General features: G+C 46.6%; 2 protein-coding genes across 2 annotated transcripts; one reads left to right on the top strand and one right to left on the bottom strand.

Moving 5' to 3' along the window:
• Positions 1–48,817: 48,817 nt before the first annotated feature.
• RGMA (repulsive guidance molecule BMP co-receptor a) lies at positions 48,818–75,123 on the top strand. The gene is made up of 4 exons (XM_065642079.1): positions 48,818–49,138; positions 56,453–56,568; positions 68,933–69,444; positions 71,957–75,123. The coding sequence occupies exons 1-4, from the start codon at positions 49,125–49,127 to the stop codon at positions 72,656–72,658; spliced, it is 1,344 nt and encodes a 447-aa protein (XP_065498151.1). The 5' UTR covers positions 48,818–49,124; the 3' UTR covers positions 72,659–75,123.
• Positions 75,124–78,156: 3,033 nt separating this feature from the next.
• Positions 78,157–134,635, bottom strand: CHD2 (chromodomain helicase DNA binding protein 2). The gene is made up of 39 exons (XM_065641335.1): positions 133,355–134,635; positions 132,887–133,020; positions 118,872–119,079; positions 116,030–116,116; positions 109,796–109,857; positions 108,311–108,433; positions 107,832–107,981; positions 106,774–106,907; positions 105,904–106,129; positions 105,128–105,228; positions 104,575–104,619; positions 104,239–104,414; positions 103,411–103,535; positions 102,566–102,782; positions 101,830–101,919; positions 100,796–100,986; positions 99,624–99,812; positions 98,527–98,689; positions 97,992–98,144; positions 97,433–97,504; positions 96,122–96,271; positions 95,353–95,501; positions 94,766–94,862; positions 93,977–94,069; positions 93,339–93,512; positions 92,241–92,416; positions 90,735–90,776; positions 89,564–89,703; positions 89,035–89,173; positions 88,746–88,896; positions 87,329–87,451; positions 86,916–87,044; positions 86,027–86,167; positions 84,688–84,822; positions 83,732–83,910; positions 83,228–83,327; positions 82,468–82,684; positions 81,835–82,084; positions 78,157–81,721 (listed from the first exon to the last, which is right to left on the bottom strand). The coding sequence occupies exons 2-39, from the start codon at positions 132,946–132,948 to the stop codon at positions 81,388–81,390; spliced, it is 5,493 nt and encodes a 1,830-aa protein (XP_065497407.1). The 5' UTR covers positions 132,949–133,020; positions 133,355–134,635; the 3' UTR covers positions 78,157–81,387.
• Positions 134,636–143,837: the final 9,202 nt, after the last annotated feature.

Raw genomic sequence — 143,837 nt, 5'->3', positions numbered from 1 at the left:
AGAGCTGCCCACTTGCAAACCTGACAGGTAAAATTATTCCCTCCTTCTACAGCCCTCCTAATTGCCTCCCCTGGGCTCTTGAGAAGTGTAAACGTCACTGGTTAAATATTAAGTTCACGCAGAGTCACCGTTATGCCTTTCATTAAAGCAATATCTGTCTCACAGCTCAGCGTATATGTTGCTTCTAATTTCACTGTTCAGACCCACATGTCGTGTGCAACCCTCCAGTCCAACCTTAAATCATTATGCCAGTTTCCCTCAGTTACAGATAATTTTCTCAGGAACCACTTGAAAGAAGGTGTTGGTATACTTTTAAAAACAAAACTATATTTTTTTTAACACACATTTTGTTCTGGCATGCATAGATGTGCTTTCTCTTGACAATTTTCTCAGAAAGTGTTGGTAATTCAAGACCTCATTCATTCGATATCATTAAAATCGTCGTGACAATATTTAACATCCTAAATCTCCGCTACTAGAGGCTTGTGATCGCTCCATCGACTCTCCACGATTTTCCCTTTTTTTTTTTTTAAAACACAAGTGAATTTAGCAGTAAAGTTTCAAACATGAATTTTCCCATAACAGAAAGATCTCCTCCACATGCTGTTATTGTTTATGTCTCCTGAAATCGCAACAAAGAAATATGCTTCTTGCAAGGAATGGTGATGATTTTAATTGGATTGCAGTAACTATCAAGAGATAAATAAGCAACAAAAATAATTAGTGTCAGCAGTGCCTTGCTTGCAAATCGGGACCTGTAGCTCTTGCTCCTGAGTTCAGGATACCAGCTCTCCCCACAAGACCTTTTGGACCCCATTGCCAGACGTGAAGGGACTTTAAAATTTAGAGGCAAAAGACACTGTGTAAGAACTGAACTTAACCAGAGAAAACTTCAAAACAGAAAAAAATAAGTTAACTTTCTGCTAGCTGTGGGGTATTCAGAAAACAGCAGTGCCAAAGTAAATTTTATTGTGCTACTGTACAGAAAATTGATATAGCCTGATAATTTCTAACAAAGGGAATCAACGAGCAGAATTAACTGATTGATTTATAAACAAAATTAACTATCTCCAAATAGTTCGTATTAATGATAAGTAGTAACACAGTGGTAGTTTTCTACTTTTTAAAGACATAGATAGTAGAAACCAAGTATGTAAACCCAGATGCTTAAACCTGGGCTCTTGAGTATATATTTGGGCACCTAATTTTCCAAACATTCTTAACAGCTCAGCAGCTTTAAAAACCAGGCCACACTCTTCATATCAAATCAAGGATTTCTGGAGCTTGGGATTTGAAAAGGTACGACCAGAAATGCTGGCAATGAACCACTAAAATATGACAAAAAGCTCACTGACTTCCCAATTGATTCCTTTCAACGGTTGAATCTGTTGGTTGCATATTGAACAGGGAGTCAATAATTCCCATTTCTATTTCCAGCTCCATCAACAAGAATATTCGGGAGCATTTTTTTCCAGGAAAGATCATCTTCAAATCCTTCCATACAGGATATCAATTTGTCAATGTTGGTTTACGACACTGAGGTCTTTGTATTAATCAGATAAAGGGAGAAGCCCCAGCAGCTCAGGGCACAGGGTGGGTGGGTGTCAGGGTGGGTGGGTGTCAGGATAGTTATTTTCCAGCACACGCCACCCCTGAGCTTGGCCATGGGTGATGCCTACAGCCTCCCTGTGCTCCAGCTGTCACAGGCCAGGCTGCACCATCCTCTTCCAGACAGTAAAACAGCACTTTCCTGACTGTAACAGATCAGCTAAGATACAAGCAAGACTAATAAGACCAGGTGCTACATCTGTAATAGATAGCTATGAATTTTTATTCCTTCTTTGCATAAAATGCAGAACCCTTATCCAAGAATACAGGAACACTTTTGCTCCTCCACTGACAAATACCTAAACCTAGTCAAAGGTGCAGGTATGCATACATTTATTCCAGCTGTGGGCTGTATCTGCAGATTAAATGCCATTTTTTCTGGGTCTGACAGAAAAAGGAGCTGGAGAAAAACATGTCAAAGAAAAAAAAAAAAAGAAAAAAGTCAGGCAATGGCTAGTAACTAAAAGCTGATTCCTGCTGCAGGTGTCTTATTTTCCCCAAGGGCCATTTCGTGCTCTTTGCTCCCTCCTCCACTCCAGATGCCACGACTCAAGAGGCAGCTGACGGGTTAGTGCACTGACTGGAGCAAGTCATGCTGTCCTTCCTCCCCCCTCTTCTTCCTCTACTAACATGCCCACAGCCACCAAGGAGTTCACAAAACCACTTCCATCCAACACACCTTACTCCTTTCTCCGTCCCCAACTGTATAATGATGCTTAAAATACCCTCAGAAGATGATTTTCACTGGACAAAATTATGGGCACTTGCAGGTCGCTGCAATTAGTAGCTTAACCTCCACCGAGAATGATGAATTAAGACACCCAGCACAGGTGAACAGGGGGAGGCAGAAGTGAGAACAGGAATTTCAGCCTCAGGTGTTCAGGTACTTTGGGGTAAAAATGCCTTCCTCACTCTAAGCGTCTGGAGCACTGAAGAAGGTATGATTTGTACAAAGACAAAGGGAGAGACACAGCTAGATCCAACGTGTCTGTACTTGCTCCTTTCTTCTAAGATCCAGAGGAGCAGGAACCTTTTTGCAAGTTGGTCCCCATCCCCTAGGGTGGGATTTTCTTTCCCTTGCACTGCAGTCACACATTGTGCACGCTGCTGTGTGATGTCCAGCCCCACCAAACTGGGACAAGCTGGTAACGCAGCTCCATGGGAGAGGCTTTTTGTGAAAATGGCTCTGGAGCATGTCCTTCCCTCTTCTAAAGGAAGAGGCAGAGCCATGTGCTGATTTGGAAAAGCAGAGCCTCCCCCAAAAACAAAATAAAACACACAAAAAAAAACCCCAAACAAAACAAAAAAATACACAAAACGAAACACACACACAAAAACCACACCACCACCAAAAAAACCCCATCTAACTGCTTTTTGGTTAGTAATGTGGAAACAGGAGCCTGGCCAGCTCTTACAAAATACACTTTTGACACTGATCTCCCAAACAGGAACAGACTTGTTCTGGCTGCACGTACATGTACACACACCCACACGCACAGATGCGAGAGGAAAACCCAGATCTTCTGGACTCCAACCACCAGCACCAACCCAACATCCATCACCATAACCCATCCCTCCTGCTGGTGGCCATTCAGCTCTGGCCAGCGCTTGGAGACCAGGAGACCAAACTGCTGGTCCTGCCACTGACCTGGAAGGGAACCTACCCCCATGGGTTACAAATGCTGGTAGGACCTGGAAAAGGAGGAAGAGATGAGAGTCTACATCCATCAAACAAGGCAGCTAGAAATAAATTGCCCTTTCTAAGAGCTGTGAGCGTTCCAAGTGCAAATCTTGCAGAGTTTGCGACCATAAATTTCCCCCCATCCTATTAATAAAATATAATAGCGATTCTGAGAATAATGGTCTATTATCTAAGCTTAAGATGACAGAGCAATCAAAAGGAAGGTGAAATACAAGGCTGGGGAAATCAGTTCGGGGGGTGGGGCTGCAACCTCCCTGCATGGCTCACGAGCAGAGCACGACAGATTTAGTGGTTTCTTAGATGGAAAAACACCATTAAAGAAGAGTGGTGTATTTTTTAAAACCTATCGAATGCACATTTTAAAATTATTCTCAGTGCACGTATGTCAATTGTTTGCACAGCTCAGAAAAATTGCCATGATCTGCCATCTAAGCCTGCAGAAGAGAGAGGTTGGACATCCCAAACTCCTGCCCCTCCTACACTACACCTGTCACGAGGTTTGCAGGCTCTGCCACCTGAAAGCAACGGGACAGGTGGCAACAGGGACTGCAAGAATCACACAGCACATGCTGATCTCTTCCACTATTAGAGCAGGTGGGGAACACTTTTTAAAGTGTTTTGCCTCATAGAAGATGCACAGAAAAGTTGAATTTAACTAAAGGGTTTAAAGTGTATTGAGACCAAAAAAAAAAAAAGAATGTGCCCAATACAGTTTTTCTTGGGTTGGGAATTTTTGAGCCACACTACAGTCAAGTCTACATTTTAGTTTCAAAATTTTTTGCTACTTTTTTTAGGAATTTGAAGTTTAAGAAATCTTGTCAAAAAAGAATGCTTTTACTCTTTTCCCATTTCTTCTAATGATGCCATCATTCTTCCTATTTCCCTCAACTTTCTCTCCTTTTCTCTTATTATCCAGAGGTTGAATTCTCCAGAACACTGTGTAGTACAGTAATGCATCCACTAACAACAACAAGAAAAAACAGAAACAAAACAAAAACCAAAACAAACAGACCAATCCGAGACTGATTCCTCCTTGCATCTAGCCACTAATGCAAAAACTGCTCCTGACTTAATGATGCTCCTCCATGCTTCATTAGCTTTCATCAGTATGGAAATCAGGATTTGTTCCGAGTTCTGCAGACCTGTCACTGGAGACAGGCACGGGGGAGCAGGATAAGTTTCTGGCTTTCTCCATGTCGTTGGGCTTGTTGCCATCGATTTCAGGGGTGTCAGAAATGTCACCCATGGAGATTTTCAGCGATAGGCTGCTAATTCTGATCCAGCCCCAATTAGCAGCTGCCTGATAATTGTTGACATTGGAGAGCTATGAAGTTAATTGGAGGCCTTAATCCAATGAACCCTAAAAATAAATAATAACCATAAAGCTATGTCTGCACTATAAAATCTCACACAATGATTCCAGGTAATGATGCCGGCTATTTATATACGCTACCTGGCTGGGGAGGGTTCTGCATTTAGATACAGAGCAGAATCTGCCTTGGCCATCTTTATGAGAAGGTGAAGGGTTGAGCAGGCAGTGAACAAGCACCGTTATCCTGCCTTGATGCAATATAACCCAAATGAGGGACGAGATGTTACGGGTAGATCAATCATTGTATCTCTGCCCATTGGGTCTTTCAAAAAAAGCAGGTTTCAATCACTTTTAGAAAGTTTCAGGAGTCTGATTCAGTCCCTCTTCAAGACTTAAATGACCTATTAAATGCAGTTGCAAGTCCAGGGAATATCTTCAAATTTGCTTTGAGCACATCTCTGAAACAAAACATGACCACATTCAAACAGACTTTGCTTAGATTCACCTCTCCCATCACCTTATCTTCACTATTGGTTTAGCGTGCATAAATAAAAAATAAGATATCTATCAAAATAACTTTCAAATCAGAACCTCCTGAGTTATAATTACCTTTTCCCAGAAAGCAGGACATGACACCTCACTTGAGTCAACCTGGGCTTGTAAAAATGATCTTGATCTTTGCCAAATCCTGGCTGTATCTGGCTCTTAATGAACCACCAGGCAGGCAACAACTACATGGTAATTTTAAAAACTTCAGTACTGAAAACCATGGAAATCTGGTGTTTTCTTACCAGCTCTTCTGCCAGTCCTGTGCAACTCAGAGTTCGTAGAACCAAGGCACCAGAAGGGTTTTTTATGGTTTATTCAGGGTCCAATCCTACACACTCTCATATATTAAACTCCCATTGCCTTTGAACTGCAGAGGGAAAGCCTGAAACTTTTCTTAGTGCTAATCTAGCTTGTATAAAAGGGAAATTTTAATGTTTTCCTACCTCTACCAAGCTTAACACATCAGCGTTTGCAAAGAGCTGAGATGCCTCCATAGAAGATGACAGAGTATAAAGTTATCATTTGCGAACAGCCTACTGATGTTTTCTCCAGAGCAGCCAATTAATACAATACCAAGTCCTTGCCCATGTTCTACGTAATTAATTCACCACTCAGATGACATTTTATTTAATCAAGACATATCATATCTTCTCTTTCGGCTGAAAGAAACACTGAAGTTATAATGAAAACAGGTCGATATATCAACTACCAGCAATTTTTCTCTGTATTTCTGCTGGTACCTGAAAGCCAAAAGAGACTTTATGCTTTCCCTTCTTGATCTGCTCACTCCTTGTTTGATAATCCTAGTGATATGACAGTCAGACAAGCAGTGAACTTCTCAGAACAGGGACTACATTTTCATTACACTCATTCACAGCAGAATTGGTTACAATATATTTTTTCCCCCAACAAAAAGCATGTTTTCATATAAATAAGAAAACAGAATTGTCAAAGGAGACCTGACCATCTGGTCCTGCATCTTGACTCTGATTGGGATCAGCCCCAGATGTTTCAGGGGACATTTCTTCCCAGTTCCCTTCTATAACAAGCCAGTTTGCATCCTGGAACAGGAGAGCTTTCCTCCCCTCCAAGCTTTTAAGAGAAAATTTGCAGCTTTCCAATTTTTTTTTTTTTAATTTTAAAAAAAATCCAAATTTTTTACATTATGCTTTCAAAAAGGTACTGCAGTTAATAAGGAGCCAGTTTTCTGAGCAGCACCCCTAAAGTATTTACAGCCTTCTGTGACACGTTTAACAGAAAAAAACATCATGCTATAGCAGATACGTCTATATTTGCCGTATCTTAGCCAAGATTTCACGAGATAAGTTCAGCTGCCTTCATGTTGTACGTAAAATATCGCAGCCCCTTTCCCAGGGGGTTTGCTGGAATTGCCATTCTGGTTTCTAATGAGGGAAGGAACTGGAATGCTGTAAACTTGCAACTTTGTTCGCTTTATGTAAATCAAAGCACAGCTGCAAGATTTGGGAACAGAAAAAAGTGCAGCGGAGGAAAAAAAAAATCTCCCACCACACACATCCAAATTATAAATATTCCTGGTTAGTAAATGTCACTTGACACACTCACATCAAACCTGTCATCAGCTCAAGTATTTAAAGGAAAAACACTGTCGGGGTTGGGTTCACAAATCTGTCCCTAGAACCAATTTACAAGTAACCCTTCTATATTAATTATTCCTAAGTATGCCACAATGCCACATTAAATTTGCATGCAAAAGCCTAGTTAAAGTCTGAACAAGCCAAGACCTTTGAGGAAGCACTGCACACAAGAGAAACGTATTGTTTTAAATAACTACCTACTGCTGAGCTGGGGCACAGAACATATTTGAAAGTAGTAAAACTGCTGGAGAGAAGCAAGAATATTTTGAAAACAATACATTTGGGTCCTGCTAATGCAGGAACAAAGGAAGAAATATATTAGGGTTGGTATAGGGTTTTTTAAAAATCAAATAAATGCAAGCATGTATTTGCCAAGTCTTCTGATCTCTGGAGGTGAGAGTTATCTCTGCCTTAGTCACAGCTGCAGCAAACACACGGAAAATGCAGGTAGCAGGAACCCTTCCAGCTCCCCAGAGGCTGAGTAGTTCCAGGGACTATCCATAGTTCATGAAGCTCTAAATCAAGTTAGCAAGTGCTGGCCCTGTTGTGATTTGCACAAACCTTCCCACAGTGCACCAGGATGTTTTTACCTCATAACCGATACCATCAATGCTGAGCAAATTGCTTGCATAATTATGCATATTTGCACAATGCAGTCAGTTGCAGCTGATGTCACTTGCTGATTATCTTTCTCCTAATTTTTTTCATCAATGGAATGGTGTTGGTTTTTTTTTTTATTATTTCTGACTCATTCTGTAGCATTTATTAATCTGCTGTGCCATGCCAGGTGTACTTTTAACACTTGCTTTATTGCCACAGACTTGTTGTTTCAGATGGGGATGGGATGGGAAAGGTGTCTGGCTGAATTCACCCTTCCCACCCCATGGAATGTTATTATTAATTATAATTTATGTTTCATATTAATCACATGATATTGTTATTTGTAAAGCAATCAGTCATCCACACACCAGTTATAAAAGGATCAAATCTTATCATGCCCTGATGAATCAGAGTTCAGTATATTTTAGGTTTCCCATAATCAGCTGGCAAAGGCTTGCTTTCAGGCAAGATGCTGTTTATTTTTAAATTAGTAATGAACAAGTGTTAGGAGTCCACAGGAGAAATAAAGGGAGAACCACTTCTCTGGGAAACTGAGTGATCCCAGAGTGAAATATTTGTCCTTAGTGCTGTCACCAAAAGCAGCAGTGCAGAGTCACCACCCAATTGCTCATTACATCGCATCGTCCATCCAAAAAAGTGGAATAACATACAAGTTTGGCTTCAACATACCATTCACCTTTGGGGATGTCATCACAAAGATGCTTCCCCAGGGTATGAAATCACAGGTTCATATATAGGAGCTATATAAGAAAAAGGCTGGCAGGGGATGAGGATGACCTGCAGTATATGTTTCATGAGATGATCTCCAAGACAGGCTGCAGGAGCTGGTGGGCTGATCAGATCTACCATTAGACAGAGCTTTACCCAAGTTACAAGAACTTGGAAAGAAGGTAAGGGATGAAGGACTTGGCTCCAGCCCATCACAAGCCCAGTGTCTTGCTGGTTCCCATCCCATTTTGTTAGCCTTACAAAATAAAAATAGAGTGTGGAAAGTCGAAGTGTGACAATAAGGTGACACACAGAAGCTGCATACTTGCCTTCAAAAGCAAGCAGTCACTGAAAACTGGGCTGTACCTGCAGTTTGAGGACAACAACAGACTCAATTCTCCAGCAACTGAAGAGGGCACAAAGCCTTTGACCTGCAGGTCACTGGTTCAAAACCCAGACGGACTTTGTGAATGATCAAAAGTAGTTCCTGCCCAATTGTTGTTTGTGCCTTTAAGTAAAAATCAATAAGAAAATCTCACTCCAACTCTCAGCTGCTCACAGCCTGACAGCCACCTTTCAGTGCTCACCAGCAAGGTTTTCAGTGGCAGCCCCACATCTTTGATAAGAACAAAACCTGCAGCCCAAGCAAGAGCCATGCTGGGGTCACCACACCCCAGCTCATCTCATCCATTAAACATTTCCCTGGAACCAGCTGAACCACTAGAAGTCTGAAGTCCATCATTACAATCCCAAGGGAAATAAATCCGGGGAAAGACCCCATCTAGTCAAGGTGAAGCAGGACTGGGAAGACGGGAGGATGTTCACACAGTCCCAGCCGACGGCACATAAACCTTCATCCTGCAACACCATCAGGCTGGATCCTCCAGCATTTGCTTAAATAGGGGGTGCAAGGTGCTGGCTGTGTCCTAGGAAGCTGGTTCCTCCATGAATATCACAAATTTAGGGCTTTTTGCAATAACCATATACATCTACCCCTCATAGTTATTTGGAAAAGCAAATTAAAACCCTTGCTGCTCTCCCAGCACAACCACGGCTCATCCTTCCGAAAAAGGCGCAGACAATTAAGAGCATCTGCCAGTAAAGCCTCATAGCTCTGAACACACATACTTGGGTCCACAGCTTTGGCAACTCTGGAGTGTTTGGGAAATATATTACTCTGCAGCAACCTCGCCCCAGCTTGTTTACCTACTAAGTACACTTCATAAAGAGCCTGTTAAAAGGGCTGTGGTTATAGAGCACTCCTGGTCTGTCGAGCAGCCAGCCTGGATTATGGTATTGATCATTAATTATTGGGGAAGGGGGAAGAAAGGCAGGCTTAAATTAAAAGCAAACCCAGAGGCGATTAGGCATAAGTGTGGCATAAATACAAAGGCACTCAGCTCCTCCCTATAACTGTACCTGGGACCAAGGGATTAGGGCTCTCACGTGGGTTCACCATGCTGCTCTTGCTCAACGGGTAACTTAACATTTCTGCTTCTCTGTGAATACCCAGAGCTCTGTTTCTTTGTCAGAAGAGCGGTTTTGTTATCAGAAATAACACCTTCAGTCTGCAGCTTAAGATGATGCTCACACATGATGCTGCATCAGGCACTAACAGCAGGGTTTGGGGCTGCAGGGTGTCCTGTGTGTGGGGATGCTGTGAACCCCAGGCCAGACACCATCATTTCCCACTGACTCTTAAACCCATATAAAACAAGTCATTGCACCCCAAAACTGCAGCCACTCCGGGGAGCACGTTGTGCTGCTGCAAGGACACAGGGAGGTGAGACTGAGGAGAGATGGGGACTGAAGCTGAGTCTGGGGAAGGGAGAAAAGGTGTTTCCCCAAGTGTTTGTCTTCTCCTACAACTCAGCAGCAACTTGGAGTGATCCTTCATAATGTTTATTATGGTGACTTTTTAGGTAAAACATAGACTGCCCCAAACTGTTCATTTTGATGCCTCAGAGTAGAAACACCCCACACATGACCCCCTCCAAGAGTGGCACGACAGTGGCACTGAATTTGCAGACCACTGCACGAACATTGCAGCATCCCAACACAGGGGATGCGCTGCCTGACCAACAGTCAAAAACATGGGAGTAATCGTAAATTTGAACTTAAATCTATAGCAACATACTTTGTCCAAGCAAAGCTCTATGAGCTCCCTGTGAACAATATTTCAAATTCAATTGCTTGAGAAACTTATCCACCTCTTTTTTTTACGTTGTCTTCAAGTTCTTGATTCTGCAGATCTAGCATGGGATCAGCTGAGCTCTGAGGTGATTCCTGCAAGCACGGACACATGGGCTCTACAGGCTTAGCCAACAGGTCCTTATCCCCTTTCCACCACTCATTCCAGTGCCCTGCCACCCAAACTTGACACTACTCGTTTCCAGCCCACGTAGGTGCAGCACAGGAAAATCCTTGGTAACAAAAAATAAATGAAAACTATTTCCCCAAAACCTTCCAGAAGGAAGCGCTGCAGAGCACGGCAGACTCCTGGCACCCCCAGGTCTTTCACGAATGGCCAGTCCAGCAAGGACATTTGGCTGATGAGCAAGCTCAGGCTCACCTCTGGCCAACCCTTACACAGATGGAAACCACTGACTCAAACCCAGGTTCTCTGACTCCTCTCCCCACCCATCCAGGGAACCCAGCCACTTTGTCACCCCCTGAAGCCCTCTGGTACTCATGTCAAACTTCTCATCCTGTTTTCCAAACCAAGCTGGGCTCCTTCTGGCTACTTCCAACAACAAGATTTCCTCAGCAGAAGTCCCAATATTTTAGCATCTGACATCAAATCTCACTTAGTAAGCGTGGATGCCTCAGAAGAGGCTCCTCAGACTTAGTAGATCTCATGGGAGATCTTTGCTGCCAAACCCCAAGAGAAGCAACAGTGCTTCTCAGGTCAATGCAGAGTGCCATTCTCTCATACCACCGTTTTCCAGGACTGAGGGGAAGAAGGGGAAACAAAACAAAACACAAAAACAAAAAACAACAACAACAAAAACCTGCAAACAAACAAAAAAACACACCACAAAAATAAAATTAAAAAAACCCACAACACAACAACAAAAACAACACACCAAAAAAAACCCCCAAAAAAACCCAACCAAACAAAAAAAATCAACAAGAGCAAAAGCACAGCCAGGTCTTCTGTCTCTGAGCTGCCTGTCATTGTGCAGCCAAATGTGAGCAGAGTTTAAAGGAAAGGATTCATACCATCGTCTTGCCAAACCAGGCTCAGATGCTTTTTCCAAGCTTAGGTGAGATACCTTAAAAAAAAATAATAATCTGTTTCCCTGTCTGCTTTAACTCAGGGAAGGAAAAAAATGTTGACTTTAATCAATTTTACCTAATAATGTTCTGCACTCTCTGGGTGAGGACTCATAGAAACTTAACCTAGGGTTGCCCAGAACAAAGGGAGACCTGACAGTCAGATAAAACAGAGCTGACACCACAGTTTCTTAGGGAGTCTTACTTGCAAAATAACCACAATTCACTGCACCACCAGCTTGAAGGGGCCACGTTCCTCCTAGATATAGCCATGCAACTGCCTCATGCCCTGCAAATATGCAAGTGTCAGTAAAGACAAATCTGAACTGAAACTTAATGAATCCAACTAATTCATTGTTTGAAAGACTTGTGCTTTCCAGTTTTGTTTCACCTTGATTTTTTTTTTTTTCTTCCAAGGCAAGCATGCCAGATGGCCAACACCACTCTCATTGCTAGGTAGTAATCAGCCACTTCCATATGATATTTGCCATGAAGAATTAATACAATTAGGTCAGGATGTAGAGACATCATATTATTCATGGCAATAAGCCCAGATTTACTTTTTATTCCTCCTGCAACGGCCTGCAGCCCAGGTGAGGTCAGAATCCAGGTCCCTTTTTGCTGCAGTGAGCCGAGCTGCTCCACATCTCACTGCATAGCACTTTTGCAGCTCCAACTTTTGCCTCCCTTCCATAAGAAACATATCAAAATTCAGCTTCAAGAGGAAGCCTTTCTAAGAGATCTCCAAGTACATCCTTAACAGAAGGATGATGCCCTTATAATATCTCTCATCTTTATTTTTAAAGTTTTATTTTCTCTTCTTTTTCAACCACTACAAAGGATGCAAGCAATATGAAGGGAGAGCTGGTGAAAAGGGCTGGAGCTGGCCCAGTCCTCAGAGCTGGGAGCTCACAAGAGCACTGGAGGTGAATAACCAAAGTGAATACATGTCAGATATTTGTCATCGCCCCACTATTATTGGAGGTTTTTGTTGGTTGTTGTGTTTGTTTGGGTACTGTTGGTTTCTTGTTTGGTTGGGTTTTTCAGGGGAGGGTTGTTTGGGGTTTTTTGTCACTGGGTTTTTCCTTCCTTTTATTTTTCATATTTAAGTAACTGAAATATAAACAATTTTTTCCTGTAGCAGATGTTAGCCTGGCAGCAAGACCCAGGTTTGTCTGGGAAGGATAGTTCCTCTCTGCTTCCCTCTCAGGGCACATTCCAAATTCTCACCCACACTAACTCTGATTTATTTTAAGGTTCCTCTTTCTCAAAGTTTAAGGCTGTAAGTAAAGGTCAGATTGCCCAGTGATAAATAGATATCAAGCCTTGATTCTTTACTGATAAAAACATGTATGAGGCATGAATTTGGCCACACTGCTGGTGTTTTTTCCATGCCATAGATTCCCTGTCCCTAACAAAATTTCAAGCCAAAACTCAAAACCATTCTCTGTGCAGTGAACAGGGAGGCGAAGCCGGAGGCAGCAAGCTCTCAGACTGCAGGACAGGATTAAATCCAACCTGAGACCTGCTCCCAGGCAGCCGAGGGGCCAGGACGACTGGCTGGTCCCACGCAGGGCTGCCGTGACATCCCCAGAGTGAATTTCCAAGCCGGGCTTTGCTGCCTGACACCGCGGCCAATGTCCCAGCAGGCCTGGCCAGAGGCAAACCCTCTCCTGCAAACCACGCGATGGCTCTGCTCCACTTCCTCCAGCTACTCACAATTCAAGACATCTGTGTTTACTCTGTGACCCATAACAGAGGGTTGTTTTCCCTGGATGGGCTCCATCACTGCCTCTCTCCTGGTGCCTACCATGTGTCCATTTTCTTTTTTTTCCCCTCCAAGGAAGGTCTGCATGCTGCTATTTTCAGCACCATCTCCATGTGCTACAGGCAATTCATGCCTAGGGACACATGGCAAGGACTGCAGAAATATTTCCTGTTGTTCCAAGGGGAAGCTTCTCTAGCAGCAAAACACATAGTAGTGCTTCAAAAGACCCTATTCCCCATGTACAGCTCAGATATGGTACTTGAAAAATTTGCTTTTGACAACGCACAAAGTGAAAAACCTACTGACAATCACAAAGCTTAATAAGTCAATCATCAATCTACTATAACACAATATACTCCTCGTTACTGCACTTCGTGATATTACACAAGGGGAATATAACCTCCTTGCCCGATCCCAGGATGGAACAGTCTAGCCAAAATTCACTGGGCACGGACCTAACCCCCAAACCTGTTTATGAACACACAGCTCAGCCACAGCCTTCAGAGCTCGTCCCATCTCCTGTCGTTACACCCCATGAAGCAGGCACAGTGCCTCTCAGGACTGCCAGCCCTCTCTCCTGCTGCCGAATACCCTTCGGTTTTTTTTTCCCCTGCATGACAGCGGGATGACCGAGTTGTCACCTCACCACCTCCCTGTGGCAAGACACTGAGGGACACTAATTCACTGACCAGGACCAACCTCCTGAACTAATGTCCTTCACATTCACGTAAATCCTTTCTCATGCTCTCCCATTTCACTTTGTGACCCCCAGGGGAAAAAAGGATTAAAGTGTTCGTTATTATTAATACCATTATAATATAGCGGGGAAGATTAGAAGGCACAGGTAGCAATGGGGGCTGAGTGGAGCAACCAGGTTGGGTGGATGGGAGGAGAAGGGCTTTGCAAGGAGCCTGCAGAGCAGCTCGAGGAGGGCAGTGCTGGCTCCTAATAACCCTTTCCAGCATGGAAATGGAAGTTTATTCCCTTCCTACACGACCAATTCCCTTCTTGCCCTGCACTGAGCTTTCCCCACCGCCCTGACAGCTGGGAGGTGCTTGGCTGGGACTGGAGCCCATTCAGGCTACACAGGGCCAAATCCTAAACCTGCACATGTGTGTGCACCCTCCCTCCTCCCCAGGAGACAGGGAGGGGGTCAGCCCAGGAGAACGGGGGGCAGAGGGGGCTTTGAAGGCTGACAGCAGCCTCAGGTGTGACTGCAGACATTCCTGCAAAGCAGGAGCAAGAGATTTGTTACCTGGAGAAGGCTGATGCTTGACGAGTGATGTCTTCATCCAGCTGTCCAAGAGGGGTTTATTCTGCCTGCAGGCAGCTTCTGCTTCATCAGGGCCAAGAGCCCACATGCAAGACTTTTTAAAGTCCTTAAGACATCTGTGAAAGAGGGAGAGGACCAAGGGGAGGGGGGAAAAATAGCTAGGGAAAGGGTGCCTCTCCTGTTTCTGTGTCAGCTGGTGGGGAGACGTGGAAGGTCTTGCAGAGCTCCCGCCTGCCTGCACGCTCCTCAGCACGGGACCTGCAGAAACGTGTTCCCACTCCTAACAGACCCATGTCGCTAATCTGGCAGCCAGCCCCCGAAGGGGGGATTGCTGAGCAGCCACAGCTCTCGCAAACAGATAGAGTGGGACATATGGAGTTTTCAGCATTTTTCTAATTTCCAGAACTTTTTTTTTTTTTTTTTTTGCCAGTAGAGAGGCATTCCTCTGGATAGACAATGCCTGGCTAATGACAACAAGCCTGGTTTTCTAGGAAAACTATCAAAGTAACAACAAGTATCCCATGCACTGCTAGGTAAAAATCAGAGGGAGATTTTTGGAAGAGAATATTTGGGTATGTTACAGAGCAGAGCAAGAGCCTGAAGGAAAGGCCTTTGTGCAGGAGAGACAGGCTTCTAGATGGCATCCCACCCGTATTGCCGGATGGTCCTGCAACCTCAGAGAAACAAGCACAGTACTCTGTGCTCCACTCTCCTTATCTGTAAATTCAGGCTGGTTCATTACCACTGCATTTTTAGAGTCAACACATGAGGTTTAATTTATTAGTGCCCATAAAATCCTTTGCATTCCAGGGTGGGAGTTTTCTGCAGCACAAACCTCACTGCCGCCTTCTGCTGCCAAAGCACGCCTGTCACTTCTTGGTATTCACCAGACCACAGCAAGACACTTCCTGGGTAGCACCAAAATGGGATATTTTCCTAGGATATAGTTCACTTTTTCTTCCTCTCACATGGATTTTGGGTTTCATAAAATACATCTCGGAGAACCCCCCCTCCCCACCATGCAACCACAGCTACAAGACTTGGCACTTGGCAGATCCAGGTCTCACTGGTGAGGGTGCAGCCCAAAACATGGCATCGTTGCTGCAAGTGGAAGCACAACCACTCACATCAGTGTTGAAGGGTTACTTCTCATCCCAGAGGAGGCTTGGACATGGCTGGGAACAAGAGGACAGCTATCGATACTCCATGAGGGCAGTTGCATGGCCATCAGATGGGAACAGCCTTGATTCACTCCTTACCCAGCCTGGGTTTCAGTTTGGGCATCACACTCCAGCCTTTCCCCTACAAAGTCAGGGTCAGACAAGGAACCCTGGGACATCAAGAGAAGGCAAGTAGACAAGCCAAAGATGAGCAAACAGGCACTCCCAGCCTGCTCTGTTCAGCTGGAGCTGTTCGGGAACACATTCAGGTTTGGCTAATCCTCTTTTAGAAACACATTTCAAGCCTTATTTCTGAAGGTCCCCAAGGCAAAATAGATTCAGCTGTAAACTTCTTGGCTAAGGCAAGAGTGAAACCCAACCACACTTAATTTGCCTCCCCACCTGAGGGCATGTCAGTATTACACCAGCTTCCAAAGTTCCAGGTTTATGGCTCAGCAACACGGAGGACAGGAAAATGGGTGATCTTGACTCTTGTCTGGAAGATGCAAGGCCAGAGGGATTTTCCTGGTCTGCATCAGGAAGAGGACTGAAGACAGTGTCACGGGTAATTCCTTGTGCTTACAGTCAGACTTGCAATACCACAGATGCTGGGAATTTGCTTTCTAATTCATCCCACCAGTCATTGCCAGCACATGGGGAGATGCAGGGGACTAGAGCAGGGTAAAGACTGTACTAACATCAGATGAAGAATGAAAGGAACCAGGGAGAGCCTCGTGCTCTACCACTAGATGTGAGTTACAGGCCTTCTAGTCCTGAACACTCCCCTTAAAGTCATGTCTGGAGGCTCAAGCAACCCAGATGACCACAGGACAACTCACCCCAGCCCATTGCAGAGGGGTTAAAAGGCTTCACATATGGCTCTCGTTGCTCTTCCTTTTATTCTGGTCATGCCCAGCAGGCAAAGGAGAGCTGGAGGAGGTGTGGAAAAGGAAGGGGGGTGGGAGAGGGTTAAACTTGAAGGAGGTAGGAAAATAGCCTGGCCATGGTTTTTTAGCACAGCCAACAAGGCTGCCTGCCCGCCTCAGGGGACTATTAAGGGACTATGGTGACTTTTATCTCCAGGTCACCAGTTCAAATCTGGTCCAAGTCAGGGACAACAAAGGTATTATGTGAAATTAATTGCTGGTCTCAAGTCCAATTCCTAGTACATGTGTGTCCATTTCAGTAAAACTTGCACCAGCTAAAGGCTGCTCAAGCACAGGGGTAGAGAAGTGAAGGGTGATGTCCTGCTCTCTCCATTTCCAGAGGTATTGTTCTCACACCACATATGCCTTCGTAGAGAAATAATTTCAAAATGTCTCAGATCCACAGACTCTGAGTCAATAACTCAGAGTAATGGGTAATCCCTAACACAATGCTGGAATCTTCCTTTCCCAAAGAAAAATGTCTGAGGTAACAGGATGGAGTTAGGGAGATTTATAAGGCAGGGACAGTCTTTTTGTTCCTATTTTGCACAGCCCATCAGTACAGCAGCTCCGCACCCACAAGTGCAGGAATAAGTGCAGACTGCAGAACTTCTCACTCATTTGAACTGTAACCAGGCAGCACCATTTTTGGCTCCCAGTGAGAACCAGTGCTCTCATTTGTCTTTTAAAGAAAGTGAATGAAAACATTTGAGGGAAGTCCACTCAACCAAGGAGTTGAAAAAAATTAACTGAATATCAAAATACTTTCAAACTCGCATTCATGGAAAACTGGCTCAGCTGCTTTAACAGAGCAGGAAACTACGGGACACAAACAAGAGGGTCCACAGCAAGATGTCCACGTTAGCAAACCAACAGATCACACTGGTTATGCTCCAGATGGTGCCTCCATACCACTGCAACTAGGGGAGCCCACACCACGAACCTGCCTTAGTTGTTCCCGCGGTGTCCTTAGAGCTGCCAGAAAACAGCCGTACTGGATACAAAAAAGGCATTCTGTAGTCTTCCTGGAGAGTGTGCCCCTGGACAAGGGCTGAGCAATGACTCCAAGAGCTCCCAGCATTTATTTTCCATTTTTAAACTGGGCAACGCACAGCCCTGCCCAGCTCCCACACTGGAGTCGAGGAAGGACAGATCTCCGGTCCCTGGGACAGACTCACCCATGACACACGCCAGCTCCCTCCTGCTAACCAGAAGCATCACCTTGTTTCATTTCTCTGTTGAATATGGCAGCAGATGGTCTCAGCTGGGGAATGCCGCTTGCCCCTGGAGTTACAGCTGCATCTCTCCTGACTGCTCCCCTCTCCCAATTAGAAGCAAATCTGCCTCCTGTCAGGCAGCCATTCATTCCTTCCCTGCAGCCCACCCCATACTGGCTTCCATTTAAAAATAAAAGATCGCCTCTTCTGAGCTGCTTATTGCTGCTTGCACTGACAATAATTCCGTGGAAATTGGTCGTTGCCACCGCTGATGACCATTAGCATGCTGACCTGCTTTGACTTTGCCATCAGCTTTGAATATCAAATCAGTGATTAACGACCTCCAGTAATGACCCCGCCAGGAGCATCCCTGTGTTTCTCCAAGAAGGTACCCTCTGAACTGGATCATTACAGGAGCTTGTCATTTGTCAGCAATTTAAAAGCTGATAAGTCAGCAGTGCGCACTCTGGGATTAGACTGTGCCGGTTTCCTTTATGTCTGTTGTGCTTTTTCACCAGCAGAGGCAGATAAAATTCATATAGCTATGGTCAATCTGGTTTGACTAACATCATCTGAGAGAATAGTATGAGGAGAGTCACTCCTTACTTGCCCACTTCTGACTCTCTCTCTCTCAAAGCATCTAATAATGACCATCTAAGGCTGTGATTCAAAAAAAATAAAATACACCAAGTCCAACATTCGTTGCCTACTTACAGTTCAAAGACACAAAAAAAGCTGGTGTAGAGGACCATTCCAATAAAAACTGATTTTTCCAGCTCCCAAAACACTGGCAGATTGAATCTGAGAGATTAGGTGTCTGTTGTACTCTGTGTTGCATTAAATAGCATCTGACTTCCTACATGCCTGCTTCCTCAGCACACCAGAGTAAAAACAGTGCAAGTTCTGTACATGCCAACTGGTGATCCAGATCAGATACTTCACTGATTGTTTCAATGCACAAATCCAGTATTAGTGAGTACAAAATACAGCCTAAAAGGCAGAGTGCTGGGCAAACTAGACCTTTGCTCTGTCCAGGCACCTTAGGTGCTCAGAAAAATAAAGCTTTAATAACACGACTAAGCCTGGGCCAGAAAACCAAATGAGAGGCAATACATCCACCCTAACAAAAACATCCAGTCATCCCTTTGATACTTTTACAAGCATTTTTCAAAGAGCTCCCTGGAGCTGCATCAAGACCAAGCACTGCAAAGAGCAGGTGAGCCATGGCTTGGAATCTGCCTTCACATCTGCAAGTGTTTTATGGTCCAAGAGAAAAAGAAGGGAAGAGGGGATCCTCTAACAAGGTTATTTCCAGTGCCTGGCACTACAGAGAGGTGTATGAGGGCTGCTGCCTCCTTCCACCTGCAGGAGACAAAAACCCTTTGTGCAAAGGATTTAAATGGCTCAGACTGAGACACTGAAGGTACCATCTCTCTATAGAGACTCAAGGCCATGGCTCAATTCGGCAATCAAAGGAAAAAAGTTCATATTTTCAGCTAAATAAAAGCAAAATAAACAACATAAACTCTCCGCCACCAGATGAGCTTGTGTGGTTATAGTCTTGAGTCATCTAGCAGAATGAAGCTAGGTTAGACTTGCTGGATTGCATTTGATGCACAACCTCTCCGTGCCTCAGTTTCCTTCTTGTTTGCAAATAGTTTAGTGTGAGAGACTCAAAGACAAAACAGAAGTTCCTGTTTCCTTTGGACCCATCTACTCCAGCTGTCCCAGGAGAAAGGAAACCATCTTATTATAAGGCAAAACCTGTCATTCCCATCAGTATTGCCAGCATGCTCAGAAACATGCAGAAAAAAAAAAAAAGCTGCTATCCCCTGACCCTGCTTCTCCACTCAGCACTGCAACAGAGCCCAATACTTCGTACAGCAACAAGTACAGAGATATCCCAAGCTCAAATATGCATCTTCACATATAGATGCACCATATCTCACTACAGACCTCTGGGTCCCCCACCTTCCAGCGCATCCCAGTGCTGTGCAGCAAGCTGTGCAGGTAGCTCTGCATCTTGCAGCTCCGACCAAGCAAGGAGGGATCCAGAGCCACAAAACCACCTTCCCCAAAGCCCATAGCTTTCAGACACTCCCCTTCCAGCCCCACTTGCTTACTGGGGAAGCACCACAGCAGAAGCAGAGGGATACAGCTCTAGTTCTCCCTCACAAGTAGTCAAACAAGCAGCCACCCAGCAAGAAGCCCTGCCAAGGCTCCTTCCTCCTACCTGCCCTGGGAAATTTTCTTCTAAGCATTTTTCTTTGCTCCACTGCAGCCTCATTCCCCACCACACACAGGCACCTTGTTTTTGTTTTGTTTTTCAATCCTTCCTCTTTTGCTTCATAGCAAATTTCCAAATCCTAATTAGGAAAAAAAAAAAAAAACACAAACCACTAAACAACAACAGGGAAAAAAAAAAAAAACAACCACAAACCAAAAAACCCCACCTTCCCCCTTTTTAAGCAACAGCTCTTCCCTTTTCCAACCTTCCTTTAGTAAGTTCAGTGAGGAACCAGCTTCCTCCAAGGACCAAATCAGAGCTTCTTATCAATTAGGGTAATTGACACCCAGCTGAGCCTGTCTCCCAGTCGGGACCCATTAACACTCAATTAAGACAACCCCAGGCCCTGCCCTCCTCCCTATTACAGCTCTCTTCCCTATCAGTGCACAGGTCTGTGCACAAAACCCTCTCGAGGCCATGTGTTTGTCCATCCATCACATGTCTGGGAAGTCATGGATAACGATAATGAGTGTAATGAGCAGGCCATGTTCTCAGGGAGCTTTACACATAGCTGTTCTAGCATTCAAGCTCTGCAATTAGCTTTGCCCTTATGTCACAGACAGGACACCAGCTTTTGGGGGAAAAGGAGAGATTTGGCAAGTGTGGGGAAAGCAGAGCTTGCTCTTGGTGGCATCAGGTGGGGGATCAGACCCTGGTGCTGTCAGCTCTGTGCTAGGTCAAATATCTCATTGTTTGTGAGAACAGCACCCTCACTTTCCATTGTCCTAGGCAGATCTAAGTCACCTTTTCAAGGGTGTCTTTTGTTTTACCTAATCATAAGGGTCAGAAAACAAATAATAGGAACCCAACACATGGGAAACGAAAGAATTTGATAACCTTGTACTTTCTTTAAAGTCTTGATTCACTTTGGCTGTTTGGAGCTGACATGCTGGAACATTTTCACATGGCTGGGTGAGGTGGGGAGCTGACCCAGTTGTCCCGTGTCCTCTCCTGCCCCACTTCCATAGCAGCCTCCTCTGCAAGGCCCCCCAAGGCTGCAGCCCCTGTTCAACCACGTAGCCCTGGGGAATGGAGAAACCAGCCATCTTCTCCCCGCTCCTTGCCACAAACCCTCTGACTGCTTGAGCCTGTCAACATTGCTCTGAACCCCCTCCAGCTACACCCTAAACACACCTTAAATCCCCTGCCCAACCCATAGGAAAATGGTGGATGATCTTTTTGTCTATAGGGTTTGATCTGCATCCACCTGCCTGTTCAGGAGCTGTGTCTTACTTGGTTGTGCAGCCTGCAGCAAACCAAAGCTGCACATGTTCCTTCTTTGCTCTCCTCAGTGATTTATTTCTACGCTACACATCTCCAAACAGCACACCAGCACTTGGTCTAGTTTTAATATATACATTAAAATATCCATGTCTGCATTTCCATGTGTATATAAAAGCAGGGGGACAGGGAATGGGAAATTTGTCAGATGACCTAGCAAGTCAGAGCCAGCCAGAAAAGCATTACTTCTCCCATGTTTCTGAAAATAACTGGTGCACATTTGACTTCAAAGTAATAAACAGTACAGACATTTTCCAGCCATATTTATATCACTGTAGGAGGACGCAGCAGGAGACTGGGTTAGTGAACTAGTTTTTCTCTTGGCTGCTCGTGTTCTGGATGAAACTGAAGCAATACTTCCAGAAAAATCATCCATTCCCAGGCACAGATCGCTTTCTTTTCCCTTTCTCTCATTTGCTGTTCCAGGAGGTTCAGGGAATTCACATGAGCATCAAACCACAGTCCCACCATCTCACTGCTGCAGTCCAGCTCACGGGAGAGGGAGGAACTGCCGTTGCCCTGAGAGATGGGCTGGTGCATGGATACCATCTGTCTTAAGTGTCTGAAGTAATTTACTTCCAATTTTCGAGGTGTTTGAACTGATGATACTAATTTATGTCCAGCTATTAGACTCCTAGGGATTCTTGTCGAGACTGACCTTCTGATCACTCTCCTATTTAAGCCTGAATGTATTCTGCTCATGTTTCGAGATGAAACGTTATGCCTGAAGCTTGTAATGACTGTTATTGCTGCTTTTATGACCAGCCTCCTAATTGACCATTTGTCCTGAAGTCCCAGATGCCAGATATCTCACCAACATGGGCATCACCCTGCAACCGGTCGGTCACGCACAACCCACTCATGTCTGTGATGCCTTGACGTTCCTGGAGATGCGAAGGCGACATGGATGTGCTCAGGGTGTTCTAGATCTCCTAAGCACAAACAACCGTGAATCAATAAGTCAGAGAGCTCATTCACGGGGGTGGACTCTCTGTGATCAGAGGCCTCTCAGGAATTCTGCACCAAACTGTGGATCAGAGAGCGCTAACTTGGGCAAAGAGAAATGCGGCACCTCACACAACAGACCTGTGATCTCAGTTGGTCTTCGTGCGCTCCACTTTTTCCATCCTGTACAAATAATAACAAGAAAAAATTGATTTGGCCACACTGGCCTGGAAATAACAATCTCCTGAGATCTATAACTGCCCTCTACACTTTTTCAGCGATCTCAGGTGATTTAACCATCCCATCTCTGGTTCCCTCCTGTAGCACAGCCCAACTATCACACAAATCATAGGATTTCAGGTCATCTTGCAGGTGACTGTGGGCAATGCATCCCACTTTGCTCTCTCCTGAGTCTGTGTCCATCAACTGCAGAGCGATCAGCATGGGAGCCTGAATCCTTCTGTGTGGCACATCTGAGACCTAACCTCTACTTATGGCAAAGCAGCAGCATCTTCTAAAAGTCATGTCCTAAAAGTGAGCCAAACTGTCACCCAGCCTGGCCATGAAAGAACAGATTCTACATAAAGTTTCCTTCCATACATGTATAGGCCAGGAAGGAATAAGTCCACCCTTGGATGGAAAGTAGAAGAAGATTTATATTCTTCTCATTAAAGACTTCCGTGTATTTTTTTCAAAAATGAAGAGTTTCACCTATTGCTGAACTGCAGCTGTTTCTTGGAAGAACTTTGCCAGAGAGTGGGATGAAAATGCCCTGCACAGTTCCTCGCAAGGGAAGGAACAGGTGAAGGAGCCATCCATCACCACGTCAAAGCAGAGCTCACCCCTTTGTAGTGCCCATGAATGAGACTCATTTTGTCCTCCTAACAAGTGGGTCCTGCGCTGAAAACGGCCGCATCGATTGTCCGGACGTTATTTTTAACGGCTGCGGCAAAACCAATCAACTTGATGTCATCGACAGCTTTTGAGACGTTGACTCGGGCTCTCTGGCGGGAGAAGGGGACAATACAACCTGGAAAGCCCTCCTTCCTTTCAGCCTGCCCTGCCCTTCCCCTCTCGCCTTGTTCTCCCTCTCCTCTTTATTAAAGCCGCTTTTGTGGGGCTTTCACCCATTCTCTCCAATAGTGAAAAAGTCCAAGTGAGTGAATCTCCTCCTCCTCCTTTTTTTTTTTTTTTTTTTGGTTCCCTCCTCCCTTGTCTATCATCCTCTTTCACAGCAGGGCTTGCAAGGGATGGTGAGGCTTTCAGCTCTTTGGGGTCCCTGCCACGCCGCTTTGTTGGCTGCCCCAGCATTGTGCTTCCCAGGGCGGTGCAGGTGCAGCGGGGTTTTGTCTGGGTGTTAAACACCGGCTAATTAGCCGGAGGGAGGGGAACGGGGATTGCAGTGGCAGCATTCATTACACAGAGGCATTCAGGTTGCACAGGAACTGGGATGTGCCCGGTTAGCGCAATTCCAGCTTGTTTCTGCCCCAGCTGCCAGACGGGAGAGATTTGGGGAGATGGGATCACACCCCGCGTGGGTTCACTCGCATCCTCTCCTCTTGTGTTTGCCACTATCCGGGGAGCCATCTCTGATGGGGAGAATAAATTGCCATCGGCTCTCCCCAGCCCTCACACACCCCGGGAATCATGAAATGACATATCAGCTCAGGAAGCCAGCAAAGGCACACAGCCCAGTAAAAGAAACACAAATAACCTCCACGTAAAATACCGCAGACAGCCCTGGCATTGAGGGCTAATGAGTGAGGGTCTGCCCCTGACTTCAGCAGGTTTTCTTTGCAAGCTCTCATGAAAATGAACCTATAATGCACACCATATGCAATTCATGTGGCATTCAAGCTGGATATTTATTTTGAAAGACAAGAGTCTTTGCTTGGTTTCATTCGTCAATAAAAAGGAGAAAGAAGACGGATAAAGTAAGCAAAAATAGAAATGCTTTGATCCAAACCCAGGACATCAATGGCACAAATTTCACCAAAAAACAAATATGAGTTTAATCTTAGGTATTAATGTGTGCTAGCTCCAAGGTGTTTGGCACCAGCCCCCTTCAGAGCAGCACTGGAACACACATCGAGCACACCACACCGATGGCCCGTGCCCTGAGCCAGGGCACCAACCTCCGTAAGCTGGTAGAAAGAAAATGAGAAGTTGTTGGGAGTTGAGGATTATACGTTCCTTTGGGTCCTCTGACCTCGCATTTCCAGAGTGAGAGTTGCTCCTTATTCACATCTCCCATTTGCGAGTCCAGCCAGGTCAGAGCAAATTCTGTGTTGGTTTAGCAGCATTTTACATTTACTTTGGACTCACTTTGGGCTGGTGTGAATAACTGCATAAGTATCAGGCAATCAGGGGAGCAAAGATGTGCAAGTAAAGCAAAATAAACCATACAAAATCTGTAAAGGAACAGTTCCAAAAAGTCAGTCAAGTATTTTTGATCTACAGAAATTATGCATCTACATTAAGTCTCCATCTAGGTAAAACTTGTGAGATAACTCTGCCACAGTTCAGGTCAAAATTAAAAATCTCATATTGTGTTTCCCCCTGACAAATGAAGGACAATTTTGCAAAGCCTGTGTTTGTGGGAGTTTTCCACGAAGGGTTTCAGGCAACATAAAATGTTCCTGGCACCAATTTCAGCTGTGTGTCCCAGAGACACTTAACTCTGTACTTAATTCAGGTTTAATAGGCTGCGATTATATTAAATAAATACCAGCTGAACTGATTATTTAATACATAGTTATAGCTGTTTAACAGCCACGCAATTGACTGTTACATCTCAATAAATGCATGTTTTTCATCGATCGCCCAGTACTTTATTTCACATCCCATAATTTTCCTATATAACTCCTGGAACCTTCAAAGCATTGCTGGGGGTCGCCCCAGCCTGCTGCACTGGGCTCTGCAGCACGAACGCGCCCGACAGCCGTTGCCTTTCCAAGGATTCATTGCAGACGAGTGCGAGGTTAAGCCACCGCGACCGGCTTCCTTTCACCTCCCCCTTGCATTTTCAGGTGGATGCAAAAATGCTTCTTCGCATCCTTTTCTGGCCTTGCCCAGCTGCTCGGTGCCAGGGAAGCAGCTGCATCTCTGCACCCCTACACTGGCCTCCTCGCAGGAAGCCAGAGATCATTCTGCTCTCAACAGGCCGTAAAGAGTTTAAAGCTTCAGGAGGCTCTAGCAACGTATAATCTGGATTTTATACTTTAACATTCATAGTGCCCTGCCCATTGATGCTTTCCAACTGATATGTGTTTTCCCTTTTGCTATCGGTTTGCCTGCAGCACCTTTGAAGACATTTACTCAGCTAAGAGGCATCTTTATTGCAGAGCTGTCAGGCGTTCAAAATGATCAGAAGATATATAAATAAGAAGTTGTTTCTTAAACCTGCATCTATTTGCAACCCAGCGAACTGAATAACAAGCTGTTATTAAAAACACATTTGCTGAGGTCTGACAACTGCACAACAAACACATGTAGTTTCTGCTGCTGAGTTGTTTATCCCAACTAATCACTTAACTTCTCAAAAGACAGCGTCAAAATAAAAATGATACATCTCTCTATTTAATTACTTTCTGGTGTTACTACAAACAAAATGGGGTTTTAAGGGATCCATTTTACAAAGGCTTTTATCAGAGCATCCGTGGAAACTGCGGGCAATGGCATTTCCATGTATTACACCAACTGAATTTCCATGCTCCACCAGAAATTTCAGGTTGCACAGTAAATAGCAGGTTATTTGTCTGATTTGTGTATGTCACTGTAAGGTCACCAAGCCTGAAAATATAGAAGCCATTTGAAAAGCGGCAGGAAAAAAAAAAAAAAAAAAGAAAAAAGAAAAGAACAGGGTGTTTTTCACTATTTAGTGCCGCCTACCCTTTCAGAATAGAAAAGACAAACCCCTCCACATTCCTGACTGCCATGAGCTGCACTTTCCTATTCAGACCCCAGCCCACTGAAGCCAGTAGCTATAAATGCTCAAGAACTAATAAACACTTCTCAGGGTTTAGCACTGGAAAACCACATGGTAAGGAATAGACAATTCTTTGTTATCACTGTACTTAGCCCCTTCCTTAAAATGCCCTGAAACAATTTTTCAGGCAATTAATCAACTTTCTTTCGCCCGTGTGCTAAAACCCAGCTATGTACCATAAAAGCTGGTTGGTTTTGGTTTTGTGTTTGTTTTTTCCTCTATATTCCATATCTCTGTGATGGCTTTATTCACACACAGGCACATATGCATGCAAAAAGAAAATGCAGATCTTGCATTTCTAAGATATCATTCATTTTGCAAGTTAACACTCCTCAGAGCAAGCGGAGAAGCCTCATCCTCATCCAGCCAGCACAGGCTTTATTTGCTCTATGTTTTCCTGACACCGTCACAGCTCTGCATCGTTCCATCATATGGTAGAGGTATTAATTCACTATTTCCTGCATTATACAATCCCTACTTCCTTTCCAGTTTTCTCACTCTAATGATGCTATAATAAAAAACAGAGGTAATAATGAAATTGGAAAATAGCGCAATTTCTAGCTGGCAAAGGGAGTTGCTGGAATAGAGTACAGCTCTGGAAGCCGCTTTGCTACTAGCTTATTAGATGAGGGTTTTGAACAGCATTTGAATTACTGCTCATGAACTGCCTCGAAAAAGCTGCCAAAGCAGCGTTACTGGATCTGGAGAACAGACCCAGGACTGACTGACTGATGGTCGAAGCCAGGTAGACCAAAAAAAAAAAAAAGAGAATCAACAGGGAGGGTTATATTCAACATTGATGGAGAAATTCCCTCAAACAGGGCTTTTCTTGAGGTCAAGTCAAAAATGCTCTGTGCTCCAAAAATATAAGGAATCCAAGATGTGAGGCTTGACTCTGCTTTTGTGTTCCTCCTCCTGCTGCAACCCTGCTGGCTGGTGCTGCTGAATCACTGGGCACGGGCTTTGCTTCTGGGGAGCTACTCCTGATTGCACCGGAATAAACAGGATCTGAATCAGGACATTAAAATGAAGTTTTTAATGAGCAATTTGGAGATAACATCCCCTTTCAGCACACCCAGAGACACACCCTTCCCTACATGCTCTGCCCCTCAGCTGATTTTCAACACTTCATTTATGCGCCTATGACAATTCGTTACACAGATGCTTTTTCCCAAAAGAAGTCTTCATGATATGGTTAAAGATACTGATCTAGTTGGCTTCATCTTCCAGAACTCCAAATACTGGGGTAAACGGCACTTCAAAAGCTGGATGCTCTTGGGAAATGCAGTAATATCCTTCAAGCCTTATTTGTGAGCTTGTCATCGGAGAAGTTATCCAGGCAACCCAAAATGCAACAGATTTGTTTGAGCTCTGGTCAGAGGATGCCTCAATGTTGCACAGACAGTTGCTGCAGTGCTACCTGGATGTCACTGAGGGCAGAGAATTTGGTGATTTAAAGAAAACCTGGGCACATCCCACCCACTGCACTGATCAGCACTCTTCAGCCATATGAGGGAGACAGTAGCTTGGATGCTTTTTCTAAACCAAGCAGAAGAAATACCCTCCTGCTAGTACTGCACAGTCATAGAGGCAAATGTGAGGAAGGGAACGCCATCCCCAGAAATGGTGACATGCTACAAAGATGGCTTCTTGGTGCATAACAAACTAAATCAGGAACAAAGATGCTTAGCAGGTACTGATGGAGAGCAGACCATGCAGGAGGCTGGCCCTGGAGACCTGTTCCAAGGGCTCTGCTCCATGGGACCCTCAGGCTGAACCCTTAACTCACCCATCTTCCATTAGCTCTCCTGGTTGCCTAATTTTATGCCTCGCCTTCCACCACAGAAGAGCATTCAGCTTCAGGATAAGCCTGGCCTCACCCTTCTCCAGAGAAACGGTGGCTTTCCAGAGGAAAATTTAACTCTCCAGGTCTGTAGAGAACAGGAGAGAAGCAGAACGTGGGGGATCTCTTTTAAGGGCACCAGCTGGAGCAGGAAAAGGCAGGCAGAGAAGAAGGCAGGACATGAGCTCTCGTCCAAGCTTTGAGAGGTCCCACTGAGCAGCCAGACCTGTATCTCATCCCAAGACACAAAATCCTCATGTAGAAGAAAGTGAGAGAGAATAACTGCTGCGCTCAGCCGCCTCGGATGAAACAGGAGCCTGCAGCTGAGTCCTTCACTGCCTCACGAGCTCCTGCAATTAAAGAGAGCCTTGGGGGGCAATAAACGGCACCCAGCTGGTTGCAGCACAACCCCGAGCAGTCGGGTTTCAGTGTCTGGAGTCTTTTAAAGCTTTGCAAGCACAGACTTTAACAGGGAGAATCATTTACCCAGGTGATGGTGAACTGCAGCTGGGAGGAGGGGGTAGCTGGATGGAGCGTGTGACATTGGACAGATCCAGAGGCAATAGGTCTCTCACTGGTCAAAAAGTGGTTGGATCTGAGATGCAACAAAGTCTGATCTCCAGTAGGGATGGAGCTGAGCTCCTGGGGAGTGGAAGAGTTACATACCTGGCGTCAATGCAAAGAAAAGTGGCATCCTGCATCCCCTTTCTGCAATAAGTGAGGAATTATGGTAGAATCTTAGAATGTCCTGGGTTGGAAGGACCCACAAAGATCGTTGAGTCCAACTCCTGGAACTGATGTCTTGCACTCCATCATCCGGATCTCCTCCCCTGGCTGCTGACGCTCTCCAAAGGTCTGTGCACCTCCAGCAGTGGCTACAGGAGAGAATATTCCCTGTAACGGGAAGCAGATCCCAGACTGCATCAGGTACAGTGGAAAGAAACACACATCATTCATCTTTCCTCCAAAGGGAATTTTGTGCCACTGCTGCTGCTTTTTGATCCAATAGCTGTCACCTGAAACTGCCACAGTTTCCAAGCACAACCACGAACGGAAAGGCAGTTGCTTGATGCAGCACTATTGAAACTCTGCCCAAACACATGATGGATGCAGCACCTGACTGGCTTGACCTTGAAACCCCCTCCTTAGCTTTTCCATAGTCCGTAGTCAGATGTGATGGTGGTTTCATTTCTTCAGGATATGTGGGCAGAGATAGGTGTCTGTTGACTGATGGTATCAGGTTGCATAATTTGCTTTTAATTTATATCTGTCATCCCAAAGAGTGTCTAGTGGGGGAAATAAAGTAGATCTGAAGATAAAACACTGGCTTCAGGGCAGAAGGGATGTACAGAACATATAGTCCTCTCCTCACAGCACACGTCAGCCTCTGCTAAATACCTGAACAGACATTAGCAGCTCCTGTGAGCTCCAAACTATCAGTTAAGCTAGAAAAGTATGCAGGTAGCTTAACTGGTTAGAGCTCAATTAGAACTGGTTTTGGAGCAAATATTAGGAAACGGAAAAGTCTGTGATCATACCAAGTCACAAGCCTGGGCTAGAGGGATGCTTAGGGATGCCAAAAAATCAAGAAACAGGAGGCAGGGCAGGTGTACCAAAGGAAGAGCAAGGTCGGGGGCAGGTTCAGTCACGCTGGACCATCCTGCAAACTGCTTGGGTTTTGAGGGGGACCCTGTACAACAAAGGCCAGCTTGGTGTGGTAGGGCAGGTTGGCTGGGAGCAGGGACAAGAACAGCCACATCAGGGTGTAGAAATCACCCATTAGGATGGAGATATCCAGGAGAACAGCTGCAGCAAATGGCACATTGCAAAGACAGAAGCAACTGGTGGGATTGCCCAAAATCTCTGCCAGCAACAGGGACTGGCTAGTCCCAGGCCTGGCAAGATTGGTCTGAAACTGGTTCACAGGATGTTTTATTAATCAAAGTCTGGAAAAGATCGATTTTTTTTCTTCACTTGTCAGCCACACAGTTTGTTGTGTTTCATTTACAGCTTCTTCTACTCCGCAAACACGACAGCAGCTTGTGTTTGCAGAGATCGGCAGCCTGCCTTAATTAATCCTGAGATGTTGCGAGTTTTCTCGGCTTTTGGGAACAGTCACACCTGAACTCTGCATCTGCAGAACTCCCTCCTTTTAATGTACTTATCACCAGATTTCATCACAGCCATATTCAGCCATCCCGCCTGCGCAGGCTTGGCCGGCTAGAAGTGGGCACCTGCCCTTTCCGTCCTCCGAAATTATCCTTTCCACACACGAGCAGCTTGCCTTCCTCCGCATGGTGGGAAGGATGACATACACCTTCAGGTGTACGGCCACCGGTTTGCATAGGCATGAGTAATATTAAATTCAATCACAACGTTAAGCGATGTCTGTGTCCTTGCCCCTTCAGCATCCCCATTCTCTCAGCATAGCACCAGCTGCAAAAGGGAAAAGCAGCTGCATCTTCTCCAACCTGAGGCCCACTTATATTGCAGGGATTATCAGCTGGCTGTTTACTTTCTCTCTAGCTGCTTTTTAAAGAGCAGTGACTAACATGTAAAGTTTGTCACCTAGATTCAAGTTTTCCTTGTTCAGAAAACAGCACTAGTGCATTTAACCCACCCAAATTCCCTGGTGTTCCATTCAAGGCTTCCCTGGACTAAAGATTCAGTTTACAACTGGCAAGAACGCTATACTGTTTTGGACTGCAGCATTGTACTAGTTTATCACTCACATGCTGGATTAACTGGTCTGAATTCCAGTAAAGATGGGGGAGCCAGTATGGAAAAAAACTAATGTAAACCAAACCTGCATCGAGTTTGATTTCATTGCAATGCCTCTGCTCACAACAAGGCTTAGCTGGGATCCAAATGCTTATTTCCAGTGCAATAATAATTAGGGTAAATCTAACTATCTTAAAGAGTCAGGGAGAAACATTCAAAATCATTTTTAATAGGACCACTGCTCACTCCCTGCTCCATCCGCCACAGTGGAAGGAGCCCTTTCCCTTTGCTTACCCTCCCACTGTTTGCAAACACAGTCCAGTCCTGCAAGCAAAGCACGGCCAGCAAAGGAAGAAATCCATCCTAACACCTGAACCTCTCTGTGCCTTTGAAAACTAATTTGACTCATTGCCTTATTACAAAGCACAGTGAGGACCAAAGCAGAGCTGAAAGGGAGCCTGAGACCAGCACAGAATTTGAGCTCCAGAAAGTAACCGTGGCTTAGAAATAAAATTAAAATACTTAGAAATAAAATAAACAGTAAGAGCCATATCAGGATCGGTACCATAGGGATGCCCATCAGGCTCTGCATCCCCATTCAGCAGGTGAACAAACCACCTAAGGGAGATGACTCTGACAGGATGGGCAGCCCCAGGAATCCAGGGTGACACTTGGACATAGAGAGCAAAACTGGGATTTAAGCAGAAAACGCCAGGAGGTTGGACTGGATCGTATAATAAAGGTCCCTCTTGGTCTTGCATTTGGTGAATGTCAAATCTCAACAGTGGGTTCCCAGTGTGAAAGACCCCCAGGATTTCAGGTTTGCATCATACACAAGTGAGCACCAGGAGAAGTGGAATGGGGTAAGCCGCTGTCTGGCCAGATAAGGTTGATGTTCATCACTTCCATTCGAATCTAGCAACTGTGGGAAACCCTTAGAATGTTCTCCCTGGGGTATCTCCACTAGTTACCTAGGAACCCAGACTGAATTTTATGAGCAGAAAATATGTTGGGAGGCATGTTTGCCTCATCTGCTTTAAAAAGGAGCTATTTTCCCCTTTTTCTCCACCCAGCAATTTCATTAGTCGAGAACTATTTATGGGCTTTAACCACCACTCTCTTTTTTGCAGCCTGGACTTCCCAGCCACGAGAACATCCCAAGCCCTTTCACTTCCAGCATTATGGCCTCACCCACAAGTAATCTGTACAAGCTTCTGTGGTATCTACAGGGCTTTCTGTGAATAAGAAACCCTTTATGAGCCTAATACCTCTGCATGCTGTCCTGAGACCTCAGAGAAAGCTACTTGCAAGATGGATTTTGCCTAGGGGCAAATGGTTGGGGGAGAAGCCCTGCCAAACCTACTGGGATCAAATTCCAGCCCCTAATTGAACCCAGTGAGTTTTTCAGCTGACTGCCCTCTCCTTTTGTCTGGGATCTTGCTGAGCTTTCATTGCAGCCTGTTTGCTGAACATCACCGAGCAAACAGCCCAGCAGCCAGCGCATTATCCCTGCGCACCAAGCGGGGCTTTCTCATTTCATTCATCATTTATGGGTTGCAGGAACGCTTTCCCAAAGTTAGTGCATCGCCTTAGCAAAGCAAAGGCGGCTCAGTGGCAGGGAGGGAGGCGAGCGTATTAGCCTTTCACCTTTGGAGGCCTCGGCTCAAATCCTGGCTCAGGTTACCAAAGAAAGTGAGTTTGATGGGCTCTAAGCATCATCTGCGGGGTGAAGGTGCATCCCCCAGCAGAGAAGTGTCATGTGCCACACTCAGCCCCAACATCCCATGTTCCTGCATAGGATGCTCATACTGGAGCTCCACTTCCAGGGGACATGGACAGGACTAAGTTTCATGGCTACAAATTGCCACATCTCTTGTGAGCGCTGCAAAGGCAGCGCGGTGTGAAGGTAGGTTGGGAAACGCTTCGCCATCTATCTGCTTTCCCTCAGGTTAGCCGATCCTTCTTCCCCAGTCTAACTGGACCAGCTTAAAATTTACTGACCCTTTATCTCTTTGTCATTCTGCTTCTCTCTGTGACAAATAATTCAGGTAAAAGTACAGAAAAAAAATATACATATAGTTTAACTATAAAATAGCTAGCATCATCACTTTGCGGGGGCTCTGCTCTATGTGGAACTAAACTGCTGAGGGATTTATTTCTTTAATTACACTGGAAGGAAGCAAAAATAATCGATTCTGGAAAAAACCCAGGACCCGAAAATCGTCTCAAGCTCTTCAGACTGTTCCTGGAGATAAGACTGAGCTTGACACTCAGAAATGTATTTTTTAGAGAGGAAAAGTTTTACTTCTCTTCCTTATATTTAACCGTAACCACCAGCTGTGTGTTCCTGCAACGGCCTCCCAGGAAGAGTATCAGGGACAGAAATTCAGCTTTAGAGATGAAGGTAGAGCAGTTTAATGAAAGTTTAAGATGTGGCTACCAGCAGGAGAGATGGGTTTTAAAAATTATCTGAGATGTGGCCTACTTAAGGATCTGAAATAAGTTTAAGTTGTTTGCATCTATGAAATGTTCTGGTTTGGTTCAGAAAGAAATGAAGCAGAGATGCTCTTCTAAACCAGCCCTGGCACTGTCAAAGAGAACATCTCTTTCCAGGGATAGCAGACTTGCTGACACTCAAATTTTCTGTTTCCTGACTTAAAGACAAGTAGGACCGCTGAGGTTTGATGCATGGTGAGGGTAAACATTCATAGAATTACAGAATCATTTTGGTTGGAAGAGACCCTCTAGATCGTTGAGTCCAACCATTAACCTAACTCAGGCACTAAACCATGTCCCTAAGAACCTCATCTACGTGTCATTTAAACACCTCCAGGGATGGTGATTCAACCACTTCCCTGGGCAACCTGTTCCAATGCAAACCTGTTCCAGGGATGGTGATTCAACCACTTCCCTGGGCAACCTGTTCCAATGCCCAACAAAATTCAGATGCAGGTGGCTGCAGCAGCAAAAGCTGGGGTACAGGAGGACAGCTAGAAGTGGGCTGCATATTTGAGTTATCAGCCAGGTTCGTTTCTTGACCTGTTCTCAAGCGCAGACTCAGCCACCATCCACAAGATCAGTTCCCACATTTGTGTTCCAGGAGGAGCCAGTCAGTCTCAGACAAATCAAGCAGAGCAGAGGTCTAGCCCTCCCTCTAGCACACATCTCCAGGGGCTTAGCAACTGCTCCTACCAGACCTTACTCAACCCACAGGGGGTCCTACTCAACAGACCTGCATTTTGGATACAGACAACCTAGAGCCAACCAGTGTAAACAGAAGGTCTGTGAGTTTGGGGGGTCTGGGCTTTTGACCCCACTCATCTTGTCGTGAAGGTACCCCATGGGGGCTGAGCACAGACGAGCGAGCTTTCCCTGCCGCGGCTCACGTCACGGCTGTTTTGCAGGAGGTACAGACCACCACGGCTGTCAAGCAGATACAATCCACTGGTGCTATTTTGACTTCAGGTATTTCTTTTCCCTTCACAGAGGAAAAAAACCAAACACAAGGCCCTTTGCACCTGGTGAGGAACGGCTGTTTGTTTAGACAGCCAAATGAAGTCGTCACTGAGAAGCGATGCCCTCGCACAGCCTTTAATACTCACTTGCCAGAAATCATAATGGAGTGCAATGACCCATTGCCATCTGCAGCTGTCTGATATAACCAGGAATGTTCCTGCCCCCGCTTCCATCTCTTCTAACCATACAAAAGCCAAGCTGTCCTTACTACTGTCATTAAAAAAAAAAAAAAAAAAATCATCTCCCTAGGATGAAAGGGAAGTAGAAATTACTGCCTAACTAATTTTCCCTGCAATTTGCCCTGGGAGCCTTCTAATGAAGGCTACAGCACCTGAGCCTGCCCTGCTGTGGGGTTGGCCAAGGACTACGCCAACCCCCAGCCCAAGCAAAGTTGCCTTAAAGAAGCTCCACAATTTAACACCACTCTGCTCCTCAAGATAAATGGAAAACTAAACATTTTTAATTTGCATTTTAAAATAAAGGCTTCTAATATCCAGACCATTAACTTGGCTATGAGGCTTTCACAGCAAAACTTGTTACCCGCTATGTGTTTTGTTGTCATTAAGATACATTAAATACTATTAATTGTGATGCCTTGCTATTATGCTATTTGGAGACTTGCCACAAACCCACTTCCACCCAACCTGTATTATGCTGTGAACCTTGCAGGCATTTTAAACACCTCGTGCAAAATTCATGAACATGAAAAGGAGCCTGTCTGTATTTCCAACATCTTGAGGGGCTGGGGAGCCTGCCTGAAACCCAGCTCAGTCCAGGGCTGATCCCCAGCAGCCACTATATCTCAGTCCAGCATCCAAGCCCCTACTCAAGCCCAGATGATTACCACGCTCTATATGCACCTTCCTTCTAATGAATATAGGCTTACGGACATCTCATGCATTATTTACCAAGGTGTGCTTATTATGATTGCAATGATTTAAGGCAGTTTGTTACAGGCACAGCTCTGAGTGATCACGATCAATAGAAGAAACAAGAACAAGCCAATCTGCATGGAACAACAGCCCTAGTCCTTAAGGGCTGTGCTTCCCTGATTAACCCTTCCCAGCCTGGCAGCAAAAGAGGCTTGCACTTGTCTGATAGACACAAACAGTTGGTGACCCTCCCTCTTGCCCTCGCCACCATAGTCTAGGGTGAAGCAGCACTTTGAGGGGTCATGCAGCTCCTCCAGCTGTTTCTTGGGGCAGGATCCCACATGCTGGCACAGCATTTCTCATGGTATTTAATAAGTACCTTGGATGTGGCCATAATCTACTCATCAGCATATGTCATGCCTCCACCTCCATGCCCTATGTACAAACCTCCATTTCTTTTCCCAGATGCAGATTTAGAAACTTTTGCTGCTAGCTGTGGAGATCCCAGGCTCAACCCTTGAGGATGACAAAGGTAGCAAATATAAAGCAATTATTGAAAACGAGTAGCTGGACACTGATCCTTCCCACATGAAAGGCAGTCAGAGCTTTCTCTGTGCGAACAGGGAACAGGAGCGGAGAGGGGTGTGCAGCAGCTTTGCCATTATCCAGGTTTAAATACAGGAAGGTCCCCATTCTTCACACTCGATACCTCCTAACAGAAGAAATTATAGTTCAGCATTTGCACTGCGCACCATGGGAGCTGGACCAGATCTCTGAACCAGTCAGGATGACACAGTGTTATTGCTGTAATGTCCCACCACAGTGGTGTGAGGTCTCAAATGCCAGAAACTTCTCCCTGCACCACGGGAAGTGGACACCTAGAACCTCCTCTGGACAGGGTAGCCCAAAGAACGTGGTTTTAAGGGCAGCCAATGAATGCTGCTCTAGATTTATCCCAAAACTCCTTACACAGGTGAGTCTAGACAAGTATTTCCCCACTGAGTACACACCTGATCTCAGCTTGGTCCCTCAATTCTACACGGGAACTTTGGATCAGACTTGGCACACAGGAAATATATTCATTATTTCAAAGGGGAAGCAAACAGGATGTCTGGACAAAGCACCAAATAAAAGGCTAATGACACAAATGGATATTTAATACAATCACTTCCTCTGATTATCCTATAAGGAAACACTTCAAATACTGCCCATTTTGTACATCCTGCATCACTGTAACATGCTTCAGAGTCTGGGAGGGAATTTTCCACACCATGCACTGGTAAGGTGAGGCTGTGCTCTTACCTGCCAGCTGCAGACAGGATGCTACAGCACAAATACAACCTGCCCAAGCTGCTGGGGGTCCTAGGATGCTCTGCCAAGCAACAGGATGGCAGTCCAAGCAGAACAGAGATACATTTTCCTACCTGCCCTATCCCCATCATAACCAGCAAAGCATCAGGAGCTGGGGGTAACACCAGCACTTGGACATCATCACTTGAGTTCAGCCCCAAGACTCAATCTCTCCAGGACCGGCCCATACCCTGAGCCATCCCCAGGGCATTTCTGTGCTGGGGGGTCACTGAACAAACAGAGTTTAACCAAAACCCCTGTTGAGATTAAACCAAGACAGGGTTTCATTGTCACAGCACTTGCTCCACATGCTGCTGCTGTTCTCTCTGGAGAAAAGACAACTGAAGACTTTTGCTTTATAGCAACTGGAGGCGGAAGGGAAAAGAACAAAATAGTTCCATTAAAAAAAAATAAATTGTTTCCAGAGTCACCGTGACCCAATGATTGCTTCAGGTTAAACTAAATCCAACCCAACATAACTGGCCAAGAGGCCAGAGACAGTAATATATAGGAGAATTAAGATTAGATTCCTTTCTGCTGGAGAGAGAAGCCTGAAAAACTTCTCCCCAGAAATTACTTTTGATTTCTCTTTGATTTTTGATGTGAAAATTTCAAGTGAGAATTGAGCTCTATATGGTTACTGAATAGCAAAATAATGACACCATTAGGAACACAAAGCTGAATGACTGAGGAAAGCTCCTTTCTAGTTTAAACTCATAGGTTTTGTTAACAGTTATTTCATTCCAGTGCCTAGCCAGCACTTTGTTTAAAAGAGGTCTTTGTTAATATTTTGATTAAGTTAATAAACATTATTAGGCAAACCTGCCTCTGCATAGCCAAGGAAGACCTCCTAGCAAAATCATAAGAGAATGTTTGACAGTCCTAAAAATTCCAAGATAAGGAAATACAAAGAAAAAAAAAATTGCTCAACCTGAACTGTCTTTAACCATAGCAGCAAAATTAAATACATAAATAAAATGAACACTAATTAAACAACAAATTTCATTGCAGGCTGTGTTCGAGAAACTGTTCTTCCTATAAAGGAGATCTATAGTCCAGGGAGAAAGAGGAGTATTTTCTAATGCCTTAAAAAAAAAAAATAAAACAAAACTCTTCCTTAATAGCATCCTTGGGATAAAACTTGTTTTCCTGATGCAATAAAGATAGTTTTGACCATTACAGCCATTGCTGCCACTAATCAGACTCTGATATCTTTGGACATGGTGTGAATTATAGTTATTTCTGTATCACTGATACAATAGCAGTTTTCTACCCATCTTGAGTTGATCCTAATCTCAAGGGAAAGAGGTTTGTTCTATCCCATCTTTGCTGTACAGCTGCTTTAGGAAAGAAGCCAGTTAGTGTTCCATTCCAGGCCAAGAAAAATAATTTTTAGGGATGAGATAAGACAGAATCTGATCCCATGTTTACAGCTCCCATTGCAACCAAGGCCAAGCTAACAGACCTGTGGGAAAAGCTCATCGTCTTACAGAGCATAGGTGTTCCTGAGAAGACAGCTTGCCCCAAAGGGCCAACGTTCCTCCCTAACACCTTTCCTGGAGCCACACAAGGCATTAACTGGTCTCATTATTTGAGAGCTCAAAGCTCCCTATTGATTCCCACCTAGTGCTGACACCAAGAAATTATAATGAGTTGCAGTCAGTTTTGCACACAGGAGCAAGCCTGCTAACAGCAATCTTTAAAAGGGAGATGGGAAGCCTACAGTCCCATTACCTGCTCAAGTAGACCAACATCAGTAGAAAGGAAAAAAAAAAAAAAAATAATCAACATGCAAAATCAGAAAACCACCTTCATTCAGATTCAAGGTCACCTCCTTCTTCTCCCACAAAAGCCCCAACCTCCACCACCTCCTCCAGCCTGGGAAATAAACTCCTCTTCCTTCACAAACGACCCATTTCAACAGGCAGCAGCTGATGCTCAGCCACTTATTAGCATCCACCTCCAGCTGCTGGCTGCTTGCACAGCAGAGGAGGTTAAGTGTCACTAGAGCTTAGCAGCAAGATTGGACCTGCCCTTCTCCAGCTGCATCCGTTGTGCTCTTGGGGCTGGGCCAGGCTCAAGACAGAGGATCTGACAGGGTGGAAAAGGAAATTCTGTGCATTCCTCATCCGTAGCCTACATGCTAAGTGAAATGCAGCGATGAGCAAGCCAGACCGGAGCGCTTGTCTGAGGCTTCGTTCTAGCTGCAGAAATTGCAGTGTGTTTAAAGCAAAGTTATTGAGTTGGGTCCAGGGAAACCAGGCTGCTGAGGTTATGAAATCATTTGCCTTTCAGTGCTAGAACAACAGGTGAAATGTTAGGAGGAGCATAAATTCTGGGTTACACCTTCCAAAGGCTGAATTCTGTCTTAGGAAAAGCACCTGCCCTGAAATGTTCTGAGCATGTGATTTTAATTTTCTTTGACCTTTTCGTGTCTCTCCTTAGCCAGGCACAAAAATATCCTCCTCAGAAAAATTTCTGCCTGGAAATGATGGTCCTTTTCCCCCAAGTCCTTTTAAAGGGAAGAAAATTGCTTGTCTTCCAGAAACACGCTGTTACGAACAAGCAATGTATGAACTGCCTGTTCAGAAAAAAGAACATGTTCTGCAGGGAGCATTCTCACTGTGCTCATCCATGCTTATACCAGCTATATCGTAGCAAACACAACTGTAATGAAATTAAAACACAATTGCAGGAAAACCCAACATAAATGAAATGTGACCTTGATAATTAACAGCTGAAAAAATCAGCTTTTCGTTCCCTGCTCCCCTCCTGTCAGTACATTATTAACGTTGTAAATGGAAATCTCCCACGAGCAGAGTCATGGCTGCTAATCACAGCATCCTGACAAACGCTGGTGTGAGTAGTTTCCCTTCATTGCCCCACCTGCCTTCAGGGTTTTTTGCGGAGGACTGTACTCCATCCCCGCAATAACACCAGCTCCTTTATTTCATCCCCTTAAACCCTGTGCGGTTTGCTGGCGTGCACCAGATCCAGGTCATGTCTCCCCAAGAACTCTCCACCCCAGGGAATTTTAACCCCCAAGTGTAGCGGAGGCTCTGTGGGTGTGAAGAGCATAAAAGATATATGAAGTGCATCACTGTTATAAAAAATGCCTGGAGAAGGGTCTGCCCGTTGCCATCCTCGTTCCATCTATGGTTGCTGACTTGAGTGGGACATCAGTTTTGGTCCAGGACAGTTTGGAAAGAGCTCACAGTCAGGTTAGAGTCCAGGCATTTTGGACAAATCTACCTCTTATTCAGCAACAACATTGAGTTTGGAGGCCTGGCTTTTGAAAATTCAGCTAAAAACACTAGAGAACCAAACAAGTTTGGGAGATGGTGCCAACGGCAAAGTGAAAGAAACTGCTCAGAACAGTCTTGCAGGAAGCTGGTCAAGCTTTGTTGGCATTGTCCACACAATGTTTTCTTCACCACAAAAACAGTGTTTCTGACATTGTTACCACTAATTTCACTCCACTGCTTGTAAAACAACTCCTGTGTTTGTAAATCTGTTTCTGGAAAGGGTTTATCACCCTCCCGTTTGCACCATTCAGTGTGGGACTCGCTTCAAGCCACATGGGAGGTGCGTGACCCAGATCCACTTGGTGGTCACCTCTAGTCACTGCTAAGCCTCACGTCTGCTCGAAGAAGGTGCAGCCTCTTTGGACACTGATTCACCCCAGCACTACTGTTATCCCAGAAGGAGGATGAACTTCAAGAGAGAAATCCAAGAAAAGCGATATATGAGGCACCATTACAAGGGGACTTCTCCAGAGCTTTCTGTACCATATGTATCAAACTAGAAGTAGCATAGCATAAACGATTCCCTAGCAGTTGAGTTAAAAACACTTTTGAATCTACATGAGGAGCAGTTTCAGGCTGAGGTGACTGAACTTGAGCAGGTCAGGCTGGGGGTATCGTTGCCATAAGAGAAATGGGTCACAGATCAGTGGAGAATCCAGGTGTGCAGGAGGTAGTTGGTAGGGATGTCGCATTAGACGCTTTTTCCATCAAAGGGCTCAGTTAACAGCTGTATCTGATGCCAGCAGCAGTATACTTCATATAGTCATGCTAGCTAAATGGGTTTTGGTGTTTAAACCTGCTCGTACTGATGCTTCTTTCAGCTGGATATGATATTCTCAACATCCTTCCAAAACCATCCCACAGTTGTCTCCAGTAAACCGAAGTTGGTTTCCGGCCAGTGCTGATTTCTGCTGCTCAAACTCAAGTTCATGTTCCTCCAGCCTAAATGGCAGCTTAAAACTCCAGGATAAATATCAGCAACAACTTTTGTTCTTTGGGCAGAGTGGAAACCTCCCCAGGAAGGATAAATGCCTGTGGGTACAGGAGACAGAGATGGTGCAGGGTTTGATCTTACATTGAAGGACAAGAGACACAAAGAGCCACAGCTTTTCTTTTGCATTTCTTCCCAGAAAACGGTTGTGACCCAGGAACGAGCCTTGCAGCACATGTGCAGAGGGTAAACAACTGCACTGCTTTTAAAACACTGCAAATAGGGCTACAATGACATGGACAAACTCCGTGTGCTAAAAGGGTTTTTCCTACCCTGTGTCCCATGGTCCTGTTCCTTTGACCTTGCCTTTCTGACATTAACACATACCACACATTTTTCAAAAAAAGCAACCAGCAAAATGAGATATTTCACTGCATTTGATCCTCCCTGGGAGAGATGAGAACAAAAACTCTTAATGCATGTTAATCCCATCACCAGGGGCACTGCTGAAAGATGGTTGATGGTTGGGACAGGAGCACTTGCAAGGCGTAGGAAAGCCTACAGTCTTATGAAGGCTCCTACATCGCACCCAAGCAGTGGCTGCCTATCAGTGGTCAGTGAAGCAATTCTCAAATATAATTTGTCCAGCATAAGCCCACAGCAAGGCTCGTACATGACCACAAACCGTGGTTCAGACTCCACAAGCTGCCTGTGTAGCGTGTATCACACTGGGCAGGGACATGTCCCGGTGGTGTAGGTGGTGGACAGCAAATGCACACTGCTCTACAGGAACCCTTGTGCCTCTGTCTCTAAAAAAATACAGAATAAGACAACTTGCATCCATGGGGCCTTCATGAGCCACATGTTAAAGGAAGAATAAACCCTCTAGCAAACATAATGAAACATTTTTTAGCTCAAATAAACACAGGCTGGAGAAAGGGTGATGTCTTCAATGGGAAGAAGGCAAAGTCAAGCAGCAATTTGCATGCTGGGGCTGGGGCAGGTGGCAGCAGCAGCCGCAGTGGCTGTGTACAGACTTGTCCTCATTTTTGTCCTTTGACCCTCTCCCCCCTCGGCAGCTGAGCCTTGTTTGCTGGCATTTCGGCAGCTCATCTCCTGTTTCCATTAACCCTCGGAGGAGATGGGAGGGAGATCAGAATGGGCTCATCGCGCTGGGCGGTGGGTGCTCTGCACGAAGGGCAACACTGCCGGCAGAGGCTGAGCCAATATTTATTGAAGGGGGAAGCGTGGGGACAGCAGCCCGAGGAGGGTTTGCTGCTTTGCCTGGTATACAGCACACAGGGAGAGACAGAGCGTTGATAACGACTCTGAAGTCCCCAGGTTTGCCTCTGATGTCGCACATCTGGGAGGCATTTCTCTGTTGTGACGATTAGACAGACGGTGTCAAAACTAGCCCCTCTGTGCCTTCGGGCTGTGTTTATTCAGCACAGAGATGAGACATTTTCAGAATTCCTCCACCGAGCCTGACCTTGTAAGAGAATAAAGTCCAAAGGACCTGTCCCCCATGAGTGACACTATGGGGACATCGGTGCTCCTGGACAACCATGCCCTATGGGTTAAATTCAAGAGTTTAACATAAGAACAAAGGGGAAATATCGTCCTGCTGACAGTCAACACCGTTGAATCCAACTGATCTGAGCCACTTCTAGCTAAAAAGATCAGAGATTAATGATACCTGCTACAGGCAAAAAGGCACATCGCCCGTTCTCCTTGATCCCTCTGATAACCCTGCAGTTACTACAGCATGGCTGGTACCCAGGCTATAGCTCAGGCTTATTCATGGGGACAGTCCTGGGACAGTCCTGAGCCATCCCAGCTATGGGCCAGGCCAGTGCTATGCTGTGAATGCCCAAATAAACCCTGCTCTGAGGAGCATTCATCTAGGAAAAACCCTCCCAAGTCTTCATATTTTCAATCCACAATGAGAAATGAGCTCTGCTTACCTGCAAGGTCATCAGGTTTTAAATTTGGGATGCTTATAGTTACAGAGTTTGGCTTTTCTCTTCTTTTTTCCTTTTTCTTTATGGAATTCATCACTAGCAAGAAAGAAGAAAATTCATCTTTGCAACACTGCCAACTGCAAGGTATCAGCCCTTGGTTTGGAGAAATCCCATTAACCATTTTACAAGATAAATGCTGAACCTAATGACAAGCTGCCATATGGTTGTTCAGGATGGATAGACAGACAGACTATACCTCCTTCTAGCCCATGCATGTTTCAGCCCAGCTGCAGTCAGTCAGCCTGGCTTAGCCGCAGGTATATTTGTCATACAGGGACCTGAAGGATAGCGAAGGGCACAGATTTATCATTAATCCTGCAAGCACAGGTCCAGCCTCCCCATCCTGTGCCTGGGAATTGCCAAACGGTACAAAGAAGAAATTGAGGATTAAAAGGACCCCTCGGATGTGGTGTGTGTCCCCCCCATGATGACCAGCTTTGCTGCTGACCCTGGGGACTGAGTGTTCCCCTGCTCTTTGTCTCTGATATGGGCTTGAGCAGGTGGCGAGGGACCCACTGCACCAGACAGCCCTCCCTGCTGCCCCACAAGAGTCAGGGTGCTGATGAATACCCACCTAATTGGAATTAGGAATTCTCCAGAACAGCCCTCCAACTGGAGAAATTAGCTAGTTTATTCCAATAAAGATGCTAATATGGGGGGCTTTGTGAAGGGCGAGAAATTCCCATTGTCATTCAGAAGCAATTTGCAGTGGATTTGAAGCTTTTGAAAAGGTGATGTGCTGGTGGCTGGCTTTGTATAATACCCAGCCCCGAAATTCACAGCTGAGCATCCTTCCCTTCCATATGCTTCAGTGGTGCCCAATTTGTATTCCCCCGGTGAGGAGGCAATGGAGCGGAGCAGCAAGCGATAGTGAAGCAGCAACAGCAAGGGGAGGGTGGCTGGTCCCAGGGAGGGGGACACCATAGCCGTGCATGGGATGGGGATGCTGGGCTGGCATCTCTGCTGGGGCGGGCAGCACACAGGATGAAACAAGCCGCTTTGCAAGAGAGGGGTCTTAGATGCCTTCACCCAGCGGTGTTAATTGTTTAATGCTTCTTGGGGGGTTTTATGCCATTTTGCTGGCACTAAGCCCCTCCACGCGGCCCCTTTGCTTTTTGGAGCTTCAATCTCCATTGCTCTTTATTGCTATGAGTCATCAACTCTGGAAGCGATTGAGAGTGAAGTTAACACCACCCCTCCGGAACAACACCGAAATCCTTACCTGAATTTTTCAACCGAATTTAATTCTTCCCCAACTCTCTCTTCAGCTGTAGCCTTCTGAAATGAAGACCGTGCAGGCTGGTCTCTTGCCCGAGGCATCAAACGGAACTGAATTATCTAGAGAGGCTTACGTTCTCCAGACCGCTTGGTAGGTGTCGTTTTATGGACCTTTTCACCAGACTTGCCTCTAAAGCACCAGTATCTGCAGGAAACCTAATCAGCACATTAGAAATGAAGCGCTTCTGCAAACTGCAACCTAAATTCACATAAAAACCAAATGTCTCCCCAAGCTACTCTTTGCAGACTGTTCTGGGAGACATAATGATACAAAAATGTTTCTCTAACAGCTGCCTGGAAATGGGGGTAGAGCTTTGTACCACAGTGAGGGACTATTTTTGCTGAGGGGGCATCCTCTTGCCACTAACCTTATACCCTTTGCCCTTCCCATCTTATGATGTAAAGTCAAGAAATGACAGCAGAAGCCATGAGCAGGTGGGGTTGCTCCTCAGAAGCCCAGATGCACTTGACTCCTGTCCATCTCCCAGTCTTTATAGCTTTATCTGTGCGAAGCCTGGCACGGAATTTAATGTTTCCTGTGGATTGCATCACTCCATTGAGTCCATCTGACTGACAGGGGCCGCCCTGCTATAAATGTTACACTAAGGCCAGGTATTTCAACTCTTGTCTAAATTTAAATGTGGGATGGCCACACAGAACCCAAGGGATTACTCCCATGCCTGCTGCAAATACCTTGGGGTCAGATGGTTTAGAAGCACAGTCAAGGGAGGAGGAATATTTCCATCTGCTCAAGATCCTGCCTTTGCCCATGGGCCGTGGCCCCACTCAGGAGAGGACACGTTGACCAGGTCAGAGCCCATAAATGTTCACTTTTAGCCATGGTGGGGAGGACTCCTCGGCTGCAGACAAGAGATGTGAAGCTCAACAGCCTTTTCCACAGTATCTTTGCCAAATCTTCACATTTTTCACCAGGGACTCTGGCAGACAAGCGATGTGCCCACATGCAGCTTTTCAGCAGTGGTGAACTCCTGACATGTTCTCTGTCGAGCTAAGGCTTAAATATTTTCTCTAGCAATACCTGGGAACAGAAAGGACTTCTGGTGTTTCTCAATAGCCATGCTGTGCATTTACTACTCAGGCCGTGGTTGAACCGGTATTGGGTTTTGACACTTAAAGCAAACGTTGGTTTAAAAGCAATAGATAGATTATTACTAAATGGCTGCATATGAAAAAAAGGCAGTTTGGTGCCTGGCCAGGGTCGCTGATGCATCTGTGAGATTTTGTTTGAGATTTGGCTGTGCAGCCTGGCTTTCCATGGGTGTCTCGTGTGACCAGAGCGCAGATGAGGATCATACAGAGCAGGAGAGCAGTCTTGGCTGAGCTCAATTTTATACTCTGAAATAAGCTAAATTCAGCTCTAAAATCCCCCTGAGTAGGGATTACAGAATCTGTTTGTGATCACAAAGCACTAAATTGTAACTGTACACTTCTTTTCGTATTTGCAATGTTGATATGAATTTTAATGACAATGAGGAAAAAAGTTTCTCAGACATTTTGGCCAGCTCTGAAGCAATTCTTTGTGTTATCTACCCAGAAAGAATAGTTCTATTAGCACAATAGCTTTTTTTTTAACTTCTTGAAAAATTGAGTGAAGATAGTATTTTATTTTTGGTTTCCAGTTGGCTTCATTTTCTACATGAGGCTCAGAATTGGGGAGTTGTGCCTTTTCCCTGGTCCTGGATCAGAATGGGGCCATGGTACCTTCCTCCCAAACGCAACAGGGAAAGGAGCAGAAAGGAACCAATTTCACTGAAATGTCCCAAATAGGTAGGTCAGGCCATCTCCTGAATGGTGCCATTGTGCCTGCCTCCAAAATAAAACAGGAACAGGAGGCGTTTCCACCCAAAGAAAACCAGTTTCCACTGGTGGCTTCTCCCCCCTTGCTCAGAATCCACCTTCCCTTTTAGGGCCCCCGTAGCTTTCCTTTGTGCCTCTTCTAGGATGAAAAGAGGTAGTCATTGATTGTATTAATAATTCAGAGCCTAATCTCACGGACGGGTGTTCATGGCCTGTGAGGTGGCAATCTTTCATCTTGAGATCAGGATCAGCCAGATCTTTTAGAGGTCAAGGAAGATAGCTGCAGTGTGGAAAACACCTTCAAGATAATAGGTTTAGGTGACTCTTGTGCATGGATGAAAATGGCAAATTAAAAGCTCATGTGTCCCAGATGCCTGTTGCCCCTGCATCTTGAACTGGTGATGCCCACAAACCCTTGAAGATGACTTCCATCAGCTCCAGTGAGCTGTGGAGTGATCTCTGCCACATGTCCCAACCCATCAGTGTTCCCCAGGTCACCTGCACCCTTCTGCTCCTCAGGACAGCCACCTGCCTGCTGATGATGGATGTTGCACTGCCCACGGCCAAGCTCCTCCTTTAACTGCCAACTCTGTTGTGTTGTCTTAATCATTTCTGGAAGGACAAAGTGTACTGGCACTGTTTGCTTTGCTTGGTCCGTGGCCAAGCAGGTCCCTGTGCAGGGAGGGGGGAAAATTCAGCTTTGGTGCAAGTAGGTGAAACGGGTCACTGGCACTAAATTGGGGATTCCCAGCACAAGCAAAGAAAAGGGAAATCCGAATAGTCTAGATTTAATTTTCACTTGGATGTACTTTACAGACCAGGAGAAAAGTTACACTGCTCTTGGAGCATATCTCAAAGGCCATAGTCCATTCTCCATTGAGTCCTTTTCTTCTCCCACAATCCGCAGTTATCTCTGCTGCATCTACAGCAATGCCCTATTCGCCGGCTGTTGCTGTCGCCCCAGGGGCAAAGCTCCTGCAGAAGGGTGCCCGCAGAGAGGTGCTGTTACACCTCCACCTACGCTCTACACCTCGCTGGGTGTTTGCGGAGGAAATGTCAAGGTCAAAGACATGCACCTTGCACTTGGAACCGAAGGTGCCAACTCCTGTTGCGATGCCGAAGATTAACGTCACGCTGATAAGAGACGGGGAAAGTGGCCGGCGGAGACTTCTGAGAGTTCCCGCAAGCACAGCTGCGCTTTGCTGGGAGCCTCCCAGCTCCGGGGCTGTCGGTTCCCAACAGGAACCAAGCTCAGCACCAATTTGCTGCCGCCGCGATGCTCTGCCACTGTTACCAAGGCACTTCCAGAACCCCGTGCATTAGCATTTCTTCTGTCTTTGTGCTTTGTCTTCTCAGAGAAGCACTTCCACAGTACGACAAAAGACGGTGTGTTTACGGTGGTGATCTTGCCCCCCAAACGGTGGTGGCACAGTCCCCAAGTGTTCAGATTAGTGACGCTCCAGCGTACAGTATTTTACAGCCTGGGACTCAAGCCCAACCCATGGTGCACACCTGCAGGAAGGCCTGAGCTTGCAATCACTTTCCCCCCACCTTCTTCTTTGTCTGCTGTGTTCACTTGGGCTTTTCTCTGAACAAGCTGTTTACTTCTCTCAGGCAGGGTTTGTGCCCGGTTTCCTGCCTGTGCAACGTCTCAGGCCTGACAGAAGCAGCTCTGCCTGTCCTATAGTATCCAGACACCACAGTATCCAGAACTGTTAACTGATTTGCGAATAATTATGACGGAAGGAAGCTGTTCCTTCTATAGCTGATAACTTATCTGGTATACATCAGACTTTCCCCAGTCTTTTCTCTGTTCTTGCTTTCACAATCCATCCCCAAACACGTTGTTCCTTTGTCAGGACTATAAACCCGTATTATCCGCGTTTAAGAAAAAGACCTCTTTGATGGCAGGGTTTCTGTAGCAGGGCTGTTTAGATTTGTTGTGATTAAATCACATCCATTTTCTAATTTGTACCTAACACACACTCAAATCCCTCCTTAAGACCGAGCTGTACAGGCACATTTTGTCTTCGCTGCTGACTTAATCAAGCAGCAGAGAGCTGCTGTGTGCTCTCTGCAATTGTCTCTTGTGCTGGATAAAAAAAGAAAGGAGAGAAAGAAACACTTTGTGAAGGGCTGCTATTATCCGCACACTACGACGACAGCATATTTAGCACGTTTGTGGCTCTGGGGCTGCAGTAATTAATTGTGTGTCTGACACTCTGGCTGGCACAGCCTTGCACCCACAGCTTTCCGATCACAGCGGCAGAAAAGCAGGCACCCTGGCACCCATGCATGCCAAAATCCGTCCCCCCAGGGGTCTACGGGAGAGGGATGCTCACCCCCGGCTCACCCCACACTGCCCAGCTCCAGGCAATGTGGGGTGCTGGGGCAGCCGGGGTGGATTTGGGCTACACCAAGGGTCTGTTAGGGCAGCCTGGGGTCTCCATCCAGTCCCCATTGCCTGGGTCCTCTTCCCTCTCCCAACCTCAGTCCTCGCTGCAATCCCCAGTCAACAGAAAGTCGCTCTCAGCGCCTATACATGCCCGAGTTGTTGGAGAGCGGGTGCTCCCCCGAGCCTCCCCTTCCCTTCCATACCCTCCCGCTGCAGGTGGAGCATCCCCACCCCTCCGGGAGGGGGTGTACCCTGCAAGCCCCCCTCCATCTCCCCCAGCCCCGGCTGCCTTGCACAGGGAAGGGGGTGCTGGGGAAGAGGGGAGGATTGCAGCGGGGACCCCCCCCAGCTCCCCCTCCGCCTGGCCGGGGGCCGCTCCTGCCCTCCCTCCGCCGCTACATGCGAACGACGCTGCTCAGCGTGTGCGGAGGGAAGAGAGAGGGAGGGAGGGAGGGAGGAGGGAGGGAGGGGACCTCCCTATCTGGCTCTATCTCCTCCGCTGCCTCTCACATGCTCCGGGAGGGCGATGCGGTTCCCCGCGTCCCGCTGAGCGAGGCCGCGCTGCTCCCCGCCGGGGCTGCCCTGCGCAGGGCAGGGGGGGCCGCCCTGCGCTTGGCCTTTCCCCCTCCCCCGCCACCGCCCCTTCTGCCTTTGGGCTTTTTTTTTTTTTTTTTTTAACGATTTGATTTTGTTTTATTTTATTTGGTTGTATTTTATTTGATTTTCTTTTATTTGGTTTTATCTTTGTTTAATCTCCCCTGCCTGGAAATTTAAAAAAAAAAAAAGAAAAAAGTCGCCGCTCCCTGCACCCACCCCCGCGGCGGGCTGGAGAGGCTGATGCGGCCGCTAAGGTAAGCGGGGGCGGGGGGGCTGCGCGGGGTCCCCCCGGCCGCATCCTGCCCCGGCTCCCTGCATGGCTCTTCCTTCCTCCGCCGGACCTGTTGAGGTTGTCGCTCTCGGTCCCCGGCAGCCTCCTCCCTCCCGAGCCGTTTTTATAAGAAACCTCGATTCTTCTCATTTTCTTTACCCACCTCGCTCCCTCTGTCCGGCTCGATACCAGCCTGGCGTGCATGCGGTTATTCATTTATCCTCCCTTCTGATGGTTGCCACTAAAAATGCACCCTGCTGGGCTAAGTCAATCGAATAATTCCTTGCAGACCACGGATGAAAACGGAAAATATCCTCCCCAATATTTTCCCCTTTCCATTGCGTAGCTCATCACGGGGCTGATCGTGACTATCGCGACAGGAGCGCTTCTTTTGCCAGGACACAAAGCTTTCCCCTCACTCCCGTGGTTGCAAAGCGCTGGGGTGTTTAGAAGCTCTGAGGGGAAGCGGGGTGAGGGGGTAACAGCTGGACAGATGTGGGCAGGGACGGCCACATCTGTGTGCAGGGAGAGGATGGGCAGCTGGAGTGTGTCTGGCTAGGGGAGACTTTGCTCCTGATGAACTGGGTCTGTAAATAGCCCATAACCTCAGCCAGGAGCGGGGGCGGGAGGGGGGCAGAATATAGCCCCCGGTCAGGACATTTTGGAGGCACCAGCCAGAGCAACCCCTGTCGAGGCTTGCTTCCACACCGGGACCTGCACGTTGCCCTTCTTAAGTATTATATACATTTAAGGAAACCAGGCTGTGTTTGCAAGACAGGTGCTTTTTGTTGTGGTGGTGGTTGCGAGGCAGGAGATGAAAGTTTGGTGTTGTTTTGATGTGATTCTTGATTGCTGCCTGTTGGAGTAATTGCATCGCAATTGCTCAGAGGTAGAATCAATTTCCCCAAATTGAGATTTTAATGGGAACTCGCAAGCTGCTGTTATGTCATGTGGTTTAAGGCGGCGTTGGATTGCATTTATTTTATAAACTGGCTATTTTTGCAGACGGCACAGGGATAACAGCACCACCCAGTGGGGCCGCAGCCCCAGCCCAGCCCCAGTCCTAGCCCTAGTCTTAGCTTTAGTCCCAGCCTCAGCCACAGCCCTAGTCCCAACCCTACCCTCAGCCCTCGTCTCAGCCCCAGCCTTAGCCCCAGTCCTAGTTCCAGCCTTACTCCCAGACTTAGACCCAGTCCTAGTCACAACCCCAGCCCCAGCCGTAGTCCCAGCCCTAATCCCAGTTCCAGCCCTAGTCCCAGCCACAGCCCTAGTCCCAGCCCAGCCCCAGTTCCAGTCCCAGTCCCATCCCCAGCCCAAGTCAAGTTCGCTCAAGAGGACTCAAGGTGCCACTTCCAAGCTGTTCCCCCCTCCACAAAAACTCCTAGTTTCATTTGCCAAAATACCTATAGAGGTGCTGGATTAAAGTTGGGTTTTTGGTGGGGTTTTTTTGCTTTTTCCCACAAGAAGGAACGTCTCCCACATATTCAGGAAAAAGTTTTAAATCAGCTGATGATACTGTAATTTATTGTTTCATGACTGACAGCACTGGAAAGGTGTCCTGCACTGGGGTTGTATTCTGGATATTGCTGTCAGGAATTGCCATACAGGGACCTGGGCAAGGCGGTTGGTTTTCACAGACCGTTTTCCATAGGATCTTTCAAACACCACTTTCTCAACGAGTTGAAGATGTAGATTTCCAAACACTCCATGTCATCTCCCACCTTTAAATGAGAGCCAGGAGATGTCCTTAGCTGACCTGTTGGTTGGAGGGGGGGAATTAGGGAGCTATGTTTGTACTTTCTCTAGATACCAGAAGTTTTTAAAAGCAGCAGAGAAAGACTGTCCCGTAACACAGATGGGTTTCTGTCTCTGCTGATAAACACAGAGTTCTCTGGTTTTTTATTTTTCGGGAGTTCAGATTGATCCATCTTTTCTGCTGAGTTCACATTTGGCCATTCAGACTTGCTCTTAGGTACCTCCCAGCCCACCTTTTTTTTTCTTTTTTTTGTTTTTTTTTTTTTTTAGAGGGGAGCACAGATGTGAAGAATATATACTAAAGAGATACTGCTTGATATTTACCCCAAAGAGGAGACTGAGCTGGGAAGACCATCTCCCTGCAGAGAACTAAATATACAGATGGTGAATTCTAGCCAGCCCTCCAAACACTGCCGAACAAGGGACGGTTACATGCTCCCATGTGGAGGAGTTAGGGCTCACCCCACAGGGCTTTGCAAGCCAGGGAAAGGGAGACAGAAATGAATGCCACCAGTCAAAAAAAAAAAAGTTGACGTGACGAACTCTGTTTGCCTGAAAATATCCCTGCTTGTTTTGCTTGCTGTCATGGGTGAGACGGGAAGTTTTCCACCAGCCCATCTTCCCTTCCCCTTGTCCAGCCTGGCTGGTTGCGAGCGTTTAGACATGATTTTTATGGCTGTGAGCTTCGAGCAGGCATTTCGGAGAGAGAGCCCACAGCAGGGATACCCCACAGAGACTTCATCTGGAGCTGCCGTTAATCTGCTAATCTGCAGATGCAGAGATGCAGGTCAACCAAGCATTCTTGCTATTTTATTTATCGCTGTGTTTTATTCCACCTTCAACCCACTGGCCTCTTCTTACACAGCCAGATTGGTGAGTCTAATTAATGTTCACAGGGGCAGCTGTGGATTAGCCAAACCAGCAAACTCTTCTCTGCACTTTGCTGTGCAGGAGCAGGTCGACCTTCGAAGCCCAGCTCTGTGCCATCACCTCTGCCTGCCCCGTTCAGTTCCTGGCAGAGTTCAGTGCATGGCACTAGTGACACCTTGGTGGGGACGCTTTCCCTGTCGGCTGCTTTACAAGTGTTGTGAGTAGGGTTAGTAGGTTAGTAACCCTACAGGTTAGGAGGGAAGGTGGTTTAGATGCATATTTGGTAGTTTTGAGGTGCACAGCTCAGGGAGAGGGTCTACTCATGCTGTCAACCAGGGAGATTGTAAAATTATAAAAGAATTGAATTATGAGTAAAAGGAGTGTCTAAGAAACGAAATGCAGTGTTTTCCAGTTTGCAAACATGAGAGATGTGGCTGTTACTGCAAAAGATGAAGGGGTTTTTTTCCATTGTTCAGAAGGTTTTTTCTTTAATAAGGGAACCGTTCATAGCACAGGTGTTTGGTTTTACTTCCACAAACATTTTGGAATCAGTTGTTAAACCTCCCCAGATAACAATTTGGGGGGTTTCCACTCCAAGCTTCCTTTCTTCCTCCTTTAGGAACTGATTTGCTTTTTGCTGCTCACCTCCAACACATATCACTGCAGAATGTTTCAGAATTAGCTTCCTGCATGGACAACCACGGCTTATCCGAGCCAGGCCACGAGCAGCGTTTGTTGAACGCCTTGTCCTGAGGCAGAGCAGGCAAAGCCGTCCAGAGATCGTTGCGTGTAGAACGGCCATGCAGAAAGTTCATGGGAGAGTCAGGAGCAGACCAGAAGCCCTGACATCCATTCCTCTAACTACGAGTTAACAATCCTCAGAAATACCCATGTTTACTATTTTAGCCATATAATTACAGGTAGTGAATAATTCCATTAAGAAGGCTGTAAGGGGAGGTATCATCTATAAACCTGAGGGTTCAAATTAGACATGTCCATTCAGCCCCACTGAAGCCCACAGCCATGTGGGCACAGGGCAGAGAAAATTAAATTCAGACCGGTGATCCCAGCTGAGTTTCCCCTGGGAACTGCGATCTTCCAGCAAATACCTTGAGGAACGTTATCAGCTAAGCCCAGCTGTGATTTCTCCTTCTGTGTCACCCCCAAAAAATTCAGACGCGCGTCACCCCTCCGTAATGACACCAAACACAAGGATCAATGTGTATGTGGCCACGGAGGTGCCTTTGCCCCCGGAGCTGAGCCGCTGCACAGCGTAACTCCGCTGTGCCTGGGAGGTGTTTGCATTTTAGCGGTGGGTGGTTTCCCACATAGTGTTTGCAAAGAGCATCGGGCTCAGCAATGCCTAAACGGGGAGCCCCAGCCGGGCTTTGAGAAGGAAAGAAGCTGGGCAAAATGCAGTTGCTCCGCATTTCCAAGCCTAGATATCCACATTAAGCAAGGCAGAGATCTGAATTTCACACAACCTGCATTTCAGTAGGTGATTTAAAGTCCAGGTCTTTGATTCAGCTAATCAGAAACGTGGAGGTTATTTGAAAAATGTGGTAGGGGGAGCGGGATTTGAGAAACACACCTTATTTGGGGCCTTTTCCTGCTCTGCAGTTACGGTTTGGACACATCTGTTGTTTTCTCCAGCAAAATCCGCTGCTTTGATCGGTGCCAAAAACAGCAATCCCATTTGCAATGCATGATGCAACCGAGCAAAATCAAGGAGAAATTTTTACAAACTGGATCCAGAGGCACTGGACCGTTGCTTTGTGGCAGCACAGTTTTCCCCACACCGGAGGCAGAAGCTCCAACAAGAGTCTTATTTTAAAAATAATGCTTCAAACCAGATTCTAGTCCATCATTGCATTGTGTCAGCTTGCCACAAAATGGCAATACCAAAGTGACGCTTTAGGTTAAACAATCAAACCAGCCTCGCAGCAGCTGGATTTTAAAAGTTCATAATTCAGATTTTTTTTTTAGTGAAAAATAAATAGATCATGCTATATGTCATCAGCTGGGATAATAGCAGAAGTGACGTTTTTCAGATTGAAACAAAAGCAAAAGTTGCACTGCAAGAGGACATGGCAAGCGCAAGAGGAAGGGATTTGAGGTCTGAAACCCCATCCCCTGGTTCTCTCTCCCCTGTCTAAGCTCTCCCCAGCTCATGGACCCTCTCCCCCCTCCCTCCGGGCCCCTTCCAGCTCCAGCTGCCTACACAGCCCATCAGCAGGCATTTCTTCTTGGGTGGTAGCAGCAGCTGGCAGGGTTTGGACATATTTGCCCCTGTTTGACATCCCCCCACAAAGAGGTGCTTCGAGTGGGTGTTCCTCCCACACGGCCTTTGCTACAGGTCTGGATCCGGCCTGCCAGCTTTCATCTCCTGCCCAGCTCAGCCCGGTCTGGCAGCTCTTTCTGCACAACAGAGCTCCTTCTGACTTTAGTGGACATCATCTGAGTGCAGCTGCAGGAGAATCAGGACCGAGACAGATCTCCAGTCAAGCAGGCGAAGCCTCAGAATTTTTGGATCCCATCTGGGTCCCAGATGGAAAAGCTTCAGCATTTTAATTCCTGCTGCAGACTGGATAAAGCCCCAGTGAAACTCCTCTTTCATTTGGAGGCAAGGGGGCTCAAACCCCGCAAGGAGATGTAGATAGGTGGTGTTAGAGATGCTTTTGCTTTTTGGATATTCGCTCCCTCCCGTCTCCTCTTCTGAAGCTCACCTTCCATGGGATATTTGTTGTAACTGAACCACATATTCGGTCCTTGACAGGGAAGAGATCACAAACTCTTCTTGGAGACTTTAAGCTACAATCACTCCAAAAAGCATCCTTAAGGCTGTTTGCAAGGCGGAAGAGAAGGAGATTTCCAAGGACAACTAGATGTAGAGTCAAGGAACATCCCTGACCTATACCAAGCTGTAGGAGGAAAGATTCGTTGTTAAAGGGCATTTCTAGAGTTGGGAGAAGGGTTTTGTAAAACCACCAGCATCCTTTTATTACTTGTATAAGATCCCCAAGAGAAAGGAGATGAAACGTTAGAATAGCAAGGGGGCATTCAGTTAAAGGAGGGCTAATGATCTAAAACAGGGAAGTTAAAGCATACTAAATAAAGAATATTACACTCATGGGCACTCTCAGAGTGAAGTTGTCATAGTTCACGGTGGCTAAAACACCCTTCAAGACAAATTTTCAAGAGATCCAGGTGTGCTGTTAAAGGGATGCCTCCCTCCCAGCTTAGCCCTTTCCTGGGTGGAGAAGCCCCCAGGATGGCGGGGCTGCAGATCCACTGGGGCATCGCAGGAGGTGAAGAACGGCAGGATATTGAAGCCCAGCAGGCGAATGCTTGCTCACTTCGAGCTGCCGCTCCATCCCCGTGGCCCATGAGCAGGGAAGGGGCCCCCGGGACTGCCACCTGTTCAGGGGCTGCTCAGAGGGTCTCTAAGTCAGACCCCCAGGACAACTGTACCAGCACAACTGGTGAGACTTTCCCCCAGAGAAAGCTGAACATCCAGGTCTATACGCGGGCTGGTGGTGCAGACTGGGCTGTGCTGGAGTTCCTGAAAGAGCATAGATATACGTCAGTCCCGTCCATCAGTCCTCAGGGGGCTAGCAACCAGATTCAGGGACCCCCAACAGCCATCCCCCTCTCTGAGGAGTGTCAGCCTAATAATAAGGACCTATGAGATTTTTTTTTTTCTGAGTCATCTGGGCTTACTCCAGCGCTGCCAGCGCGGGGTGAATGACCTGGAAGGTTGTGAAAGGCTCACATCTCCTGCGCAGCCGGGGCTGGGGCGGTGTGGAGGAGCTCCTGGTGCCAGGGTGCGGGCTATGGCACAGGAGGCTGGAGGCCACGGCAGCGCTCTCGCAATCCCTGCCCCGCATGAGCTGCCCTGTGTCTCCCTGCCTCAGTTTCCCCCCTCTGCCATACGATGGCCCCTTTGCCCCAAATTCCTTAATTTGGGGGAAATACAAAGCGGTTTTGGTAGGCCTGTGGGAAAGGGGCAAGCAGGGCGTGCTAGGTGTCGAGACCCCAAGGGGGTGGGAAGAAGCCCCTCTCCCAGATCACAACCGAGCCGCGATGCAAGACAGCAGAAGACGGGGCGAAATCACAACAGCCCCTCCCGCAGCCCATCCTGCGTGGGACCACCGCCCCCGGCCCCCTTCCCCACTGAGCACGGGAGGGTTTGGTGGCTCGACCCACAGCAATAACCCCCCTGTCCGGCTCTCCCAGGCTTTCTCTTCTCCTCTCTCCCTTCCATGGCTGCCGGGCTCGGCGCTCGTTCCTCCGCCCCTTCCACGCCGCCGGAGGAGCATGGCCGGGGAGGCGGGCGGTGAGCCGGGAGAGGAGGAGGCGCAGGGAGAGGATGCAGACATTGGAAGGCAGCCGGGATGATTGATGGTTTGGGCTGTTTTGTAATGGGAGGGGAAAGAGAGGAGGAGGAGGAGAAGGAGAAAAAAGTCTGTGTAATATTGCAGTGCGGAGGCCACCGGAGCCCGGAGCTGGGGCCGCCCGTCCCTGCATCGCTCCGCGGAGCCATGTGGGGTTTTTGATTTTTTTTTTCCAGTTCTTTCTTTCGATTGATTTATTTTCCCCTTTTGTTCTTCTCTTCCTCTCCTCCCTTCTCCTTTTTTTTTTTTTTTTTTTTCTTTTTAAACTCTTCTTCCAGGGAGAGGATAGTGGTTAAAGCTCGAGCTGGATGGATGGGTATGGGGAGAGGGGCAGGATCCACAGCCCTGGGACTTTTCCAAATCCTCCCTGTCTTTCTCTGCATCTTCCCTTCAGGTAAGGAACAGCCTCTTTATTTTGAAGAATTTTTTTTCCTGTATTTCTCGCAGCCCTTGGATAGCCGCCTCAGTCCCCCCTGTCTCTGGGCCTCTTTCTTTCTGCCTCTCCTTGCAGCAGTTTGCCACATGTTTGAAATAAGCAAGTGGGGCTCAGTTTTGGTGCGTGTGTTCCCCTCATTCCCTTTTCCCCCAAGCAGTTGCGGTGGGTGTTTTTCCTTGACCTCATCTTCTTTGTCTTCCCGCTGCCTCATCCCACAAGGAAGGAGATGGTCGAAATCAAAGCAATTCCCGGCGAAGGCAGCCGGGGGTTGTTTCTGACAGTGTCAGGCAGGTTGCGTTGTTCTCCCATTCCCGGGTGTGCTCTGTGCCTTGAAAGGAGAAAGGGGGGAGAGGGGCGACCCACACATTAACACCCCAGCTGCCAAATTTCTGCCCTTAAATGCAGTGGGGGGTCCCCGCTCCCGACCCCCCGCGAAGGGAAAAGCCATAGGGAGGTTGCGAAGAGGGTAAGGAGGGTGGTTGCTTTGTGATTTCGGGAAGACCGTGTGTCCCGGGGGGGCTGCACGGCCGCACGGAGCGGGGAGCGCGGCCCCGGGGCGCACCTGGGCCGGGCAGCGCGGCGGAGGATGCGCGGGCGGCACCGAGCGCCCCCCCTTCCCCGGCCTCGGGCTGGGGTTTTTTAGGCTCAGCACCATTATTTCGTTGGAAAAATTTACCCGAGCCGGGCCGGGAGCTTTTAGGCTGTCCGAGGGCGGGATGGCAACCAAATGGTCCCGCAAAGCATCGGCTGCCCCGGCCGAGCCCTCGCCCGCCGGCCCTTCCCTGCGCCCCCCCGGCCGCTCGCACCTATCGCTGGTCTCTGCCTCCCCCTTCCCCATCCCCAGTTTGTTTGTATTGTGTCAGAAAAAGGAGAGAATTTCAGAAATACAGCTGAAAACGCCATCTGTTTCCAATGAATCCCCCATAGTTTTTCACAATGTTTTTGGCAGATCTCTGCCTGCAAATTCCTTCAAGCCCTGAGTGCTTGTTTTTGTTGGGGGAGGGGAAACCCAGTCCACAGAGGCGGATTTGTTCCTTCCAAAACTCTCCAGTTTCTTTACCTCCTTTTTTTTTTTTTTTTCATTTGCAAGGGGGGGGAAAAAAAAGGAGAGAAAGCAGGAGGGAGAAAGGAAAACCCTAATGCTTAAATCTCCTCGTTTATCTTTTTAGTTTAGCAACACTTTCCCTTTCAAAAAAAAATTAAATCGCCTGTGCCTTTCTTTTGCATAACCGTAGGTGAAGCAGTCTTGCACACACATGCAGTAAATAAATAAATAACTGATAACTGCTTTACGCCCTTCCTCCCCCCTTTGCCCTCTTAGCCCTATTGCAGGAAAACGAGCCTTTTCAGGGCCGCCCTTAGCACTGAGGTGTCTCTCCGGACCCCACTTTCCCCAGGGGACTTCCCAGCACCCCAGCAGGCTGGAGGCTGAACCCCCACTTGTATTTTTTTTTTAATGGAAACTCTGGACCTGCTCCCATATGTGTTGCTTAATGCCCTTTTCGGAGCGTCTGAGTTGCAAAGCGTTGAGGCTGTGAGATTTACGGTGCAAGAAAGAACTTGATAGGAGATCTGGCTGCTTTGTTTGATTCTCCCTTCAGCAGTCAAATAAGGTGCAAAGAACTGGCAGAACGAGGCGATCCGGAGCCCGCGGGAACGGGGCGCAGGCAGAGACGGTGCTCCCCGTGCACAGGGCTGGGAGCACACTGGGGGCTTTCATTAAAAGCTTTTTGGGGTGGGAAGGCAGGAAAAAGGGGGGGTTGATTCCCTAGCATATGCTCTGCCTCTCTTTTCCATGTGCTTCCTGGGAATTTGTGGGTTCTCAGCAGGTTCCCGGCTCCGAGAAAGCTTCGCACCCCTCCTGAGAGCGCCGGGTGAGCGGGGCCGCTGGAGGCTGCCCAAGCCAGCGCTCAGCGTGTCAGATCAGTGCCTCGCCGAGTCCTGCCCTATTTATTTATTTGCTTAACCCCCCCCGCCATGCACACACCCGGGGCTGGATTCCCGCTTGTGCTGTTCTCACACTGATGGCTTCACCCCGCTGCCTCCTGGGCAGCCCCCACCATCGAGCACCCTTGGACTGGGGGCACCGGTGTGGGTCTCCCCTGCATGGGTCAGGGTGACCCCTGAGCGTGGGGCAGCTGGGGAGGGAGCTTTGGGCAGAGCAGGACACTGCCGACAGTTTCCGTGGTAGGAGTCCTGCTCAAGGTTGTGCCAGGTCCCAGTGACGGATGCTCATGGGTGCTCTCCCCTCCCGGCTGGGACCCTGGTGCTCAGCTGACCCCCACCTGTGCCTCCCACTATGGCTGTGCTGAGTTTTCTTGCAAATCCTTTTGTACTTTCAAAATCTGGCCTTTTGCCCCAGATGTCAAGCTTTGCTCTCCCCTTCATACTCTGGTTTGCTTTGGCTTTCCCTGTTTGCCTTCAGCTTTGCCATTTGGGCTCTAACACGCTTCTACTGCCCTTGGTCCATCCAGGCAATGAGATTGATTCCAGATAAGGATCCGTCCCTTCTGGAGGTGTATCGGATCGGTTGATAAACGACTTTTGTCTCAGCGGCAGGGAGAGACGTGATCGCAGCATTAAGCCGAAATTGAGAAGGGGGGCTTAGAGGCTGTTAAAACAACACCTCCCCAACGCTGGGAACGGGGAGCCGGGCTGGGGGCCGGGAAAGGTGGCGGCAGGGGAGGAGCACGCCTGTGCGGGATGTTGTCAGGGCAGAGAAGAAGGGAGGGATTCAAACGTAAACCTGGAAATATTTTGGCTTCCCTGTTTTGTTGCTCGCTCGGAGCTGGTCTCGTACTTGGAACAGGGAGTTCTCTGCGATTGCCAGCAAGGCTCGTTGTGGGGCTGGAAGGACGCGCCTTGTTTTTGTGCAGATGGGGTGGACGTGTTGCTTTTTTTCCATAGAAAATCCTGAAATTCCCAGACCTTGGTTACTGGAAAGGGAGGGCTGTTAAGAGTGACTTTGGGTTTATCATGGCAGCAGCTGAGGTTTCCTTCTTACTGGCCTGAACAGCTGTGTCGAGTCGGTTGTGCATATGGAAGTGCTCACAGGGCTGGGCAGCCATAAAAACTTCCTGACCTGGGGGCTCTGCTCGGTCTCTGCACCAACCTGCTGTCCCCGGAGAGCTGGGCTCCAGTGCAGGATCAGTCCCCAGCACAACGGGTTTTGTGGTCTCTCTTCTGTCTCCCTGATGTGCGTGTCCCCTAAAGCAACCGTAGGCTCTGGCAGACCCAAGTGAGCCCCTCCTCAACCCATCAGTCCTTTGGGAGACCCCCCTGCTGAGTCCTGCAGCTCCCAAGGGATGAGGGTTTGCAGCACAGCAAAGAAGGTCAAACATGAGGGGGTTTGGTCCATCTGGACGGGTTTGATTTGCTTTGCCCATCGGAGCAGGTATCAAACTTGGAATAAGGGGGAGTGTGGCAACCCGGGACCAAAAGAGCATTAGGGTCCCAGGTGGTTTGAAGGGGGCTGGTGTGGACTTGAGGCTGCTGCAAGGCAGGAGTGATGTGTGCTGTGGCAATGAGAAAGGGGTTTCAGGGAGGATGGGAGATGCTCGGAGATGCAGCTGTGGTGGGGCGGGTGAGGGGGTGCCTGGCCTTTTTCTGGCTGTCCTGGCAAATCCTGTCTTGATGCTGCAGATCAGGAGCAATCTCTGCAGGCAGGGCCATGCCTGACTGTGTACGGCACCAGGAGTGCACTTGTAAGAGGAGAGCCTCTAAATGCCTTTAAAAAGCTTTGTACCTTGCACTTGGCAGCTACTGGGATGAAAAGAACAGGATATTTATTCCCTTTTCCATGAGCTCTCAAAATAACAGGGCGTTCGATTGTAGCCTCGAGATTGCTTTGCACTCAAGTGCAGCCCGGCTGAGTAAATCACTGCTTCACCAGCTGAAATTCCTGCAGCAAGGGGGAGAATTGAATTATGGCCAACTGCAAAACCAGATGCCATCCCCTTGATGAAGTCATCAGGCTCTTACTGCGGAGAACAAGCTGGCTCCTACACACACGCAGCCCTCGTAGGCGCAGCCTGAGCCGCTCTGTCTAACGGCCTGGCCGTGCCGTGTGGGGCAGCCGGAGGCTGACGTCCTTGCAGATGCGAGAACAGTAAGTCCTTCAGGGTGGAGCACCAGAAGGGTGTCGAATCCCACTTTGCGCCACATGAGCATCCAGGGGAGTTTGGCCATTTAATTCCCAGCAAGCAGAGCTATCCTTGCATAGACGAGGTTTTTATGGGTCAGGTGGAGAGCAAGCTTCACTTGAGCCTGAAGTATTTTCTCCTCCCTCGGTTTCCTCTCCTTCCTGGACAGCTGTTGACTTGGGTCCCCAAAGCCCTAGTAATGATCTACGACGTTTTGGTTTTTGGACAAGTTACCTTTTTTTTTCTTGCTGTGTGACACACTCCAGCCAGCCCTTTCTGAGATGATGAGGACATTCGGCAGGATGTTTTAGGGATGGACCCTGGCTCTGGGCTTTGCCAGCCCACAGTGATGTGACCATCATCAGATGTGAGCATCATGGTGCTGGGGATGGGAGGGTGCGGGGCAGCAGGACTGGAGGGGTAGGTTCTGGTTAAAAAGATACTTTTTCTCTTAAAATCAAAACCTCAGCCCAGGGGGGGCAGCAAACAGCTACATTTAAAAATAAACAAACCTCTGAAAGTCTGTGGCTGTGAAGGAAGAACAGATATTGTGGTTTCCGCGGGGTGCAAATGATAGCGAGCGACTCTGGTGCTGGGTGGGAGGCAGGAGGGGTCCAGTACATCCCTGCATGTCCCCTGAGTGCAGCTCCAGCATCAGTTGGGTGCTGGCATGGATTTTCAGGGGGGGTCATGGGGCTGCTGCCTGCCAGCCAGGCAGCTGCCACCCCCCGCCCTGCGCACAAACCAACGCCTCCGATTGAGATGCCGCAATTTTTTTGGCAGGCGTTTAATTGTATAAATTTGCCTCGTCCAGATTTATGTGCTCCGGGCTTTTCTCCATCTCCTCGTTTCGTGTCTCATTTACCTCTGCGTTTGAAGGGTTGAAATTTCACAAGAGCATGGCGGGGATGATTATTCCTAGAGGGAACCCACACCTGCGAGCAGAAAGCGTTTCCCTGCCAGCCCCGCCGCGGCCCGGGCGAGGGGGAGGAGGGCGAGGGACCCGCTGCCACACCTGGGGGGCCCGCGGGCGCTGGTGGGTGGCAGCCGTGTCTTCAAAGGCACCCTGGGAAAACAGCTTCAGCACGGGGAGAGTGATGTCTGCTGGAAACCCAGAACACTCGGTGATGGGGGTGGCTAGCGGAGGTGGCCTTGTCCAGGTACCGCTGTTTCAGAGGGATGGGGACACAGGTGGTGTTGGCTGGGGGAAGAAGCTGAGAGTGGTGCTTCATGCAGGGGATAAGTGAGTGAATCCACCTCTTCCCACTGGGCTCGTCTTGGGTGAAACCCTTCACATCCTCAGCGTCCTCACCTGTAAAATGGACCGCTCCCCTTAAGGAGATTTGCCAGCTCATGAGAACTGTCGGTGAAAGTGCCCGAGTGCTCCCCAGCTGGGAAAACCCAGGTGTGCAGCTCCAGCATCACTTTCCAGCCTGCGGCACGCCGCGGCGGGGAGCCAGCTTTGTTTGCACCCTTCTGCAGATGGAGAATCAGAGGAGTTTGTTTCCCTTCCTCCCTCCTCATCCTCCATCTACCAGCTCACAGTCTGTGTCCATGGAGCAGAACTCGCGTCCTCCAAACCATCCTTCGAGCAGGTGAAAGCTCAACAGTTGCGGCAAAGACGACGCTGAAGCCTGAATCTCAGGATGAAGTTTTAAGAGCAATGTCTGCAGCTCTGTTGCTGCCTTGGCTGTAAACGCTGGTTCCTCCTTTCAGCCCGTGGTGCCTCCTGAACTTCGCAAGATATGCCGGTAATTCTCGGAGCAACATCTTCAGCTGCTCGTGGCCCCAGCTATGAGCTCCACGGGTGATGTCCTCTCAGGTGGTGTCTGCTCAACCTTCTCCCTGCACGGGGATGTTGAGGCGAGCGTGGAGGAGCAATGCTGGCTTGGGGGGGGCTGGAGAGAGACACATTCGCCCCCGCTAAGCATGCCGGGTCAGCGGTAAGCTGATTCTCTGAGCCAAAAGAGCTGACTAAGTGACAGGAACGATCAAGGGCTCCTTCGGCAGCATCCAACAGTTCGTGCTGTAGCTGTCTGCTTTTTCCCTGCCCGTGCTTGCCCAGTGTCTTCACCACTCCAGGAGAGACGGGGGGGCCGTGAACTCAGCACTGAGGACAGAAGGGACTTGGCTGTGGCAGGTCCTCCAGATGCCTTAGTGGTGGACACAGGTTGAAACGAGAAAATTCCTTCTGTGTCTCTCTTTTGCCTTAACTGGAGAAAGCCTTTCCACAGCATCCTCTTGAGCCAGACAAGGACTGGGTTAACAGAAGCCGCATGGTTTGAGGTGTGTTCTCCAGTACATCCAGAGTCACTCCATCAGCACATCCTTTGCCTGGATTTAATGCATCTGCTGCTTTTGCCAGTGGAAGAAAGCACAAAACCCAGACCCCAGCGTGGAAGGTGGCCCCTCCGAGCCACCCTCCCCATGCACACCCTTGCAAAATATGAGCTCCAGCTCTTTAAGAGAGTCAGGTTTATTTTTCTCCTTCAGTTCCCTCCTCCTGGTTCTCCTCCCCCCGCTTCAGTGCAACTGAAACCTGATCTAATCCCTTTGCACATGGGTAATTTATTGGTCTATTGGGCTTTTCTTGATGGCAAATTGCATTGTCTTTCTTCCTGGGCTGAGGCTTTGGAGCAGTTTGCTGCATTCCTGCAGCTCTTTTCTCAGGGCTGATCTTTCACACCCCCTCTGAGCACAGTCAAATCAGTTTTATTTGGGCCTCTTTGTTATGCAAACAAGGCAATAATAACCAGGCTATTATTCTGCAAGATTGTGCTTGATTAACAGTTCAAAGGGGGTCGCTGGAAGTGCCCAGCTCTGCCATCAGAGCACAAATCCTTTCACGAAGCTTGGCTCAGGTGGCCCTTGGGTCTTCTTCACCCCACAGTGCCCTTTGGGGCTCAGGAGAGCTGCCCTTACCCAGGACACCCCGTCCATCAGGGCTCTCCCTGGTGTGACAAGGCACCAGTCGATGCGTGTCAGCCTTGCAGCCCATGTGGGCACCAAGAGATGGGTCCACCATGGTTGCCGTGTGGGGTGGCTCTTGTAGTCTTCCCCACCGGGACAGGGACAGTGTGAGGGGCTGGATGCAAAGGGTTGATGTCGTTCATTCTCTCTGGTTTTGCTTTGGACTCCCAAAATCTTGCCGGAAGGGATCCTGTCAGCCAGGTTTTTGAGGAGCAATGTGATTTTTTTTTTTTTTTTTTTAGCTCTTGTGGTCATTTTGGTGCTGGTGGTGACTGCTGTCCACCCAGGAGCTGAGCAGCCCGTACCTCCTGGAAGCTAGTAGATATTGCTGGTATTAAGCACCTCCAAGAATCGTACCTTTCCTATTGAGGTGTCAGCATAAATATGCTTATTTAGATTACTTAAATAAATATGTGTTTAGGAGCCCAAGTCTAGGTGCTCAGATCTGAGGCCAAAGATAATTACATTTTACTGTGTTCTCCGAAAAAGCCTTTTACTGCGTGTGTGAGGCTTGCACATCTACACTTCAATCCATATATTTGGAAAGACGCGGGATGATGTATTTGCATCACATGTGGGTGATGAAATACTTTCCAGCCTGTTAGTAACCAAGAGGATATTAAACAACATCTCTTAGCAGTGAATGCTTTAAAATTAACGGGTTTGGTTAACATGCACCCAAGAGTCTTAAAAGAATTGGCTTTTGCTTACTGAAATTAATTTCCAGTAATTCTCTTTGCTAGAGAAATTACAGGAGAACAGATGAATTGCTGTGCTAGTTTTCTGAAAAACCAGGATTTGGGTAAATGAAGTCCAGGTAACCTGACACTGGCTGAAGGGAAAAAGGGGGGTACTGATAATTAAAAGGCTGTTAAAGTTAGATGCGTGGATGTAATGTGTTTGAACACTTAAATTTAACAGCACGTCATGTAACGTACCAAGGATGAAGGCAGAGCAGGGGGACCCGGGTCGTGCGATACCCCGGACTCCCGCGCACCTGGGAGCTCGCTGGGGCAGGTGGACCACGGGGTGCTCGCGGGATGGAGCACCAGTGCTTTGCAAACTGGGAGCTCTGGGAAAGGTCGCAGCCAGCCAGCACATTTTGGCACCCACTGCGGTGCGATGCCCCGGCGAAAGGGGTGACCTCAGGAGAGCGGCGAGCGTGTGTCCCGCATCGGTCTCGCCTGTTGGGCTGGGAGGTTTTGCAGGAAACAAGCCTGCCGGGAAGAGGTCTGATGGTGCGGCTGGGCAAATACCTTTCAGTGAGAACATAAAAGTGCGAACCGTTTAGCTTATCTAGGGGATTGACAAGTGATTTGATTGCAGTGTGTAAATATCTTTGTGGGAAACATACCGGTTACTAACGGACCTTTTACTGCTTTGGAGAAAATCGCTGGCTCTTTTTATGTCCTTACAATGAAGTCAGATAAAATCCACTTAGACCCAAGACCCGCATTTTGTAAAGGTGATAAACTCCTGAAACGGGAAAGGGGTGGCTTTTCAGATTGCACAGACGCAGAAGTCCTCATGGGAGATACAGCTGAACAAACGCAGAGCACCGGGCTATGCATGGGGAAAGTCGTCTTAGTCCAAGTGATTTAATGATTTCTTCTGACTTTAAACCTTCCAAAACCATTGGTTTCAAGACACCGAAGGAAATTTTGTCCCTAGTTTGCGTGGCACAAAGCCCTTGAAAGGAGAATAAAATGAGGAGGTGCCCGGGCTACCAGGGGTTGAAGTCACCTGTCCCCAGGGATGGGGGACCCACCAGGGTGGTGGCATCACCCAGACCTGGGAGTGTCACACAGATCCCAGGAGAGCCTTGCTGGGTTCCTGCTTGAGAGGGGTTTGTTTCCGTGCTAAGTCATCTGTGGTTCAAAAACAGATCCATTGTGAGTCGATGGAAAATAGATTATGCGAAATTGAATAAACATAGTTTCTTGGCTTGGGTACAAATGAGCCAAAGCTGCTGCCAGAGGGGACGAGGCAAGACGTGCTTGTTGGGGGGTGGGAAAGGGTTGTGTCTGCTCTTCTCCTTGGCCTTTATCAGCCGTGGTCCCTTTACAGAGGCACGAGGGGTTTGGCAAACCCAGTGGCCACCAGTGTGGTTGGAGAAACACCTCTGGGAGAGCCCAGGCGGGAGGGTGCACGGCCCCGCTCGCACACCGCCTCTGCTCGCACACCGCCTCTGCGGCACCTGGCTTTGGAAATCTGGCCTTATATGGGGCCCTGAGCAAAACAACGAAAAGGGGACGGGTGCCAAAACCAGAGTGATAACATCTTAAAGAAGAACGCTCCCTCTTCAGGCCCAGGGAGGAAGAAGATGGGCTTCTCTGCCTTCAGTTTTGTTGTGTTTTTCTTTTTCTTTGCTTTTTTTTTTTTTTTTTTTTTTAATCAATACCTTATAAAGTCACGCGTGTCCCTGGAGCGGTGCGGTAGTGAGGGATGCTCAACATGAGGATGTGTTTAGCGTCGGAGGAGTGTTTTGCAGCAGCCTGCTCTGTCCGTAGACTGCCATAGCTCACGACTGCATATCCTGATCCAAGCAAATGAAGCATCTCCTTAAAGAGCAACAGGCTGTGGCTTTATTCCTACTAGAAAAATCCCATCCACACAGCAGCTGAAGGGCTGGAGCAGCCAGAGAGCCCTGCAGCCCGGGCTCTGCAAGCTGCTCGCTGGACGGGATGCTTTGCACGGTGCATCCTGGTGCTTCACCGAGCTGTCGGGTGAAGAGGGGTGTGTGGGTCCTGCATGTCCAGGGACGTGTCCTCCAGTTTCGACGTGTCCTCCAGCTCCTCCTGGGGCTGTGCTGGCAAGTCTGTCTGCAGTGGCAGCCGTTCCTTCAGCTGCATGCAACCTCAAGGCATCCTCGAGCTGTACATTAGCATAACTACTAGGAGAGCAATGATTTTAATTGCCCGATGCCACAACTGTTTTGGGATAACTGGTGATGGTGGCACCGGTCACACTCCTGCATACTTTTGTAACTTCACCAGGAGGGTCCTGGGGGATCTGTGAAGCTATGCTCACAGCCCCTCATCAGAGGGAATGAGATGCATTTTCCTTATTTTCCACCCTGACAAACCCACACCCACACCACAAGTATCTCACCCCAAAACGCTTCTGCTTGCATTTCCTGTGCCAGAAAACCTGCTTGTTCCTGTCACTCTGACTGTGCTATTGTGTGCGATCGCCTGCACTAAATACCATCCCTTACTTTTCCCTCGGAGTTTCGGCACTGTGCTTGCTATAGCATATTGCAACAGCCGTGTTTGAACCTATAGTCTTCAGAGCCAAGGTGGGCACCATCAGCAAGCCAGGCTTTTCTGTGTGCTTGTAACAAGGCGTTATTTGCATCACGTCTCTCATCTAGGAGAAAACACTGAGTGATACACTCCATTGCAAGCCAGTGGCTGTGATGGGAAACCCACCGATAAGCAAAGTGTCTTTGGTGGAAAACCACACTCTTGGGGCTGAAAAGAAAGGGACATGAAATAATAACTATTTTTAAATTTGACCCATAATGCAGATGGCTTAGCAGTCAGAAGCTTGTTATCAAGTCACCTCTGGTCGATGATGAGTTAAAGGCTTTCCACAGTGCGTCTTGCAGGTTTAAATGGGATGCTGCCAAGACGAAACAGCTCCTGGGTTCTTGGTGCTGTTGCTAGCATCTGAGTTTGTTAAACATGAATTTTAAAACTGCAAGGAACCTGTCACCATTTCCTATTTGCACTTCACTCTTCTTGGAAAGGGAGAGGAGACAGGCTTGTTTCTTAAAGCCGGACTGCTTAGTGTTTTATAGCGCTAGTCTCCCTTTCTGATTTTCCAGCACCAACTATGTTTAGGTTTCCAGCACTGCAATGTTTAAAACTAAAACACACTGTTTTCCCTGAAACAATACTGGGTTTTGTAACTTTCTTTTTAAACAAATCTGAAATGGTTTTGGCACAGATGTCTTGCCAGCCTCCTTCTAAACAAACCTGAGACAGAAATATATGTGTGCGCCTGCGAGAGGCACCACACAAGCATCTGGAAATGGTGGGGCTTTTCTTCTCATCCTTCTCTTGCCTTCTGTGCCTGAACCCATCTTGTCTCCAAGCCCTCTGAGGGGGTCGATTAAGAGGAGAGGAAGGAAAACACCATGAATTTTAAGTGATGTGAGCCTGGGTTCACCCAGCACAGCTCCAAATTGGCAGGGGCAGAGCGGTGTCTGTGCGATGCTCGGCGATGGCCATGTGCGTTTTGCACAGCTGCTTTCAAGCCTGCTCCAGGGAAGCCACACTGCCGCGGGGAGCAGACGTTGTGGGGGGGAAAAAACAGGATCTGGAATATTTTTTTTCCCTTCCTCCACCTTGCCAGCAAGCACCGGCGCTCCGGCTGAGCCTGGCGACGGCTCTGCTGCCTTTGGCTTCGCCTCCGCAGGGGCAAGGCGAGGCGGGGGCTCGGCTGGCATCCCCGCACCCTGCCGCGCCGGTTTTTCTCCTCCACCTCTTGTTCTCTCTCAGTGAGCCATGGCGGGGAATGGGCTCCCCAGGGCTGGGCAGAGGCACACGGCAGGCAAGAAAGAGGGTTTTTTGGCTCCCGCTTCTTTCCGGGGACACGGGCAAGCGCTGCTGCCGGCACCGCTGCAGCCGCGAGGGTGGCGGGGTGGCCGCGGGCTCTGCTGCAGGGCTGGTCATGGCACAGATCCTGCTCTGACCTCTGCACATCAGCGTCCGTCCAGGGCACAGCCAGAGCTGGGCTACCCTGTGCCCGTGGAGGAGGAAAAGGAAGGCAGATTTTTGCCCTGGTAGAGCTCGGTCTGGACACGTCGCACAGAGTTTCGAATGTCAAACCCTAAAAAGGTGTTAAAAACCCCATTTCACCTCCCCTCACATTAATGGTCCCGTCTTATCCTTGCTAATGAATGTGTCCCATTCTTCCCTCCTCTGGTTTTCCCCCAGGAGCATTCATCTAAAGGCTGGATGCTTTTTCCTCTCTTGCCTTGAACTGGGGCAGATCCTGCTGGTTTCTTTGGCTTTGATGCATGAGAGTTGGGTCATGTGAAAGGGTCATGTCCAGTGAGTGAGGCCTCATCACGCGGTAGAGCCGATGTCATGAGTTTGGGCTGTGGGAGGAGGACACCAACCTCTTGGTGGGTGTAGAGTCAGGTGTCCCACACGTAGCCACTCAAGCATTTAACCACCTTGCGTTTTCCTCCCCTCTTGCAGTGACGTCTCCATGCAAGATCCTCAAGTGCAACTCTGAGTTCTGGGCGGCCACGTCGGGCTCCCACCACCTGGGCGCGGAGGAGACACCTGAATTTTGCACGGCGCTGCGTGCCTACGCCCACTGCACCCGCCGTACCGCCCGCACCTGCAGAGGTGACCTGGCCTACCATTCCGCCGTGCATGGCATAGACGATCTCATGGTGCAACACAACTGCTCCAAGGATGGTCCCACATCCCAGCCCCGCCTCCGGACATTGCCCCCCGGGGATAGCCAGGAGCGATCCGACAGCCCCGAAATCTGCCACTACGAGAAGAGCTTTCACAAACACACGGCCGCCCCCAACTATACCCACTGCGGGCTCTTCGGGGACCCCCACCTCAGGACTTTCACAGACACTTTCCAAACTTGCAAGGTGCAAGGGGCTTGGCCGCTCATAGACAATAACTACCTGAACGTTCAGGTCACCAACACGCCGGTGCTGCCTGGCTCCACAGCCACCGCCACCAGCAAGGTGAGCTTTGGTCACGTCCCCATGAGCAGAGGTGGACAAGGCAGAGATGCTTTTGAACAACCTTTCTGCCCAGCACCTCTTTCGTTCACCATTTGCACATGTCCTTGGGGAGGGTAAGACTGGGTGGGAGCTCCTCTGAATTTGAGTGTTTGGCCCTAAACATCAGAGGCCCATCTCCTTCTTCTGTCCCCAGCTTCACTTAAATGGCCTGTGGTTTCTCCCGGAGCACATCCAGCCCCATCACGGTTAGCAGGCTGAGATGCCGCAGCTCAGAGGGCAATCATGGCCAAGGTTGGGGATGAGGGCTCCCATTTGGGGGACCCCAGGTTACTGTGAGCAGCCGGACCTTTTGGGCGGCACCTGAGGTCCAAGCAAACCTCAGACTCACCTCCAGGGAGGCTCCAGCTTGCAGGGAAGAGCCTGGAGGAAGCTGAGCTCCTCACACCACCTTCCCCTTTGTCCAGGCTCATAATTGTCTCTCTGGTTTGCAGCTGAGTCATTTTGTGGGGCACAGGCTGTTCTGGTGGTGCTTTGACAACCTAAGTAAACATCCTGAAGATACAGGGCAAATACTGAGAAAACCCAAGTGAAAACTGTCCTGCCGTGATACAGCAGGACTTGTGCGACATGGCCTCGGCTTCAGGAGAGACCTGGAGCTGATGAACTGTCATATTGCTCCGTGGTGCACCAAGCTCTAAAGCTAACGGGCCACTTTTTGTGCCAAAGATGTCCTGTCCCGGCGTGTCTGGGAGATCTGCTTCTCCCTGTATGTGGGGAGAGGAGAGATGCACATGTAGGGCAGGGGCTGCTTCTCAGCTATGGATGTGACCTTTGGTTTTGGTTTTCATCTGTCCCTAATAAACCTCCTTAAAGATACTTAATGATGCTCTCAACTCCTTATCTACCAAAAAGCGTCAAAACCTGCTGAAGCTTGCAAGGAAGTCTGGCTTGAGGAAAGCGGTCTCTAAGGATACCAGGAATCTGCAATTTCTAGGCTGGATCGCAGGATCACCATCTTAATTGAGCCTTTTCACCCGTTATCTGCCTCACGGGCTTGTGGTGAGGAGGGATTCGTCATGAGATCTTAGCATGAGCTGTGGAAAGCATTACTGGGTCGTTGCTGGAGGACCATGTGCTGCTGGAAAGGACAGGAGCTGCTCAGTTCATGGGGCTCTTCGTGTTTTAGCATGAGGTTCTCTGATCTACCCTTCTTCCTCCAGCCAGAGGCAGAGCTGGACCCAGAAGAGATAGCAGAAGGTCCGTGTGAGGGGCAGCGCAGCCTGGAAGCCAGGGCTTGGTGGTGCCTTATGACATGGTTGAGGAGGGGACAGCAGGGCTGGGAGGCGTGGGTGGGAGAGAGGACGTTGCCAGGGCTCTGGACAGCTCTGGACTCCTCACCAGCCTCACTGGGAGCAGAGGCGATGGTGGCCACCACCGTGCTTAGCCCAGTCCTTGGGGAGCCTCAGTTTTTCCTTTCACACTCAGCCCTTGAGTGTATCTGCCCTGTAGCTGTTGGAGCCATCTCTCCTCCAGCCCTGCCCCACTCTGGCTGTGTGTCTGTCTGTCTGTCTATGGGGAGCAGCTGGGGGGAGATCCTCCTTACCGCTTCTCCCTCATGGAAAGAGGTGCAAGAGGAAGAGCAAGTTTGCAAGAGGCGAAAGAGGAATCATAGAGTTTGCATGGGAAGAAGAGCAACTTGCAAACTCTACTTTTCCTCCTCCTCATCAAGCTTTCCTGCCAAAGCCGGGTCAGTAAGGGAAGAGCAAGCACTGTGAGGTCCTTCCTCCAACAAGGGACTCATGTTTGAGCCCAGCTGAGGATGGGGAGCTGTGTTGGGCTCAGTCTATGCCTGTTTTCCCCAGGAGGACCTGCCCACTCAACATGCTGAACACGTGTGTGTCTGTGTGGTTGAGATGGGGCATGATGTGTCCTGGGGCCCAGAGGAAGAAACTTGTTCTGCAAGTGGCCAGAGAAAGGAAGAGATACAACCTGTGGAGGTTACAACCTGTAAATACAACCTGTAAATGCTGTGGGAGCTGGAGGAGAAGCTCCAACCACCTCCGTGAGTGTCAGGGCTCTTCCTCCTCTGCCATCTGCCAGGCCCTGGAGGCGAGACGGTGCTGCATGCATGGGCACGCCACCGCAAGCCCGTGAGCAGCGGTAATCCAACCAGCTCCAGCTACGAGGGAACTCCTGTATCAGACATGGAAATAACAGATAGTACATTCATTCAGTTCTGGGTCTTGACTCCATTCACGGTATCTTAATCCCTGTGCTGAAGCAGGGTGTCCTCAGCTAGGTGCCTCAAAGCTGGGGCAACATCCTTGTCTGGGTGCCTAAAAGTTGGGGCAGCTTCTCAGGAAGAGGCATCTGCCCGTGAGCTGAAGGCCATACTCCTGGCTGGGCTGAGCAGACGGCTCCTCCACCTCCCATGCCATTCCTGGTGGTGGCCCTGTGCTCTCAGGTGGTCATTGCTGATTGTGACCCTGTTCCTTTCTTTCCTCCCATACAGCTCACCATCATCTTCAAGAGCTTTCAGGAGTGCGTAGACCAGAAAGTGTACCAGGCAGAGATGGACGAGCTCCCTGCTGCCTTTGCAGACGGCTCCAAGAATGGTGGGGACAAGAATGGAGCCAACAGTCTGAAGATCACCGAGAAGGTATCGGGCCAACACATCGAAATCCAGGCCAAGTACATTGGCACCACCATCGTGGTGAGGCAGGTGGGCCGGTACCTCACCTTCGCTGTGCGTATGCCGGAGGAGGTGGTCAACGCCGTGGAGGACCGGGACAGTCAGGGCCTCTACCTGTGCCTCCGCGGTTGTCCGCTCAACCAACAGATTGACTTCCAGACCATCCGCTCGGCTCAGGCCACAGAGGGTCGTGCTCGCAGGAAGGGGCCCAGCCTGCCGGCTCCCCCCGAGGCCTTCACGTACGAAACGGCCACGGCCAAGTGCAGGGAAAAGCTGCCCGTGGAGGACCTCTACTTCCAGTCCTGCGTCTTTGACCTCCTCACCACGGGAGATGTCAACTTCATGCTGGCTGCTTACTATGCCTTTGAGGACGTGAAGATGCTTCACTCCAACAAAGACAAGCTGCACCTCTATGAAAGGACACGGGACCTGGCCCCGGGCAACACGGCTCCCTCGGGGACCCCCCCTGCCCTCTGGGTAGCACTGCTGTGTTTGAGTCAGTGTTGGTTGGGCTTGTTGTAGAGGTTTGCTCCTTGACACCACAAAGAGTGGGGAAAGTGGAGCAGGAGGGGACCAGGGATGAGACGGCGGCGCTGGACAACGGGAGGTTGGATATCAGAGCCACACGGGTTGTCCTAAAACCTCAGCCCCTCTCTTTGGCACCAGGTCCTCCACCTTCACAGCTCTTACTTAGGAGGAACATGCTGACAGTTGGACAAGTCAGGTCTGGACTGTACCTTGTCTGGACCTTCCTCACCTCCCCCTCTCCTCCTCCCCGTCCTCCCAGTAGTGTGGGTGCCGAGGAGCCCCCACCTCCTTGTAGCACTCCCTCAGGTCCCAAAAATGCACGTGGTGACTGTGACATTGGCGTGCATGAACGTGGCTTTGTCCTCGTGGAGTGGTGCCCACGAGGACGGCAGAGAGCAGCAAGATGGGGCCAAGCCTGGCCAGCACAGCAGGGCTGGGCTTCCTACTCATCGGGGCTGTGCGCTGCTCTTTGGGCGCATCCCGCTCTCCCCAAAGCCTCGTTGTTGCAGAAAGTGGTGCAAGCGGCCAAAACGGTGGGGAATGGTCCCATACTTACCCCCCCGCTGGTACCAGGCATCTTCTGGGTGGAAGTGGGACACGTTCCTCAAGCCTCGGCTGGTGTTTGCTGTGGTTCAAAGGGCATCTCCTATTTTAGCCAGTTCGCTCAGCTGATTCACTCAGTGGTTTTATTCCTGGCTCCTTTGTCTCTGCCCGGACCCACCGAGGACTCTCAATGGCAACGGGAGAAACCTGGCCAGTATTCAAGCGGTTTCTGTAACTTCTGCCTGGCATTGGATCAATTCCTTGTGCCGCTTGCTGCCCAGTCCCCTAAAAACGGCAGCGGGGAGGCTGCTCAGTGGGAGACCTGATCCACACCCCCCTCCAGCCCCATGTCCCCTCGCCTGCCCGTGGCTCGGCCGGGTCCTGGGATGGAGCAGGAGCATCACGCTCTGTTTGTTTGCTGCTAGGTCTCTGCTCCGCTCCTCCTCCTGGGGCCACGACTTACAACCCCATTGCAGACCGGTTGCACCTTAAGTCCTTCCGGGCTTGAATTGGAAATGGGGCAATGTTAGAAATCCAGCCAGGAGACGGGATGCAGCAGAGGACCCCCTGACTGCCCCCAAATGTCTGTTCCCTGCCTTGAAACCATTGATAATCTTTTTCCCCTACCATGTAGTGCTGCCCGTCTCCTCCTCTCCATGTTCCTCTGTGGTTCACCTCGTTGCTCGCTGAACAAACAGCAAGACCACCTTTGCTCTGCGTTTTGGAGACCTCCTGATGGGTTTTCCCTCCTTTCCTCAGGGGGAAGTTCCCAGAAAACAGCCCCAAAAACATGTGTCACTCTTGGGCGCACCTCCTGCTCTCAAGGGAGGTCTCTGGGCGAGATGAGACAAGCTAGCACCAAAAGAGGTGGGAACAGGCTATGTTTGGCAGTCTGAACGGGTGCCAAGAAGCAGCCTGGTGTAAATACTCAACGTGACTATTCATTGTGTCCTAACAGCTCTAGAGCTCCATTTGTAAAGCAGCACAGAAATGCAAAATTGTGTCAATGGATGTAATTTATATTGTCTCTTTAATATATAGACCCCTGGCATTGATCTCGTGTGACTGTACAGATGAAGAGATGTAACTGGTTTTTAAATGTTTAAGGAAAGAAAAGAAACAAAAAGATGTGTTTACTACTTTGTTCCTTGCTTTGTTTGCTGGTGCCCCAGGTATTCTGTTTAGGGAGATTTTGAAATAAGGATATCGCAGTTTGGAGGTGCTGTGGAGAGCAACCACTGGACCGCAGCACAGGACAGTTTATCTTCCCAATGCACTAATTTCCCAGCCAGGCTGGTTTGGACTTTTTGTTTCCTTTGTTAAAGAAAGAACGAAGTTTCCTAGAAATTCAAAAGACAAATTTTGAAAGTAAAAAATTGTCACCGAGGAAGAGGAAACATTTATTTTTTTCTTGCTGTATTACCCCATAGATAAACAGCAGCTGTGCAAATCGCCCCTGTGAAAACACGGACCTTCTTGAAAGCGGCCTTAGCTGGCCAAGCCACAGCGTGCCAACGAGTCAATGCTTCCCTTAAGACCTCTCCTTCCTATAAAGCAATCACCCTAGGGCACGATGCGCTGTGGTTTAGGGGTGATTTCCATCCAAGGAAAGTCTTTGATTATGGCGTGGCTCAGTCCCACTGTCCAGGTGAGCGTCCAGTGGTGGCCAGCTGTCGTATGCTGGTTGGGGTATCCCTATTTTAGAAGCAAACAGTGAAGCACTTTATTTTGTTGTGTTTGACCCAGTTTTGTTTAAAGGTGAAGTGTGGCCAAGAAAGACCCAATTCTTGGAAACAAAAGAAATACGTAGGCAAAGGGGGGGGTGTTACGACAAAGGCCCCCCCACCTCCTCCCTGCGTTGAGACCCATGGGAGTGTCACCACGTGTATATACTGTAAATTATTTATTGAGAAAAACACAAGTAAAGTTTGAGGTTTTTTGACAATAAATGAGTGGGTCTCGTTCTGTTCTCTGTGCTGGATGATGCTGTTCACCATGGAGGATGCAAATGCTGCCTCATTTCTGCATTCACTAAAGCACACTTCTTCCATCTGTAACCCAAGGACTCTTTGAGGGCTGTCCTAAATTTTCCTGAGAATTTCACTCTGGGGTTTTATTTATCTATAGCCAAATGAGAAAAAAAAAAAAGGAGCGGGGCAGGAGGGGAAAATATACAGGGTGTTTCAAAAATATGGACCCAATTTGAAATCGCTATATCTTTGAAATTGGGTCCACTTCTTTGAAACACCCTGTAGATAATAACGCATTGGAAGACCGCTGGGAAAGGAGTCACGCAGCCATGGAGTCCAAGCGGGTACCATGGCCCTTCCCCTGCGCCCTGGTGATCCCCCCTTTCTTGGGCATTGCTCTTGGCCCCAGTCAGGTCTGTTACTGCCCTCTAATGAGGGAAACTAAAACTGCACATTTTTTTGTCCATTTTCCCTTCTTCAAGAGCTGAAGGGCTCCTTGTCCCTGCAGCTGGGGCCAGGGAGATGCTGAGGCTGGGCGGGACACTGACACCAGTTGAAAACACAGATTATTTGGGCAAACCAGCCCAAAGACACCCAGTGCCAGAGATCTGAGACCCGACCTCTCCATCCTTCAGAGCCCTGAAGAACCAGTAGCTTTCTTAAAGATCCAATCCCACTCTCTCTGCCACCACTTGCACCAGCTCACAAGAGCTTGGCTTTAGCCAAATCTGTGAATTCATAAGAACTGCCCAGAGCATGGGGGCTCTAGGGGTCTTCTGTTGGTCACTAGTGGTCCCCTGCTCACCAGCCTTGGGCAGGGAGCGGGCAGCAAGAGCACATCTGCATGTCCTGGTGGGACAAAGAGCTGGATGTAAAGGGATGGTGATCCCTGAGGGACTGGGGTGTCCCTGTCCTCGTCAATCACGTGTAGCACTGAACCTTCCCCAGCAGGTGAGCAGGGAAGGCACAGGCTGTGCAGGGACACCGGGGCGGTGGTGGCAGCAATGACCCTATGGCATGTCCAAGAGGTCCAGGTTGCTCTCCAGGTCACGCGTGAGGGTGCAGCCCCTGGGGGCTCCAAGGTCCCATCCTACCCCTCTGTCTGAGGCACACGGTCCTGTGATGGTTGACTGCTAAAATGCCACAGCCTGATGTGTCGGGTTTGGTTTCAAGCCCCGTTTGGGCTGTGCCTGCACATCCCCTGGCCCCAGGCCAGAGCCTTGGCTGCTCTGAGCTTTGCTTGGGCTGAGTGGGGACACTGCAGCCACCCGGCCGCTTTTCACGCCAGCCTGTCTGGGAATAACCACAGCTGCAGAGTATTATTCACCAAAAGATGGGTTTTTGCTGGGAACCGGCTGCCCTCTAGAGGGTCCGCTCTGGCACAGCGTAATGCAAAAAGGGGGGGCTTCTCTGTCACCCCATCCCTGGCTGGGGTGGGTGTGAGACAGGGCTGTGGGTCCTGCTGTCCATGGCTGTGAGGTGGCTGCCCTGACCACCTTGGACCATGGGATAAGCTGGTGGCAGCGGCTGCAGATCCAGCTTGTGCAACATGGGCATGGTCCAGCCCTGGTCCTGTCCAGCCCAGCACCCTGGGGAGGTCACAGTGCTCCGTGGCCCGTGGCCTCGTGGAGGGGACATTCCTGTGGGACCGACTGGACCTGCCTGATGGGAAGATCATCCCCGTCCTGATGGTAGATCATTTCCATCCCTGGCAACATTCCAGGCCAGGCTGGACGGGGCTCTGAGCAACCTGATCTGGGTGAAGAAGTCCCTGCTCATGGCAGGGATTGGACTGGATGAGCTTCGAAGGTCCCTTCCAACCCAAACTATTCTATGATTTGATAAAGATGAGAAGATTGCATCACACTAAGGGGTTATTTCCCCATCAGCTTTCATGGGGGGTCAGGTTTGAACCGTTTGCATTGTGGTGCTGCAGATGTGATGGGCAGGGGGGTGTCGATGTCCCCCAGCATCAAGGTACCAGTGTCCTTACCTGTTGCACTGCTCTGGTTCCTCAGGCCCTTGCTTCTCCAGCTTTCCTGTGGGTACCCCTGGATAAGAGACTAATTAAAAACATCACCTGCCTCAAATAGATTCAATTCACCCCTCTGCGCTGCAGGCAAGGACACCCAGACCAGCTCCCCATAGCCCCTGCGTCCCCCTTCAGCCGAGCCCCCTCTCCCTGATGCAGCCCCACGGCTACCAGCCAGTCAATCTTTCCATTAGGAACCCCCATTTTTCAGAGGCATATATAACAACTCAGCTGTGAAATTTTCACTCTCGTCTGAAACTTGGCTCAGCAGCAGAGAGGGTGGGAAGGGCTGGATCCAGGTGTGAAAAGCCTTTTTTACAATGAGCCCTTATAAACATGGGAGAAATGGCTTTAAACCTGCAATGTGTCTTGTTGTGTGGGCCTCAGTGTGAATGGGTGGAGAAGAAAAAACAAAAACCAAAGCAGTCCCCAAGATGCCATCACATCCCACTCACATCCCACCTGGGAAGAGGCAAGTCCTGCTCAACAGAGTGGAGAACACCGATGCAATGGAGCAGCACTTCTAGAGAAAGGGGAATTCTCCCCAGAAAGGGTCAAAAAGAAGTTTACACACCCCCAGAGATCCAGAAAACGTGGAGATTGGATATACACACAAATGCTGGTACCATTCCAGTGAAGTCTTGGTGGAAATGGGTGAGGAAATGCACGGCTTCTCCTGATGGGGTGGAAATTCCCATCCGAAGGGGTTTCCAAGTCTCTATCACCGCAGACTGTGAAACTATGTAAAACAGCCAAGAAGAACATGCTTATTCCTGCTCAGTGAAAATATCCATCTCAGCATGCCTGTGGCTTGCAGGAAAGGGCCCTGGGACCCCATAACAGCCCCGGTTTTAGGGGCTGCAGGACCCCCGCGGACACACCATGCTGGCGCGGTTCTGAAAATCTCAGTAACACTTTTTAATATACAAGAATCAAAAGTACAGCAGTTTTACAACGTAGGAAAATTTAATACATACTATATAAACAACATATTTACATCAGAAATCACTAGGACAGTGGCATTTTTTCACAAATATAAATTAATATTAATTACTGTTTTTAGTCAACAGGTTTAAAAGTCCACATTTTTACAGTAAGAGTCCTTCTCTCCCCGGAGGGGAGGCGGAGGTCGGGAGGAAACGGGTGAAAGCAGAATAGTATTTTTGTGTGGATCACCTACACTGTTCACTTAAGGACTTCAGAGAGATGTTAAGGATCCACTTTGGTTGGGCACCGCATTGTCTGTCCACAGCAGGTTTTGGTCTGCAGGACTTCCATCGTGTGAATTCACAACTTTACACCATTTCCAAAGGGGTCAGGCTGAAAAATTCCTTTTTTTTTTTTTTTTTTTTCTTTAAGTTAAAGAAAAACCCAGCAAGTTGCTACTTTTTCCTGCAAAGAGGCTAGAGGGGATCCCACAGCTGGTTCGGAAGGAAGAGCTGTACCAGATGTTGACACAAACACCGCAGTGAAGTTTATGGCTGTGGACCTGTCCCCTCCAATCCCACTCACACCCAAGTGACTGTGTCTGGTTATGGTCCCTACCTCAAGGGGACATCAAATGCATGCGTGTGTGTGTCTGCTCAGGGAGGACTTTCTCCCAAATCTAGTCCTCCAGCTTCATTAAAGCCAAACCCAGCAAAGACCCACCCGCCATGAGTGAACAAAACTATGTGACTTCAGTATCGGGCTAATGTGACAGCGGGGACAGCTCTTCAGTGGACATGGGTAAAGCTTTTGCTGTTCCACAAGAAGGAAAACCCAACCAACCTCATACCAGGAACCCAGGAGGAGCAGAAACCCCCATATCTGGGCACAGAAAATGCTTCTTGCTGGGGTTCAAAGTCTTCCTGCATCAACCGTAACACTGGTCTGGCCAGTATTGCCTTTTGCTACAAGTGTATGGCACGAACTTCCCAGCACGATAGCACCGCTTGGTGAAGAAAAAGAGCAATTCTCTTTGCCCCTCCAAGGTTTTTTCCATTTTCACATTAAAAGCTAATACCTCTGAAAAGAAAGGACCTCTTTGTCAAATACCACAGCAAGTGCGCCTGCAATCACAGCTTAGTGAGAAACGTCACAAAAAACACGCTATCTCAACACCTCATATCACCCAGCAGCTCCAAGGGGTCCGTGGAAGACTTGTCTCCTCCTGGGCAGGTAAACACAAGGGTAACACTTTCTCAGGGCAATTCAGCACTGCCCGGTTCTGCCCCCAAGGAAGCAAAACTGCCCTGCATTTGGTGGAAATCTTGCAAAATAAAAACAGAAGGGGAGCAAAACAATTCCAACGCGTCCCATTAAAGCAGTGGGTTCAGAAAGGAGTGAGTGACGGCAAGAGATTTGGGGACATGGGGGTATTAGTGTTGGTTTGTCTGCACCTTCCAAGGTGCTGGCTGGAGTTGGGAAGCCAGCCCTGAACACCCATCTCCCCTCAGACTTTCCGGGGAAAGGACATCACAGCTTATTCGGGTCAGATACTGGCATCTTAATATGAGGCCCAGGTCCTGTCCCCCACCAAAAAGAGGAGTCTGGAACAACCCAAACTTTAACCCTGAGCTCTGGGAGATGATGCGTCCCCAGACACCCCGCTCCAAGCAGCCCGGCTGCTGGGAGAGCTTTGTGGTCTCCAAGGATGTGACTCTACCAACAAAGGCCTAGGACCTGAAAAATCATCACCCAAGCTACTTCTGGCCAGCAAATCTGTGCACAACCCCTCCCACCACACCACAGTCTTCAGGCTGGACACTGTTCTGCATCATAGGCTGTGGCTCGAATACTTGGAGGAGTGTTTGCTCTGAAGTCCACTGAGCTGGGCTGCAGATCCCTCTTCTCCCTCTGCCATGCTGCGCTCTCAAAACATTTGCTTCCAGGATTTTTAAGGACTCAGTCCCAAATTCCTCATTCTCTCCCTGCTAACTTAGGTGCTAAGTCCTCAGGCACGTTTCCAATTTAGACAGAAGGTTGTTCAGTGCAGGTACTTTTAGCAAATCCGAGTTCCTGCTGACTGCTGGAAGGGTGGCAGGAAGGTGACCATTGGCTGCATGGTGATCAGGCCACTGGATCCCTATTTAACTCTGCTCTACCTTATCCTTTGGTTGCAGGAAAGGTTTGCAACCACTGTTTCACAAAGCGCAGAGAGGAATTACTTGCCCAAAGACTGGAGCACTTCAGTGGCAGGGAGATGAGGAGCTTCAGGATCCCCAGATGCCCAGAGCCACCTTTTGACCTTGCAGCTCCCAGCCAGCATCTGTTAGTTCCTGGACCATCCAAGCTGTCCATGTCAGAAGAAGAAGAGGAGCTTTGTTAGGAATTCCTGAGCCCTGTCCACTGGGAAATACTGCTCTCATTCCAGTTTCTTTCCTACTGGTCAGAAGTGAACTAAGCCTTTGCTAAGGAAGTCTTCACATATCCCAAAGCCCCGCAGAGTCAAGATTTGCCAGTTCCAGCCCTGAGGGGGAAGGAAGATGCCCTGCATCTTGCATCTCTTCTGTTGCAGGGGACAAAACAGCACTCAAAGCAGAGCCAGTTTCTTGAAATGGATAAAGACACAAGAAATGATCATGTGGCCAGAAAAGCAATGGATCGTCGCCAGCATGGCTGCAACTCCTTTGGAGTCACTCTGCAGGGACGTCGAGTACCTCCTTCAACCAAGCGTGGCTGCTGAGGGACTTTCCTGTCCCTCCTTTAACCAAGCTTGGCTGCTGAGGGACTCTCCTGTCCCTCTTTGAATATCTTCCCATTGCCCTGTGCTGGTTACACACAAAGCCCAGCCCAACCAGTTTATCCCCAATCCCAAAGCAGCATCTGTCATGTAACATTAAGTCAGAGCAGGCACGCAGCCTTCTGCACAGTCCCAAGCAGCATCGATCCGCCTTCTCGGTTTGGGGAAACACTGGCTGGGTATAATTCCCTTGGGTCCATTGGAATGGGGAAAACAAAAACAAAACAAAAACTAAACAAAAGAATGAGGCAGCAAGGCTGGTTCCAAACGTTCAATAGTAGAAGAGGGGAAAGGAAATGAGAATCCAAACCAGAACAAAGAACTAAGGAAAATCTTCCTCCAACTGCTCCTCCAAAATCCTCCTTGTCCCAGCAAGATGATAGCAGCATGTTCAAAGTTTCTTGTTGCATCAAACCAGGTATTTCAGACGTTCACTTTCCCCCTCTCAGTCACTTTATGCTTTCCGAATGCTCCAGTTATAATCTGGATTGTTTTTTTGTTCTAACGACCTATCCAGAGGTGACCTGTGATCGAGAGGTGACTTGGAATCGTGGGGGGATTTCTGAGAGGGAGGCGAGCGAGGGTCCGACACTGCAGGGTGAGGTGGAGGGAGCGGCTGTTTGTAATCTCCCGATTTGTCTGTGTGGAAGGACCGGTAGTGGTCCGAAGGTCCTTGGCCATGGTATCCCATGGGTGGCCTGTGATCAGACATCCGTCGGAAATCCTGCTGGTGGTAGTTCTGAGGCCTGAACTCATCGGATCGTCGACGCTTGGAATCGTGGTGGTGCCTGCAGAGAGAAAGAAGGGATGGAGATCAGTTCTCCAAGGAAAGCCTGGCCACCAGAGTTTGCAGCGTTGCAAACTCCTCCCAGCCTTTCTGAGATGAAAATGAATTAATTACCTATCGTAATAATCCCGGTGGCCTCTGTGGTCTCGGTCACTGTTGTATTGTTCGTATGGTCTCTTGCGGGAGAGGTTATTTGGTCTGTAGTTCCCGGAGCTCCGGTGGGGATCTCCACGAGATCGCCGATCGCCGTAGTGGTGGTCCTTGTACCAGTGCTGCTCATACTGGTGGTGCCGCTCCCCACCCCACATCTGGCTGCTGTTGCCACCATAGTTGAACTTTCGATCCCTCTGCCATTCTCCTCGGTCTGCAATGAAGAAAACACCAGTAAGTGTCTTTCATACTTTAGTTTAAGCTCATTACTTTGCTGAATTCTTTACAAAATGAAAACTATTGCTGTGCCCCTTTAGCTTTCTCCTCCCTAAACTATGCAGGCCCAATTTTATTCTTTGAATTTCTTTATGAGAAAGAAAGATAATATTTTAGCAAACATTATTCTGTCCTGTTCTTATACTCTTTTCATCGCTATACCATCATGTTTTCTAGTCCAGCAACAAGCACAGCGATAATATATGTTCCATCACATCACCTTTAAACCTGACCAGCCACAAGTGCCAGAACGATTTGTGTCTGAGAGCAAACAGCCATGAGGTTAGAAGGGATGGTTTCTCCTGGTTTTCCAGTGCTCACCTGTGTTGCTGAAATGTCTCTTGTTTGGATGGCCGTAGTTGTCACGTGGGTGTCCATGCATCTGCTGCTGGGCATGGGACGGGGGCAGGTGGATCTTCTGGGAATGAGGATTGTGAGGCATGTGAGACTGGGACATCACAGAATCGCGGCTGGAGCCTGAAGGCTCTGGGCGGAACGGCTTCTTCATGCTGGACATGTCCTCCTTCTTCTTCTGCTCCTGCAAGGTGCAAGAGAGGGTTACAGCTCAACTGCTCTTCCACCAAAAGATTCAAACTATGTGAGCAATGGCCTCATCTGCCAGGCTCTGGATTTGTCTGGAGACTCTTCATGCTATGGGCCACCTACCCCTTCGTGAGGGCTTTGTGAATCAACTGTGCCCAAGTGTGGGATGAACAACAACAGCGCAAGTGTGGTGGAGGACGGGCACAGCTCCGCCCCACACAGCTCTGCTTCTACATCCCAACTCTACAGAGCAGCACTCCCGAGCTTTTCACTCTAAAGGTCAACGCAACGTGCCACACCAAGCAATGGTTACTCCTGGTTAGAAAAATCGGGACAAAGAGTCCAGTGTTGTTAGGTAAGGGGAGAAATGCCACATGGAAGAGGATGCAAAGGCAACCAGGACTGTTTGGATGTTACGAGAAATCACCGACTGCCAGCAACAATAAAGCAAGCCCATGATAAGAGAAAAAAGTATCGACACTTCATGTGCAACAAGTATTAAAGACAACAACCAAAGGGAAGGCGCTTCAGATCCCACCTCCTCTTCCTGTGACCTTTTCTTATGAGCCATCTTGTAGAGTTTGTGCAGTTTTCTGGCATCGAATTCTGTGAACTTTGACACAAATATCCATAGGTTCCTAGAAGGACATGAACATTTTCTGTTAATTGGTACATCAGCAGTTTAGCTGCCATCTACTTTCAAACCAACATCAGACCAGTTCTGTCCTCTCTGGAAAACAGTCTCAACCCAGCTCAGGACAGGATGATCAGGAGAGCTGGAACAAAATTCTTCAAAGTAAAATAAAGAGGTTTGCAATGGTTTATCTAAACTAGTTCTGAAATCAATTTAAATGAAACCAGCACAGCTTGCAGATAAAACCCTCACCTGAGGCTGGTCATGGACTTAGTGGGCTAGAGAATGCAAGATTTTGCAGGTTAAATAAGAGGAAAATGGCACACTCATCCACATGAAACCCAGCAGCCTCTGACTACCATTTTTAAATATCATAGACCAGCCAAAGAAAACAAAATGATCCCTCACCTTCTCCATAGCTTGATATGATCCTGGTCAGTGTAGGCTTTAAGGCACTCTGAGATGCGGTCCCCAATTTTTAGCAGGCAGTTTCGTGTGTGCTCCAGCTGTTCTTGAACTGTCAGTCCCTTATCAGGCTTATCGAGTTGCTTCAGTGCTTTTTTCACTGGTCTCATCCTTTCCTTGCACTTGAAAAAGCAATAGAGAGCAGAAAGTGATTCATTTGGCACAGGGCTCTACACTCTTCCCTTGTTAATCAGACAGAGCTGGAAGAAGTTCATTAGCATGAGACATTAGCTTTATCAGACCATTAGGCAAAGAGAAAACAGCTATGAAAACAGCAATTTGTTAGACATGCTGCAGAAAACAATAAGGAAAAGACGAGAGTCTCCCCATCCCCACTGCCTCCCCCTTTTAGAGGGGAACAATTTGTTACTGCACATTATCTGCTCCTGTGCAGATCCCACGGCAGGCAGGGAAGCGTAACCGAGCATCAGCGTGCTGAACCAACAGCCCTGGCTGGCTAAGTGCTCACTCGATAGCCTCCCTGTCCATCTCCATCTGTGGTCACTTTAATCTATTGCTTTTACCCAAACTAAAAGACATGAGATGAAAGCACCATCTTTTTTCAGTTGTGTGCATCAATACTGTGCGCAGACATAAATCGGACAGGTTTCTGCTGCCTGACTGGACCTTTCACGCATCATAGAGGGAAAATAAAAAAGAAAAAAAAAAAGACAAAAAATAACACAGGACCTGCAGCAAATACAGAGATTTGAATTTAGAGAACTGTTTTTAAGAAGTGGTATTTCAGCGTTTCCCTGTGCAAGTCAGGCCAAGAGGAGTCTACTGTGACAACTTTTACTAAAAGGCTATTTTTACAATGAGCCTTGCAGGCACCTTTGCTGCAGGAGCATTTACACAACCAGGGAAGTGCCCTCCCATCTCCCCAGGAAAATACTCACTATGCTGAACGTTTCTTGGTCCAGATCATCGTCCTCGTCTTCTCCAATAGGGACGGGTTCACTCCCTGCTGTAATGTGGACGGGACCTTGCGATCTCTTCGCTTTACTTCCAGATTTGGCTTCACCACCTTTAGGCTTTACAAGGACAAATCACACACATCGCATGATGAGCCAGACTGCAGGATCCCAAGCGATCCAACCAACAACCTCCACAATATTGTTACTGGGAGCTGTTAAATCCCGGGCACTGCTCCTACAACTTTCCTCCCAAGATCTCAAACTGTTCAGCTGCAATGCCTCTATTTAGCTTTATGTCATCCCTGATGAAGCTGAGAGAAATTAGAGCCAACAATTTGGACGTGAATACAATATTCATACTCAAGGAGAGAAAAACAACATTGGAGACTTTGAAGAGAGGTTAAGCTAAAGAATATATATCCATTGCAAAGGACAGAGCTCAGAGTAGTCTCATGTGTATGAGAATCTGCAACTTCAGGTCATGTCACTAGTCCTCAGACCCTCTGGAAAGTAACCCCAAATCACAGCCTGTCAGTGTAAATTGACTTATTTTATTTATCTGCAGTCAAAGCCCTTTAGAGTCAAAGTCACACCAAAAATCACAGGAAAGCAAACTTTCCCCTACATAGGCAACACAACTTCTTGGTTTGCGCTTATGACCTCAGTGTCAAAACACAGTGGGCATGTAGTACATACCTGTTCCTTAGGCAGGTACTTCAGGTCATTATTACAGAAGCCTTTACCCCACTTCCAATCTGAACCCAGCCTCAGGGCAGTTGTACCCAAAATTCAAGGGTCATTTTAGTCCACAGCATACCATCGATGTTGAAACATTCATTCTGGTGAGTCCTCAACAGCCAAAAGGACAACTCACAGTCTCGATGGTGTGGACAGCTGGGTTCTTTGGGGTGAATTTAAACTAGAGAATACAGACAAGGAGCTGCCAACCCTCTGATAAATCACAGCTGAACAGAATTTTGATCTGAGTGCTCCAGGCTCTTCTCAATTTCTTCCTTAACATTAGCTGTTTGGCCATATCGCTGTCACAGGAACAGCTGTATTTTAAAGGCAGTCTGACAAAATCTCTTTCTTTTTGCTCACATTCCACCAGGCTTTAGGATAACATTGCCTTTTCCACTTTTTGTTGCAATTCTTCAGAAAAAGAATTCAGGAGGGCTGAAAAAGGGATACCACCTCACCCCACAGTGCTTCATTGATGTCTCTTCACACAAGGTCTTTAATGAATCATAAGTCTCATAGCTTGCCCTTCTGCTCAGAGAACTTCCTAGCTCTCAAACCACTCCTGAGAGTTACCACATACCTTCTCTTTCTTGTCTTTTGTCTTCTTTTTCTCTTTATCACTTTCCTTTTCTTTCTTAGTTGTTGTCTGTTTCTCCTTGTTCTCTTTGTTCTCTTTCTTCTTCTGTTTCTTCTTCACAGGGCTCTTATCCAAGCCATCCTCCTAGAAAATCAGTCATGGCACAGTCAGACTTGGAGTCCCTCACCTCATGTACACTTTCTTCCATAAAACTTATATCCTTGAAATGCAGGCAATTTTTGAGCTCCATCCAAGTTTGCCCTCACACCTCCTTAACCAGACAGCGAGCCCTGCTTAACCAGCTGCAATCCACCCAAACCTTGACAAAAGGATATAATAGATGAGCCCCAATCTGTAACAAGCTGGCAAACTAGATAAGTGCTGCTTTCCTATGCCAGCCACGCTCAAGAACGCTCAGCCCCTAAGGTAGATACTGATCAGCACATGAACAAAAAGCCTTAGACTACAAGCCAAACCACTCAAAGACAGAAGGTTTTCTAAGCAACAGCATGACCTTGATGAACTCCAGCTTCACCACTGGCTGACGTACTGACAAGCAGAGGGAAACAATTCTTCTTTCTCTCCTTTATAAGGGCAACAGGCTTTGCCCTGAGACAACCTTTCCTCCAAGTCAATATGTGGACGTGTGTGGCCATTCTAGGATCTCCTAAAACACTTAAAGCACTAGAAGTGTGACTGGTAAAGGTCCTTCTTTCACCTCGAGAGCTGTACATATGTTTTTGTGAGTTTGCCAATCTCCTGTGGGAAGCACCATGTAGCTCTCCCCAATTCCACAGGGCATTTGCTAGGGGTGCTTCTCAAGTTGAGTTTCTGCAGTAACAACATCACTCGAGGAGATCTGGAAAAGCCGTTACCCACCGAGCTGACTCACCTTGACTTCACCTTCTTCTGACTGGTTGTCAGAGTGCCGAGGAGAGGACAGTTCATTCCCATGCTCATCTTTGACTTTGGGCACCTTGTTCTCTTTCTTTACTCGTGGTTTCCTCTTCTTCAGCTTGCCCTGGTGAAAACACAGAAAAAGTCAGGGCAAGCAAAGAGCTAGAGCTTCTTCCTGGAGACATACATCTCCCGAACATCTTGCATGAGCCTGAGTCCTTCAGTAAGTGTAATAATTACCTGCCCCATACTAATTATCATTAAAGTACCACAATGCAATCAGACAACAGACAAGTCCCTGTTTTTTCACATAAATGATGTTCAGTGACCTGGGAACACAGACTGTCTCCTGCCATCAGCCAACCCCTCTCATCCTGAAACCCCCAGAATCCAGCAGCCACAACTCACCTCTTCCCCATCTTTCATGTTTTCTTTCTTGTCCAGATCTTTCTTCAGCAGTTTCAGTAGATAATCAACTCGGGTCTGGAGCTGTTTTCCCTGAGGTTTCTTATCTGTCTCAACAGGTAGAATCTTTGACAAAGAAGGGAAAAAAATACACCCACATGAACCCATCAAAGTTCGACAAAAGAGATACACACTCGTAATAGTCCTTCCAGGCCCAGCAAAGGGTTTGAGATGCTGCATCTTCTCAGGGAACAAGAAGGCTCAAGCACTTCTTGCAGCTTCCACACAGACTCTCCCTGTGTAGCCAAAAGCGAAGCTCGTAGCAAGCATCCCTCCCCTTGGCCTTTTGCAGAAGGCAGCTCTCTAGATTCTCTATGATCTTTCTTGTAGGTGAGCAAAAAGAAGAAAAAAAACTTTGCAAACTATATTTGGGACCTTGAGTTGCAAAATTGACTCCACTCTCCTTGACACATCAGATTTGTTTGTGACAGCCTTGTCACAGCAGGCTGGTCCCTCTGCTAACCTGAGACATTGCTACAGCGATGATACAGATGCAAAATTTTTAGGGGAAAAGGCGGCTGCAAGGTGCCGCTTTGTGGAGGGAGTATCTCAGTTGCCAACTAGGTTATCTTCATACTTCATTGGAAATTGGGTGGCCTGTCTCAGGCAATTGTTTCCATTGTAAAATGCCTTTCTGAGCTCCATGTAGGAGGGCTCTCAGCCACAGCCTGATCTTTGCTAAAAACACTAGTGGGGATGTCATGGGAATGTAACATATTGGCAGCAAAGCTGGTGTAGAGATTCGTGATGTTCCCCAGCCCTGTGTTGCAGTTCACTCTCCTTTCGTTGTGCGGACACAACAGACGGCAGCTTGTTTTTAGCCTGGATTATTTCAATGCGGCCCCCAAAACCAGTTCTGATGGGAATGAGTGAGGAACAAAGGAACCAGATGGAGGTTCTCTAGTTGGCTTCGCTGCCATAGCCAGTTGTGTAACTAGACCCTCAAAGCTAGCACAGACCAGTCTTGACATAAGCAGTTTGAAATCTGTGAAATATTGTTTCCACACAGAAATTCAGACTCAGCTTCTTGTGAGATGCTCAAGGAAATATCAAGTCATGATCATGCAATGCACTCTCTATACTGTGCATGTAACCACACATGTCAGCATTACCATTTTCTTCCTGCATCAATGTGGTTCATATGGTAATATTCAGAGAAAATTTACTGCCAATCAAATAACACAACTCTGCTTTCCATCAAGCATGCAACATTCTGTGGAGGTCACTGTTTTCCTCGTTATTATTTATTATTATTTTTGGAGTGGTTACAAATGTAAACGTCTGTTTCTGGAGTAAATCAAACATATTCTCTATGATAACTGCAATGGACCCAACGCAAGCAACAAGCAAAGCGACCTACCTTATCAGATAACTTCAATTCCGGATCTGTTTTAATTAGCTCCCAGTTTCCATAACCATGTTCGTAAATTCCCACTAACAAGCGGGAATCCTCCTCCACTCCCCAGTCTACATCAAAATGGGCAGCTTTGACACGGCACGTCAGGCGGTACCTGAAGGCATTTCAAACATGAGCTACTTTTAATGCTGCGGAGGATAAAGCAAATCCACATATCTAGGCTATTCTCTTTCCACTACAAAATTCAAATTCCCTGAGCCTCTTTTTGCATTGCCTACTTAGCCAAACTCACTTCTTCCTTTCTTCGGGATCTGCAGGAATGGATTTATGCAGCATTTCAAACTCTTCTTCATGCTGGATGATGGATTTCACGTTGACTTGGACACCAGAAATTTTGATAGTAGGGCCTCTTCTTTTTCCAGGGCCTTTACCTGCTCAACAATAAAACACAGCAACTAAGAGAACTCTTACAAAAAGATGTGTCTCAGTAAAAATGTCTAGACACAGAGATCAAGACCTTGCCTGCAACCTCTTATTTAAGCATAAAGCTGTCTGCTAAAGCAGGCCCAAAATATAAGGTTTTTTTCAGTAACTCACTTAGATCTGCAATGCAAACACCTCTCGGTATCATTTTTTAAAAAATAGATCTAAGTACGCTGATGCTGTTGCTTTAGTAGTTTCGTTCAGCTGCAACAGGCAGAGACCCAGCGGGAAATCCAGCCCAGCCCCTTGTATCTTCAAACCAACAGCACAGAACAGCCACACATAAAATCATAAAATAGTTTGGGTTGGAAGGGACTACTGAAGGTCACCTTGCTTACCTTCACCTGGATTTTCTTTCAGCTGCTCCTCGTATTCTTGCATTGCCGACACACAGCTGTTGTGGATGAGTTCCCCTAATCGTTTCAGATCAGCCACAGACTTATCTACCAGCTCAGCATCCCGGGCAATACACTCCAGCCTGGGAAAGGGGAAAAAAGAATTGCAAGTTTTGGATTTGATACAGCATATCTCCTCCCAGACGCTTCCTGAGCAGTTGTTTCATAGCTTTTGTTAGTCAATGCTGTGTATTTATGAACATATGAAACCTGCAAGAGTTGAGTTTGTGCAGGAAACAACACAGTTTTAGTCTTTTTTGAGGTCTAACAGCTGCAGAACAGTGCAGATGCAGTTTAACTGTTCCAATCCTTTGGATATTTTAGTATTAAAGCAAAGCTGAGAACTGTCTAGCTTGGGCACAACAGGCACTCTCTGTGACTGTCCAGTGTTCCTCTGTGCCTTCCCAGTTCCATATTAACCCCCTTTGATGGTCCAAAGCTGCCATCTGCTGTCCCTTTTGCCTGGCTGAAGTCAGTAATGTCAAGGCCCATACACAAGCCTTGTGCTTCACAACAGAAGAGTACAACCAGCTGAAAAAACAGTCATTTATCACATGCAGGGATCTCTGCTTCGGCTCCGAGACCTCAGCGAGGGCTACAGCTCTCCAGACCCAGCACGTGCCCATCTCATGGTGGGGCACAGAACCTGTGCCGGGCTCTGCAGACCCACGCTCAAGGACGCTGTGTGCAGCTCTCCTTCCCTTCAGGAGGGATACAACAGCGAGAGAAAGATGCTCTGAATTCAGTCGTGAAGCTAATATGTACAGAGAAGCTTGGCAAACGCTTTGGGCAGCTTTTGCTGTTCAGATAGCTGCTCCCTCTCCTTTCTAGGCAGAGTGGAAACGCCCCAAGGGCCAGGCTCTGCCAGGATGATGATGCTGTGTACGGCCCGGCGCCACCACTGCTCTAAGCTGCTTTTTGGCCAGCGTTCATCAATGCCCATCAACTGAGACGTGAGGGACTGTATGGCAGCGCTTGGGTTACTGATCAGATGACAGCGAGGCTTTGTGCCATCCATGGAGGTTGTGTCCAACACCCACAGTGTATGTCTGTGCTTAGAAATAGGACGACTCCCCACGATAACGCTCTGGAGCAGGGCCAGGTTAGGACTTACCTTTCAAGAGGCAGTCCAAACTTCTTGTAAGCCTTGATAAACCTAAGCAAAAAAAGAAAAAAAGAAAACAAACTAAACCAACTACAGTATCACAAATACGGTTGAATGTATTAATTACAGCCTGCCACATTATCAACCTTGCATTCCACGCTGATTAGTTAAGCATCACTCAGGACTGGGAAGCCTAATTCATTAGCTCCCACAAAGAGTTTTGTGACTTTGGTTGGAGAAGAACACAGCATTATTATGAATCTTGGATGTTTGACAGATGAAGAAAAAAAGAAGAGGAAAGTCATAAGTGTAGTGTAAAAAAAAAATCTGAAAGAAAGCATTGGCTCACAACATGTTGGTAATTATTAACTTCATTTTTCCAAGAAGAAAAGAGGCATTAAGTCAATGTCATTTGTAATTTTAATGCTCAGGCTATAAGCATAACAACCCCTCATAGAAAAGCCAAATGTGGTGCAATCCATCACGGAGGTTTTCAGACGAGGATTGCTATTTATTTTTATGTCTTATTTTTATCGCGAAAATCACTGCCATGGATAACACACAACGTGAGGGCAAGAGTCAGACACTGTTGCTGCAGCTGAACAGTGCCTTGTGCTGGGAGTAAACCCAATGGCTTCAACTACAGATTATTTTTAATAAGAGTTATTTTTTCCTTTTTTTTTTTTTCCATCTTGTGCTCTTTCAGCTGCTTTCTGCTGCACCACAATAACCTAAATGGCTGCTATAATTCACATCACAACCCTTCCTTCCTTCTCTATGGCTTCGGCCTCGATATGGGGCAGCTAGCACAATCTGAAAAGTCTGACCATCTCCTGTTTTAAAAATACATCAACTCAGATACAGAGAAAGTCAAGGAAAACTCAAAATCCCCTCTTTTCCATCTTCGGCTGAACATCTGGGCAGAGCCATAAGACAAAGATCTTTGGGAAAGGCTCAAGAGTTAGGAGACATGAGAAGAAAATAATGCTCTGGAGTTCAGTCCCCAGCTGACTTCAGGGACACAGTGCAGAAGAGGATACACAACTGCTGGGATCAGCTGGACCGGTGCTTCTCATGGGGTTATTTTGCCAGAGTTTGGCTTTCACTTAAAGCTTAAGTCAGCAGAACAGCTGCCAGAAAAATGTCAGGAAGGCCGGAGTCCTTGGCTTCTCCAGCTCTGTGTCTCATGGCACCTAAGACCTCACATGTAATTTGGAATTAGTTCGATTCACTTGTTCCAGGAAGGGCAGTTACAAGAGGGATTAATTTTGGGAAGGTACCTGCTTCACTGCAGCCTAACTAAAGACAATCCAGTCCATTTTGCAAGGACCTGAATGTTAAGGTCATCAGCTGGGAGCAAACTGGATTCTATAAAGGTGCAAAAGCTGACCCAGTGAACCAGCTCCACCTAAACCACTGGCACGCTTACAGCTGAACTCCTCCTGGATTGTCTTCTCCACCTGCATGGGATTTCTATATTTGTTTTCTGAACTGTCTCTTGTGCACAGCACTGACCTCCTGATTTCAGCATCAGTAAATCCTTCCACGGTATCTTTTCTAACACTCCGAGGACGCCCCCTGCGCTTTGGTCTCTTCTCGTCATCGGTATCATCAGTCTCACTTTCTGATCCAGATGATCTCTGAAGCCTTCTCTTAGTTTCTGCATCTGATTCACTGTCATTTGTCTGAGCCTGTATGTACCAGAAAAAAAGCAGTACAGTTAAAAACTGCTAATCTGCCAACCTTTTCTGTCCCTCCCAAGCGCTGGCACTATTTCATGTCCAGACTGTAAAACACCTTGGCGTCTCTTCCTGACGATGCAGAAGCCCAAGTAACCAACCCAGAGAGGCTGCACACCCTTCCAGTTTCCAGCTATCTAAGGCTCTGGTGGTGATCTTCCCTTTAGAGCCTTCTAGACAGCAGTTTCACAATTGCATTCTGATTTCCTAAGGTAGACGATCCATTAAAACACGTTGATTACCGTGGTTTTGTGCCACAGTCTCTTAGGCTGTTTCAAAAAACAGGGCTCCTCAGAAATCTGGAATCAACCGACATGAATTATCCTTCTCTCTAGTTTCCACTTTAATGTTTTTCCCCAGCTTATCCCAGAGAACAGTTCATAACCCCTTAAAGTCCCATATCCCAGAAGAGTTTCCTTGTACAGTCTGTTTTCTGTTGGATTGGGGTAGATCCCATCACCTAAAAAATAACTTGGGAAGACACCATCTCTTTCGCCTGCAAGAGACACATTTAGGCAAAAGGAGCCCAGGGAGCTAGAGAAGCCAAAGAAAAGAAACAGCCAGAAAATGGCATAAAGCGCAGTAAAATCTGCATTAAACAGTTGGATATTTTGCCCTGTGCTCACTACAGGTTCTCTTTATTTCATCTGCTAAGATAAGTCATACCAGATCCACCACGAGCCCTCACACTGCATTACAAACCATGGGCCCAATGCACGATGCCAACAAGAGGTTCATGTGCTGCCTCTGTGCTTCACTCCTGACCAACTTTGGAGGAGGGAAAGAAGCACTCAGATGCCAAGAAGGCTTCCCTTGAGCGTTTCCTTTGCCAGCTCTCGCCTCCTGCTTCTCAGCTCCTCGAGACAAGCTGTACCTTTTTAGTCGAGCTCCGGATTCGAGGCAGCATATAGATTTCCTCCAATTCTTTCTGTCTTTCTTCCTCCTCCACCTTTTTCCTCTGCTCCTCTGGAATAATATCGTCCCAGTCCTTCTGGGACCGCTCATCCAGCTCTGGCTCTTCATCCTCCATGGTTGCAAAGTTGGCCACCTTTTATAAGCAAAGAAACACTTTTAGAAATTCTCTTCCCTGGCAGGAATATCCCAGAGCTGTCTGCTAAGCCTCAACTCCTTCCTCATAGGAATTTTGCCAACATTTCCATAACTACTTTATAATTGATCCCTATGTCACTACATTCCTGGTTCCTTGCCACATCTTTGGCTAACAGCTTTTGAGGAAGTACATGCAGTTTAAGTAGTACTGCTGAGCCTCTCTAAGTTATCGGTTTTGTTTCCAAATTTGGTAAATTCTGCATTTTATTCACAGCCTTCAAAAGCACTTACTTGAAATTACATTAGTACCCACATATCTCCCCAGCTATCAAACCCAGACTGCTTTGTACAGGTCACCTCTCACCGGGCCTGATTTGTCCTGCTTGTTCCTGACCTTACCACCGTGGCAAGACGTGGGGAGCCACATTCCCACATCCCACTACAGAGCCTGGGGGTCCGTACCTTGAACTGGGAGAGAAGCTCGTCGGTGGCACTGGTGGACACTTCGTTCTCTCGTGTTTCAGCCAGACGCAAAATCTCATCAATGTCCATCTCCTACCAGTCAGAAAGAAAGAACGATAAAGTGAAGGGTGCGGAGCACAGCGGGAAATAGAGAGGTTTTGAGAACAGACTAACACGCGCTGTGCTGATAGGAGCTAAATAAAGTGTAAATATCTGCAGAGTGTCATCACCAAGGGCAGGGATGAACTCTCTCAAGTGGTACAAAAAAAGTATAAATAAGGGTGATAGGACAGAAGAAAAGGAACATCAGGGCAAACTTCCAGGCAGTGAGATGTATTAACTGTGGATTCCCGCAGGGGAAGCTCTGCTACTCTGACCATTAAGAGAATTGGTCAAAGCACTGAACTGTCAAGCAACAATGCACTGAGGCAGGAGAGAGTGACCTATTCGATTTCCCTGTGCTGACTCCTGCCTCCCTGTGAGAACAACCCAAAAAGGATGCTGAGAAGTGCTCAGAAGAGGTGGGGAGAGGAGCTTTCAGCAGGCTGTGCTATAACCAGCTAATGAATCCTCGGGAGCCAAGGGGCTCTCGTAGTGACCATTACTATTTAAACAAGGCTCTCCTCAACCTCCTGATCCCCCAACTCCAGAGCTCTCGTACTTCAGCTTCTCCAGACTCACACATGCCCTTTTCATTCACCTGCTCTCACGCACAGGCCAAATGCAAAGAAACACACACAGTCCTCCAGGCAGACTACAAACAGCTACGTGATTTCAATTTCAAACTACCTGAGGCTCTGACTCTTCCCCTTCAAGCTCCTTGAAGAGATCTTCAGCTCCAAACTTCAGAATAGCTGTCAGCTCCTCTTTGTTGAAAGGATTTGAGCTGCAAGAAGAAATGAGAAGGAAAATGTGTTTTGAGCTGTTAAGTCAGCACTGCTACAGCACAAAAACATACCAAAGTTTTTCCTAATTAAAGCAAGAAGTTTTCTATCCAGCACCATAAAAAAGCTTTTTTATTCATTCTTCTCTTTCCTGCTCTAGTACAGACAGCTACTGTAAAGTAGGGGAAATGGGGAGAGTCTGAGGTCACTGCAGCTCTTCCACCACCAGGTTCCTTCAGACCAGAATGACCTCAGGGAAGAACACAGAAGGAAAAACAGGTAATACACTAAAACTACGAGTTTTATTTCTGACCATCTTTACCGTATGTGTCGAAATTAACAGTTGCATAAGCTAAATCAGTGGATGCTGCTATTACTTACTAGCCTTCTGCCCTGTACCCTATCCAATAAATATTGGGAAATACCAGCAGGTGAAGCTGGTTATGCCACATGCTGTACCAGACATCTCTGCCTCCTGACACGATCACTTACTTGGATCGTCCAGAGTTGTTGTCCAGAACAGTTCGGCCAGTAGTGTCCATACGCTGGATCACCAGATGATCCAGCACCATTTTCTTCTTGGCCCTCTCGATGATCTCCTCCTCTACCGTGCCCTTTGTGACCAGGCGGTAAATATTCACCTGAAGGGCAAGAAGAGAACAGAGCTGTTTCCTGGAGCTGAATACGCTCTGCTTATAGAGCAGCCCTCATTGTTTCACAGAATACTGGTCTGCTGACATTGTCTCTTCATGTACAGATGTGGGGTTTTAGAGGAAAAACAGGCACATTCTTTTTATATCTCAGAGGAATCAGGTAAAATCAGGCTGGTTAACACAGATCTTGCAGTGTGCCTAAGCACAGAATAAAAATCTTCTGAAACAATCACTCGAAATCCAAATTAGCATCAAACTTTTCACATACTTAATAAAACCCTAGTTAAGGTGGATGTTCTACTTTCCAAGTTTTTCAGGGCAAGAAAGAACAGAGTTCACAAGGCTGAGAATGGCGATGCCACTGGTTGGGTTCTTGGTTTTGAACCATTCCAGAACCCAAAGCCAACAGAAACACCTGACATCTGGCAAATTTGAGCTGATTTTTTGTTTCCTGGCTTTTAAATGAGCTTCCCTTGGGTTGGCAGTACTTTCTGGCACAACACTGGGGGCAAAAAGACCATGTTTTCAGAAGCTCCGGTGAGCTGGGAGCCCATTTAGATGCACACACTGAAGCAACAGAGAAAACAACCCAGGGTCAGTCCTCTGACCTGCTTCTTTTGTCCGATCCGGTGAGCCCGAGCCTGAGCCTGAAGATCATTTTGAGGGTTCCAATCCGAGTCAAAGATAACAACGGTATCAGCAGAGGCCAGATTAATTCCCAGCCCTCCAGCTCGTGTTGACAACAAGAAACAGAAGTCCTGAGGGAAAGAAAAAAAGCATCCATGAGTTACACCAGCTTGTGACTGCGGACACAAAATAGCAGTGGTGACTTTAAAGCTATGCAAGATGTAGGGAGGGCTCTGCTGCACTGATGCTCCTTAAGAAAGCAGGAAAGGGATTTCCTCCCCACACACCACTGGTCTTCAAGCAGAAGCAGAAGGTGAGGCAGTGCTGGCAGGGGTGAAAGCTGTGCGATTCCAAGATGGGCCTGTCATGCATTGTTCTTGGAGAGCAAACTCAAACAGCTCAGGGCAACGGCACCTTGGAGTCACTTTTGAAGGTCAGACCCCACTGCCCACCAAACTCCTACAAAGGCAGCAGGCAAACACGTGCTTTCTGTCGTCTGAAGCCTGCAGGGAGTGAGATCAGCAGCTAACAGACTGTTTGAGTCACGGCCCAAGGGCACAGGGTGCCAGGTTAGAGCCAGGATGCCTGAGCCCCCATGGATGAGCCCAGGAGAGGGGAAACTGCAGCTTCTGTGGACATTCCTGCTCCTTTCCCACCCGCTCTGCTGTCTCCTTCTCACCTTTATTTGTTACCTTTCCCACTGCCATGAAGCATCTGGCTGTATTTCCTGGGTCAGCCAAGATTCCTCCCCAGTCCAGGCCTCTGGAGCGAGGACGGGTATTTCTCGAGACTGGGCTGACTGGGGCACAAAACAAGTGCCTCACACCAGTCACTGTGAGTCAGCAAGCCCAGACGAGAGGCTTGAGACACCCTCTCCTATTACGCTGGAGACTTTCACCTCCAACACCAGACTTCACTGCCTGCCAACACTTAAAATCCTCCTTTTGCCTCTACCACTTCATATCCAAACCCCAGCTTCAGACCAGAGGAATCATTTAGCAACCACCTCATTCCCCAGACCACAGGGGGAGAATTGCTAAATGCTGGCTCTTCCCAGCATCTTTGGGACTTTCTGGAGACGGGACTTGCAGCCCTGTTCTTTGGATGAGGGATTTAAAAATAAGCAATATGGCTAGTTGCAAAACCTGCTATATCTGTGTCTTTAAAAGTATCTGGGGTTCTGTAAAAAGAAATAAACTGAACTAATCCCCTGTTGGCAGTCACATCCATTAACGCTCGCTGTTCGGGCAGCCCCCCGGCCCCTCCTGTGCAGGACAGCCCCACTGCGGTACCTCGGAGCCGTCAGCGTTGAAGTGGTCCAGCGCCTGCTTTCGGATCTCCCCTTTGATCGAGCCGTCCAAGCGCTGGAAAAATCAACAATAACGATAAACGAAAGAAGCAGCCCTGTGGAACTGCTGCATCCAAGTCCTGGGAGCCCTACAGCCCCCTTCCCTGCCTGCAGCATTTAATCATTAAAAATAGCCGCCAATTAAAAATAACGGGCCTGCTTTAGCCCACAGGCTGGGGGAATGCTCAGTCACACAGCGGGTGACACCGCAGCTCCCGTTACAGGCTCCCAGCCAGGGTCTCTGTGCTCGCTGTCCTCTCCTCGGGGTTCATCACAGGACACAGCCCCAAGCAGGGGCCTGTCAGAGGAAGCGTTTTGTGGAGATGAGGCCACACTGGCATGTAGGGACTTCCCAGTTCCCTCCAGTGTGTTTCAGTAAGCGTAACGTGTGATCCCAGCCACCAATCTCTGGGAAACTCAGTGAGTCCCATTGCTCAGGCTCCCTCTGCATTTTCTTGAATTTTCAAATGAACCCAGCTGGTTTCCATGCTGATGTTTCTCACCTGAAAAGGGTAGTGTTTGATAGTCAGGTATTCTGCCAAGATGTCCAGCATCCTCACCATCTGGGAGAAGATCAGCACTCTGTTGCCTCTGTCCCGCAGCCTGGTCAGTAGTTTGTCCAAGAGAATTAGCTTTCCACTGCTCCTGATCAGAGACTGAAGAAGTAACCATCATTCTAGCTGATGCTTTCCAACCTTACCTTATGTACACTACACAGAGACACGCAGAGATCTGGTTCTGTTGGGGCCATGCTTCTCCTGGATACCTCTAATCAAATCATCTGGATTTACACAGTAGAGGCCACACAAAAAATGAATAATCAAGAATAGATCTTATATTGCATGCACCTCCCACTCTAGATGGCCAGAAAATGTTGCCCACAGTGGAATGGGAGGGCAGGAGATTCAGTGGCTCGGCTGTGAGGACTATTTCTAACAGAGGAGCAGCAGAAGCTAAAGCTTCACCTCACACTTGGTGTGAGGACAGGAGAAATGGAAAAGTTACGGAAAACCAGTGGTAACCAAAGACACTGCCCACCTGCAGGGTCTCAAGGCCATTCTCTCTCTCATTTTCCTCGGGAGGTTTGATAAGGTAGCAATGGTTGCAGCACTTTTTCAGCTCCATCACAATGTTCAGGAAACCAGATGTGCTCCCCCTCGTTCCCTTCGAAAGAGCTTTATAGTTTCTTGTCAAAATCCACCTGCAGGCAGGAAAATAAAAAGTTCAGGTAATTTCACAATGTGAAGTGGGCATACGGGAGCCTGGGAGGAACCAAACTGCGGCGATGAGAACAATTCATACAGACGCAGACAGAGATGCAAAGGCACAGAGTTCTTGTTAGCAGCGAGAGCAGAGCCAGGCAGAGCTGAGCTCTCTTTTATTAACAGTTCTCAATTTAGAGCTTTACAGATACAGGGCTGGACCAAGAGGTTAGACAGTTTTTTCAAAAAATGTTATTCTAAACACATCACACTCATCTTGTGACTGTTTTCAGTCACGTTCCCATGCATATCTTGTGGGTGGCGTTCCGACCCACTCATCCACACACCCAGGCCCAACATTCACACATCATACATATGGAGGCGGTTTTCTCACTCGAGATGTCATTCTCGCTGGCCTGGGCTATCACTTCTTACACTCAAAAAACCTACTTCTGTATAATCCGTCCAAGGCCCTTTAGCTGGAACTGCACACCCTGCTGTTCCCACACAAAACCTTCAGAGATATCTCGTTATGGCATCAGTCTACTCTCTTCCCTTCTACAGGATACTGCTGTTTCCTCACTAGAAACGCTGATTTTACTTTCCTCTAGATATTATTACAGGTGAACATTAAACAGCATCACAATTTTGTGGAGAGCTTTACTCCCTCAAGAAAGACACAGCCCCTGTCCTGCAAAGCTGGCTAGTTGAATTGTATCACTCTAAAAATGCATCTCCAGGCTACTGGAGAGGCTTTTTTAGAGGAAAAGATACCACAAAACTGTAACTCAAATTCCTACCGTGAAGCCCCTGCTACTACACCGATGGCTGTCACATTGTGTTATGAAAGACAGAGCACACTGAAACATATTCCCACACAGAAAGACATGCCCATTTCTATTGGCACTCCCAGTAACATAATAAATGACTCACTTGTAATACTGTTTCTGCAAAGCAGACATTTCCACCCGGAGGATCTGCTCCACTTTGGCTGGCAAAGATTTCTCTACATCCTTCTTCACTCTGCGTAGGAGAAACGGCTCCAGGACTTTGTGAAGGCTCTGGTAGCCATTCTCTCTACCTTTCCCGTGATCCTCTTCAAAATCCTCCCAGAACTCAAACCTAGAAACAGAAACGAGGAGCAGAGTGGGGTTATTACCTCTTGTCTTATCACACCAAACATCATCTACTGGATATGCTCCTGCTGCACAACAAGAGAGAAGATCATGATGGAGACACACTGGAGGACAAAAGGTTCACTCTGCTCCGGCTAACTAAACAGACTGGTGGTAAAACTTGAAGCTCTCTGGGCTTAGGTGCCTTCCTAACGTATTATCTTGGAGCTCCACACTGACTTCCAGGACCCAAAATCCCAGGGTTTCCAGTATTCTGCTCTGCTGTCTCCTGGCAGCAGTTTCTGAACTTTCCACAGTGCGCTCCCCTAGGCAAAGTTTTGACAACTGGACTATGTTTTACACTGCTCTGAAGGTTCTTTTGGATTGCTGCTCTTCTCCTCCACTGGGGAGACCTCAGACATCTCCTTCACTCTATGATCCAACAAAATGAATTTGGGAGACAGCTCTTTTTACAGTCAAACATCATTTTAGTAAGTCTTGGGACATGCTTGTCTTAGCCTTAGCAATGCACATAGCCCATTTTGTTTCAAAGAAAACAAAGCATTTGTGATAATGTGGACACGCAAACAATCAGCTAGACAGCACCATCCTTGAGCAATACTCCCAGAGACTGCCATAAAATGCTTGGTGAGGCTGGCTGAACCACAATGTACTGGAAAACTCAGAAATCGTTGAGATGATTGTTTGAAACAAGTTTAGCTTTTTAGACATGGCTCTAAGACAGCAAAGAGATTTGGAAGGCACGTATTAGGTTTCCCCATTCAATTGGCTGCCAGAAATACCAACACAGTCATTTAACCTCTGATTTTCCCCACCAATGTTTGTTTCCCTTTCATTGCTCTAAGCTCACTGAGTTTAATTCAGGGATTTCATTCAGGGATTTCTATCATTCTATACTCCCTCAAATCTATTTGACAGACAAGAACGGACACACAGAGGTGTTTTTTGAAGGACCAAAAGGAGACTTACTTCTCCGGCATGATGAAATGCAGCAGGGACCAGAGCTCTTTGAGTGAATTTTGAAGTGGGGTGCCAGTGATCAGCAGCCTGTGGTTGGACTTAAAATCAATCAACGTTTTGTACAGCAAAGAGTCATCATTTTTCAACCGATGGGCTTCATCCACGCCTAGAAAGGCCCAGTTAATACTTCCCAAAACAGCCTGGAGGAAAAGAAGAAAAAAAAAACCACAAGTAGGTCCCAAGGAGATGCTGGGTCAGGCAAGCCCCACCACCTTGCATAGAAAGCACCACAGGGTGTCCTGCCCAGGGTGTCCTGACCCAGCTCCAGTGCCCGACCCACCACCAAGGGAGTTGGGCTCACAAGAGTTTTTTGTTAACAAAATCTTGGGATCAAGATGCCTACACTAATTCTGCCTCCCCAGAAAGGAAAGGTGAAAATTAGCCCTGCTGTAGAGCGCTCCTGCCATATCTGAATGGTCTTTTAGCAAGTACACCTATTTTAATCCATTTTTGCTTTAACCAGAAAACACAGTCCTTCCCCAGCCTCCTGCTCCTCCTTTCCCCATGCCCCTGCGCCCTGCTGTAGCACTTAAGCTGAGAGCTTGGATTTTTTTTTTTTTTCAATAGTAGTAAGCTGCTTATTTTCTGCTACAACTCAGTGATGCACTGACAGGGCTGATAAGCATTTCCTAAGGAGACTGATTTCTTCTAAGTGTAAAAATCCAGATATTCCTAACACTGTGGTTCAGTGTAATGTTTTGTCCTTTTAACTAGCCTAAATTAAACCAGGTAAAATCCAACTACTGCCCTGCCTGGTGTCTTATAAGTATAAAGAATAACACAACTGCTACAGTACGAGAGTGAAGACACTGCAATGGGTGTTCCGCACTCTCTCTGCATCACTGTCAAGCAAAAACAAATAATAGCTACACGATCTCCATCACCACACAGGAAAGGGAGGGGAAACCCACCAGTTGGGGGCTGGCTTCTCCCTTTCAAGAGAGAAAAATTCTAAATAAAAAAATCCTTGGACCATTACTCACCTTATCCTTGAGAAGGATCTCATATGTTGTGATAAGTGCATTGAATTTTAACCTTTTAGACTGAGAGTGAATCCACTCATATTCACGTATCTGTGAGAGGAGGCAAAAGTTAACTTCAACCAATGCTATCAAAGGAAAGAGTTAACAATTGTTATTTTAATGTAGCTATAGCCAGAGACTCCAACCAAGTCCAACCCCTGTAGTTCAGGGTGCCACCTAACGAGCTCAGGGTGCCCAAGGACCAGATTGTTTTAGTGCACACATGGTTCAGCAGCCCTTGCACAGGTAACAAAATAAGGTCAAACAACTTGCTGTGGTGACATAACTGTCATCTGCCAAACAAATCCATCACATCACTCACTGCTGACGGCACTAGACTCACAACACCTGTGTGCCTCATTGCCTAAATAATTCAGAACAGAGGAGTCAAGCATTTTTGCACTGCTGTAAACCTTACTGCAGCATGTTCCAGCCCAGTGCAGAAGTGGTTTCCAGACCCTCTGAGGGAAGCCAGCACTCCTGTGCTCACTCTAAGGGGAGAAATAAGGTAGAAAAGTCCCTGCAGCAGTGAATTATACCCAAGTGCTCAGCTAGAGCAGCTCTGGCTGCCCGCAGTACTGCCAGCACCGTCCCCCGGCCTCTCCAGCAGACTGCATCTCACACGTTACACAGAAGCTCCTGCTCTGCACCCAGCGTTTCTACCCAGCCCCACACCCCTTGCTTTCTGATTACACACCATGTTCCTGCTCATGAGGTCTCCGATGTAAACCACCACGTTGATCTCGGGTGCCCACACTTCAAATTCTCTCTGCCACGAGGTGAGAGTCGACAGGGGCACCACCACCAGGAAAGGGCCATAGAGCTGGTGCTGATGGAAGAGGTACGACAGGAATGATATTGTCTGAATCGTCTTGCCCAGGCCCATTTCATCAGCCAGAATCACGCTGTTGTTCCTGAAAAAGAAGAAACATAAATCCTGTCAAAGAGACTGTTTCGGCCACTACTAATTCACTGTGCACCAGCACAAACAGCAACCTGCGACAGGGCAGAGAGGGGGCACTGTAAATACATTTATCTGAATGCTTCCAAGTGGATCCTGGGGACATCTGGCCTGTGTGTGCCACAACAACTTGCAAAAAGGAACAGCAAAGGAATTTGCGAAAATGATCACCCCAAATTGGCAAGCAAGTACAAAGGCAAAGGGAGAGGGGAGCAAGCGGCCTAATTTCAGGACATTTCTCAAAGAATTGAACAAGTGTGTAAGCATGCCAAGCCAAGAACTCTTTTTCCAGTCAGGACAACAGAAAATTAGGGCTGATATGCTCTAGGCTCACACAGCAGCCAAGTCCAGCACATGAACAGGCCCAGACAGGGAACAACCTTTTTGTTTTCACACATGGTTTCTTAAGTTCATGCTGTAGACAGTTCCTGCTTGCAGTATCTGCAACGAAGGAACTGGGCATGACAATATTTGAAATCCTTCAAGCTGCAGAAACAGGACAGGTAGAGGCCTCGTTTGAAAACAAGAGGGCTACATCCTACTGGGCCAAAAATCAAGAGACAAAACGAATCTGTACGTACTTGCACCACGAGTGAGCGAGCCAGTTGAGGCCCTCCAGCTGGTAATCCCGCAGCTCCAGGTTCTCACCGCCAATGTAAGAAGGCTGTTTCTTCAAGGTAACGAACCTTGGTCTCTGCTTTAATACCTGGAAAAGAAGATGCTGTAAGCTCAGTGAAGAAAAAGACAAAGTAAGGTTGAAAATTCAGCAATGAATGTATATCTGTTCATTGGTTAAAGTCCTTCCGTATTTTCCTAGCCAGTGCTCATGTCTGCAGTTCAGAGAGCCACCCCACAGTGTCGTGTTTTGCCTGCTGTCCTCTGGTTCTGATGACCAGGGCTGTGAATCCCCCCAGGAATGCTGTTAGTTGTACATAATGCACACTAGATGGAACAAGCTCCACCTTCTTTTTTCTCCACTTGTTTTTTCACGCATTATCTCTGTCCCTTTCCTCTACTACATCAGTGTCTTGCAGGTTTCCTCTTTTCCCACGTGTGCTGTTTTTTCATCCAACTGATATTAAAACTTTGCATTTCTGCTGCAGCACCTTCTGAGGAGGAAGCACTTTGCAAGAATTAATTAAGCCTCCCACTCCCCAGGGAGATATAACATTCTCACTGTGCACAGAGCAAATGAGAACAAAAGGGGTTCACATCTCTGCATAAAGTACAATACAAGTACAGCAAACAACCATCCAAATGCTGGTGGAAGGATGGGAAAACATTCTCTGACATTTATCCTGACAAAACTTCACGTTCCCACTTTTTTGTGTCATCACCCAGCCTGAAGAAACCCGAGAAGAGAAGAGAAGAGAAGAGAAGCGAAGCGAAGCGAAGCGAAGCAAACAAACCTTGCAGTCCCGGGTAGGAATTGTTTTGGAGTTGTTACGATTGTTGAAGCTGTCAATGCAGTGCTGAAATTTCTTGCTTATCAGAGCCTCATCTTCCCAGCTGCACTCGGCATAGGGCAGCCCCATCCATTTACAGAGGTACTCGGGGTCATTCGAGGATGTTTTGCGACTGTTTGCTGCAAAATATGCAAAAAAGCCCAAACCTCAGCAACTGTGGTTCTGTGGCTGAACCACGAGCGTGGCTCACAGGGGGAGTTTGAACCACCCATACAACCACAAGACAGGTCTTGGCTGGTATGACAAGCTTAGAGGGACCAAAAAAAAATGCTCCTTTACCTGGGAAATCCGAATGTCCTGTCGCAGACTTGCTGGTCTTCATGGCTGTGTTTGGAGAGAGAAGGGAAGGAAGGTTTTGGAGGGCTGGCAGCCGGCAGAGGGAGCAAGGCAGGAGGGCTGTCCCTGCCACTCACCCCAAGCGTTTTTGTCAGAATTGTACAGAAATAGGTTAAACAGCTCTCCAAGCCAATTCCCCAAATAACTGGATGCCAGCACCTCTGACTGACATGATAATAATATTACTGAAGTGCTCAGCAAGTCTTGGTTTTAGTTTTAATAAATAATCATGAAAATCTAAGCCCTGAGCTGCCTTGCAGCCTAACCTCATCCTCAACCACATCATGGAAAGTGGTCCTCACAACAGCCAGGCCTGTATTGCTGCTTTGGATGCAAACACCTTGCATCCAAAGGGCTGAAGTCAAAGAACTTCAGCAGCAGCAATTCTGACATCCCCTCGGAAACCAGTGTATCATCCCATACTCCAGGCAAGGACAGTGATCGATTTGTATTGTGTATTGCTTGTAAATAGAAATCCGTAAACGTACTCACTTACCAATTACTCTCTCCACTATTTGATACTGTTTGTTCAGCTCTGAAGCTAGCTCTTGTTGGCAGTTGAAATATTCTACATCTTCAGGCGATACCTTGCCCAGCCTAGATGCAAAAAAATCCAAAACAAAAAAAACCACTGTAATGCTTCTGTCACAACACTCGTGGAGGCCACATACGGAAATTCTACTTTCCTATATGGTTCTGTCATTCAGACAAGTCATTGAAGCAGACTTCTGCTTATATGACATGTTTCTTAAAGCTTCCTATAATTATCAATCACTACTGAGAAGCAAATGTCATAAATGTTGGTACTGTCTCCCTGTCAAATGACGCCTTGTTCTGCTGCAAGAATCAGTTACAAAACCAGAATCAGAGACGGAAGCTGCTACTCCAGATTTATCACTTTGGAAACACACCACAGCTCCCCTTTTAGTTCCTGGGGAGGTCAGACATAAATTGATGCAAAATCTTGCACACAGACAACCCATATTTAACAAGGGTTAATATGGCTGCAAGCCCTCATGTCACCTCCTGCGCCAGGTGAATCTGTGCACCATTTATTTGCTGTCAGCTACCCCAATTCTTAAGCCTGCAAGTGGCAATATTGTGGATTTCATGCCTCTTCCTCCACAGACATAATTTCTATGAGGGGGGATGTTCATCAGTAGGCAAAGAGAGATGTGAGTGTTGTGCACTGAAAACAGTTGCTTTGGATGAAATATGCTTTGCAAGAAGAAATCAAATCAAGGCCAAATCACTGGCTGAAGGAAAGCGTACCATTGCTTGATCTCCTCCTCCTTTTTCTTGAAGTTTTCCAGCTTTTTGAGGCCCTTCACTTTCTGCTGCTGCAGGGATTCCTCGCTCTCCCATGTGCTGTGGATGTACGACCAGCCTTTCCATTTGATCAGGTACTGAACTTCTCCCTCATCCTTTTCAGGATCGAAGTCGGCGCTGGGGTTGCCATTGGCTTCAGTCGCATACACGGTGGTGGAAGCACCAGTGGCTGCAAAAGAAATCAGGCTGCGGTCGGTACCTTTGTTAACAAGCACTGGACATGAATTGCATTAGAGCAGAAAGTTATTTTTCCAATAGACCTTTTGTGACAGCACAAAGAATATCCTACAGATTCTGCAACCCAATAAGGCAGGGACACAACAGCTTTCCCTACAACAGAATCTTTTAAAATCTCTCTCTCATAAATGCTTTTTCTTTAAGGATAATTCAAAGGTCTCTTGAAAATGTTCACAACTATTTAGTTTTACAAAAACACTTTTGTAAGGCTATGAGAACAAAACATCAGCTTTATTTTCATTGTGGCTTTTGTCAATAGAGCTACAAAAACTGACTCTACTGGAAGATCTATTTTATATTTCAAAAGAGAAAAGCAAGAATCACAGAACAATGACTATGTCTTTAAAATACATGCACACTAAATGAAAGCTGCCAAACACATAAGCTTCACATTTTAGGTTTTTCAATCCTAGATTTTACTGAAGGTGCTAGAAGACATAAATAAGAGGCAGAGAGAAAAGGGTGAAGAGCAATGAAACAACCTTTGGCCCCACTTTGAAATTGCAAAAGCTCAAAAGAAGCTGTGAGCACACATGATAGATATCAGAAACAAAGGCTTTTTCCAGAACTACGCACCTCCTTTTTTTCCAAGTCTGATGTCCAAGACTTTCTCAATAGTTTCACTGTTGTCTTGCTGTTCATCAGCTCCCTCTCCAGTCATCTCTATCAGGTCATCAGAATCCGTCTCAAAATCATCATCTTCTTTGTAACTGAACGAGATCAAAACCAAATCGATAAAAAGCCCTTAACTCTACCCAGTCCAGGAACACACAGGACGGTGTGCACTGGAGCAAGTCTTCTCCAGCATTTATCCTGAAGTTCTGTGCATGTTCATTCAGCACATGCATTTGTGAAGTTAGCCATTCAGAATTTTTCCCTGAGACACTCAGATAGCTACACTCATCAGACTAACACTCTGTCTTGTCCATATAGCTTTTTCTGCCCATGGCTGACAACAAATACTTCATAAGGAGGTAGAACAATCCCCACAGCAAAAGCGAGACCTTCACCAACAAAGAAAGTCTCCTCTATTGAGTGAAAGATTACTTTATGTTCAACAATGGAAGCTTCAGAGCACCAAAAGGCTGCATGGGTGCCTACACTGCCCTAGGAACTACACTTCTCATCTTTGATGAACATTTAACCACCAAAAATTATTCTTTGGGTGGCTCTTTGCAGGTCCCTTATTTGGACTGCCAAAAGGTGAGAAGGTACCTCGGGGAATGGATAATGCTTTACCTCCACCATGTCCCAATGTTCTGTCTCAAAGCATCACCTATCAGCCACTCTCAGACAACTGGTCCAATCTAGCACAGCTGCTCCCTCTTACTCATTTTGTATTTTCTGCAATTCTTAATCTTATCGGAGAGTGCTTTAGGAACATTATGCAAACTCCTTCATGTTTCTCTAGGAGGGATTACTAAATATTCCCTCCTTTACAGACAGCAAAACAAGGTAAAGAGAACTCAAATGTTTGAAGCATGAGCCTCTTAAAAACCCCACATCTCAGCCAGCAGATATCTTCAGGGCAGAGGAGAATCTCTCTGCAGGATCACACAGGGAGTCAGGTCCTCTAGTGTTTCCCTCTTCCCCAGCCAGCTCTCATCATCAAGCAACACCACAATTCTTGATACCTGACATTTTTGGCTGCTCTTCGTCGAGTTTGTCTCTTAGGGGTCTCATCGTCTTCATCATCATCATCATCTTCAGTTGAGTCCGGTTTCTTTCTCTTCTTCCCACGCTGGGTTTTGTGAGGCTTTTTAACATTGGTTTTGGCCACTGTTCTAAAATCAGAATTAATAGAAAGCCATAGTACAGCATGTTTTACATAAACATCAATTTTATTAACTCTTTAAGAAACCATACATCTCAAATATCAGACTCCTATGGATTTAGTCAGCTCTAACTACCATGGAAACCACTGCATCACTTACCAGAGCATGAAATGGGTAGATGAGAGAGTAACTAGGTCCTAGGTTTACTAGGTTGTAAACAAGGGTAATATTGCAGAAACAAACATTCTTTAGCAACAAATAGAGATCACCTCCCCACCCAGCACAGGCAGAAAGAACATATCCAGAAAAAGGGACAGACTGAAACAACCACTCCTTACCTCCTTTGGACAGGTCGTCTTGCTTTAACTTTCTTCGCTTCAGGCTCACTGTCTCCACTAGTGCCTTGCTCCCCTCCATCTTCATCCTCTTCTTCACCAGAGATCTCTCTCTTCCATTTATTTCTACAGTCAGAAACGTAGGTCGTGAAGGGCAATCATATTTCAACACAAATACTTGGCTAAGCAGACATCCAAGTCATTTAGGTTAATACTAGCAAGCTATAAATACGAGAAAAAGTTCAAAACTGCACTCTTGGTTGTTCAGTGCAATGCAGGGGGGATTTTATGGTGTGATTCTCTGCTTTTAGGAAGACGCCTCAGTCACCTGGGTTTTAGTTCATGTATATCTTGAGCGACAGTGGCTCTTAACACATACTACAACAGTTCTTGTGGCAGAGCTGTACCTTCTTACAACTGGGTGGGCAAGCGCTTCAATTTATTTCTTTTTCACGTCCATTTCCGCATTTCTGAAATGAGCTGGAAAAAATCTTAAGAGAAGTGCTCGCTTTCACTTACGGAGCACGAGCCACAACATGCACAGCTACGTGATCTCCTTGTAGCCCAGAAAATGGAGCAAGAAGTCTCCTGCCGTCTAAATTCAGGCAATTAAAGTTGCCAAGTGTGAAGCCAAATTGTGTTGTACCGTTAGTGGAAGGAGGCATGTTCTCTGTGGGCAATTCAGAGCAAAGCTGCAGCTGTTAAATGCACTTTGAAGGAGCTTTTCCCCTCTCCAAGGGGAGGAGGAAAGAGGAGTCCAGATGGATTATTCCTCTTGCCCATGAGATGTCTGTACTACCACAGTCCTCCCTGAGCTTTATTGCCTCCCCTCCTGTCCTGCACTGGTGGGTACAACTGAACGAAACATTAAAAGACATGAAACAGGAGAAAGGGAGCTGGGTCACGTGGCTGTATTTTAAGTTTTCTCCATCCGGCAGCTTGTAGTTCCCTCCAGTGTATGGAAAAACTAAAAGGTACTTATTGTGTGGGAAAATGGAGTAAAATATGACTGTAAGTGAACTCAGTTATGGTGATCAGACATCCAAAATATCCTTTAGGGAAGGCCTTTTTTTGTAGTAGAGGGTTATGAAAGAAAAAATATGATAATGCTTTGGTATTGTACTCTATCAATCAAAAAGGGGAGAGGAGCCGGGATTAAATTGTTTTAAGTATCTCTGAAGGAGAATAAGTAACCTGATGGAGAAGTGAAAGACTGACAACAGAAAGTGAACCTGATTTGTTCAGATTCTGTCACAGGCAAAGTGAGAAAATATAAACAAAAGAAAAGCTTGGAAATTGCATTCATCTGTAGACCCCTATTCACACTTCAATTTTAATAATCCGAAGTATTACTAATGGAAAAGTAAAATAATTTATTTTACAAGCCCTCTGTGTTGACAATGCCTATCAAACAATCCAATACTACCGTTCCGAAAAATAAGACACGACAAAGCATGTCCATTCACAACCCTTTCCCTAAAAACTTACGTTCTTTTCATTTGCTTCTGGCCTCTTCTTTTTGGGCTCTCATTTTCAGATTCACTACTTGCCTTCAATTGAAAAGAAAGAAAATCAGGTTGTAGGCTTCACTCTGGACTGTCCCCTCAAGGATGCAACTGAAAGGCATGCACGTGGTCTGCGCTGGAAGGATGCTTTGGTGGGATGGAGCTGCAAAAGAGCAGCCAGCTCCCTGGCTGCAGGATTAATGCCGCTGTGCTCTCAGCATAAGATACCATAAATCTGCAGAAAGGCTGGAGAGATCATCTACTACAACATCTGTTCTGGAGCCCCTGAGCTTGGGATGAACAAGGTTGTGACCCACCAACCCCTCAGCATCAACCTCCAACCCCTGGGAGATGCTGTCTTGGCGGGGGCAGTGGCCACATGGACCCGCAGTGTGTGTGAGACCCCATGAATTACAAAACCACAGGGGGAATTTAACCCACCAAACCTCATATCACCCAGCGTTGGAGGCAAAACGTGTTCGAGCCCAAAAAGCACAAATTCACACTGCTGCTGCCCTTGCCTGCGGTGCAAGGTGAGCATCGCTCCTGTCTGGTGCTCCCGAAAACAGGTAGCAGCGGGAATTTGGGCTTTTTGGGCAGCGCTTCCAGGTCCTGCTGCAGTGCTACAGCTCAGCCTTTTTACAAAATTTTTAACTGGAAGCGCAGTGGCTGAATGTACATTTGTGAGTGTCCATACTTGCTATTTCAGCAGGAATCCTGCAACATTTGGGGGCGTTCAGGCTTAGTTTCTGTGATTGCAGAAACTTTCGCAGCCACACAAATGCGTTATGATCTCTGCCTTCATTAGAGAAGCTTCCTGTAAGGCAGGAAATTCTTCTAAAAGTACAATATTCTCCTCGCAAGAGCTTTGTTGCCTTCCTGAGTCGCTGAGGACCTGCCTGGGTCAGAGCCGTGCGCTGCTGCTTTCCTTCCCCCTCATCCTCTAGTCTCCACCAGTGAGGTGTCTCTGGCTAAATATATCTAGAGATATTCTAACCGCTCGATGTACTATTTTAAATGTGGGTGTCATTAACTCCTACAGACCAAGATAGCTAAAAAAAAAAAAATATCTTTAGGCACGTTGTACACAATCTCATTTTCATAAAAACAGATTACCACACAAATAACACCCCCTCAACCAACAGATGACTTCACTTTATACACTTGCCCCAGAAAACACAAATCAGCACGGAGAAAACTGAAGACACCAATGGGAGATTTCTAAAAGAGCATTAAAATGACAGAAGCAGCCTCCAAGACTGCTTGATCTACACGTTTACTGGAAATCTTCCATTTCATACTGCCTTTTGCTGCGGGATTCAGCTTTGGCTCTAGGTAAAGTCTGTCCATCAGCGCACGTACCTTAGTTTGCATCTCCCGGTACACACGCCACCCTCCTAGCTACAGCTCACAAAGCTTACAGCTAAGAGCTGTTTACACAAGAATTTCGTGAAATGGTGTGAGCTGCAACATGAAAAAGCCGAGGCTCTGGAGAGCCCTGGTCCACCCCACTGCTTTCTTTCTGGATCCTTTATTTCCATTTTCCAGCTTCCCTTCCACCAAGAGAAACCCAGTTCTCGCCTGCATCAGTGTTTCCATTAAAATATACTGAAATACTGGATGTCACGTTAGACCAAAAGCTTTGCTGAATTTCACTGACACAATAACACCTTTTGGCACCGTATCTCACTACAAATGCATATTCATCGACCTGTTTCACAGCCCTGCAAGAAACCTCTGTCTCACAGACCAAGTATCCAGGAAGCAAGTGACTGGTGAACACCTTGGTGAGCCCTACCTACCCTTGTGACATAAGCCAAGCCTTGCACAGATTTCAGTTTCGACATAGCGAAGTCCAGAAGTCCTCAGTGTTCTTTTTCTCTTTTAATCTCTTATCCACCTTCTGAAGTGTGTTGCCTAATTTTGGCGTGTTTTTTAAGAGCTGTCCCTCAAGGCACGCTTGCTTTTTGCTGTCCTGTGGCAAATTACAAGTAAAGAAAGGTGGATTTTTCTTCTGCTCTGTGTCAGAAAAGATCAGATTTGGAGAAAACCAAATAAAACTTCTGGCTCTTTGAAATGAACTCCACTTCTTTGCCAAAATCCCACTTCCCAAGTTCATAGTGCCCATTTTCCTGATGCCTCTACTCTTCCCCTGCTCTGTCGCTGTCTCTACAAAGCTGATACTCATTTCTAACAACTACTCTTTTCCTCATCTCTCTCAGCCTTGAAAAAAATCAACTTGTGACTGCAATTCAGCCGCCTTCAGTTACATTTTTTTCAAAGACACCATTGTCTTTTTTGGATGCGCGTCAAGCCCAGCTCTGTCTCCTCTGACACAGCCAGGCCCAGCCTGAGTCATCCGCCCGCCTTGTGCTCCCACATCCTCCCTGTCCAGTGCCGGGAAGCGCCGTGTCTGCGCCCGCCGGGGACTCGGGTTCTCTGGCCCCCGCCTTCCACCCACCCCTGTCTTCCTCTCACCAGCTCCTCCTGGCATCCTGACCCTCAGCTGCCAGGCTCCAGCCCCTAATTGAAAGCCACTTTCTACCATTTTATGCATAAATATATATATGTATATATATTTTAAGCGTAAGCATGTTTTAGCCACCTCTTAATTCTGCTTAAATCCACATTTCAGGACCCAGCTGCAAAACTCTCCGCTGCGTTGCTCAAATCAACCCCAGGGGGAGATTTGTGCCTCTGCGGCACAAACAGAGCTTGTGCTGTGACACCCCATTATCAATACCAACCCACAGAGTCTGGCTGGTGGTAAATCCCTCAGCTGATGATAACCGGGGAGCTGGGAGCACGCCAGGCCCTGAGTGTGCCCCCGAGGTCCCATGTGCCCTCCAGCCTGTCACCCAGCCTCCTCGGGACGCGGAGCAGTTGGGCACCGCATGCAACTTCAATTTTAGTAACATCACCTCCCCGAATGCCACGAAGCAAGCTGAAAAAAATCCATCTCCAGTCCCCACCAGGGTTTTTGTCAGCTCAGCAAGAGATGCCAGCTGCACAGCCCCTTTTTCTCAGAGTCCCAGTACCAGCACTGGCAAAACTCTGTTGGGTCCAGGCTGCCCCTCGGGGCTGCTGCTGTGGCTGAGGGGACAGATTACTCGCATCTCCTAGATCCCCCTTCCCCGACCAAACACTATAAACATGCCCAACTTAATTCCTGCACCACTGTTTCCAACTGGACTGGGAACTGGCCTCTTACAACTCACTTTCCCCACCTCCAGCTGAAGGGATCAGACTTCTCCTCTCCATGTCTCGCTGAGTCTTCCCATCTAATTTATTCCTTCTCTCTCCCACACATTTTTACTAGATTAATTATACTCTTTTCCAGTGCTGTACAAAACATAATGGTGCTGCGTACGTAGCACGAAGCAGCAGCTTTGAAGTTCTGGTCCTACAGATTGCCCACGAGTGTCCTCGCTGTGAGCCCAGGGCAGGAGACACAGACTCAAGGCCCCTGGCATGGCCCAAGAGAGACTCCTGAGTTCATGCTGCCTACTAGGAGATGAAGGCTTGCTTAAACAGCGGCAAAAAATATTTCAGGTGAAAGGCAAAGCGAGGATTTGCTCATTTCAGGCTTAACAGTGGCCAAGCTCTAGTGCTCCAGAAAAGCTGGGGAATCTCAGCTTGCCAGGTTAGTTTTCTTATGTCCTCTGAAGTTCTCTCTCCCAGTCACACCAGTAGCATTTGAACTTTCAGCAACGATGTGAGGCAAGGCATTAATCAAAATGCAAATGAGCAGATTTTTTTTTTCAATAATAAAACCAACTGTATTTTGGGGACACCTCTGCTGCATGACTTGTGGTCTCTCTCACAGAAAAGAGGCACCATGCCATTTATTACTAACTCCAATCTCACACCACCTTCTTTACAGCAAAAATATTGTATCTATTTTGGGCACATTTATTTTTTGACTGCCCCAGAACACTCTGAAAGGCACCTGGCTCTGCGTGTCTCACTTCCCTTGGCTGAAACCTGAAGCTGACTTATTGACTGCAAAGAAAACGCGTGGGGCAAGTACTGTTTTTAGTAAAATACTCACATGTGCTCTTATTCCTGGAGACAGTTCTAGTCCTCGGAGCAGCTCTGTACCCCTATGCAAAACCGCACTTTCGCTTCCTGATCTTTCAGCACACACCTCAGCATCGGTCACAAGTTGTCAACCTCCCTGAGGGCAGCTCGGAGACCTGCACAGGGTGCCCGGTGACCTCCGGGCAGTTCCCAGAAGGTAATAATTTCCAACACAGAAATAACCCGGCCCAATCTGTCTCAGAGGACAGACCAGTGATTGAACAGTGCCCCAAAAACTGAACCCCCTCCACCTACACATCATTTCCCCTGAGCAGGGCAAGTCCTGGGGCAGCACACGGGGAGGCACCATAGCTGATGCTGGTTCTGCTGTCTGAGCCCGTCGTGCTGCCTGGGCGATGCTGTTTGCTAATACTGCAAAGAAGCGTTAGGGAAAAAGGCAATTAAAAGCCCCTAGACACTGTGCTGGAAGTCCCAAGCAGGAGCAAGTGACAAAAGCAGGTCACTGGTGATAGGATTAACCCTGTAAAGGGAAAAAGCAATCTGAAGAGGTGTCAAGCGCCTTGGGTTTCTGCCAGCTCCAGCAGCAGCAAGGAGTGCTCAGCACCATGCAGGCTCCAGCTACACTATTTCCTCTCTTTTGGTGTTTAGGTCTTCCAAAAGAGAGACTTTCCATGTCCTCCTGCTCTCTGCGAGTCCCCAGCTCTGTGTCCCTGACACGTCACATCCTCCATCGGACTCCGCTGCAGATGGGAGTTGCCCTATGGGGACCAGTCAGCGTTGCTTTAGGGAGAGAGTGGGGAAGGGGGTAGCCCAATTTTGTTAATTTTGGCTTTCCGTTTCACAAAAGCGGCAGGGGGGGCATTTAGAGGACTTTTTTTTTTTTTTTTACAATATTCTGTGGTATAGCAAAGTTTTCACATCTCAGATTTTTTTTTTTAAACTTTATAATACCTTAAGTAGTAGGAAATAAAGATATTGAAAAATAAAACAACATTTGCAAAACCACGTAATATTGTAAAACAAAAAAAGACGGGACTTACCTGAGCCCCTAACAGGACACTGAGGTCTGCAGCAGAGGGCTGTGTGGCATTGCCAGCACAGTGCACGCCGGGGCATCGCACAGAGAGGCGGCCAGCGAGCCTGGGCTTTGCTGAACTTGAAAAGGAAAACAAAAGCTAAGTCAATGACGTGCCCCAAGCCCCTTCCTAACCTGCTGCTCTGCGGGACAACCAGCACAGGAGTCTGGGAGCACAGGTGGTGGCACCGGGGGTGCCAAAAGCCTCAGTAACGCACCAGAGCAAGGAGCTGGAGACCCACGTTTGCCGCACGACTCAGACCTCTTGAGCATCCAAATGAACATTTCAGCAGTGAAACACAAATAGCACCACTGGGCTCCTGTTCTGCTGCAAATGTGGCTACTTATCTTCAGATTCCCAACTGCACAGTTTTGAACCTAGCTCTAAGCTCCAAGCTTTACTTTCAGTCTAAGCCTCTCCCTGGTTTTCTTCTCTGTAACTACTCAGCCCTCCTGAAGACGTGCAGATGAAAAGCTCTGTACAGAAAGCCCGTTAGATGTAAATGAAGGCAGCAGCTAATTCCTACATCTTCAGAAAAACAAACAAACAACATTCGGAACAATTGGAAGGTCTGTCTGCCAGGCTCTGACCACTGTCAACCCCAGCTGAAGCATAAGACTCCCCAATATTCAACCAAAGAAAATGCACTTATCAGCATTCCAGGATGAGTAACAATGACTGTTTTGTTGTTGTGGTGTTTCTGGGAAGTTTCCTTTATTCCTGGTTGGACTTACCTTGTGCTTGGTTTTGGTTTTGTGTTTGGTTTTGGTTTTGTTTGTGTGTGTCTGTGCGGTTGGTTTGTTTTACACAGTCTCATTCTCTCCAAGATGTTTCTACAGCAGGGCATGGCTTGCGTTACGCCCCATTCCAGCACTCAGACCTGTGCCCGCAGACCTCAGCCCAAGCAGTGTCCCACCAACTCGAGGTCTCTGGCCAAGCAGATCCAACCGCAGGACCAAGACCTTTTCTGAGCTCCAACATCCAGGCACCAAGCTGGAACTTGGTGTTTACAAGGCAATGCAGACAAGACCTGCCTTCGCTCTTCGGGTTTGTTTTTTTTATATGTTCAGTAATCCCTCATCCTTTTTTTTTTTTCTTACCTCATCTTTTATATTAAATCGCGATGGTTCTTGTCTGCTTCGGTTTGACCTCCTAACCCCATAAACATCAGGATATTCTTCCCACATCTGCAAAATAAACAGACCATCAGAAGGCCTGCTTCACCCCAATTATTTCTGACATTTTAGAGAAGTTTGATGTTGAATGTTTTTACAAAACATAAAACCATCAGGAATTAGCAATCAGTAGGTGGACACGTTAAAAAACCTGGCTGAAGAGGATTATGGCTAATTTGGGATATTGGGTACCGTTCTAAAGTAGCGTGTTTTCGCTCAGCACTATCTTTACAGTGGGCCATCTTTCTGTCAAGGTACAAATTACTCTCCAGGTCGCTCAGGTTGAAGGACAGAGTGCTCGGATAGCAGCTGCTGCAAGCAATGGTGCTGAAGATCAGGAGACAACACCTTGCGCATGGAATGAGTGGACCTACCAACTCAAAAAGGACAATTGACTGCCACTAACAGTTTCCACCACAATTCCTTTCCATAGGAAACACCCCACCGGCTGCCTGACAAGCTCAGTGATGAGATGTCGCCAGCAGCAACTTCAAAAGTGAATTTTGTGGCCCAGCCTGGACAGCAAGTGGACCAGGGCACCCTGTCCTTCGGCAAGGCAAGGTGGTGGTGCTGCCGTTCCTTCTCCTGAATGCACTGATGTGAACACAGTTTGGCAGCGCAGGACAGGAGGATGTGCAGAGCCAGCTCCTGGGAATGGATGTGCCCTATTTGCTGTAACTAGACCCTAAATAGTGTAAATACACTGTATAACAGCATGCATTTGTTGTGGGATGGACAGGAGGAGAAAGGGGAGACAAGAACTGATGCCCTGAGGGACATGAATGCAGAGCTGTGTTGGTGACACCAAGAGATTCACAGCGCAGATACAAATCATCAACACGCCTTTCAAACACCCACACCAACAATCCCTCTCTAACTCAGCGGAGCTCATTCTCTAACAGTTTTCTAAAACTATTCGTTCTCCTCCTGCTTCTCTCTCCCTCCAGTCCTCAAATGTCTCTGCAAACCACTGGCAGGAAAAAAAAAATCAAAATATACTGCCAGATGCAGCAGCGACTTGGGATTGAGGGTGTGATGAATACAAGGCTGCAGCTGAGCAATTTTTCTGCTATTGATAAAGTGGTAATGGAATGAAACTGCAACAGACAGATTTTGAAGGTGTATATCTGTTGAGCATGCGAGTACAGAGAGGTAAATGCACATGAAAGAAAAACTCAAAATAATCCCCAAACCGTACGAAGAATTTGTCTTTTCATCTTTTAAATGGCATAGTTTTCGGATGAGGGATTAACTCCCATGACAAATCTTACTAATGCAAATTAACCTCACCTTCATGGGTGTATCTAGATAGAAATACAAAGTAAACAATAATATAACTAATTGCGTTGGATAATCAAGGAGAACAGGTATCAACACGCCTAGGTCAGGCCTAGTTAAGGAAAAGACCCATTAACAGAGAAATTAGGGAAGGGAGAGGCTTCCTTATTAGAGAGTGCCCTGACCTTTTCATGTTTCATCCACGCTAATTATCACCCTGCATATCGCTCTCTCATAGGATAACTTTAATGTTCATTGTTAGGGACATGCTCTTAGAAGCCCATAGAGGAAGAGAAATCTTCCTTCAGTCCCCACCTATCAACAATAAAACAGGAATTTGAATATTGTGTTACCACAACTGCCTTAGAAATGCATCATTCCTTGCCAGTCAGGAGATTTAGCCACAACTTGAGCCAGCAGCCTAGAGATTTGTGAGATGGAGAAGCCAGTAACAAAATCCTTCCCTTCTCCGTTGCAGGTGTGTGGGGAGGGCAGGCTGAAAGCACTGCCCTTCCTTCTCAGCCTTTACGTACAGAGCAACTTTCTCCACAAAACTCACTCTCAGGAGCAAGCTGTGCAAAGTGCAAACCACAGCTAAGAAAAACAGGATAGTTACGCACCGTAAACAAACAAAATAACTGACCTAACCTTATTTTCCTCCCTCCACATAAACTCGGTTCACTCAGGTCCTGTCTCCAAATGGGTATTTTGGCTCCTCTTTCTCACCTCATACTACACTGTTACTCAGGTACCTCCATCCCCTGTGTAAAGCAGGTGGCCAAGGCACAGCTCCTGCACTGGGGAGGTGCTTACCAACCAGAGGGACACCTGCAATCCCTTTACCTCCTGTGCAGCAACAGGTGGAGGGCAAACCTGGCTGTTTGGGGGGGGATATTGCTAAGGGGTAGCTGGGAAGCTTCAGAAAAAAAAAAAAAACAACCCACAACACAGCAAAGAACCACTATTCTGGACCTAATAAATAATAAAAGTTAAATAGCTTTCCTCCTCCTCCTCCTTTTTTTCTCTTTATTTTTTTCAAAGAGGAAGACAGTGATAGAAACAAACCAAAGCAGCCCAAATCCCAAACAGGCATTCTCCTAATTATACATCACATGGGGAAACTTTACTACTGCTGAGAGGAGATACAGGAGAGAGGAGTGGAAAAGCAGAGGATGAAGTGACAGGGTCATGTACTGATGACAAGCACCTGCCCGCAAAGGCACCCGTCAGCCCCATCAGTACCTATGCGGTGCCCAAAGGGTTGTCCTGTCAAACACACACAAGCTCCTGCTCACAAGGATGACACCAGCAGGGCACAAACACACAAACAAACAGCCAACGAGCATCTTAGACATCAGAAGCCGGAGGCTGTTTGGTCAATGTGCAAAGTGGCAGAGAAGATGAAGGCGGCTTCGGTAAGGTCCTGCTGTGTGCCCTTTCGTGGTGGGTACAGGGGTAACACGGCTGTGCAGAGCAGTGGCGGCAATACCTTTTTAACATCTGCTATCCTTTCCTTCTTAGAGGCTGGTTTTTCTTTGGTTTCAGGAGGGGTCTGCTGAGATTTTGAACCCGTGGATTCACTTTCGGATTCAGACTGACTTTCAGAGGACTCCGAGCTGCTGTTTGACTCGCTGCCCTGCTCGCTCTCAGACTGGCTTGCAGAGTCAGAGCCAGAGGCTTCTTCGGATGCCGAGTGACTGATGGTAGAGAAAGAAGAGATTATATTTTAACTGTACTGTCACAGCTTTGAAATATGCAGCGAGCAAACCTGTGCCTACAACGACAGGTTTGGAATAGCCTAAATGCAAGTGTGAACCATGCAGGTCCCAAACAAACACCCTGCACCAGCACAGTGAAGCAGCAGCAATTCTGTCCCAGGACAGGCTCTGAACACATGGGTGAGAGTGTGGCCTCAAAAGTCACTGTCCGGTATCTCCGGCTCATCAACCAGAACACAAAGAGTGGTGGCACCATGAAGAGAAACATTAGCAATACCAGCAGTACAGGTCCTACTTGCTCAGAGCAAACAAGAATAAGGAATATTTGGAGCTGGAGTGTCCAGAGACCATCCTGCTATATCAAGATAAACAGTTGCTCCAGCATTGCTCTCCACTACATCCTAGTATGGCCAGTGCTTCAAAAACCTGACATCCAATTTCTGAAAGAGACCAGCATCAAACGTTGTATACATGACACTGTACAGTATAGTAAATATCATGTTTCTTCAAAACAAATAAATTCAGCAAAAAAGCAGCAGAAAGGCATTTATACAGGCACATGGCTGGGGCGGTTCTTGTTTAAAGGATTACAGCAATGCTGTGCAGACTGCATTTCCCAAATAGCCAATAATGGGAGAACAGAACATCACATAGGTGTATTTTTTTTTTACATTAAATGGGTCAATATATAGAATATTCACTTAAATGTAGGGCCCTCAAGAAAACAATGAGAAGCCAAACTATTTTTGGTGGCCAAAAGACTCAAATACCTTTGTTCAACCACTTCAACATCTATTTTGCGTTTAAAATCCAATTAAAGAAAACTGAAAACTCATTACAACATATAACATACACATTAGCAAGGCAACAGTACAAATCCCACCCTGTCACGAACCAAAACGCAGTGTGGCATACTACAAAGTGTCGAACAAGTGAGCAGCTTTTTCCACTCTCGATCCGCAGTTAAGTGATTTTGTAATATTTAAGGGCACACTGCCGATATCACAACAGGAAAGAAGAGTCAGGAAAACCTTGCAGAGAGAAACCAGATTTTTAATTTTTCTCCTTTTGTACAAAACTACAAAAGTAAGAAGATACATCAAAGGCTCTGCTCAGATTTCACAACGCAAGAAATAAATAATACAGACAAAAAGGCAAAAGCACGTGTACAATTGCATAGAAATCTAGGGAAATCAATGCATGCTACAGAGCTGGGATCACTACAGCCTCAGCTACTATTCATAGGTATAACCACATGCAAACAGGGCTAATTTACACCGTGAAGTAAGTTTTCTTTTCTCAGATAAAAGCTCTCCTGGTGAAATCTCAGGGGGCTGGGCTCATACACCAGCAGCGCCGCTGCCGCCTGCCCGGCCCCGGCTGCTCCGCTGCGGCCTGTCCCGCCCTGGCCTTTCCCGCCCCGCCTGCCCGGCCCCGGCTGCTCCGCTGCGGCCTGTCCCGCCCTGGCCTTTCCCGCCCCGCCTGCCCGGCCCCGGCTGCTCCGCTGCGGCCTGTCCTGCCCTGGCTGCTCCGCTGCGGCCTGTCCCGCCCCGGCTGCTCCACTCCGGCCTGTCCCGCACCGGCCTGTCCCGCCCCGGCTGCCGTGGCCCGGGCAGGGGGCAGCAGCCAAGCGCCGTGGGAAGCGGCTCCACTCCTGCCCGCGGCGCTCAGCCGTCTCCCGGCCGCCATTTTACAGCCATCCCTCCTTCACCACCATCTTGCGATTCGCGTGAGGTGGCGGTTGCCGCTCTGGGTCTGTTCACCAAGTCCTGACACAAGGGGCGTGTAGCAGGCGCAGGGAAAAACGAAACGGGGGCGAGAGAGAATTTCTAAGGCTGAAGTAACAGAAACGGAGCCTTTTCAGCAAGGAGAGCAGGGCGATGTCGCTGCCGGTTGCTGGTTTCCTCATCCCAGCTTCATTTTGAAGGAGACAGGGGTATCACATCGCTACCTCCTCGCAGGGCTGGAAATTCGGGTTGAACTACCACCCTTCCAGGCTGCCGGGTCACTCCTCCTTGTCCTGCTCCCAAACACAACAACCAAAGGCACAGCCGTCTCGCTACACCCTGCCGCCGCCTGGCCATTCCTCTCCCTTTTCTGCAACTTCCAGTCCCGTTTCTCCAGCACGGCTCTCTCCATCGCCGTGCTCTCCAGCTACAGCCCGCTGACAGCCACCACGTCCCCCGCTCGCCCGCCACCTCCGCAGCTCTCCCCACCAACTCTTATGGAGCGTGGCCGTGGATCCGCTGACATCTGCTCCCAACGTCCTGCTCAACCACATCACTTTGCAACTGAGTCTACTTAGAGCAAGTGATGAAACTTCTCTCCGTTGGAGCGTTTTCAGGATTTTTTTCAAGAAAACCAAGGGGATTTATTAGGAAGCGTTGCCACACCGCTCGAGGAAGCAATGCGGCAGCAGCTCTGGGGACAGCCGGTTTCCACGGGCAGGTCTCGGCAGGACGCCGTCCCGCAGAGCCTCCCACGGGGACGGGGACTCGACCTCCGCAAAAGAATGGGACGTGGAGGCATCCAGACCTCTGCTGTCACAATGGGAAGTGACAGCACCAGGCTTTGGTCGAGTCATGTTGGCGTCCCGTGTTCCATGGGGACGCGCAAGAGAGGAAGACACTTCAATCAGATTTATTAGCAATAGCTGGAAGAAATTATAACAACCCAGGCTAGTCTGAGGCCAGACAGCTTTGGCAGTATTTGTTTAAAGGCAGAACAGTAATTACTGGCCTCTTCCCACTCTGGAACTTTTTGTTTCTCCAGGCCCTAAGCTTTATTTCAAGAACACAGGGGCACAGCCTTTCTGCACATCGATAGCCATAATTCATATGCTTTATGCACAATATCATCTGGACACTATAATTCTGTTTTTCAAGATGTGAACTGTGTCCAATAATTCTTTTAAAATAAATATATTATTTTAAAATAATTATTTTTTTGTTTTATTAAATAATATTTTAATAAACCACCTGTTATCAAGGCAAAAGTATATGTGTTTGTCTTTATTTCTACACTGATAGAATTAAAAAAAAAAAATCTGAAAAGGCTAATTCAATAACATAATCCTTTCTAACTATTACTGAGACAATCAGGAAGCATTTCTACCTGGAGTAGCATATAAAGGATTAGCAGTATCATATGTCAAGTCAGACCTTACGCTGTATGTAACTGGATATTTAAGTCCTCTTTCCAGAAGCTATTTTTGGAATACACCCTGCTTTAATGCCCCTAAGTTAACATCTAAACGAGACCTACTATCAATGGAACTATAAGTGTGGGATACGCTATAATCAGCTGTCGCAAAAATCACAATTCAACCAGGCCACCCTCCTCCAAATTCAGCAGAGAAACACCCATGAACATCAAGAAACCTCCAGTTGGACCGTTGGTAACTTCCTTGAAGTGAGAAATTCCTATAAAAATTGAGATCTGCTAAGACTTGGCCAAATATGTTCTCTTGGTTTCTAAGAAATACTTGAGGCTATGATTCTGTTTTAATTAAGAGCCTGCTTCTGACTTGAGGGGGAAGAAAACCAAATCATCCCTTACCAAGAAGGGTATGTTCCTTCCAAGAAATAAGTAGCTGAACGGCAGTGATAAGACCCTTTACAATCAGGCATCTAAGTTTACAAGGCAATTACAGCGTGCCTGAAGCCTCCTGCCTCAGCATTTAATATTTCACATATGACTTCATTTTATAGGGATCATCTTTGCTAACAGCAACAAATCATTTTCTAAGCTCTTAACAAGTACCAACAGTAGATATATTTCCAGAAGGTGCAAGACAAGCTGAAAAATATGACCCGATACATGTTTCTAGAACCAAGAGCTGAGAAGGGAATGGCTCTAACTGGGACCATCCCGCCCCAGCCTTTGAAATTTGGCTTTTGGTGGGCAGAACTGGAATTCAGCCAGGGGGATAAAGAAGGATTAATGACCCAAGACCCTCCCACAAGCCAAGCTCCTCCTAGCTTTAAGAGTTGTCATGAACATTTTGAATCTAAACAGTTTGAATTTAAACAGCAATGTTCCAGAGGGCATCGCAAGCTCAGCAGGGACTCGGCGCCAGCAAAACTACGCCACACAGGCTCAAAAAGGTCCTTGGCACTAAATCCTGGGGCTGGATAATATCAGAAACCAAGTTTATTGTTCCCCTCCAGCAAACATACACTTAACCTTTATGCATCCATCACAACAACCCACGTTCCCAGTACTCACCTGGTGTTCACACCAGCACTGACTGGGTCGCCGGGCTCCTCCATGATCCTCTTGAACTTGATAACACACCAAGACTTGCCCAGAGAAGCAGCAAAATAGGTCTCTGCCGGCTTAGCGAGTAAGATCAGCACCAAGGCTTCGCAGGAACCAGCAACAGTACAAGTACGCTACCTTGGGTAGCGCAGACGAGTTGTAGAGGACAAAAGGGGCAAGCAAGACCCCAATTTTGGGGCAGCAGCAAGCCAGGTGTGAGCCAGCCGCTCTGTTTGGCCACCCCTGGGTCCTCGGGATCCCTCTCTGGCAGAGCCAAGCCAACTGTCTGTGACCAGCCCAAACATTCCAATTCCATGGCAACCCTTAAACACGCAGGAGCAGGGTCATGTGCTGGAACCACTGGGCAGCCCACCGGACCTGCTGCCATACGGCACTGCCGATCCACGGCACAGCCGCGGGCAGCCAAGATGCGACTCTCTGAAGGGGCTGAGATGTCTTCTCCAGACCAGGCGTATCCGTTAAATCCAGCTCTACCAGTAAAAGAGGCTTCTCAGCCCCCGCAGCTCTCTAGCGAGGGCTGCCAGCCTCACCCATCCACCAGCGGCACCAGCCCTAGATTTACTCCCAAGCCCAGATCAGCAAAGCCAGTGCAGGACGCCAATTCAAAACTATTTAAACAGATGCGTCTTCCCAAAGTGACCTACACACAAACTGCTGTACACACAAAGGGATGGTGACAAACCACGGAAGATGCTAACACACCAACTCAACGGGATACCATGTTGCTGTTAAACATTTCCTTTGAATATTTGATCTATACATGTTGTATTCTCTATTATTATATATAAACATATATGAAATGCCTACATATATTGCAAATAAAAACAAGCACTGTCAAGTTAATGTTGATGCACGCACCCAAGTCACACAGTAGCTGTAAAATAGCACCAAACCACATTAAATTCCATCTCTAGGCTAAACAAGCCAGGAAAAGAAACGCAAGACTGATTCTGGCTATAGACCATCTGATGAAGAGAGGATAAGATTTGATAAAAAGGGTGGGACCACAGAGGACTGAGAACTTCATGGGACCTATCCCTTTGCCTTGGGAAAAAAACAGGAGCAAATGCTATAGTAAGCGTAACTAAAGCCATATAGACAGTACGCGGAGCTTGCAAGAGAGCCAAGTGACGCTCAGATTGTGATACTGAAGATAAATTCATTCCTACCTTTTTGTGTTCCCTATATTTTATTCTGATAGTCTATTAAAAAGAGTGATTGGTGCTTGCCTGTCTCACAAGGCAAAGATTTTCTGAGCAGTAAGTGTTGAGAAAGGGTCAGTCGGTGTAAGAGCTTGTCCCAACTTATTTCCTGCAGGTAAAAGTGGAAGTGGGGGGAAGAAAAATATTCTGGTTACTCTACTATCCGCACCCATGCACCGTACATATTTCTAACAACGATCTCTCTCAAAGCAGGAACTTAAACTAGAATATACTAAACATAGCTAGGCTCTTCATACTGTTCAGAAGCGAGTTCTGAACAACTTTGAATACTCGCAATATAATTTGGCCAACTCTGAGCAGGCTTTCAATGGGCACAACACTCCCAAGGTTACAGGGTAACAGATAATCAACACATCCTTCAAAAAATAAAAATATTTCTCCAATCTCATTTTTGTGATGGCAACTTTTCTTAAATAGGCAAGTGAGAAGAGTTACCAGGGAGAATATACACATTTTCCACATGTGACTGCAAACCTTGCTTGCAGAAGCTGGGTGTTAATTACATTTACACAGCACTAGGCACAACAGGGCCACCGTGCGACTATAACAAGGGAGGGATTATGCACTCAGCAGGTATCCTATCTAAATAACCATCTGAATTGGGTCATGCGGGTTTCCAGCCTGGCTCAAAGGAGGGGAAGGGAAGAAGGCAAAGGGAAAAATCTTCGCACCCATTCTGGCCACTGCTGCTTGCCCCAGCAGAGGACTCCCAAGTGCCAAAGGAATCCTAAGCACACAGTGAGCTAAATAATATCCCTCGCTGCAGCTCCCTGTAAAGGCTATCTTGAATGACAAGTATTTTCCAAAAGTGGCATGTTTTCTTTTTTTCTTTCTGCACTACAAAGACACCACATTACGCTTGCATAAGCAAACAAAACGAGCAGTTCATTCATGATTGGGAGAGCTGGCTCTCTTGCTCTCTGATCTTTGAGCCGGAGGCTGAAAATGCTTGGGATGTTTAGCGGGGAAAAGAAAGAAAAAAGAAAATAAAAGAAAACCAGCAGAGGGACAAAAGGAGTCAAAACCTGTCCACTTGATTAAGGAGCACCATTGAGAATCTCCAAAGGCAACATCCTTCCCCTTCCCTGCACAGAAAGGGAAGGACAAATGAGGTTCTCAGGGCTTTGAAAAGGGCCTGTTCTCTCCTTCCCGGGAGGGCAGGGAGGTTTCGGGGCTTCACATCCACCACCCGTGAGGGGACCCGGCTGGCTCCTGGCAGCACCCACTGCCCACAACCCCCTCGCACCCCGCGGTGAAGGAGCCCGGGGGGGTGGCAGGGGTTCACTCGCCCTGTCCACTGCCGCTCCGGCTTTGTCACAGCAGGGGACAGCCAGGCCACAGCTCAGTGCAGCACAAAAGCAGCATCCCACTTTTTGTGAAGGGTGTATAGATGCATGGAGGCGGGGGGCGGGGACTAGAATGCACGCAAGCAATTTTGGTTTAAATTTGTACTGAAAGGGTGGTTGGTTTTTCTCCCTTATCATTTGCAAACTTCCTTTAAGACCTAACAGATTAAAGAAATGCAGCAATATGGAAATTATGGACACAAAATCATTAACGAGAACATGAAAGTACACAAATTCCTTTCTGGTTCCAGCTGACCTGCAGTTCAGAAGAGGGGAGCCTGACCTGGCCTGAGGGCTTTATTCCAGGTGACTGTTAAAAGCTGTTTTTAACCGAGAGATTTAAGGCTCATCATTAAGCCTCCGTTTTACAGACAGCACATGGCATGCAAAGCTCTCAACTTGTGACAACTCTTGTTAAGAACAGAGGTTCCTCCCCATGAAAGAGATGCAAACTACTCCTATAATTAATATATTAGCAATTCTATTAAGTCATCCATACCTAGCAATAAAACTGGCAAGAAACATAGTTACAACGCAACTTTTTTTTTTTTTTCCTAAGGAGCCAGTTGTTCTGGAGTCAGTGGATTCTTGACATTGCAACACGCTTGTTCATACCAGGGTAAAGGCTCATGAGCAATGAAGTGTTCAGCATCTGCCTGGGAAGCAGCCGGAGCTTGGCAAACATGCTCCACAGAAGCCCTGCCAAGACGAAAGGCCACGCGAGCGTTACCAGCACAATACCAGAAGGGAATCTGAGATCACTGTTTGAAAATTTTGATTTTTTTTAACCTTAGAAGTCAAGGCCAGAAAAACACATGCACTACAGCATAGATTACCTCAGCCCACAGGTAAATATAAAGCCATTTGTATACTGAAAATTATAATCTAGCAACAGTGCTGCACAAGCAGCGATGTAGTAAGAGCTGCTGCATATTTGGAAAGACTCATCAACATTTTGCTTCTGATTATATCCAAAAGACACTCCCTATCCCAAGAAAATGAGGCATTAAGAGCACGACGGACTTCACTGCAAGTCACTAGATATGATTTTTTTCATCTAGTCTTTTTTTTGCTTTCATTTCAAGGATGCTTTACAGGATAAAAAGGCAAAATTTATGAGCACACCACCACCTGTTGAAGAGCATCTTCAAGTAGCATTTTAGCACACATCTTTTAATAAAAATACAACAGAAAAATTTGTCTAAGACACCATGTCAGTAGAACACTATATCCTTTGCTAGAAGGCTGCTTATATCTAATTAGGGTAATCCAGGCCTTCCCCTCCCCCAGCGCTGTTCTGTTTGTATTTATTTTCCTTGAAGGAGAGAAGAGAGAACGCAGAACAGAATCTTTCTCCATCATCACCATCTTTTTGAGCTGGATTTCAGCTGGGGGCAAACTTAACAGCCTAATTCAACATTGCAATTCCTGCTGGAATTGTTGTCTGCAACACGAAAGGAGATACAGTATAGACACCTCCAGGTTATATATATATCAGGAGATGCAACTTCAGCATAAGCTGTCAAACCCACCCAAAGTAGGTTTTCCATAGCTGTTTCAAGTTCAAAAGAAGCAAGGCCATGGTACCAGAAGCTTCAGTTCCATCCCTATATGCCTGCTCACAGTCCCAGGTACTTAACCACAGGGCTGATCTCACTGCATCTGCCACTGGTACCCTCATCTGCTCCTTAAAACTGGCTGTGATGAGCCTGAATAAAGAGACATGCCGGCATAAAAATTCCTCAGAGACAGGCTTAGCAACTCAGTAACCTGCTAATTGCATGAACAGCTTCACAAGACGAGGGCCGAAACACGAAAACAAAGACGGGGACTGGTTTCTCTCTATCTCAAGTTGGAGAGATTAAAATTACACATCACTGCCTTCCTGGCCCTTCCTCTGAGCCCTCTCAAAGGTTTAACATGAAGCTAACAGCAGAAACGTTTGTTTTAATGCAAAATATATTACTGTAGCCCAAATGCGGCCAGGCACGCTGCTCCCAAGACACACACAGGTGAGATCCCATGTTCTCAGAAGCGACCCTGTGGCACACGATGTTATTTCTCCCCGAGCCGTGGGAGAGTTTGGCTTCGGCTCATCTAGGAAATGGGGGAAGGTGCAGATAAGAGCAACTGTTGCCCTCAAGTACAGCAGGTGAAACATCAACCCAAGAGAAAGCGGAACAGGCTCTAATCTGCCATCTCAACCGCGTCAGCTTCTCTTGGCTGAAGGCACCAGGGAGTTCAGGCAGAGCTGGGGAGCCTGTGTGCGCGCACGTGCAGCAGCGCCTGCTGTGCCACGGCAGCATTTCGGCAGGGTTACCGAATCACCCAGGTGAGCTCTTTAGTCCTATTTTTCCGTTTTTATTCAGCAAAATGGTCGTGCCTTTAGAGAACACGTAAAATTTCATTAATTAGTTTAAGATGTTTAACTAACAAGAACAGTCAAGAAGAGATTAAATTTCAGCTAAACGCAGCTTCTTGCAGTTGGTGAGTCTTTTTTATAGCACTGTATATTGTCTCCACTCCTGGCAGCAATCACGAGACAGGAAACAGAGAAGTTGAAAGTCTCAGAATTGTGCATTCGTAATTAGATGAGACATTTCCTTCGAGAGGCTAATGTGAAACAGAAGTAACAAAGCAAAACAAGAACAATCTCCTTTGTGCTGCACACAGATTACATCATTATGCATGTGAATTCCTTGCACATTATTCCTTTTGTGTTCCAAACTGATCAAGCGTTTTCCCTTTTCAAAAAAAGCCTCCGGGACAGTTTCATAAAGAGTTAGTTTAAAAAAGAGAGGGGGAAAAAAAAAAAAATCCTTGTTAAAGAATCCAGCAGTGCAAATGAAACTGAAAGGCTCGGTACATACAAGATGGCCGCAACAGCTAAAAAATAACCCATCGGCCTGGATGAAAAGCTGGACACCATAGTCGGAGGCATTTTAATAAATATATTTTAACGTTTCCACTCAGGTCAAAGAAAACCAGTTGCAAAACGCACGTTGAAGGCAAGGGGTGTAGTGATTTAAGGATGCTGAAAGCCATAATGCTATTAAAAAAAAAAAAAACGGCCAGATGTTCCAGGAATACTACGATATTCTGCAATTCTTTTCAAAGTTAAAAAGAAAATAAACAAAACAAAACAAAAAACACAACACACCAAAAATAGCCCTGCTCCTTTTCAAGTTACTTGCTTCTCGAATTAGCCTGAACTATTAATAATAGTAATGATAAAATAAAAGCCCGCGCCGGCCAGATGTGAGGAAGCGAGGGAAGGCGGCCGCGCTGCTCCCAGTCCGGCCCAGCTCGGCCCGGTCCGGCCAAGCTCAGCCCAGCTCGGCCCAGCTCAGCCCAGCCCGGCCCAGCTCGGCCCGGTCCGGCCCAGCCCGCGCTGGGCGGCGCTGCCCGGGAGCCGCCGCTCCGCCGCGCTCCGCGCATGCGCAGCTCTGCCCCCGCCCGTCCCCGCCCGGCGCAGCCAATGCCCGGCCCCAGCAGCACAAGGTGGCCTTTGAACTCCCCACCAGCAACTTCCTGCTGTTCCCAGCGTACACCCAGTGCAATGCAGTATGCCTGTCAGCTCTGCGGCACAAAGGAACAGCCATTTTGTGACTGAACTGGACCCGCACCAAAATGCCAGGCGGGGCGGCTTTCCCTTCGCGTTTTGCGGGGAATCGGGGCTTCCCGAGCGCTGCCGAAACGAGAAGGGGATGTCCCCTGCTTTCATCAGCAGCCAGGGAGGGCAGTTTTTGTTTAACGCCTTCGTTTCCCTGCTCCCCTCCCCGCAAATCCTCTTTCGTATGTAACTACATCTTCATAAAATGGCTGCCACGTAGAACGCGGGTGTTCTGCTCCGCCAGGGCTGCGGCGCACGCTGCAGCGCGCTCTGCCCCGGTAAGGTGGCCACCGAGCAACAACGCCATTTCAGACCCCGCACCGCCAGCTCTAACAAGCTGCGATCTAACGCACTGAAAACCCCTTTTTTTCCTCCTCCCCGCCAAAAAAAAAAAAAAAAGTTTTAGTGCTAGAGAAACCAAGAGCTGGATACAGATGCAAGGGTTTGTCCAGCTCTGCAGCTTCTGTAGCAGAAACCATTTCCACACCAGGGTACCAAGAGAGGTGCAAAACCAACAGTTGCAGGCCAGAGAAACAAGAGGAACAATGTATCCACCACGTGTTACTTGCCGCCCCCTACAAAACTCGCTGGGGGACCCCAGGGGCGCCCCAGCCTGCCTCTCACCACTGAAGTCCATCCACATTGGGGTTGCACCATGGATGTGACCCTCTCACACCACCTGCTTTTCAGAAATGCAGCACAGAAGATGCTAGAAAACACACCAGGGTTTTGGTTCAGTTATTTAATGCAAGTCCCAGATAGGCAGGTGGTGGGTATTAGAAACTCCAGCATCCCCAACTTGTATCCCAGGCGGAGAAAGTCGCATGGAATCAATCAGCTCCAAGTTTGGAAGGATTTACCATCAATATACAAAGGGCAGGTGTTGCTTTTCAATCTATAGAAAGGCACCAGGTACACCCCTCAGCTTACAAACTAAAGAGTTAACACCATTTCCCTCCTCAAGAATAATCCATTGTTTTGGGACAATTCTCAGGTATTTTTGTTTATTCAGCATCCGCCTTTGCATTTCCTTAGGCCTGGAAAGGTAGGAGTCAATTCCGAACAAATTCCCCAGCCAGGACACTAAGGAGCTGTATATGAATTGTATTTTGCTTTAACACCTTTAGCCCTCCATTTTTGCTTCTCCAGCCCAGGTAAGTGGCACCGGCCACATCCACCTTTTCCACCTGTCTCCATGTTTATGTGATAGGACTTCATGTGTTTCCAGGGATGCCAAGCTGGTCCCACACCCGGGGAGGAGAAAGCTGCGCAGCAGCACATGAAGTGCAGCCATCAACCCCTTTCTGGGCCACAGGAAAGCAAAGTGGTGGCTTTACTTCCTAGAAATCATTTCCCCTACAACTTCGAGTCAACCTCAGGAAGTAAAGCCCATTTTACGACATTCGGCTGACTCACAGCTCAGAAATAAGCTCGACAGGGCTCACTTACAAATATCCTGTGCTCAATTGTTCCCACACTTCAGGTGAGTGGATGATACCCACAGCAAGTTTATTTTGAGAGAGAGAGAGAAAAAAAAAAAAAAACAACAAAACACCAACAAACTGTGAAGGGGGAGAAAGGAAAACCTCACAGAACAGGTGTTACATGTAAATTGATCAATTATGGTGAATAACCTTTCAATGGAAACACCAAAAGCACACATGAAACACTATGCAAATGTAATACCCCTGAGGACAAAAACCCCAAAGGTCTTTCTGTGGAACTACTGCTGAATGTCTCCAATTTCATCTCCTATTTAGCATAATATTTATAACGCAGATAAAATACCTTAATTTAGATTTCCTGAACAAATTACACCTATTATTGCTCTTGTTGATAATACATACTTTTTAAAAATGCACAAGGACTTAAGCTGAATAGTAATTTTTTAATCAATTTTTAAAGCAATATTTTGTGTGCAGCATTTACAGTAATATAAAGATAGCACAGTTTGAAAATGTGATGAGTTTTTAAACTGCATTATTATAAAGCCCTGTACAGGTGCTATATTTAATGCCTCAACAGTCCCTGAGGCTAATTTAGTTAATAATAATTTCAAATTAAACAAACTTACCCATATCCATTTTAGGATTTAGAATTTGACTGAAATTTTAATACATCCAGAATATCATCCAAGTTTACGCTAGAAGGTTACAGTAATTGAATTATATATATTCCCACAGTATTTCAACTTCATGTGTTTAAGGAAGGTTAAATATTGGGCATCAAGAATACTATTCAAACACCTGCAAACATCACATAGAGCACATGTGATACAACAGACAGTTCAGAATTCTTTTTTATTAATATTGGTTAAAAATTACTGAAGACAACACCAGAGAAAAATAAACAGGCCACGATTCAATTAAAATTAACAAAATGCAAAAATCAAGTGTATTTACAAAAATGCATATAGTTTAAATTTCCAATTTTTGAAAAAGCCGACTCTTTAAATACAAAATGACCAATTCAGTAATTATACTTCTGCATTCCTAGCAAACAAACATTTCCAATATTTCATACTTTTCCCATATCAAGGTTAAGCTTATAAAAATCTGTAAAGAATCTCAACACTTGACAAAAGTAAATAAAAACACTCTGAGCAAAAATACATTAAACAAACAAGCAAAGCATTTGGAGCCTCTTGTTAACAGACCCAGTGTGTATTTTGTGATACGAAATGCTATCACCAGCAGGAGAAAGTCTGGTTAAATTGTATAAAAATATTCTAAAATACCTAAACAGTATAAAAGTTCTACAAGCTCAAATAAAATTTGAAGCAAGGGGTATCAGACAAACAGACACTTTCCAGTTTATATTTTAAAATGAGCTTTTTTTCATTCATGTAACTTTTTCTTGTGTCTATTTACTATAATTTACTACTACACCAGGCTTCTGTATGGCCCTCAGTTAAAGTTTAGACTTCTGAGATTCTTCAAAGAAAAATTTGCCTTGTATGTAAAATGGTGCAATGCAGCAATGGCTAAACCGACAAGGTCATTTTTCACAGCACAAAAAACCTAAAAACTGAAATTCAAAAGCTGGAAAAACATAATACAGAGGAAAGGGCTCCCCTGAATAAAGGTACAGTACCTTTTGACTATGACATGGGCCCTTAAGTCACAACACAACTTTCAGAAATTGCTACCAAAAAAAATTAGGGTGTGGCATGCTAACAATCTCAAGGTCATTCCTTAAAAAGGAAGCAAAATCAGTAAAATGTTTTGTATTAAGCACCGACAGTAACCCAAGGCTGTCAAAGTAAACAGGGTATTCACAGGTTTTACCAAAAAAAAAAAAAAAAGTAAGTTGATAGATCATACCTCGATGCATTGCTGTGGACTGAACCCTCCTCTCCTTGGCTTTTGTCCTTATTTCTCATCATCTTTTTATTCTTAAATATTAAGAGGGGGTCAGGGGTGTCTGTTTGCTTTGAAGTCCTGTGCCCAGGTATTTACTGTCAAAAGTTGAAAGAAAGGTAAGGTCCCAGTTCATTTCACGGGCTTTCATTATCAGGAACAAAGTCCTGACGCTGCAACGATATTGTTATAACAATATACAACACTGATCAACACGGCAAAACGGAGATTTAAAACAAATAATCATTTTAGAAGAAAAATCCGAGAATAAACACAGTAGAGGAGCATCCTGCAAACTTTCCCAAAGTAACACTGAATGCAAATAATCTCTGTATCTTATTGCGTCATCTCAATACGGCTCAAATCGGTCAGAAATCGAAGTGCTAAAAACGGCAGAAATCTAAAAATTATTATTATTAATTGCTCACCTACCTGATCCATGCACCGCCGCCAGGACCAAGTCGATATTAGTTTCGGGTAGTGGAAAAACATTAGATCCAAAATATTTAGAGTTATAACGATAAAATATAAATTTCAGAGAATGAAAAAAAAATATATATTCTAATCCCAAAAATATGTTGCCGATAAAGCAGAAGAAGCGATAATTAGTACCAAAAATGTCCGAGGGAAAAAGCTCATTAGGAGAGCGCACAAAAATGGAGGTACGCCATGGCTTCTAAGCTGGAAAAACAACGACCTGGGCTCTCTCCACGGCTTCTTCTTTCCAGCAAGGCACGAAAAGGGAGCCCTCAAAAGCTGCTTTTCTGCCCGAAAAAGGTCTGCTCGGCCCCCGATCGGTGCCTAGGAGAGGCAAGGGGCTGTGGGGGCCCCCTGAGGCTGCCCAAAAGTTAGGGAAAGTTGCGTAAAGTGTTGGGGAAGGCAGGGAGCTGAGCGCGCTCTCTCTAAGGCACAGCCGCCATCTAGAGCTCCTTCCCAGCTCTGAGCTCTGCCTTTGATTGACACTCTCTACATTTACCCCACAACTCAGGTGATGTACCATAGACCCACCCCTTCATTTCTACCAAAAAAAGAGATAGCCTCCACCTAAAGGGTGCTTGCTACCCCTCACAGCCCTGGCTTCTTCCAACTACCCCAGCTGAAGGGGCACCTTAACCCCATGTGGCTCAGGCACCCTTTTGAAACCAGAAAGAAATGGAATTTGTGCCTTTTGTTTTAAAGATTTGTTAAATATTTCAGTGCCTGGGCTAAAATTACTTCCTCCCTGGACAGGAAGTGGTGCTGTTAAAGCCATTTTGAAAGAATGGAAGTGGAGCTGACAGCCATGCAGCCACCACAAACCCACCTTGGGGCTCACCCCACCCAAGGGGTAGCTTTTTTGGGGGTTGGTGGCAGTATCCCCAGACAATAGCTCCTCCATTCGTCACCCAACAGTGGCACTTAAAGCTTGGGAGAAGAGCGTTAGGCGCTCCGAGGAGAGCCCTGTCTTGCTGATCAGCCCCACCAGCTCGACAGCGCCTCCCTACTGGTCTTCCCCAAAACCAAAAATCCAACAGCTGCACCACTTTCAGCAGTTATGCGAAGGCACTACCATAAAACAAGTCTGACACCGCTAAAAGGGTTATTTTGAATTCCCATTCTTAACCCATTCGTGTTTGTTAACAGATTTTAACACAACAAATTAATTTTAAAGCTGCACAACAGCCAAGCTGTAGAACTGGAAATCAAGCGACATCTCAAATACAACATCCTAGTACCGAGAAGATGGACCATGGAGGAGATCCAAGCATCCCCCAACCTCTTGTATTCCAACTACCAGTTGTCCTCCCACAAGCAACAATCCTCTAAAGCGCGAGGACACCTTGCATATTCATAAGCATCACAACATGACAGTGGAATCAGACGCTGGGGGACTGCGGGGGTAATGGGTTGAGTTTGGGCTCCTATGGGGACATCCATGGCACAGCATCCCAACAGCCTGGGAACAGCGGCTTCTACCAGTAGAACCAAGACAGTCCTCATCAACTGCTCCACACAGTTGCTACTCACATCCTCCAACAACCTCCAACCACCTTCCACACCAAGAAGTTGGAATAGACGCACTCTGTGGCCACAGTCTATTTTAAAGAATTTCACTTTACCAATTATTTACAGAAGATCCCTTGCACCTCAACTACAAGAACTAGAAAACACAATGCAAGATCATTCCAAGCAATTTTGGGCAACACCAAGGAAATCCACCCATCTCAGTGGAGATCCCTTTAGGTTGGTCCCAGGATCCAACTCCACCACACAACACGTGGCAAAACCAAACTTGAGCAAGCAAGCGCGCATCATCAAAATAGCCAGATTAAACAGGTACGAACAATTCATCATGGTAAAAATGGATATTTACGAAGAAGTCTGAGCAAGCCAAATAAACACACAACAGGGTTTTGTTTGGTTGGGTTTTGCTGGTTTTAAAAGAAAACACCCAGATTATCTCAGCATCAGGTTTGTCACCCTGGCCCTCCAGCATGAAACAAAGAAAACTATGAATTTCAGGTGGAAACATAGGCAGGAAGGTGGCTACAGTTTAACTATCTGATCCACAAGGAACTTGAAAAGAAATTGGTTTTCGAACATTAGAACCATTTTAAAATTCACTTGTAAAGGTCAATATAACATCTGTAGCAATATCAAAAATAACTCCATTTTTTCTCATCAAATACGTGGTACAGTATCACGCAGCCAAGTCTACATTAAATAGTGGTGAAGTAGATTGGACACATGTACAGAACAATTTTATGGAAGAACAGACTGTTTAGGAAGTGTGTTGTCCAGGAAATCTGTTGAGAAGTTTCTGTACCCACATACAACTGAAGAAGCATGTCTAAAAAAGTTACACAAAACATTCAAGCACTCCTTTATTGTCATATTTGCTCAGCCTTCAACTGATATCAATTTCATCTTAAAATAACTTCAGAAAGTTCAGCAGAAGAACCCTGACAATAGGCCAAGTACTGAAAAACCCCTAATATTAAGCACCTGAATGACCAAACCAGCAAATAAAAATTCATTCGAAGTCATGGCAAAGTGAAGATAATTTGCAAATGAAAACCACATTTTAAATCAAGTATAGCACAAAATTTTACCTTGCCTTTAGTGCTTAGCAGCTTAAGTATTTCTCACTTTAACAGTAACCAAAAATGTAATCCACTTAAATATCAACACAATAGAAAAAAATATTCAGCCAGAAAGGACAAAGACAAAGTGTGAAAGAAAACAAAACCTTTTATTAAGTCACTTAAAAAAACATTACATTTTCTCCAAAGGGGTAGCAACAGATCTCTTACCAAATGAATCTGCCTGTTATGCATACACAACCCAAGAGCAAAATTTTGCCACCCAGTCCTCAAACAGATCCATCATTGGATAGTCACTGATACAATCCCCTGATTAATTCAAGTGCAAAGTCCATTTTGATAGGATGATCACAACCCAGATCTTCTCTGGTTTAGTAACATGAGAGTCCACGTTTTAACATCCTTTTCTTGGACAGACATATCACAGCACTCATGCATTAGTCCATTTCCTCAACCTCTCAATCAACAGTGGAACTGCCATCCTGGTGTCTCATTCGTAGACTCCTTTTGACACTCTTCATCTCATTGGATTCTTTATGGAAAATTAAAAGAAAAATGCTGTTGGAATACAGATCATATCTTTAAACTAAGACAGTCAACTACTGTACCTTGAAGATAGTTTAAACATATAACTGATGCTTCATTCTGTATTACACATTCCAGAACATCTACTTTTACCTTGAACAAACCAGGTCAAATCATCAGTTAAAAGTCAAAAATATAAACTTTAACAAAACCTACAGAGAAGTAGAGGAGAAATTAATAGAAGATCAGGAACTTTTTCAGGCTCCATAAATTCCATTTGAAATTTCTCCATAGTGTTAAAACACTAGAGAAACCAATAGTGAGAAATCTGATATATTTGCTCTGGCAAGCATCTTTACTGGACTGACCCATCTACTAGAGCTGACATTGCTTAGTGGAAAACTCAGTTTATTATAATAAAGCCAAATTTAACTACTGTCCAAGCTCCTTTCTTCAAAGGCATAGATTCATCAAAACCAATGTAATAGGCATGAAAACTGGTTTCCTATATTCAGATGGTGACTGGAGACAAGACATTGCACCATCTTAACCTAGTTTTCCAGCTCATGAAAGACACACAGTGCAACAGCAAACACACGCTTAGAAACAAACAGAATGACTGGTTTAGTTAGCAGTGGGAAAGGACATGTCAGAAGTCAGATGAAATGATAACAAGTTACATTAGTTGCCTTTAACAAGGCAACCATACTACTCCTGATCCATATTCTAACTTGACTCTTCACGTAGCAGAAACCAAGCCCACAGGTGAGTGACAAACCAAACTAATTGAATGACTTCCAGATGGATAGATAAAAACCAGATGTCCCCATCTTTATATTTTCTTCCCAAGAAAAATAAGCTCATATATTTAAAAAAAAAAAAAATACTAACCCTCCTAACATGCAAAAATGGAGCACAGGAAGTTAGTAAGTGTTAAGAACTTCATTTTAAACCAAAGCTAACTGCAGAAGAAATTGACATACAAAAAAACAGTCTTAAAATGTCTTCGCGGTTTTGAGTATTTACACTCTAACATCAATTTATTTTGCATGTGTATAGCTCTAATCTCATTTTAGTCTAAAAGCCAACTCCACCACTGTTGTTCCCCGATTGCCCTGGGCAGATTCTCACAAGTGAAGCAGAAATTACCCACAGTACAGCAAAAATCAGTGGAGCCATCTAGTGGTCTCTGCCTCAACAGCCCAGGTTCCCCATCCCCATTTCAAAACAACCACTTACAGTAAAGCAAACAGTGGTGGCACCAGTGCAACAAACCTCAGTCTGACAACTGCCCATATGTCCTGTTCTATATTTCTCTATAGACTTCCTTGTTTTAAATACAATGGCAGGTAATACAGCATATAAAAGTGGAATGCAGGATCTGGAAATTCACTTCGCTTCGCACTGTGCAACATGTGTAGCTGTAGTAGTATTTAATTACAGGATCTTCACATTTTCAGAACCAGAAACTGAACGTTAAAGTTTGCAGAAATTCTTTGTTTCAAGCACTCAACTCATCCTCAGTTAAGACAGGAATTGAATATTTTGCAAGATGTTCTTCCCCAAACTCAATTGAAGAAAGTTTGGGGATTTTATTTGTTTGTGGGTTTGTTGGTTTGGAGTTTTTTCCCCTCCCCAGTTCTTATTGGTATACTATCCTAATTTCAAATCCATTTGGGCATTTGAAGGTAAATTAAAACTTCAAGTATTTTTTAATGCTAATGCCTTGACTGAGGTACAAAAATATGAAAAATAAACCACCACAATGTTTTCCATTATTGTCACAACCAAATATCCAAATATCCAGAACTACTAACATGAGTGCAGTGGAAACCCTATAAATAAGACCTTTAAAATCATTTTTATAGTTATTGTAAGAAACTTAAGTAAATTTAATTACTGGCATCAGCTTTACTCATCTTTCAAAAACATAATTTAGTTACATATTAGTCAACCTTGAAAGGCCCCTTTCAGTTGGGTTAGCTTTCTGCCTTAGACACTAATGAGATCTGCCAAAAGCAATTTAAGGGCAAGTTTCCCTATTAGGTTCAACTACATTTGGTTGTACCAAAACCTTTGCGAGTAACCCCGCCACATTCATTTTAAACTCTTCTCTTGACCTCGTAAATTAATTAGCAGTAAACAGAACGGATGATACATACATTATAATTAAGAACGTGCTACAACAGCCCTTGTTCTAAAAGTTATTCATACATCAAAAAGATGCCACAGTAATGGCCAAAATATTAATAGCAATCTGTACTATTTTTCATGTGAAATCTACATTTGCTTTAAAAGACTTCACAGCATTTGTTTACTTATGAACTAAGGCACTTTTTACTAACAAGCTTCAATAATGTTGCAAAAATACACTCCTTCTCCACGAAGACATATGCAATGGTCCTACACTTAAGGTAGCTATTGAATATCCCAATTTTTTTTTTTTTACTAGAGAGCATGAGTACTTAATTCCTTCTGTATCACCAGTTAGGCATCATCCTGTTTTGCAAACATTATTACCTACTTTTTACTGTAATTGTTTCCAAACACAGTGTTCTGGTCAGGATGAATGAGGTACCTGAGTGATCATGTAGTACTTTCAAAGTTGCCCTCAAAGCTCTTGTAATACATTGACACTATCGACAGACACAAACTATTCCCAACCTTGCCCAAAGGCTTAAGGCAACAGTTTTTAAACATATGGGTTTACAAAGTTTTTCTCTTCAAGTTTTTTTGTAATTCCTTACTTGTTGCGCTATTACTAGATCACAGCAATAAAAGACATCCCTCATGGCCTCAGCAGTTTCATGTCTACTGAAACCTTGCAGTTTTTCGGTATGAGACCATGTGAGACACCAATACATTTACAAAGTTTTCCAGAGTGAAATCTCTCACACTCTGAGGCTTAAACTTAAAAACAAAGGTGACATAACTGCAAGGCAAGGGCATTTGCTTCACTCCAACAGAGGGAGCTGAATGGACAGAAAGAGGTTCTGAGCAAAGCAAACCTGAAGTTCTACACTTCAAAGTTCATTAAAGCAAGATGTTATTCTCAAAGACATGCTTCTGGTAACTTTTACACTAGAGGAAAAAGCACACATGCCCTTTATTGAAATCTAAAGTTCATAACGATGTTTTATCCAATTTTTAAAAGTATCTAAGTACTCTGGACAGTCCTAAATACACTTTTACTGCTATTAGATGTGCAATAAGCACAGCAGTAAAGCATAAGTCGTGTACGATCAGGTATTTTTATCTAAGAAATGCTGTTTACCAGGTTTCTCACAGATTAATTTCAGGTAAGATGTGACCTTATTCACAGATGCACTCTGTTGTGGGTATTACTTTTAAATAATAAATTTTATTGCATTAAGCAAAGTATGCCAACTTCAATAAAGCTCCTGGTGCTTTCAAGTATTTCCTCCCTTCTATTAAAAATAAATTAATAAAAATCAGTGCTTCAACTAAACATTATCTATGTTAACCAGAGAGGGTAATATTAGATCTTTCAAGATCCATACATTTGGATGTTTTTAAAAACACATTTTGAGGCAACTTCTTTTGACGGCAACTGTTTTTAGGTCGAGAGTTTCATATTCATCCCTTCCTTTAGATAAGGATTATACAACAGAAAAGGATGGAAGAATTAGTGTGTAACTGAGAAGCCAAATTCCTGCTCAAGAAACCAGATCCAACAACAGCTAACTTACAATCCCATGAGAGAAAACAGAAAAAACACAAAGATGTAGAAATAGATAAAGATTAATATAAAAATGGAACATGGGTCACATGTTTAGAGATTATAGCAAGTGATTGGGGAAAAAAGGTAACAGTGGACAGCATAGGAAGTTCTGAGGAATAGCTGGAAGGAGTAACATTTCCTCCTAACATAGCAAGAAATATGCTGTTTTACACATCTGTAGTGTGAAAAATATAAGACTTCTGAAAGAACAAAGTAGTAAAATTTACAGAACACAGTAGTAGAAGCGATAAAGCACTAATCAAAGATCATCAAAACAGAGCACATGAACACACAATAAGAACTGAATTTCTCAAAGTTCATAAATTCTACTCTTTTGCTTCAGCACTGAAAAATTGGTTCAAAACGAAACATACCAAAAGGGAGCACAAGGCTACAATAACGCGGCCTGGTGAGGTTTGCACCATACCCTCACACACTCCTTTTTGCTTTCAAAAGAAACCTACGTTGGTCTCTACATCGTGAGTAGATTAGAAGCAAGCATGGCAACTTTGGAGTACGAACAGGGAGTAATCGCTTTTCTACCACCTGAAGGCAGCATAGATGGCAGTTTGTACAAGGTGAGCGTGGCTGCAGGTCTCCGCAAACACACACCACCACTGGACAGGTAAAAATCAGTAATCATCATCTATCCACTGACACAAGACAATATTTGCATCTTGGAACAGCATTTTCTCAAGCTGCCTGCAGTCTAAGGCAGGCATTACTCAATCAGGTAGCATGTCATATTGAAAGAACTGTCTCCAAGAAACTGTCTCTTAAAGCATCTATTCCAAAGTATAGACCTACAGGAACAGAGCTTCCCACTAAAAAAAACTAATTCATGTACATAAAATGCAATGGATCCCTAATTGAAAATGTAGAATCAAGGAATCTGAATGTTAAGCAGAAAGGAAATCAAAAGGACTTCGGTCTTTCCACAGACAACTCCCAAGAGAGTCATGGAATGTGCTAGAGACAAAAGGTCATCAAGACCAAATTCTTTTAGTAAAGGAAACTGGAGAAAAATTTTATCCTCATATTCATCCAGCACAGAACCAAATGAATTTTTCTAGTCAAGTCTGCCAATTTTGCATTTTGACTATATGAGGAATGGTTCCCAAATGAAGTCTACCAGCTAGCAGTTTAATACAGGAAACTGTATCAGCATTACGTGCCATTGTCTGCAGAGCTGAAGCTTTGTGAATGAAGAACAGAAACAGAACAATCATAGAACAGAAGACAGTTACTATCTGCTCAAAGACCCTCACTGATCCTGACAGAAGCACAAAAGGACAACATGAATTGGTTGTAAGACAAGTTCTTCCTGCCATGATACTGTCCACACTATTTGTTATCCAAATTGTGTGTAGTAATTCTCTGTAGAGACAGACATTTGTGCACCAAGCCCTTTTGAACAAGCAAGTCTATAATTTAATAGCTCTCAACAAAATACAGAGTCAAATCACAGAAGCAGAAGACCGAAGAACTACAATTAAGATATGAAAGCTGTTCTCAAGCAAGACAGGTTGAGAGTACAGCTTCAAGTAGCTTCATTTCCCAAGAGCCCAGCAAGAATGTTCCTGTGTCCTTCTAACTGACCCTTCTAGAAACACACATGCACACACAGACACACTTGAAAGAACCTCAGGATGTATTCAGCCAAAAACTTCACCAAGTTAAACATCATAGCCATGTGTGCTAGTATTTTTGTTTGTTTTAAAGTTAAAAAGTAAATGTTATTAGGAATAGCAACTTACCAGTGCTTCAACCAAGAGAAGTTATTTTGCTTACAGTGAGTAAATCAATTCAATACATCTGTAGGGAAAATTATATATTAAACACTTGTATTAAAAGAAAATTGAAAAATAAAGACTAGAGCACTAGCCTAAGACTATTAAAAAAGCCCTATCCTCAAATGAAAACACAACAAAATTCCCAGGAAAACACAGCATACAGTACAAAGCATTTTATAAAATATGTGAAGTATCTCTAAGCAACCTGTTATCAAAGAACCTGCGCAAACCACTCAAATTCAGATCCGTTCCTGTACACAGATCCCTCGAGAAACAACACGCAAAAAAAAAAAAAGCCACACACACACACAAAAAACCCACAAACTTTTTTGAAATTGTTGAAAAACATCAATGGGTCATCAAATGGAAGTATGCTGAAACCAACTGATCTGCCCTTCTCATAAAAGTAATTAAAATACTCATTTTACTAAGAGGTGGTATCAGATGCAGCAAAATTATTTAATACATTCATATGAAGTCATCTACTCTACATCTCAAAGTTGTCAGTATATGGGCAATGCCCAAATTTAAAAATGCTTGTTGGCAATCCACATCAATAAACATTTAATCAAAACCACCTTAGGCAGATGTAGTAAGATTAAAATAGGACCTAAACCAGGTCATGAATCCCTCTCTTTTTTTTAATTGTAAATTTCAACTGCATAAGGTCATCCAGAATCATGAGCCATACAAGTTATCCACCTAGCCTCAGAATGTACTTATATTGGAATATGGCCTCAAATATGTACAAATTAAAGAATCTATTCAGTGACATCATGTTGTACAGAACTATCTATGATCTTCTAAATTCTCCTCTTCAAACTGATAGCTACTCAGATGTGTAGAAAGAAGGTTGTGACGAACAGAACTGTAATTTCTTTGTTCATGTAATTTACTTGAAATGATTAATACGGAAAAAGATTACTTTAGAAATGGGAAAAGATAAAAAAATTATAGTAGTAAACTGACACAATCATGCAGAATATCCAAATGAACATGAAATTTAGAAGTTGAAAACATGCATTTAAAATGTGATCCAACAGCTGCTATTAAATGGAAGCACAAAAGTGAAGTAAGTCCAAAATGGTGGACGGGCACTCCGTAGAAGAAATGCAACATGGGTGCAGGACTCCGATGATCGAAGGGGCATCTACCAGTCATGCAAAGTGTAAGACATAAACTAGGCAAAGAGGTTTACTTATGCCCTTTACCTGTCCTTCCGTCCTATATATACCATTTAACTCAAAAAAAAAGGGGGGGCGGCACACGGAAACTATGATTTTACATATAAAGACTAAAGTTAATGATTGAAAGATTCTCAGCTTACAGCTCTCAGCCTTTTCTAATAATTTGCAGTACAGTTAAACATGTATCATCTGCATTCAAGATGGTTCTTGTTTTCTTTAATTCTAGAGTTCGCATCCAGCTATGGTAATTTCACAAAAACTTTAATGAGGATACTTAATATAACTTTGTATAACCACAGAGGAACAGTTTCCTCTACTGAAAATGTTAAGACTTGACCAGAGTGTGCTCTTCTGACTTCAGCAAAATTTTGCAAAAGGAATCTAATATTTGTCGGGGTGGTGTCACTTACTAGTAGTAAGACTTCTCTACTCTGAAGTGAATGGATGAACCAAACAAAGAGTTTTGTAAAAACAGCACCAAGATGTTAATAACGTATTACATTTCATTCACATGATCACACCAGTGATCATTTTTCTACCTTTATAAAATATACCACTATATTTTGAGTTTTCAAATTTTAGTAC

This window comes from Caloenas nicobarica, chromosome 10 (genome assembly GCF_036013445.1).
Source record: "Caloenas nicobarica isolate bCalNic1 chromosome 10, bCalNic1.hap1, whole genome shotgun sequence".
NCBI lineage: Eukaryota > Metazoa > Chordata > Aves > Columbiformes > Columbidae > Caloenas > Caloenas nicobarica.
This window is presented reverse-complemented; position numbering and strand designations above follow the sequence as displayed.

Bases quoted from the DNA above. Each gene is read 5' to 3' on its own strand.
- RGMA (XM_065642079.1), top strand. The intron at 56,569-68,932 runs GTAAGGAACAGC...CCCCTCTTGCAG, and splicing joins TCTCTGCATCTTCCCTTCAG to TGACGTCTCCATGCAAGATC. The intron at 69,445-71,956 runs GTGAGCTTTGGT...CCTCCCATACAG, and splicing joins CAGCCACCGCCACCAGCAAG to CTCACCATCATCTTCAAGAG.
- CHD2 (XM_065641335.1), bottom strand. From the start codon at position 132,948: ATGATGAGAAATAAGGACAAAAGCCAAGGAGAGGAGGGTTCAGTCCAC. The intron at 98,690-99,623 runs GTGAGTCATTTA...TCCTGCCTGCAG, and splicing joins TTGCAGAAACAGTATTACAA to GTGGATTTTGACAAGAAACT. The intron at 87,452-88,745 runs GTAGGTCGCTTT...TCTTTGTCAAAG, and splicing joins AATTGAAGTTATCTGATAAG to ATTCTACCTGTTGAGACAGA.